The sequence below is a fragment of the Vigna angularis genome, chromosome 9, assembly GCF_016808095.1.
Source record: "Vigna angularis cultivar LongXiaoDou No.4 chromosome 9, ASM1680809v1, whole genome shotgun sequence".
Classification (NCBI taxonomy): Eukaryota; Viridiplantae; Streptophyta; class Magnoliopsida; order Fabales; family Fabaceae; genus Vigna; species Vigna angularis.
Genome location: NC_068978.1, coordinates 20,293,024 through 20,417,132, shown reverse-complemented (window position 1 = coordinate 20,417,132; position 124,109 = coordinate 20,293,024). Strand labels below are relative to the sequence as shown.

The 124,109-nt window shown below is 33.2% G+C and overlaps 6 protein-coding genes and 1 pseudogene across 10 annotated transcripts; 4 read left to right on the top strand and 3 right to left on the bottom strand.

Annotated features, from left to right (window-relative positions):
* Positions 1 to 19,445: 19,445 nt before the first annotated feature.
* On the bottom strand, positions 19,446 to 32,534 carry LOC108347705 (actin-related protein 2/3 complex subunit 4). 4 transcript variants are annotated; one of them, XR_008245198.1, is made up of 9 exons: positions 32,230 to 32,534; positions 32,083 to 32,148; positions 31,922 to 31,974; positions 31,711 to 31,738; positions 29,978 to 30,052; positions 26,236 to 26,340; positions 25,309 to 25,398; positions 24,490 to 24,795; positions 19,446 to 20,157 (listed from the first exon to the last, which is right to left on the bottom strand). XR_008245198.1 is itself a non-coding variant. In XM_017587118.2 (9 exons), the coding sequence occupies exons 2-9, from the start codon at positions 32,230 to 32,232 to the stop codon at positions 24,706 to 24,708; spliced, it is 510 nt and encodes a 169-aa protein (XP_017442607.1). In that variant the 5' UTR covers positions 32,233 to 32,332; positions 32,428 to 32,533; the 3' UTR covers positions 24,474 to 24,705. The 4 variants fall into 4 exon arrangements, 3 of the variants coding, with proteins under 3 accessions (XP_017442607.1, XP_017442604.1, XP_017442606.1); XM_017587118.2 differs by lacking the exon at positions 19,446 to 20,157 and having other exon boundaries at positions 24,474 to 24,795; positions 32,230 to 32,332; positions 32,428 to 32,533; XM_017587115.2 differs by lacking the exon at positions 19,446 to 20,157 and having other exon boundaries at positions 24,474 to 24,795.
* A 4,826-nt stretch (positions 32,535 to 37,360) lies between these two features.
* Positions 37,361 to 41,646, top strand: LOC108347743 (ras-related protein RABH1b). The gene is made up of 6 exons (XM_017587176.2): positions 37,361 to 37,647; positions 38,541 to 38,611; positions 39,409 to 39,497; positions 39,888 to 39,999; positions 40,857 to 40,947; positions 41,249 to 41,646. Exons 1-6 carry the CDS (start codon positions 37,531 to 37,533, stop codon positions 41,390 to 41,392), a joined length of 624 nt encoding a protein of 207 aa, XP_017442665.1. The 5' UTR covers positions 37,361 to 37,530; the 3' UTR covers positions 41,393 to 41,646.
* Positions 41,647 to 42,252: 606 nt separating this feature from the next.
* On the top strand, positions 42,253 to 42,570 carry LOC128193919 (E3 ubiquitin-protein ligase ATL23-like). Its single transcript, XM_052868114.1, has one exon. The coding sequence runs from the start codon at positions 42,253 to 42,255 to the stop codon at positions 42,568 to 42,570; it is 318 nt and encodes a 105-aa protein (XP_052724074.1).
* A 2,197-nt stretch (positions 42,571 to 44,767) lies between these two features.
* Positions 44,768 to 48,747, top strand: LOC108347749 (probable GTP-binding protein OBGM, mitochondrial). 2 transcript variants are annotated; one of them, XM_052868269.1, is made up of 7 exons: positions 44,768 to 45,094; positions 45,886 to 46,181; positions 46,387 to 46,598; positions 46,695 to 46,785; positions 47,027 to 47,109; positions 47,196 to 47,258; positions 47,384 to 48,747. In XM_052868269.1, the coding sequence occupies exons 3-7, from the start codon at positions 46,461 to 46,463 to the stop codon at positions 48,515 to 48,517; spliced, it is 1,509 nt and encodes a 502-aa protein (XP_052724229.1). In that variant the 5' UTR covers positions 44,768 to 45,094; positions 45,886 to 46,181; positions 46,387 to 46,460; the 3' UTR covers positions 48,518 to 48,747. The 2 variants fall into 2 exon arrangements, with proteins under 2 accessions (XP_052724229.1, XP_017442674.1); XM_017587185.2 differs by lacking the exons at positions 44,768 to 45,094; positions 45,886 to 46,181 and having other exon boundaries at positions 46,460 to 46,598; positions 46,695 to 46,777.
* An 848-nt stretch (positions 48,748 to 49,595) lies between these two features.
* On the top strand, positions 49,596 to 51,012 carry LOC108347244 (disease resistance protein Roq1-like). The gene is made up of 2 exons (XM_052868268.1): positions 49,596 to 50,252; positions 50,357 to 51,012. The coding sequence occupies exons 1-2, from the start codon at positions 49,681 to 49,683 to the stop codon at positions 50,958 to 50,960; spliced, it is 1,176 nt and encodes a 391-aa protein (XP_052724228.1). The 5' UTR covers positions 49,596 to 49,680; the 3' UTR covers positions 50,961 to 51,012.
* Positions 51,013 to 54,996: 3,984 nt separating this feature from the next.
* Positions 54,997 to 60,680, bottom strand: LOC128193918 (putative UPF0481 protein At3g02645; annotated as a pseudogene).
* An 18,786-nt stretch (positions 60,681 to 79,466) lies between these two features.
* LOC108346627 (uncharacterized) lies at positions 79,467 to 80,917 on the bottom strand. Its single transcript, XM_052868113.1, has 5 exons — positions 80,783 to 80,917; positions 80,467 to 80,690; positions 80,096 to 80,353; positions 79,996 to 80,003; positions 79,467 to 79,933 (listed from the first exon to the last, which is right to left on the bottom strand). The coding sequence occupies exons 1-5, from the start codon at positions 80,915 to 80,917 to the stop codon at positions 79,467 to 79,469; spliced, it is 1,092 nt and encodes a 363-aa protein (XP_052724073.1).
* Between the last annotated feature and the right edge of the window lie 43,192 nt (positions 80,918 to 124,109).

Sequence of the window (124,109 nt, the reverse complement as noted above, 5' to 3'; positions counted from 1 at the left end):
GAGTTAGAAATTATTAAGATATATATAGTTGGCTTGAATCTTTCGAAGCTTCTGTGAACTATCATAAATTTTCACAACTTGGAACAATTATAATTTATGTTTAAATTTTGGCTAAAAGTACTGTTATAAGAAATGGTGCAGGGTGGTAGAATAGTCTACTGACGTGACGTTAACATCACAGCAACAGTTTAACCTTGATGCTGGGTTGATATCAAAGGATGGATTCTGCCGACCTTACTTAGCCAGGAACGTGGCACAGGGATTATCATTAAGTTATCTTGTCAACTTTTTCGGGTTTGAGGACATGATCACAGTGTTTTTTTTTATCGAGGAATCTTGTTCACTGACACAAAATACGTGTGACTTAGTATATTATTTGTCGCGTAAAAAAAATCCGACAATGATTAGGAAAAACTAAATTTATGATTTTCTAAAAGAAGAGAGATTTAAATAAGACAAAGTTTCGAAAAATGAATGAAAAAAAAAGAAAATGAAAAACATATTTTAACATTGATTTTTTTAAGTGTATATCATTATACGTTTATACCTTGATTATTTTAAGTGTATCGTTTATATGTTGGTTGGCCATGTTATATACTTTTTTGCCTACACAATCTTAAGGCAATATTTTAAAAACTGTGGTATAAATCATCAACACAACGTGGGTTTTGATAGCTATTAAATCAGACCTATTAAACCGTTGTCTTTTTTATGTTTAAGCAATAGTTTTATGCTAACTTAAAATATTTTTTATAAAAAAATAAATTAACGTTTTTGAATTAAGATGATTATATATTTATTTATTTTAAAAGTTTGAGATTAAAATATATCAAAATTTAAAATAAACGAATTTTAATTTTAAATTCAAATTTAAAGATTGTAAATATATTTAACTCTAATTTTTTAACTTTAAAAAATATTAGTATAAACTTAGATTTTGCTTTATCCATTCTAATTTTAAATTATAGTATTTAAAATCTGACTGCCTTCTCTTGACCGATTTTATTTTTTGGTAGCAGATTCACCACATTCTTGTAATGAAACAAGAGTTTATTCTTGTTTAGTGTCGTAGTCCTAACTTCTTAGACTAAAATGAGATTCTTGTTTTACTAGAAATTTTGTTGATCAAATCAAAACGTATAGCTCTTGAACTAACGTAGAATTGATGAGCCATCATTGGTTGAGTCCGGCAAAATTTGTGAGCTATGTGTGATTTTTGAAACTTTTGGTCAAATCAAGATATTGATTTAAGTCTTTTTCCTTTTAAGGTCTAAAATAATTAAAAAGAATACTATGATTATTGAAACAAGACGAGCCAAACAGGTAGAGAGACATACAAATATGCCTTCAATTTTCATCACACCTTCGGGATGATTCAACTACATGAAATTTTCCACTAACCTTTTTCATTCCAAAATCCAAAATCATTCCATAAATCTTCTATGACTTGGAGTTGTTTATTCAAGTCTACCCATAAATTTTGTAGAACTCGTTTTGTTTTATTTCACAGTTGGGATTTTTTTCACTTCAATAGGAGATTTATACTGAAAATGGAAGTTATGAGAAAAATAATCATATGCTTATTGATCACTATCACAATAGGGTGTTACAGAGTTGGAGGAAGAGAAGTTATACTTCACAGGGTAGGAGGAGGAAGATATACTTGGTCACCAAAAACCAACTTTACACAATGGGCAAGTTATGAACACTTCTACAAGGGTGATTGGCTATGTAAGTGCTCTCAGTTAATCAATCAATTGAAATAGTTCATTTCAAATAGTTAATCTTGATAAATGTATTAAATTTAGTTAAAATTAGGTTTATTATTAATTAAATATTAAAATCTACAAAAGATGAAAGATCTCAAAGATTGTAATATCCATCAAATATAAAATTTGATTATTTTTTAAGTTAAAAATATAGATTGCCTAAACGTGTTTTAAAGGATGCGTTAAAAGTTTATTGTTATGATTATTCTTACATCTGTAGATTAAATATTTTATGGACATATAATGTTTTTATTAACGTATTTTCTTTGTATATACAGATTTTGGTTTTGATAAGAGTCTCTACAATGTTTTGGAAGTGAACAAAACAAATTATGAGAATTGTATTGATACAAATTTCATACAAAATATCACAAAAGGAGGGAGAGATGTTGTTCAACTTTTAGAAGCAAGAACATATTATTTTCTTTGTGGAAGAGGTTTTTGCTTTGAGGGAATGAAAATAGCAATAAATGTTGAGGAACCCACTTTCAACCCATCACCCTCGACACTATCCAATAAAGCCTTTCAGTCAAGTAGAATCATAAATATGGAATTGATTGTATTTTTGGTCACAGTTTTGGTAGTGGAGGTTTTTATTATATAAATGTTACATTGTTAAAGTATGTCAAGAACTTATTTATATTATTAAAATTCTAATATTCACCTTAGTCGTTGATATCAGATTATTTTTCTGTTATTTGAATTCACTACAAAAAATATTTATGATAAAATATTAGTGTGATAAAAATGAAATTATCAACCGTTAAATTGTCTACTTTATCTGTGTCAAAGGAATGGATGGATCAGAATCCATAACGCTATACTAGTATTACAATTTACATTTGTTGTGGAAAAAATGGTAATGTTCTCAAATTATGAAAATAAAAGTTCTAGAAATATGTCGAACAAAAATATTTTCACTTACTGTAACAGGAATATTCACAGCTGATGTTACAAGAAAAACTTTAGCAATAATTTTGACATTAAACAAAAATTAAAAAAATCGAAATTTTCGCAATATTCTAAAGATAAAAAAAATGTCGACTTTCGAAACAACAATATTAGTGATAAATTTGCTTCAGCAATCTACCACTAGTAAAAAAAAAACTTAATACCTCTTTTGGTCCCTCGAAGGAGGGGTTGCGTTCAAAATGGTCCTACCACCTCTGACCTTTGCTGGTTGTTTTGCTGGTTCAAAATGCGTTCACAGCAAAGGTCAGAGGTTGCATCCGAATCGTGGCAGGTAAGTGTAGGTAAAATCATTCAATTCATCATTCATAATTTTATATCATAACAATTGTTTCATTTTGTCACAGGAAACAAGGTCAAAAGCATAGGGTATAAGTGCTAAGAATAAAAATCCACACCTACTATCTCGTGGTGGATACAGGAAGCTTGGGGAAAAAATAATGAAGCAGAAGTCAGATAGTAAACTTCCATTTTCTGAGGATGGTGAACCTCCTCCTCCTCCTTCACCACCATCTCGGCACGAGAAGTGAAAGTTAGCCCGTATAAGATCATCGGGCTCCTAAACTTCCGACACTGCCAGAGAGATATCAGAAAGAATTGTAAGATGTCATTTCTCTTATTTTGTTATATATATTACATAGATCTTTCAAATAATTTTGAAGTTTTGTTATGTTACAGGACTCCTTGGTTGAGCAGAGCTCCCAAGGTCAATTCACACAAGAAGGTCGTTAGGATATTCTTGTCACAGCTATTGGATGACTTGAGCACCCAAGATGGGTGCGTGCTGTTGGGACTGACATAGGCATACGACAGTTCTTTGGGTCTTCCTCGCGTCCATCTTTGTGAATGGAAAATATAATAAATTTATAAAATGTGGAAAGCTAAATAAGAAATTTTGGTAGCTTAAATGGTAGAAAATTGTGGGGATTTCAAGAACATGGGTTCAAACTCTTTTCTACCTTTTTCTTTTAAAAAAATAAAAAATAAATAAATAAATAAAATAAAAAATTAAAATATTGATAGTGGATAACGCACTCTAGGTTTGAAGGCATTATTGAGGGATCCAATATGTCAAGTGGTGATTAAAATATTAAAATAATAAATAATATTAAAATAATAAAATAATAAATAATATTAAATAATATTAAGAAATTTTTAGTTGCAAGAAGAGTAGAGGTTTTAGAGGGTTTTCGGGGAAACAAATTTTGAGCAAGAGATTAAGTCTGGAATAGAGGTAGGGGAGCTAACCTTTCTAAGCTTTTATATTATGATTTACTATTGTTTTATTACTATTCATGTCTTGAAATTTTGTGTGAATACTATTAATGAAAAACATAGGTGCTTGTTATATATCTATCTATATTGAATTTCTGTGTTAATATTATATGTTGTTGTTTTGAATCTGTAAATAAGAAATTTGTTAAAACTAGTTGAGGAACACTTTGGCTAAGGAAAGACTTGGTACTTAAATTGTCCATTGTGACGCACCTTTCTTTCCTGGAAGTCTACTGACAAGTTTTTAACTTAAATCTTGTTGAACAGATTATGTATTGTTAAATTATTGTGCAATATATCTTGTTGGAATGAAAATTTCTGATGAATTCATGTTATTGTGGTAGATATGGAATTATGAATTATAATTGTGATGGTAGGATAGAGGAATCTTAAAAATCGAAGTTGGTACATCCCTGATCATAGAGCAGCCCTGGTCAAATCCAGTAAGTTGTGACTAGTCATATGTACTGGCGTTTATGGTGAGTTTGATTCATCAAACATTTGATTCTTCTCCGGTGACCATTTATCTTGATATTTTAGTATTGTTAATTTATTTTGTGATATATTCATTTTGTATGATTTATGCGATGATTGGATTTTATTGGATTTGAATTTATGCATCTGAACATGATAGGAGTATTATGGGGAGATTTTGTAAGGGTATAATGTGAGTTGAGGAATATGAGCATGGTATGAGTCTCATGGAGAGATTCAGTAATGATATGGTATTTGTGTATATGTTGATGTTGAGGGTCCTGTAGTTGGAGGTTATCCTGATACTCTAAAAATCATTCAGTCTCAAGTAGAGAAGGATGAATTATGTGGTGAGAGGGGCAAGAGGTCCTGGTCTATGTGCCGGTTTTGGACATAGTGTTGAGGACTAACCTTGTGGATGGTATGGAGTATTTTGGAAGTGTATTTGTAAGAAAAAGTAGAAGTCATCACAAGTGCATAACCTCCCGTGACCGCTCATCAACATATCATCGGAATGAGTGTCTATTGGGTATTGTGGAATGAGTGTCTATTGGGTATTGTGGAATGAGTGTCTATTGAGTATTGTGGAATGAGTGTCTATTAAGTATTGTGGGATGAGTGTCTATTAGTAATTGTGGTAATATGGGATGAGTATCTATGATGCGAATGTTGTATGATGGTATGAGTATCTATGATGCGATTGTTGTATGATGGTATGAGGGTGTCTGACATAATTATTATATGAGGTTTGTTGAGTGTATCAAAGTAATGGATGAGTATCTATGATGCGATTGTTGTATCATGGTATGAGGGTGTCTGACATAATTATTATATGAGGTTTGTTTAGTGTATCAAAGTAATTATGCATGATTTATAAATGATTGGTTGCATGTTAGCTCACCTTACTTGTTTGTGTTTGTGTATGTGCGATGATCGTATAATTCGTTATACGGGAGCAGATGGAGGAATGTCGTCTGATTCAGTGTCAATGAAGAAAGAGATAGAAGAATAAATTAGAAGAATTCGAGTTATATTTATGAGTTTATTGTTGAAATCTGAGTTTAAAACATATATATATCAACTATGAATTATCAAGTGTGAGATTAAGGGATGTTACCTTAAATGTAATGCTACAATATATCAATTATGAATTATCAAGTGTGAGATTACGGGATGTTACACATCTTCACACAGATTAAGTAAAGAGTTTGAAGAAAAGATGAAGCAGGACATCAGAAAAGAGATCATGCAGGAGATCACAAAGAAGGTCCAGGCAAAGTTGTATGATGAAGTTGCTGAAATGGTTACGCGCCAGTTCCAGCAGCAGTTTGAGCATTATGGCATGCGTCCTACGCCATCTCCTGTAGCGGAAACTTGTTGTGCCCACTACAGGTAAACTTAATAATCATTTTTGTTTAATAATTTACTTTTTGTATAGCCTAACATTTAATTTGACAGGTAGAAGCGGCAAAGGAAGTTGCTTAGATGTCGGTGCCCAAGGGGACGACATGGACGTCACTCGTCCATGTCACCTATATATTCTCTCTCCTACCTGGACCATGCTAGTGGCTCGTGGCATAGTCTATGAGGCAGCCATTGTAGTGCATAGCGTGGAGCTAGGAGAATATGAGGTCAAGGTCTTGGTGGATGAAGTTGTCGTATCAAGTAATATAAAATGGTAAGACCAAGTATCGTTTCCCAAGAGACCCGTGACACCAAACAATCGTATAATACCTTAACTTATTAAGACTAAAGAATGATTCCATTGAATGAAATTTGAATGCAATAAAAGTAAACATAATAACTTGAATGTAAATTGATCTTTTGAAGCTAAAACAAGAATGAATGAATGGTATTGAGATTATATGAGATGATGATGTTGTTGGGGTTAGATTTTACCTACTTCACTTCCATGCATATTAGAACTCATCTTCTTCGTTGGAATGCTAATGTCACTTTCAAAATTACTTAGAACCCAATCCCCTGGCGTAAAAAGTCTAGCCTTGATTATTAAACAACAATCCCTTGAAAACCCTAATAACAAATTCCGCTTTAAGAAAAGAAGCTTAAGACAACTAAAGGTCTTATTTCTATCCCTAGATAATATTTCCTTTAGGTGAAATCCTCCATATCATGGTTCTTAAGTATTTCCCAATAACAAAGAAATTCAATCATCAAGCTATGAATGGCCAAAACATAACAAGCATTAAGAATAGGAGAAAATCACCAACATTCAATGAAAGAAGCATAAAATATTTAAAACATGTTCAAATACATGAAGTTCAGAGGTTACATCTTTCCCCAACAACAAATGATTTTAGCTTTCCACTGTCATGGAGAACATTGGCTTACAATGAAAGAATGTAAATGAGATATAAACCCTAGAAAGAGAAAAGGAAAGTTCTTGCATTCCCACTCTTCCTCCAAAGGGTCGAAAATAGTATTTTTGTGCTTCAACCGTCCAAAGATGTGAACCCTAATGCGCAAAAACCTTTAAATAGATCCAAAGTATCACATAGGCCCACGTCACCAACGCTCAACAACCCAGCTGGGGCCAACCAGGCTAGCCTGCGCGAAGAGTGGTGCTCAACGCCCTAGCTGAGGGCAACCAAGCGTCCTGCGGTGGGTGTAACTAGCGCTCAACACTGTAGAGAACAGCAACCAGGTGTGGTTGCATGGCCTTCTCCGCTGAGCACCCCAGAAGAGGGCAAGCAGGCATCCTTGTGTGACCACTAGCATTGAGAGCCCCTAAAGAGGGCAACCAGGCGTCCTTGCGTTATCACACCCCAAACTTGAAACTTTGCTTGTCCTCAAGCAAAATGTAACCTGGCTTAAAAATAGTCATACTACAATTGTCTAGCACACCAAAAAGAATTTTCTTCTAAGACAAGTAATTACTCATGTCGTCCCATCATAGAAAGATCAATCAAGATATAATGATGTCTTAGCCAATCAAGCTTCAACTATGGTGCTCATATAACAAAGAATACACAACTGATGCAAAGGCCTTATGAGTGATCAACAACCAAGCAAAATGTTATCCTATAGTGCATGGAACCATTCCTCACCAAAGAAAGTGTTTCACTCAAGCTCACATGTGTATAGTGAGGTGTCTCTTTCACTCTACCATTACAATATCACACAAATCAACTTTGCCTTTCATTTAAACAACATCAAACACATTCACAAGCAAGTTATCATCACAAGGACTTTTTAAGACTTGTATTGTGGCTGGGCTAAGAAGAAAACTTGTTTTTTCTGGACAACAAAGTTCCTTGAGTTAAGAGAGTGAACAATTTACTTCATAATTTAACTTTAATCTCTCTTTCTACTTTTCACTTGAGAATTTTAAACTTAATCCCAACTTTTATTCATTGAATTCATCCTTCTCTTCTTCTTTCTTTCTTCTCTTGCTTTTCTTTCTTTTCTTACTTTACTTAATGCTCTTTTTCATTTTCTTTTAACAACCCCAAACTTGAACCATTCTCCTATACCATACATGCATACTCTACTCAACTCAAGGCAAGGATTTCAAAGGTGTTTTTCACATTCAGCTCAAGGTTCAAAGGATAAAACAAATTTTTGGGTTAAAATTTTGGCATTGGCTTATAAGGGATAAGAACATATGGCCTTAATCATTTCTAACAAACAAGCAAATAGTTCAATAGCAAAACTCAGGCAAAATCAATTGTGATTCCAAAGCAATAGCATTCAACAATAAACTCTAGAGCCCAACCTCTCACAAGTTAATTCAAGGTTCCAAAATTTGATAAGCATTATGCCAAGCACATTAATCATAATTGAAACCATGCATCTGTCTTAAACAACTATGAGCAACCACCATCTGTGCTTAAGAGCTAAACCAATCATTATCTCAACATCAATCACAATTCAATAAGGCAAACACAAGATAATCTTACTTCTCACAATCAAACAATTTATCATTTCACACCAAACCTTTGTAGCCACTATCCATTTAACCAAGTACATAGCTCAAACTGAAATTAAAAACAAAATAAACACAATTCAAACACGCATAAAAATAACACAAAACACAACATCAGGAGATGTTGTCATCACTCCCCTCAAAGGCATCCGAATCTTCCTCCAAATCATCCTCATCATCCTCTGCCATAGCTTCGGCTCCAAACATGTCACCTCCTCCACTAGCTTGGGCCTGGTCCCTAAGCCAAGACATGCGAGTGATGAACTCATCAAGTGAAATGCACCGAAGTCTGGGATAAGCAGCATATAACCTAAAAACACAAAAACACTCAAAGCAAAATCAAATCAAAACCGCACAATTAAATAAACTAAAAAGAAGGGTTTAGAAAACTGGGTTGCCTCCCAGTAAGCGCTTGTTTAACGTCATTAGCTTGACACCACTATGCTCAATTTGGAATTTTAATATTGGCGGGCTTGTTTCTTTCATCACACCAACATAATCTTAGCATCTTCCTAGTCACCAGCTTTACTCTCCTAGAATAAGGAGCCTCAATCTCAAGAACTCCTTGCTTTGATAGTCTTGATAACCCATAATTTGTTCTTGAGTTTCACTGGTTTGCCAGAGTAGGGTTCATTATTTTCCAGCATAGAATCTTGGTGAACTAGTTTCTCTTCCTTATCTCCATCATCTTTCTTCAATTTTGGGGACAAACAATTATGGCTCCTCTTGACCAATTTAACAACTTGATCAGGTAGACTAGTCACTAATAGTACTTCATCTGTTGTTTTAGAACTAGTCTGTTTTACTTGAATTGGATGCACATCATTGAAGACATTAAAAGTCACATCTTCATATTGATCTTTAAACGTTAAAACTCCATCATCTACATGAATGACAACCTTAGATGTCTTCATGAATGGTCTTCCAAGAATGAGAGGGGTCTCTACATCTTCCCCCATTTCCATTACTACAAAATCAACTGCGAATTTGAGTTTCTCAATCTAGATCACAACATCTTCCACTACACCATAAGGATGCTTGATGGATTTGTCTTCCATTTGCAAGATCATTCTTGTAGGTTTGACCTCAAGACCACAAATCTTCTTGAGCATAGATACGGGCATCAGATTCATGCTAGCCCCTAAGTCAACTAGAGCCCTTCCCTATATCATGATTCCCAATGGTGCAAGGGATAGTGAAACTTCCCGGATCTTTAAATTTTGGAGGGAGAGTTTTCTGCATAATGGCACTGCAATTACCCTACACTTCAATTGTTTCTTCATCTAGATATTTCTTCTTTTTAGTGAGAAATTGATTCAAGCATTTAGCATAAGTAGGAATTTGTTACAGTGCTTCAGTCAAGGGTATAGTAATCTTCAATTTCTTGAAGGTATCCATGAAACCCCAAATTGCTTCTCTTTTTCCTTCCTTGAATAACTTTTTGGGTAAGGAAGGGGTTTCTCTATTGTTTTTCATTTTTTCTCTCATCCTCTTCTTCTTTCTTTTTCTCCCCTCATAACTTTCTTTCTTTTTCTCAGCCTCTTCTTTTCTCTCTTCATTCAGCTCTTCTTTTTCACTCAACTCATCTTTCACTTTTATCTCAATTTTTCTCTCATCTAACATCTTGTCGCTTCTAGTCATAATGACATTACATTCCTCCTTAGGGCTAACTTCAGTATCAGCCCCAAAAGTCTTCTCAGATTTCTCCTCCAACTTCTTAACTAGTTGACCAACCTGTATCTCTAAATTTCTAATGGCAGCTTCTTTGCTTTTATGACTGGAGATGGACACTCACATGAATTGTTGAAGTGTGTCCTCTAGATTTGAAGTCCTGTCAGATAAGGACGGTTGTGGTTGGTATTGCTATTGTGATGGTCTATTAAATGACCCAGCTTGTGATAACGGTTGAATATAAAGTTATCTGTGATATAGTTTTGATACTAAACGCTCCCTTTTTGACTTAGAAACTTGCTTGAGCTCATGTTTTTGCTTTAGTTTTGCGAATAACTGAGTAAAGGTTACACTTTATTATTTTATCACTAAATTCCCTTTATTTTGGAGCTAATAATGTGCCTGGAAGAATATCCAACAATCTATAGAGCTGAATCAGCCATAAAAGCAAGCAAAACAGCAAAAAAAAGAGTTCTGGAAGGCTACCGCCAAGGGTGAGCGCCCCTATGGGGAGCTAAGCGCAAAATCCAGTCCCGCACCACGCCTGGGCACCCTTCCAAGGGTGCTGAGCGCCAGTTTTCTCGCAGTTTCGCCTGGGCGCCCTAAATAAGGGCGTTAAGCCCTACTGTGTTGGGCTTGAACCCGTTTTCTATTATTTTTTTTTATCTATTTAATGACTTGGACGTCCTAGGGTTGGTATCTCTTGATGGCTTGAGCATAGAAACAAACTTTTCACCCCTTTGAGGCAGATTTGGGGATGTGGGAGCTCTCCTCTTCAGTTTCTAGGGTTTTTCTATCTCTTCCATTCCATTGTACATGTAGTTTCTCCATGATAATGGAGAACTAAACCTTATTTGTTGTTGGGGAAGATGTAACCTCTAAACTCTCATGTATTTGAATTGATTCCAATTTATATATGCTTCTTTCATTAATTGTTAGGGTTATTCTTCTTTGCTCTATGCTTGTTATGTTTAACTCATTCATGACATGATTATTGATTTTCGTGATATGGACACATACGAGGAAATCTAGATCTAGAAAATTTCTCCTAAAAGCAATATTGCTCAGGAATGGGGATATGAGTTTTGGTCTTCTTAAGCTTTCGTTCGTAATGCAGAATTAATTATTAGGGAGACAAGACATTGTAAACTAGTAATTAATGATAGGCTTTTTTCGCCGAGACATCGGGTTCAAAGTATTTCAAAAAGTGATGTTAACAATTAATAAAGAAGAAGAATTCATATATGCATGAGAGTAAAGATGGTGAAATCTAAACCCCAACAACATACTCATCTCATATTATCAACATCATCCACTCATTCTTGTGTTTAGCCGCAATGGATCAAAAGTGAATTCATATTTACTTTCTTGTCTTTGCATTCAAAACCCTAAAAATTGTTCTTCAAAGTCTTAATTAGTTAAGTAATTACATGATTGTCTAGTGTCATGAGTCTCTTGGGAAACGATACTTGATCTTACAATTTATTATTACTTGATACGATTCGGTACACTTTCCGACATCTTAACAAGTTTTTGGCGCCGTTGCCGGAGACTCGTGGTTTAAACTATACTTTTGTGTGATTCTTAACCGATTAGACTTTATCTTTAATTTTATCTTTTTATCTTTAATTTTATCTTTTTGTTTTTAATTTTTGTTTTATCTTTAACTTTATCTTTTTGTCTTTAATTTTATCTTTTTTTTTAAGTTTTGTTTTATATTTAATTTTATCTTTGTTATCTATTACTACTAATTGGGTGCTCTAGTGTTTTGTTCTCTAGTGTGTGCAGGGTACAATTCGGACTAGAAGCACAAAAGTCTTTGAACCTCTTCTTGCAGGTCTGGACAACAATAGCAGAAAAAGTTGAAACAGGACGTCTAGAGAACTTTTCCCTTCTCCTAAGACTCTTTTACAGCCTTCACCTCAATGATCTGACCAGGAACTAGAAAATATGGCTGAAAAGCATAATGGTAGGCGTACCCTAGCAGATTATGCAAAAGTCATTGGTCGTCATCATTTTAATAGCATTGCAAGGTCGAGGGGTAATGCTGCAAATATGGAGATGAAGCCTGCTTTGATTCAACTGGTGAAGAGCAACCAATTCAATGGATTATCACATGAAAATCCATATGAGCATTTGACCACATTCAATGAGATATGCAATACTGTGAAGATCAATGGTGTGCCAAATGAAGTTATTAGATTGAGCTTTTTTCCTTTCTCTTTGGGAGGCAATGCTAAGATGTGGTTGAACTCTTTTCTAGAGAATAGTTTTACTGAGTGGCAAGCTGTGGTTGCAAAGTTTTTGAACAAATACTTCCCACAATCAAAAGTAAACAAGGGTAAGCAGGAAATTTCTTCTTTCAGGTAGGGCATGGATGAGACATTAGGTCAAGCGTGGGACAGATTTAAAGGCTTGTTGAGAAAGACGCCTACTCAGGGTTTTGATGAACCTACAGTAGTCATTTTATTCCTTGGAGGTCTAAGCTCACAAACTAAATTGATGTTGGATGCCTCAGATAAAGGTAATATCAAGTGTAAGACTTCAGAGGAAGCTTATGATTTGATTGAAAATATGGCTACAAATGATAATGAGATACATAGTAAAAGAACTCAACTGCAACAAAAAGGTGTTCTACAATTACAATCTCAAGATGCTTTGCTGGTACAGAATAAGATTATGACTCAACAACTGGAAACTTTGATGAAGAAAATCTCTCAATTGTCAAGGGAGTTGCAGAACGTTTGTCAAGTTTAACAGCAACTTTGTGAGTTGTGTGGTGCAGATCATATTAATGATCAATGTGATATGCCAAAAGTTACCCAAGAGAAAGTCAATTTTATGGGTCAAGGTAATTAATTTCGTCTAGGTAATTACAACCAAGGATGGAAACCTCACCCAAGTATGAGTCAAGGGCAAGCTGGGCAATTCAATAGACCACAACAGCAACAATGCCAACAACAACCCTCCTTATCTAAAAGAACTACAAAGCTAGAAGAGACACTTCAACAGTTCATGCAAGTGTTTATCTCCAATCTTAAGAGCACTGAAAATGCTATAAGGAATTTGGAGATACAGGTTGGCCAACTGGCTAAACAGTTTGAGGAGAAATCTGAAAAGCAGTTTGGGGCTAATACTGAAGTTAACCCTAAAGAGGAGTGTAGTGTTATCATGAGCATAAGTAGTGAGAGGTTGGAAGAGAGAAAAGTTGAGAGAAAAGAAAAAGCTGAGTTGAGTGAAAAAGAAGAGATGAGTAAAGAGAGAAAAGAAGGTGAGAAAGATGAGAGGAAAAAGAAAGGAGAAGAGGATGAGAGAAAAAAAGAGAAAATAATTGAGAAGTCCCTTCCTTATCCAAAAATCTTTTCAAAGACTGAAAAAGAGAAACAATTTGGGCGTTTCATGGAGATCTTCAAGCAATTGGTGATTATTATGCCCTTGCCTGAAGCACTACAGCAAATTCTTGTTTATGCTAAGAACATGAAGCAATTCCTCAACAAGAAGAAGAAATATTTAGATGAGGAAACAATTGAAGTGTAAGGCAATTGTAGTGCCATTATGCAGAAGACTTTCCCTCCAAAATTCAAAGATCCGGGAAGTTTCAATATCCCTTGTACCATAAGGAATCATGATATAGGGAAGGCTCTAGTTGACTTAGGGGCTACCATCAACCTGATGCCCCTATCTTTGCTCAAAAAGATTGGTGGTCTGGAGGTCAAACCCACAAGAATGGTGTTGCAAATGGCAGATAGGTCCATCAAGCATCCTTATGGTATAGTGGAAGATGTTGTGGTTCAGATAGATAAACTCCAATTCCTAGTTGATTTTGTAGTGATGGAGATGGGAGAAAATGCAGAGATACCGCTCATCTTTGGAAGACCATTCATGAAGACAGGCAAGGTCGTAATTCTTGTAGATGATGGAGTTTTAACATTGAAAGATCAAGATGAAGAGGTGACTTTTAATGTCTTCAATGAGGTGCAGCCAATTCAAGAAAAATAGGCTAGACCTAAAGCACTAGATGACGTTTTCTCAGTAACTAGTTTACCTGATCAAGCTGCAAAGTTGGTCAAGAGGAATCATAATTGTTTCTCTCAAAAATTGAAGGAAGAGGATAGAGGTAAAGAAGAATTAGTTCACCAAGACTTTGTGCTGGAAAGTAATGAACCCAAGCTTGGCCAACCAGTGAAATTCAAGAACAAGTTATGGGTTATCAACGATATTAAAGCAAATGGACTTTTTGAGATTGAGGCTCCTTATTCTAGGAGAGTAAAGTTGGTGACTAGGAATCTGCTGAGATTTTGTTGGTGTCATGAAAGAAAGAAGAACGCCAACATCAAAGATCTAGATTGAGCTTAATGGTGTCAGGCTCGTGACGTTAAACAAGTGCTTATTGGGAGGCAACCCAATTTCTGATTTTTTTTTTCTTTTTAATCGATTATTTGTGTGGTTTGGATTTGATTTTTCTTGGAAGTAATGACAGCATCTACTAATGGATGCTGGACAACATCTATTGAGGGATGCTAGGAGGACCAAGATGATAGCATCTACTGATGGATGCTAGGATGATTTAGATGAGAGCATCTACTGATGGATGTTACTATGAAGAGCAACATCTACTGATGGATGCTAGTAGATTAAAGCATCTTCTGATGGATGCTATGATAATGAAGATTCAGATGAGAGTATCTATTGAGGGATGCTACTAGATTAAGCATCTGCTGATGGATGCTGATGAGAAGGATTCACATCTACTAATGGATGTTGGAAGATTCAGATGAAAGCATCTACTGACAGATGCTGCTGGATCAGGATTTTTATATGCTTATTTGATATTTGTTTGTTTTGTTTTTATTTTAGCTTGCTTATGTACTTGGTTTAATGAATTTTGATGCAATGGTTTGGTATGATGTGATAAATTGTTTTTTGTGATGAGTAATATTCTTGTGTTTGCTCTATTGTTATATGATGCATGTTGAGTTAATGATTGGTGAGGCTTTTAAGCATAGATGGTGGTTGCTCATAGTTTTGTAAAAACTAATACATGATGTCAATTGTGATTAATTTGCCGGGCAGGATGTTATTAAATTGTGGAACTTGATTTAGCCTGTGAGAGATTGGGCTCTATAGTTTTTTATTGATTGAATGCTATTGCTTTGGAAGCATGATTGATTTTGCCTAATTTTCTATGATTGAACCACTGGTTTTCTTGTTACACGTGATCAAGGCCATGTTTTCTTCTCCCTTAGAGCCAATGCCAATAGGTGAACCCAACAAAGAACAATGTTTCTCTTTAACCTTTGAACCTTGAGCCTAAATATGAATTTTGAATGAAACCCTTTTTGAAATCCTTACCTTGAGTTGAGTAGAGTGTGTTTATATGGTAATGAAGAATGGTTCAAGTTTGAGGTTGTGAGAAACCGGAAAGAACTTTGTGAAATTCATTGAAAAGCATTGAGCGAAAGAAAAAAAGAAAAAGAAAAGAAAAGAGAAAAGAAGAAAAGGTTAAGCTTAATGAAAGGAAAGTTGGGAATGAATTGAAGATTGGTTTCTCACATAAAAGAAGAAAGAGAGTTGATTGTTAATGTGAATAAATGAATTATGCACTCTCTTAACTCAAGGATTTTGTTGTTTAGAAAAACCAATTTTCTTCTTAGCTCGGCCTCAATACAAACCACAAAAAGTCCTTGTGATTATAACTTGCTTATGAGTGTGTTTGATATGTGGTTGAATGAAAGGAAAAGTTTATTCATGTGACATTGTGATGGTAGAGTGTAAGAGTGTCACCTCATATATACCCTTGAGTTTGAGTGAAACACTTTTGAGTGCTTGAGTGAAACACTTTTGAGTGCTTGAGTGAAACATTGTCTTTAGTGAGGAATAGTTCCATGCACATAGGGTAACATTCTGTCTCCTTAGTGATCACTCATAAGGTTGTTGCATCTGTTGTGTATGTCTTGATTATGTGAGCACCATAGTTGAAGCTTGATTGGCTAAAGCATCATTATATCTTGACTAATCTTTCTATGAGGAGCACACAGAAGTGATTTACTTGTCTTAGAGGAAAATGCTTTCTGTTGTGCTAGACCATTATAGTATGATTATCTTGTTTAAGCCAAGTTACATTTTGCTTAAGGACAAGCAAAGTTTCAAGTTTGGGGTTGAGATAACGGTTAAATACACTGTTATCTGTGATATAATTTTGATACTAAACGCACCCTTTTTACTTAGAAACTTGCTTGAGCTCATGTTTTTGCTTTAGTTTTGCGAATAAGAGAGTAGAGGTTATACTTTATGATTTTATCACTAAATTCCCTTTATTTTGTAGCTAATAATAAGCCTGGAAGAATCTCCAATAATGTATAGAGCTGAATTAGCCATAAAAGCAAGCAAAACAGCAAAAAGAAAGAGTTCTGGAATGCTACCACCAGGGTTGAGCGCCCCTAAGGGGGGTTGAGTGCAAAATCCAGTCCTACACCACGCCTGAGCGCCCTTCCAAGGGCTCTGAGCGCTAGTTTTCTCGCAGTTTCTCTCGGGATCCCTAAATGAGGGCGCTGAGCGCCAGTGTGTTGGGCCTGGACCCATTTTCTGTTATTTTTTTTTATCTATTTAAGGACGTGGACGTCCTAGGGTTGGTAATGGCTTGAGCATAGAAACACACTTTTCACCCCTTAGAGGCAGATTTGGGGATGTGGGAGCTCTCCTCTTCAGTTTCTAGGTTTTTCTATCTCTTCCATTCATTGTACATCTAGTTTCTCCATGATAATGGAGAACTAAACCTTATTTGTTGTTGGGGAAAATGTAACCTCTAAACTCTCATGTATTTGAATTGATTCCAATTTACATATGCTTCTTTCATTAATTGTTAGGGTTATTCTTCTTTGCTTTATGCTTGTTATGTTTAACTCATTTGTGACATGATTATTGGTTTTCGTGATATGGACACATACGGAGAAATCTAGATCTGGGGAATTTCTTCCAAAAGCAGTATTACTCAAGGATGGGGATGAGTTTTGGTCATCTTAAGCTTTCGTTCGTAATGCGGAATTAATTATTAGGGAGACAAGACATTCTAAACTAGTAATTAAGGATAGGCTTTTCTTGCCGAGACATCGGGTTCTAAGTATTTTACAAAGTGATGTTAAAAATTAATAAAGAAGAATTCATATATGCATGAGAGTAAAGATGGTGAAATCTAAACCCCAACAACATACTCATCTCATATTATCAACATCATCTATTCATTCTTGTGTTTAGCCGCAATTGATCAAAAGTGCATTCATATTAATTTCTTGTCTTTGCATTCAAAACCCTAAAAATTGTTCTTCAAAATCTTAATTAGTTAAGTAATTACATGATTGTCTACTGTCGTGAGTCTCTTGGGAAACCATACTTGGTCTTAACATTTATTATTACTTGATACGATTTGGTACACTTGTCGACATCTTAACATCTTGTCCTTGACCCATGGTTGGGTGAGGTTTCCACCCTTGGTTATAGTTACCTTGCTTGCCCTGATTACCCTTATAATGCACTTCTTCTTGAGCATTGGCTTGCATGCCACACTGAATATTTACATGATCTCCTCAACATAGCTCGTAACCTTGATGTTGAGCATGTGACACATTTTGAAGTTCTTTAGGTAGTTGAGAGAGTTTCTTCATCAAGGCCTCAAGTTGCTGAGTCATTATCTTATTCTGAACTAATAGGGCATTTTGAGATTGTAGTTTGAGAACTTCTTTTTGTTGGAATTGACCTCTTTCAGTATGCATCTCATTATCATTAGCAGTCATATTCTCTATCAACTCATAAGCTTCATCTGGAGTCTTGCACTTGATGTTACCTCTAGTTGAGGCATCCAACATCAATTTATTCTGTGATTTTAGTCCTCCAAGAAAAAGAATGATTATCGTAGGTTCATCAAATCCATGAGTAGGAGTCTTCCGCAATAGGCCTTGGAATTTATCCCATGCTTGGCCTAAAGTCTCATCCATGCCTTGTTGGAAAGAAGAGATTTCCTGCTTCTCTTTATTTATCTTGGACTGAGGGAAATACTTGTTCAGAAACTTGGCCACCACTTCTTTCCACATAGTGAAGCTATTTTCTGGGAATGAATTTAGCCACATCTTGGCATTGCCACCCAAAGAGAAAGGAAACAAGTTGAGTCTGATAGCCTCTTTTGGCACATCATGAATCTTCACGGTATTGCAAATCTCTATGAAGGTGGTCAGATGTTCATACGGATTCTCATAAGCTAGGCCATTGAACTGATTGCTTTGCATGAGGGCAGGCTTCATCTCCATGTTTGCGGCATTAACTAACATGTGGCCGAGCAATGCTATTGAAGTGGAGAGGTCTAGTGAATGTTGAGTAATCCTCCAAAGTACGTATGACTGGACCCATACCCCGACCGTTCTGATTGTCAGTCATGTCTTCTGTTTCCTGATCAGATACCGGAGTAAAAGGTTGTTCAAGAATCTCAAGAGGGGGGAAAAGTTTTCTAGAAGTCATGTTCTGCCTTCTTCTTCTACTATTGTTCCTTCGGGCAGTCTTCTCTACTTCCAGACTTGTAAGGAGAGGTTCAAATGATCTTCTGCTCCTAGTACAGGTTTTACCCTGCATACACTATAGAACACAGTACTAGTTAGCCCAAAAGAGTAAGAATAAAGAAAAATTAAAAACAGTAAAAAAATTAAGTCTAAACTAGTTAAGAATCACACAAAAGTATAGTATTACCACGAGTCCCCGACAACAGCGGCAAAAACTTGTTAACCCATTGGCAAATGTACCAAATCATATCAAATAATATAAAATGGTAAAACCAAATATCCTTTCCCAAGAGACTCGTGACACCAAACAATCGGTATAATACCTTAACTAATTAAGACTAAAGAATGATTCCATTGAATGAAATTTGAATGCAATAAAAGTAAACATAATAACTTGAATGTAAAATTGATCTTTTGAAGCTAAAACAAGAATGAATGAATGGTATTGAGATGATATGAGATGATGATGTTGTTGGGGTTAGATTTCACCTACTTCACTTCCATGCATATTAGAACTCATCTTCTTCATTGGAATGCTAATGTCACTTTCAAAATTACTTAGAACCCAATCCATTGGCGTAAAAAGCCTAGCCTTGATTATTAGACAACAATCCCTTGAAAACCCTAATAATAAATTTCGCTTTAAGAAAAGAAGCTTAAGACAACTAAACGTCATATTTTTATCCGTACATAATATTTCCTTTTGTGAAATCCTCTAGATCATGGTTTCTAAGTATTTCCCAATAACAAAGAAATTCAATCATCAAGCTATGAATGGCCAAAACATAACAAGCATTAAGAATAGGAAAAAATCACTAACATTCAATGAAAGAAGCATAAAATATTTAAAACATGTTCAAATACATGAAGTTCAGAGGTTACATCTTTCCCCAACAACAAATGAGTTTAGCTCTCCATTGTCATGGAGAACCTTCGCTTACAATGGAAGAATGTAAATGAGATGTAAACCCTAGAAAAAGAAAAGGAAAGCTCCTGCATGCCCACTCTTCCTCCAAAGGGTAAAAATAGTGGTTTTGGGCTTCAGCCATCCAAAGATGTGAACCCTAATGCGCAAAAACCTTTAAATAGATCCAAAGTATCACATAGGCCCAGGTCGTCAGCGCTCAGCGCCCCCAACTGGGGGCATCCAGGTGAGCCTGTGCGAAGAGTGGCGCTCAACGCCCTGGATGAGGGCAACCAAGCGTCCTATAGTGGGTGTAACTGGCGCTCAGCGCCCCAGAGAAGGGCAACCAGGCATGGTTGTGTGGCCTTCTCCGTTGAGCGCCCCAAAAGAGGGCAAGAAGGCGTCCTTGCGCGACCACTAGCGTTGAGGGCCCCTGAAGAGGGCAACCAGGCGTCCTTGCGTGACAACCAGCACCTAGGGCCCTAGAAAAGGGCAACCAAGCATCCTTGAGCCTTCTGCAACCTTCTATTCTAGTTCTTTTGTTGTCCTTCCTGGGTTCCAACTCCTTGATACTTTGCTCCTCTTCCAAAACATACCAATAATCTACAAAATTGAGGGAATTAGTGATAAAAATCATTAAGTATAACCTCTACTAACTTATTCACAAAATTCAACTAAAAACAAGAGTTTAAGCAAGCTTCACAGTCAAAGAGAGTTGATTTAGTATCAAAATTACATCACATAACGTAAAATCAACCATTATCACTAAGTACCAAGAGTGGTGCTAATACTCATTTGTAATCGTGTGAAGATTATAGTGGAACCCTCTACAAAGGAGACTGGACGTAACTTAGTTGGAGTGAACCAGTATAAATTCTCTTGTGCAATTATCTCTTCTTTTACCTAAACGATCCTCTCGTGAAAACCTACAGTCGCGCTTTATTATGAAACATAAGAATCTTTCAGACCAAACGAGATAAACATAAGAATCTTCCAGACTAAACAATCTTATTTATAAAAAAAGTTCTTAACAAAATGTTGGAATATATATTCTGAGTAACACAATAAAATCTATTATTATACAAATTTATTACGTTGAGCTTCCAATCATTTAAAGAAAATTTTCAAAAACTCGATAACATATTATATCAAAAAAAGTTTTCTATCAAAACTATTCAATATTTTTCATATACTTCAAAAGGTAATTAAACTTTCAATTGTTTTGCACAAGCTTGTTTTACTATCCCTGTTAACCGTTCAGTTACAATTAGAAATAGAAAAGGTAAAAAAGATGTCCTAGTCTGAAACCTTTTTCTACTACATATTTGTAGATCTGTGATGCGCGGGTTTTTGTTATAGTGTACGTCAATATTATATTGTTTTATTTAAATTAAAATAATAGTACTATTAATATTAATTGAAGTAATAATAATACTAAAAAACAATATATACTAAAATATTAAAATAAATTACCATTATATATATATATATATATATATATATATATATATATATATATATATATATATATTTGTGTGTGTATATGAATACAAAAGTTACCAGCTCCTTTCAATTGTATATATTATTATAGATTATAGATTTCAAATTAATAAATATTGAAGAAAATTATCAAAATTTTGTTTAAATATGATAATATATTTTATTTTAATTGCATATACATTGTAAATACTAATATCTTATACCATTACATACTATTTTAGTTTTTAACATAGTAAAATTATGGTCTTCCAAAATTGTTAATATTATTTAATTATAATAATAATTCTAGTCATACCGTTCGAATCAAATTAAATAATTAAACCTTCAAATAGTGTTTTAATCTGTTCACTCAACTGTTTAATTGTAAAAGGATCGGTTCTTGGATAAAACTTGAATTACATAATATTTAAAACATGCTTATATAGAATTATTATTTAACGCTACATTGAATACAAAGTTATATAAATCAATTAGGTGAATCATATATTTCAAAATTAAAAGAGACATGAACGTGATTTTATTTAGAATATAAGAAGCAAATATATATTTTGAAAGTGAAAGTTATTAGGAATAGATTAAAAGTTATTAATTTAATATTATATATTTCCCCTTGAAAAAAATTAGTTACTACCTTTAATTGGGCTTGATTGCATCTTTTGCCATCCAACTATTATTATTTCTAGAATTTTACCATTTAATTTCGTTTTCATCTCACATTTCTCGCACAAAATTTTCATTTTCTTTAATTATTGCTAATAAATTTGTTAAATATGTATGAAAATGATGACAAGCCTCTAAAAATTAATTGTTTTACTATTGATTTTTAAAATGGGTAAAATGTGAAGAGCTTGAAAAGATTATAAAATGTACGAAAAAAACTTGGATGATAAATGTAAAGACTGTGAAATTTAGAGAAAGTGGAGGAAGACAGGTGTATGCAGCTGAGAGGACCGATCGGTTTTGATGGTAGTATATAAACAAAAGTTTTAAAATTTAGTGTCACTCTCTGCATGCAACTCTTCTGTCCAAACTTCTGAGTTTTATTTTCTCCTCCTCTACAAATTCTCTCTAGATTTCCACTTATTCAAGTCGTTTTGTTCTTCCAACAGCTCAAATCTGAGTATCTCTACAGTTTGGAGCTGTTGAATCTTCTCTCAATTACTGGTTTAATCATTGGTAAGTGGTTTCTCTTGTCCTTGGTGTTTTTTGCACGTTTCAGTTGCATGCAAGTTGTGTTCTGCTTGCATGTGTCCTTCTTCACCTCCTCCGAGTCTAATTCTTAGTTCTGGTTCGGTGGATGGTGTTTTCTCACCAATCCAAAGATTTGTTGGTTGTGTTTGTGCTTGTGGGATAGCAAATTCAGTGAAGGTTTTCCTTTGGTCCAACTATTTTAAGGTAAGGAAAGCTAAATAATTTAACTTGTATTTTTATATGTTTGAAATGAATTGTATGATTGATTGAAATGCATGTTGAATTTCTGTTTTCGATTGAATGTGAGGACTGAACTCTGTGAACTAGATTTGGGGAGTATTATGCAGAAAAAGTGATCGACTAGTGTCAATTTCAGGAAGTGAGAGGGTGGAAATGAGAGTTTGAGGTTGGGAGTGATTTCTGGCAGTGAGGTGAGTTTGAGCAAGTGTTATGTGACCTGTTAGAACCCCTAAGTTGGCCAAAAATGTATAAAAGTGGTAAATCTGATTTTGAATTTTTGAGTTAAGTTTTATGCAGATTTCTAGGTGGGTTTTGGTATGAAATTTTGTGAATGAAGGTTAGAGATGTTTAGGCACTCTTAGATAGGTTTGAATTGGTGTAGGAATCATGTTTGGAAGATTAGAAGTTAGGAAAAATATTTGGTTTGGGGTAAATTCTGGTGTTCTTCGTAATTCTGCAGAATTATGCAGAACGCGGAGTGTGCACAGTTGGTCGTTCGGTCTTGGTCAAGCGCTCGGTCTTATACTAGTATTTATGCTAGAGTTAGCGTTCGGTCTTATACTAGTATTTATGCTAGAGTTAGTGTTCGGTCTTATACTAACAGTTATGCTAGTGTTAGTGTTCGATCTTATACTAGTATTTATGCTAGAGTTAGCGTTCGGTCTTATACTAGCATTTATGCTAGTGTTAGCGCTCGGTCTTATACTAGCAGTTATGCTAGTGTTAGCGCTCGGTCTTATACTAGCAGTTATACTAGTGTTAGCGTTCGGTCTTATACTAGTATTTATGCTAGTGTTAGCGCTCGGTCTTATACTAGCATTTATGCTAGTGTTAGCGCTCGGTCTTATACTAGCAGTTATGTTAGTGTTAATTCTCGGTCTTATACTAGCATTCGATTTAGTCTTGGTATTCAACCTAGTTTTAGTACTCAACTTTAATATAGTGTTAGACTTTCCCTAGTAGTCGGCCTTCGCTAGTGTTCGGACAATTGTTATGTTTTGTTTGTTATAGACTGTTCGATCCTGTCCTAGGGTGGTGAGAATTTGTTCGGTCTCCAACGTTCACAGGGTTTTCAGTCTTATGAGTGAGAATATAATTGGTGAATGACGTTTTATGTTAAGTGATGAGAATTATGTTTTCGAGTAATGTGAAAGAGAATTCCAAGGCGAATGTCTCGTGGATGGTTATTGAATTGTAAAGTATGAATGTGGGTATCGTGCTAAGCTGGCGTTTATCTTGATATTCTGTAATTACTCATTCTCAAGTAGAGAGGAGTAATTCATGTGTGAAAATGGCAAGAGGTCCTTTAGCCTCAGGGTATCGAGGTAATCTTCACTGGACTAACCTAATGGGGTAGTTTGATGGGGTCTTATTGTTTCACCACCACAACTGCAGAAACGCCTGTAGCTACACATTCATGCATCCGGATGGTCAAGTTAGGTGTTCGATCTATGCATGAATTATGATGTTCGATCTATGCATGAATTATGGTGTTCGGTCTATGCATGAGTATAGTGTTCGGTCCTAACTACTTGAGTGTTCGATTTGTATATGCTTGCTTGTATTTGGTTTTGGTATATTGTAGTGTTTCAGTCTTGCATTGTTTGGACTTGTGCGAAATGTATGTATACAATTAAATTACATTAGCTTACCCATATTTCCTGTCTTTGTCCATGTTTCCTATTCGGTTCTTCTTTTGCAATGATCCTCTGAGTGTGAGGAGTTGGAGAGAAGTTCTCGGTGGAGCAATCCTTGGAAGGAAAGGACCCCTCGGCTTAGTAAAAGACCGCTCAGTCTTGTGAATAGTTTTGTAATAGGAATAGATTTAGTGAACTTTTAATATTTTAGGATAACTGTAACTTAACTCTAATTTTCGGAAAACTGTTCTATCTTATTATTAAAGTAATGACTCTTTTATATAGTTCATGCTATATTTTTGGGATGTTACAATAAAACATGCAAAAGTTGAAAATTGAAAAAAACTTAAGTGATAAATGTGCTAACCTTTAGTACCTTCAATTACTCGGAATGGCATGGAGGTTTGTCATAATTTTCTTTATATAATGTACTAAGCTCTACAAAATTTATTCTGCACTTCTGTTAAATATAATAAAACCACAGACCATTGGCTCATGGGGCAAAGCACTTGATAAGTGAAGTGAAACTAGACCTGCAGAGTACAATTTACACGGATTTGGCAGTTCCAGCTAGTTAAAAGCATCAGATAAACTGCTTCAAAAATTCTGTAGCAACAAGCCTCCCCCGTGTGTTCACTGACATTTTGAGCTCACTTATCTCTTTATCGATGTCCTGTAATTTGAAGGCCATTATTATACTAAATTTCAAACAATTAACCAAAACTAAAGTAGAAGTCACATTTATTTAATATTGGCAATATCCTATAAAAAAGCACAACAGATCGATGAAAGAAGCCACTTTAAATGTAGGGAAGGTAATAAAAAGCAAGCAAAAACATCATCTTGATGTTTCAAATTATCAGTAAATCTTTTTAAGTTCACTACACCAAATACCAATCTGGCAGGAAAAGTCTGTAAGTAAATCATTTATACCTCGTTTGAAAGTTGATTAATAAGGTCAGGTATCTAACATCCAATAAAGAATATCAAAATGTTATTCTATTTATTATATTTTAATTTATTTCTGCATGTTATACTGATCTTAGCACCAATTACCCAGGAGAATAATGTTCCGCGGAACCTTTGCAATGCTTTCATAGATCATACGGTATCCCTAATTTAGATAATTACTACATGTCACGTAGAAGAAGGCAAATCTAAATTATAGGGTCAACAAAATTCTTGCCTCCATAAATTGCACTATAAAATCAATGAGTTTGTGCTTTTGCATATCCTCACAGTGGTAATTTGTTATAAGGAAGCTAATGTCATATCCCTGCCAAGAGAAACAAGAAGATGACATCAATGATCAAGTTACCAAGAAAAACGGAAGTATGTTAAAAGAAATTTTGTCTTCTACCTAGAGAAAGGAAAGAAATATTTGGTTAGAATCATTAACAGCATGAATAGAGTAAACTACCCCAACAATGCTGTGATTCTCAGTAATAATTATTCACACGAGGATTAAAATCCTTTGGAGGGTAAATAAACCACCATACAATTTAAAAATCACTAATAAATAGACACTATGCAGTATTTTTCAATTCATAAATCAGTGCCAAAATATGAGAAGAAAAATTAAATGCAAGGATAGTTTTGCATGTCCCATTTTATGTCTGTAGAGGATTTCTTTCACCTTTTAAACCAAGCACTACCTTCGAAATAAATAACAAGTAACAGAATTTTCGTGCATGTGGTATGCCTATTGCTTTTGTCAAACTTTAGTAATAATGACAAGTCATCAATCAAAGCACAACCTTAGCATCATGCTGTTAAAATGTAATGTTATATTATTATTATTATTATTATTATTATTTGTTTCGTATGTGCCTTGCCTTATTTTGTAACTCCTATGTGTGTATATATACATATCAATAAAAAAGCACAACATTGTAGGTTGAACACACTGCTCTGCTCCATCTCATTTATTAAAGTCATGCAATACACTATCTAGGAAACAACCACAACAAATACTTCAATTAAAACATCAATGAAACTGCACGCAACTAGACACTACATTATTCAATACGAAAATTTATCACCAGACACCATTGTCAATTTAAAAGAAAATGAAAAGGAAAATAAAACTATCTTAATGCTAGTAGATACAAACCTGAACAGGCTTTCTTCTGAGTACTTGGAAAGCTTCAGCTCTCATTGATAAAAATCTAAGAAATTTCTTGGTCAGTATGTTTTCAAGTTCATCTGCCTGCTTAACCTGCAAAGAATGAGAAAGAATAAATTAGAACAAGGAATTGGGGACAAATGATAATGAACATTGGTATATCTCATGCGAATTTGATGATTGAAAGAAAAATCTCATTCAAAGATTAGTTTGGCCAACTGCTGATAAAATTAAATTATAAAAGCAATTTACCACTTTCAGTTGACTGAAGTTTTAAATTGAAAGATGTTACCAATTTAGTGATACTTTTAAGATATTAAAGATGATTTCATAATTCTATTTAAGAGTATCCAAGAAAGTTCAGATAACTAGGAAGACTGCACTATCTCAATATTAATTAATATTACTCACATATTAAAAAAAATCATCTTTAAAACTCTTATTAGAGGACAATTGACCCCATTATGTGAATTTATTTCACGAGTGTCAAAAATTTAATAATAGCCTTTAAAATTTCCTATTATTCACACACGCACACAATTATTGAAGGTTTGTGCAGGGATATGGGAGGATTGCTAAACCTTTGACCCAATCATTAACTAAGAATGGGTTTCATTGAAATGAAGAGGCTCAACAAGCATTTGAGAAATTAAAAGGGGCTGTGACTCAACTTCCTATCTTAGCAGTTAACAATTTTTCCAAACCTTCCACCATTGAAACAGATGCATCTAGCAAAGGTTTGGGAGCCGGTTGGTTACAGGAGGACAAACCATTAGCCTTTTGGAGCCAAGCTCTGTCAGATCCGGGTCAAAATAAATCAGTTTATGAAAAGGAGCTAATGGCCATGGTTCAGCCAATACATAAGTGGAAGCATTATTTGATGGGGAGTCATTTCATCGTGGTTACAGACCAGAAAAGTCTGTGGTTTCTCAATGACCAAAAATTATTAACAGAGGAGCAATTTAAATTGGCCTCTAAATTAATTGGGTTTGATTTTGAGATTCACTACAGATCAGGAAGGGAAAATAAAGTGGCAGATGCATTGTCCAGAAAAGAGTATTTTCTGGCTTTATCCAGTTTCCAAACTGTTGAGTGGGAAGCTTGGAAAGAGGAAGTTCAGCAGGATTCCAAGCTAACATCTTTAATACAGGATCAAATGGTAGATTCTAAGGCTCAACCTGTGTATGAATGGAAGAAGGGCAGATTGTTTTGTCATGCTAAATTGGTACTACCAAAATTGTATTCACGCATTCCTATCATTATTAAGGATTTGCATGAATCTCCGACTAGGGGCCAGAGACGATACTTCAGAACTTTAAAGTGGCTGACATTAAAAACTTTGTCGTGCAATGTGAGGTCTATCAAAGAAATAAGGCAGAAACTTTGGCTCCAGCAGCTTTACTTCAGCCACTACCAATTCCCACTCAAGTCTGGTCAGATATCTCAATGGATTTCATAGTGGGTTACCTAAGGCACAAGGGAAAGATACAATATGCAAAGCTAAACACACATTATGAAAGGAGGCCAAGGAACAATGTTGAACAGAGGTACAATGCTGAATCAGAGAGTTTTTTTTTTTTTATTTCTTCCCCTCTCATCCCATCTTCACTTTCATTCACCAAGAGATCATGAGTCTTCAATTCCATTATCCCCATACCTTTAAGCCTCAGGTGGAGCACTCAGAGACACATTCACCTACCAATTTCCTTCATCACCCTGCATTCTCAAACAACAACCAACCAGGAAAATACCCAAAATCCAAAAACACAGATTTGTTATCATAGTGGGTTGCTTCCTTCACAGGCACCAAGCCCAGGCACAAGGCTCACCATCACCCTTGAAATGCCAAAGACAGGTTGGAGTGACCAAAGGAGAAGAAAACCCGTGGTGGCGTACAAGGAGAAGAAGAAACCAAAATGACACTAGGATAACCATGGTTGGATTATGTGGTGCGTCAATGAACGAACTTGGATGACTTCTGTTGGTGGTACTTAAGTGACGAAAAGAGGGTGATGAAGAAGCAGTCGTGCCTCCACCATTCCAGAACAAAAACAAGAAATTGGGGATTTTCAATTTTAGGGTTTTAAGAGAGAAAACATAGAATACCATGACTTCAAAATTAGGAACCACAGGTAAATATAGGCTCAACATGATTCGGCGAGTCAGACAATGATGAAATAGAGGAGATCTGAAGGACTTAGGGTTCCAAACCAATCAAAGGAGAAAACCCTAGGTCTAAGTTACAACCACCGAACCAAAGAAACAAAGACAGAAACAAACTCAGGAGGCTCCGGCGACACGACCGGCAGTGGCGCGGTATCACTTTGACACCGGAAAGGTGGCGCGTGACAAACACTCGCCGGAAGCTGATCGGAGAGAAGCCGTTCGTGACGACGCGTGTGGAGGAGAATGAGGCAGCGACCACCAGGGATGGGTCACACTCCTTGAGGCACAAAAAACCCCTAACTTCGCCGGAGCAAACGCGACGGTAGTGGCGGACGTCGAATAGATGTGGTGCACATGGCGGCACCTAGATGAGAACTAGCCCTCGACACCGGCGAGGTTGGCCATCACTCGAGGAGGCGATTCTGATCCACTGGTCGCCGGACAAAACTGTGACAGTGAACGGCAGCAGTCGGCAGCGGTAATAGCAGAAAACAACAAGAAGAATACTACAGATAATGAGATTAAAAGAACAGGGTTGCTGATTGCAAAAAAGACAAATTGTTTTTTTAAGGCCACCGGTGGCAGCAGCCACCAGCCACTGGCGGCAACAAAGACGGAGTAAGAATAGACTCAGACAACATGTTCTGATACCATGTTGAGATTAGAAACTGGAAAATATATTTCTAGAAGGCTTGATTGATTCCTCTCATAATCTTCTATTTATAAGAATAAATTGATATAAGAGTACATGATAAATAGGGTAACCCTAGACACAATATAATCATGATAAATAGGGTAAATATCCTAACAGGAGACAAAAGATTACACACCAAAAGTAATGTAATCCAATTGAAGTGTTCATGAACTTTAGTTTACATCCACAACAGAATTCATTATGAACATAGATTACAACTTTAGGTTTCTCACACAGTGAACTCTCACTTTTACTTAATAGTTGTAACAACTTTAACTAACTAAACGAACTATTTCATAAGTGACAATATCAATTCTCTATTTATAAGCAAAGTCAACCGCAATAACATTGTACACGTAATGCAATTGATGTGTTAATGAACTTCAATTTTCATCCATGATATAATTCATTATAAACACATCAATTACAATTCTTGGTTTCTCTCTCAGTGACCTCTTGCTCTTAGTTAGTTAACAATTGTAACAACTTTAACAAACTAAATGAACTCTTACATAAGTGGCATTATAAGGTCCCTAATGATGAGCAATACCAACCAGACTAACATTGTACACGTGCTATAACTGAACAAATAGGACACGTGCTATAACTGAACAAATAGGACACGTGCTATAACTGAACAAATAGGACACATGGACCATATGACACACATTTGGTCATAAGCACCCACATAAGAAGCTCTAGTCTCATAGACACTATAGTAGACCAGATGTGAAACTAAGACTAGACGTTGTTAGACACTCTGGAAACCTTTCACAGATTTTACTGAATCAATCTTCACAAACATGGGAAAAGATTTAATTTTAAACCATTTTAACAAAATATTAGTCTCACAATCAAGAAAAAATATACCTTGAGACTTATCCGCAATGAATTGATTGATGTTTCTATTAAGCACTTTTCAGCCTCATTTCGACATATCAAAACCTGTTACAACAAATGCACATATTTTCCCAATGAAGCATTGATGCAAGAGTGATATATCATTTAGGAACGTATAGTAAAACAAAAACCAGTGAGCCAAAATTATCACCTACAAGATTCAGCTTCATCCAAATGAAGTATACAATAACTTAGAAAGGTATGGTAAAAGAAGACATTAGGATTGAGGCACAATTATCATGACAAGAGTACAGTTAATTCTAACAAAGACAACTTAAAGCCACTTCCAATTTGTGTTGCTGATGAACATAATAACAAAAGCAAATAACAGAAGACTATAGATTACAGAATCTTAATATAGTCTAGAAGAAAACTTGTTTTCATGCCCATCCTTTCCAGCAAGTAAATATTTGAAATCCAAAACAGAGCCAGAAAAATGATAACTATGACTTTCAAGCAAAGGGACGTGAGTCTAAATGAAAAAATATATCATGAACCAAAAGTAGCGAAATACTATAGAAGCAATCCTTCGTAATTCTCTCATCCTAACTAATAGAAACCTCCTGAAAATTGCTTCCACTACTCATCTGCACTCTCATTTTCTTTACTGCACATGTATTTCCCTTATTTAAGTTATTGTCTAAATAAACAGTACCCTTTTCTTAGTATGATTTAATCTTGTCTTTCTAAAAGCAATTCTCTCATCCCACATCCTCCCCACCAAACAACCTCTATGTTGATTTCTCTCTGTCCTTTGAGTGCAAGTATTCATTTATGTTGCAGTTCCTTTTTCCTGATTTTAGACAAGTCTTGTTTCATGTTATTCCTCTTTTAGATTAAATGTGCTTCAGATACAAATCATAATATCTTCGTATTCTATTATAAATTACATGAAGCCTCCATCACAAGGAAAATGTTGGAATAGGGTATGGTATGTCTTTAAGTCGAGCACTCCATTCAATCAAGAAACACTTGGGTTCAGAGAATATAAAGCATGGTGCCTACACACTCTAGCATTCCTTCTAATAGGAATCTTAAAACAGTTCATCACAACACCATGAACTCATGTGTTGAAGCACAAACACACTCCCTCCAACTTAAGCCGAGCTATCTGCACCAAATTTCTCAAACTACTTACTACCTCTGAAGAAACAGATGGTTCAGCCTCTTCAACCTATCGGTGGATGTGAATAAGAAATAAAGAAAAGGCACTTACAAGACCTTCCAACTTGTAAAAATCTATTAGCAACAAGTAACAAACTGATTGTGAAAGTGTCACTCACAAGGCCCTTATAATTGCAAGAAAAAATCGTAAGGAATGAACAAATTCAATAAAACACGAGTGCGATCAGCAATGTTATCAAACACAAGTTTATTTATGAAGTATTTGAAATTCCTAAAAAGCTAGATACCGTCCAATTTAAACTTCGAAGAAGGAATAGATTTCAGGACACATATAGAATACCGGTCTCACTCTAAACCGAAAAGACCCAACCATGCAAAAGTAGCCACTAGCCTAAGACCAAAACTCCTATGAACCTAACTTCTCTTTTCATCAACTTATCTACTACATAAGAAAAGAAAAAGAAAGGCCATATATCTTTTGATACATAGTTACATACCTCAAGTCACGCCAATTACAGTGGAAACAAAACTTAAAACAGAAATTACTGCATAATGATACGAAACGAGATGGAAATTACGGGATTGAGGAGGAGTTCGGGACTGGTCCTGCAAGTAAAACAACAAAATTCTCAATCTAATCGCCTTGATTTTTTTTCTTTTATAATAACATCGTGAAATCGTCGTATTATATTTCGAAAACAAAATTACAATCTCAATTACATAATTATTCGTTTCGTTCCTTTTCTCTTAACACTATCAATTAGATCGAGAGAAAGAGAGAGAGCGTACTTGAGCTCAACCTCGGGTTTGTTATGCCTTTCGACTTCTTGACAGGGAAAGTTCTAGAAGCGTAGCGAAGAAGAGAAGAAAAAACGTTGAAAACAAAATGGATATATATATATATATATACAGAGGGAGAGAGGGTGGCATTGAAGAGTAAGCGAAGGTACCTGGAGACACATTGCGGCCTCTAGCGTGTTCCGAATGCAGGTCAAGTATAGCCGCAGCGTGCTCGCCTGAAACGCAAAAACGGTATGCTGAATTCAACCGGTATGAATCATATGACGATTGAAGGATTGTAAGAAGAAAGAGCGTACCATGAGTTGGGGTTTGGGTCCGAATCCGAATTTAGAAATGAGTGATGATGGAAGAGTTGTAGTTGTGCGTGGAGTGTAAGAGAGGATTAAGATAGTGATTGAACTGAAAGAAAGAAAAAGTGGGTAAATCAAAACAACAAATAATAGTCCCTGCAGTGGGGATCCCAGGAATTTCACCAACCACGCTTTTTCCTTTACCCGATTCGTTTCAGTATGGTTTGGTGCCTTTGACGGATTGCGATTGACCCCAATAGCTAATATAGACATGATTCTCCCCTATACCTACTTCCTTTGTAGCATTTTAATTTTTCATCTTCTTTTATTTTATTTTCTCTTTATTTTCATCCTCCAAGTGTAATATTATACACTATTTGCTTTTTTTTCTTTTTTTTACTTTCTCTTTATTTCTCTTTTTAATGTCTAAAAATGTAAAAAGTGAACTTTATATCTACCTTTTTTTCTTTACAAAGTAAACAAGCCAACTTTCAACTAAATTACTCAATCAACTACTACAAATTTTTTTTGCTAAAGTTTTAGCTAAAGTTTTTCTTAAGTTAAATTTCACTAATAACAAAATTGTTTTAGATACTAATTTTTTCTATATGTTCACTTGTGAATATTGATTTGAGCAAAGGTAATTAGATGGATTTGAGAATGAAGTTTGTATTATTTTTTATAAGCTTAATATCTATTTTGGTCTCTCAAATGAGGAGGTTTGTTTAAAGTGGTCCTACATTTTAAAAAGTTTGCAAAGATCCCAATTTGTGAAAAAATGGATCAAATTAGTCATTTTTGCTTACAACGTTAAAAATCTAACGGTGCAGTTGCCCCCTGGCCAAAACATGATGAGGTTTCAACTTCTTCTTATTGCATGGCACTATGAGGTAAAATGATGTGTCAATTTAGAATTTAAAAAAAAATTGATGAGGTGACAATGTTTTGCCAGAGAATTAAAAGAAAAGGGGTTAGAGTTTGACATGTGGCAACCCTTTTCTACCCAAATTAAGGTTTCAGAATTGCAAAGGGGAAAGTTGCTTGCCTCCGCCGCAAAGGGATTTTTATGAGAGGCGTTGCTTTTGGTGGCTTGAAGCTCACGGTGGTGGGATGAACTCTTGCGGTGGCCACAGCGAAGCTTGTGATGGCATGGTGGAGCATAGTGCCTACATAGCGGAAATAAGGACATAAGCTTGGTAGATAAGCTCGAAAACTAAGCTCGGCCATACAACTCGGCAAGCTCAACAACAAAGCTTCCCTACATGAAGCTCAACCCACAAGAGTTTATTGGAAAAAGCTCTGACTCATTTTATTTTGGTTATTTTGAGAGTAATAACACAGGAAACAATCATCGAACTATGTTTAAGTATCAACATCTCGTGAAATTACAAGAAAACAATAGAAGAGAGGGTTGAATTGTGTTTTTGGAAAACTTTCACAAAAGGATGTTTAACAATTTTGTTAAAGATTATAAGGTCTACACAAATTGTTAAATGGTTGATTTATAAGACACTGTTTTGAATACAAAACGTTCAGAGGCAAAGTATTTTTAGAGCGCTTAGCGAAGCTACTATAACGTTTGAGAAAGATAACTCTTGAGAAAGAACAAAAGAGTTTATCAAAGATTAATTTTGTAAGGAACTGCAGTGTTTACAAGTAAGGTGTTTTGCAAAGGTGAAATTATCATCACACAATTATTTTATATTGGTTCACCCACCTAAGCTACATGCAATTCTTCTCTAAGACTTCTTAGAGGGTTCCACTAGATTTTCAATAAGATTACAACTGAGTATTAACATCAATCCTAGTTTCCTTAGTCAATCTTGGTAATACTTGTTATGCTGACTAGTTAAGTATTAGCATCACTCCTCGTTCTTAGTCAATCCTGGTAACACATGTTATGCTGACTAGTTAAGTTTTACCCACTCCTAGTTTCTATTAGACAATCTTGGTATCTTCCTGATATGTTGCCTAATAAGGGTTTAACTCAACTGAGTTAACCACCAAGTGTTTAAATTCTCTTCAGAATGTATAATCAATCAGATTGTTTACAAATCTTAGACGATAACTCTCACTAAGAGGATGTGTTTACAATACAACTCAATATAATAAACTTTGTAGAATTTTCTCTCTTCTTACAAATATAAGCTTATGATTCTATGAAGTTTGAGAGTGTATTCTCGAAATTTTTGTTCTTTCTCAAGTATGAATATCACTTTTCATTGTTTGTGTTTTAATTCTCTTGATTTTCTCTTCAAGTGATCTTCTATTTATAGACTTCATGGGAAAATATTTGTTAAACAATGCTTGTCTTCGATTTGTAAATCTTTGTAGCCTTTTCGTAGGTAGTAGCCATAGGTTGAAGTCAACGTATCAGAACAAACATGTTTTTGCAGTACTTTAACCAAAGTAGGTTGTATGAACTTTTCAACACTACTTTTGATGGAGAGAACATTCTATGAATGTCTTCTTTGTTTCTAACGTCTACTTCTGAATTTTTCATGATGGAGCAGGTGCATACCTGTAATAGGCATTTGTATAAAGTATAATAGAAATGCTTGCGAGCAAATATGTCTTTTTTCTTATCACTTATGTTGTTTCAAACGTTGTGCAATTAATGCTTTGCATTGTGTCTTCAAAATAACTTTGTCAATTTTACTATGCAGCTAAATCGTTTAAACACTTTTGGAAAGATACCAAGTACTGATGAAGGTTTCATCATTGATGAAAAGTTAGGGTTTTATTTGGAATTTTATTTTGTAATTAATTGGAATTACAATTTATTTTTGGCTAATTGTAGAGACTTATTGAATTTGAATTTCCTCAATGATTTTGTTTTTAAATTTTTAATTTTTTTACTCGTAATCGTGGAATCCCAAATTGGGATGTTACACGGTGCTTCGCTTAGAGGACATTTTATGAAAGTTACTTAAAGTATCTCGATTTACTTATTGATTTAGCTTAGTGTCTCGCCTAAAGGGCTTGTGGTGCCTTGCCTGAAGAACTTTTGGTGCCTTCCCTTGGAGGCCTTTTACAACCCAGTCTACTAGAAGCCAAGCTACCAACATGCTTAGCAGCTAAGCTGTTTAGGATTAAGTATGTTCGTCTTTTTGTCTTAGTCATGGTTGTTAGTATTGTGATTGAGCCTTGTTTAAGTTTGCACTGTTGCACTTAATTATAAAATAGGTTTTCAACACATGAATAATTTTGATCCTCCATCCTTAGTTAGAGCTTTTAAGCCTGATTGATATGTTCATGCATTATGTTTAATTGGATTCTCATGAGAATTTAGATGATGTATCAGATTTTAAGAATGCTAACCTTAGTCAGCTTTGAGCCTAATTTATTTCTTGTGCGATTTACACATGCTTGCAATGTGATTTAGAACTTGATTGAACTTTTTTTTGCTACTTGTTTGATTGCACTCTTGAGAGGATCTAGGCCATTTTTGTAAACCAGCCACTTAGCCAAACAACCTTGCCTTACATTATTTATATTAAACCCTTCTTTGAGCCTAATTGACCTATTTCTTAGTGATTTCTCAACTTTTTAAAAGCCTTGGGTCTTAAAACCATGATCATCCCAACCTTAGCGTTGTGAGGAACCTTGGAACTATTTTGAGACTATTAAGAAGCCTATGAGTAAGGGAAGAGGTGCAATGTATGTTATGATGCATTGTCAGAGTTTGGAAAGGTGTATGAATGAGAAAAATTGAAAAATATGAAAAAAATAAAAATAAAATAAAAATGGAAAAAGTGGTCTACATTGAATTACAAAAGAGAAAAATGGAAAAAGAAAGAGACATACAAATTAAAAGAGAAAGAAAATAGAGTTTTCTAGTTTAATTGATGAATTTTTGCTTAAACATAATTTACATTTATTCTTTCCACATTTCTCCATTGTTTCCTTACTTCTCTTTGGTTTCTGGCTTTGAATTCCTTTCTTTATCCTACCTTAACCTTGACAACATCACAAGCCACATAAAAGTCCTTTTGATGTTGAGTTGCATTCATTTGAGTGGTAGAAATTAGAGGTTTTTTAAGCATATGACATTGCATGCTTGCATGAGGTGCTGAGTGTAAATCTTCCATAAACACGTGAGAGAATTAAGATATACACATGCTAAGAGTTTGTCAATTTTGATCATAAATTTGACTTTGATTGAAATTCTTATTTTAATGCTTTAAACATGTTATTGAATGGTTCCAACTTTGATGGATGAAGTTTTTCTCTGCTCACAATTTTAAAACAATGTGCTTATTTGCACTTTTTTAGGCTTAGTCTCGTCTTCTTCGGTTCAAGTTCAACTTTGTTGTCTCCATGGTCGTAGTTTATTTATTTGTTATGTGCATGTATATGAAAGTCATACCTTAAACCGTTATTTATAGTAGTTGTTATGGGTTTTTACCATTTCACCAGCCTAATTACAACCCAATCATATCTTAATCGGCATTAAGAAGTTGATTCTTAATTGTAATTGTTAATCTAACCATTTTGTAACTAGTCAGTCAAGTTGTTCGATCATAGTGGTTAACCACATAATAATGTGTCAAAGGTTGGTCACGAGTAGTTAGCCAAAAGCGATCGATTCAGAGGAACTCGACTCTAAGTAGTCGTCCAAGAGTGGTCGACCTAGTGAAGCTTAACCAGGAGGAGCCCTGCTTAGAGGAACTCAACTCAAAGGAGCTCGTTGTGAAGTGGTTGGTCCAGAAGAGCTCGACCTTAAATGGTCGATCCAAAGAAGCTTGACGTGGAGTGATTAGCCGAAAAGAGCTTGACCTTAAATGATCAGTCTAAAGAAACTTGACGTGGAATGATGAGTCCAAAAAAGCTCAATTTAGAATGGTCGATTTAGAAGAACTCGACCTAGAATAATCACTCAAAGAAATTCCACTTAAAGAATTAGTTAGTTTTTTATATAGTTAAATTTATGGTTGATAGTCATAAAATACTTATTTTTTTTTAAAATCACCTGCCTTTCTTTCTATCGATTTGACTTTTCAAAACAAATACATACATTATTTTAATAGTATTTAATCCAAAAGGCTAAAAATACATATAAGTAGATGCATTTTTCTTCTATTTTTTAAAAATGGTCAAGCTGGGATTAAAATTTATTTTATTTAACTTTTGGGTTTCGTCCTCATCTCATGCGATACAATTAAATAACATTTTCACATAGCCAACTCTCTCCGCGTCTAATTGTCTGTTCCTTTTCTTCAGAGTTCGAGATCAACCCCGACAAACCACTGAAGTTTTTCTCTGCTTCTTCCGATTCCTCTTTTTGCTTTCATTTTCGATTTTGAAATGGCGCCAGTTTCAGCTCTAGCTAAGTACAAGTTGGTGTTCTTGGGTGATCAATCGGTGGGCAAAACCAGCATCATCACTCGCTTCATGTACGATAAATTCGATAACACCTACCAGGTTTGTCTAAACCCTCAGATCCAATCCAAAACCGCATAAGAAACTCCTTACTTAGTTCGTCAAGGCTAAAACCACTTCTAAACCCTCACTATTTTCTGTTTTATTTGATTTGTTGTTTTTTGTGTATACTAGTAAAACTAATCCTAGGCTCTCAACTTGGTTCGATTCAGATTTATCATTGTTCTTGAATTTGATTTGCCTTTCAGTTTAATTTATCCTGCGAACTGTTGTGCTGAACGATTATTATAATCTTATTACTATTATTTTATTTAAAAGAACAAGGAAGAATTCAAATAAATGATGTAGATTTGATTATAAATCCTACTATTGATTCAGCTTGTGAACTTTGACTTTTCGTATGTTCCCCTTTGCCTTTTAGATTTTAGACTATTTTTTTTGATAAATACTATGTTGAACATGCCGATAAATTATTCAAACCTAATGAGAATAAACAAACAGCCTATTTACTAATAATATCTCTGAATACAAATCTAGAAGAACTTTTGAAATCTCTTCTATGGGAAAAGGCTTTATATTTTCCAATAGAGGAACTACTAAAAACGTTACCAACTTGTATCCAAATAGGCCTTGACTCACTAACTATGGCTGCTAAGTGCTTCATTTGATAATTATGGCTATATTATGGCTTGTTGTGCCAAATTTTTTTTTTTTGCTTGAGAATCACATTTTCCATCTCATACCGTGTAAGCATAGTTGTGTTTCAAATATATGCTTGACTGCTTATAAGTTATATTCCGTTCACTTCAGGCTTAAGTTTTTTTCTAAGCATAATAGACATGCTGCTTCAATCATTGTGTGTACTTTCATTTCTTAGCTTCATCATACTATCGTACTTTTGTTGAATTTTATTTTGACTTTTTTCCTTCGTGCAGGCTACAATTGGTATTGATTTCCTATCAAAAACTATGTATCTTGAAGATCGAACAATTCGATTGCAGTTGTGGTAAGATTTGGAGTAGCATCTCATATATAAAATGGTCAAGAAATGAAAGGGTGTTTAGGAAAGGAAAGGATTGAAAGAGGTAGGATAGCATGGGTGGGATAGTTTCCTACCATTATATTCTGAAGACAGGCGATGATAGGATGAGAGAAAGTATATAATGACATTTTAATTGTATTTCGCCTGAATGTGAAGGCTCCCTTTTCTGTAGGACTGAATGCTTGCATTTTGTTTCTGCTGATGTGAACTAAGGTTAATTTTGTTCAATCCCAAATAGGAGAAAAAGGATTTTGTTTCAACTTTTTGGGTATATAGGGAGAGATTAAGTAGTCACCGCTCAGTTTTTTCTTTCCCTGGAATTTGTAAATGATTAACATGACCATGGTACTGCAGGGTTTACTTGCCTTTTTAGATTACTGAATTTATACAGGTGAAAATCTTGATATTTTGACTTCAATGATTCACATCATTTGCTGAGTTTTAAAATTCATATCTTATATCCTTTTTGCATTTTACACTTTTTTTGTTATTAACCATTGTTGTTTTTAAGCTTTTACTATATTTATATTCACAGAAATAAATAATTTTTTAGCTGGACAAATTCTATTCTAAACTTTAAATTTCTATACATACTTCATTCTTCTAGCATTTGTACTATTTTAGTGTTTCCTTAGTATTCAAGTTTTTTCTAGGTTGAAAATATATTTGTAATGGTATTGGATGTGCAGGGGTTGGTTTTAGTTTATGTGAATTTGTTTTTGCTGTATTCCAAATGTTCATCTTTTCACGTGTTCTGGCAGGGATACAGCTGGCCAGGAAAGGTTTAGAAGTCTTATTCCAAGCTACATTAGGGACTCATCCGTAGCTGTCATTGTATATGATGTTGCAAGTATGTTATCTGGGATTTCCTTTCTTTTCATCTTTTACTTTTGCCACTATTTTTCCATCTTACACAGCTTTTACCTCTTAAAAATATTTGGTATCGTTGAAGTTGTTTTTTATGGTTAACATACTGAAGCACTTTGACTTTGATTGTAAACTTATGAGCTTCACATTATTTTAAATACCATCTGCAGTGATAGCAGGATGCTATGCCTTTCTGTAGGAACTACGAAAGTAGCATAATGATATAGTGATTATACACAAGTTCCATAACCTTGTGTAGTAAACCATGGCATCCAAATCTCTTTACATGATTTGAACAAGGGGTTGACTTAAATTTCTGTCAAGAGCTTTGTCTGGAACATTTTCTAATAAATTTGATATTTTTGCTACACAGGCCGACAGAGTTTCCTAAATACAGCTAAGTGGATTGAAGAGGTGCGAACAGAGAGAGGCAGTGATGTCATTATTGTTCTTGTTGGGAACAAAACTGATCTTGTTGAAAAAAGGTCATGAGTAAAGAAGAGAAGAATGTTGGAATGAGTCTAGGGATAGGAACTATTGACAAATCACATATATTGACTTAAACCAACCACTTGTTTACCAACTTTTCTTAGACTAAAAATCTTTTTACCAAGAATTATTTAAAAGTAAATATGTAATCAGGATCTCTCTAGATATTATCAAACTGGTTACAGTGGTGAATTTTTGTCTCGAATCTTTCCATTTATCCTTTCTTTGCATGCATTATAATATCTTATTACCCATCTGTTTCCATATTCTCTTTTCATCCAAAGTATTATATGTCACCCATTTAATATTCAGCTTAAGTGTTTAACACTGCAGACATGAATTTATAGGAAGGAAATAAATTATTGATATGGAACAGTAAGATGACAGAGTGTGGGAATTAGATGTAGGAATGGTTGCAATTAGTCCTTTTGCTTTCTCTAGTAGTATGTTGGAATTCTTACAACTTATATCCTAGTGTGGACTCAACCCATCTTTTGCTGTGTATGCTATTTATTTGAGTCTTGCTATGCTCTTGGTTAAACACTTGTATCAGTTGTTGGCCTATATTATAGATCACACCAAGGAATTAAGGTGTTGCTTATCAGTTAAAAGTCTTATGCATTCAAGTTAACCTACCATAGAAGATCACTCTTGGCATTAGTGATCAGCTTTGTCCGGTAGTTTTGGATGGACAGAAGAGTTCAATTTTCCAGACTTTAGCTGGCATTAGTTAAGTTGACCTTAAAGATGTTTCATGGGAATTGCATGTTCTTGCTGTACAGTTCTGGATACTGACTAGTGTTAGAATCTGAAATTTATTTTGTTTTGTTTTACCAATTTTGTGACTCTGCAGACAAGTCTCTATAGAAGAAGGGGAAGCAAAAGCTCGTGAGCTCAATGTCATGTTCATTGAAACTAGCGCAAAGGCTGGGTTTAATATAAAAGTAACTTATCTAACACCCATCCTTTTTCTTTTGCATACATTATTATTGAATGCTTTGTTTCTAGTCAGAGTGAAATGAATCATGCTATAATGTGATGATTGGACTCTAAATGCTTGTGTTTGAATACTGCGTGTGTGAGATCTACTTTAACTTAATTAGATATCACGAACTTTTATGTCTTGTTCTTTAACTCTAAATCTTAATCATTTGCTTTAAGTTTCTTGCATTTGAAAATTGTTTTAAATTGTGGTTTTTTCTGTTTCTAACTAACCATATATTATGTATTATGGGACATCTACAGGCCCTCTTTCGAAAAATTGCTGCAGCATTACCCGGAATGGAAACACTGTCCTCTGCAAAACAAGAAGACATGGTTGATGTAAACTTGAAGTCTACAACTGGCAACGCTCAAACTCAACCTCAGTCAAGTGGATGCGCATGTTAATTGTAGTTTGTTATGTGCTGTCCACCTTTTGTTGTGTTTTTGGTTTTATGCAGGTTTTTTTCTGTAGTTTTCTACAGCATTATATGAAAAAATATGAAAGAATATATATAAGCAGTGAAGGGTAGGGGTTGGATATAAGTTCTGTCCAAAAGAATTATTGTTGTCAATTAGATGTTTGCCATAATGTATTATAGGTAACCTCCCCAACCCAAAATTGGATTTCGTTCAGTGTACTTTATAAATTTAACTTTTTATTTGGTTTGTCTTAATTTTTTATTTAATTTTGGATTAACTTAATACAATTTATACCTTTTTTTTATATTGCAAGCAACTTGCAATATAAATTCCCTTTCTTAAGTTTCTTTTGGTAAGATAAGGTTGTTTGGAAAGTTTCAATTGACAATAAGATAGATGTAAGTTAAATTAGCATAGTTTAAGTATAAATTATAACTAAAATTTCTGTTGATAGTTAGTGATCTGTAATTAATATATTAAACTTTTAATGTTAGGGTTAAATATGTTTTTAGTCCCTGAACTATCAAGCGATTTTAGTTTTAGTCCCTACTCAGAATTTTGATGGTTTTTAGTCCTTATTGTTTTGAAACTCTGAGTAATAGTCCTTAAAATTGGACGGTGTTAAGTTTCAGTGGATGTGGCAAACGGCGTTGCCACGTGATCACTGATTTGCTCTATTCTCTGTCTGCCACGTTGGATGTTTAAGTATTTGAACTGAGATTAAGTTGATTAATTAAGTTGCTCTAGGGTTCACAATTTGTGAAATTAAATTTTTGAATTGGGGGATTTAATTGTGCCAAACCTCGACAAGCTGGACATGCTGGACCGCCATTTTCGTCGTTTACATGTGTCTTCTATGGTACGCCAGCACTCACCACCCCGATCCCCACCTACCGGCCAAGCCCGTCTCCGACGCCGGCCTCTTCCCCTCGCAGCTCCAAAAGCTTCCCTCCATCACCGGAAAAGACCTTCTCATGGGCTCCGAATGCGCCGTCTGCCTCGACGACATCGCCACCGACCAACCCGCTCGACTCGTTCCCGGTTGCAACCACGCCTTCCATGTGGAATGCGCTGACACCTGGCTCTCCAAGCACCCTCTCTGCCCCCTCTGCAGAGCCAAACTTGACCCCACGCTTTTCTCTTCCTCGGAAAATCCTTGCTGAGACAGAGTAACGCGTACTTTCGCAGAATTACCAAGAATAGAGCCAAAGCCTTAGCCTGAATCCTGCTGTTTTTTTCCCTTAATTAGATTGAAACTCTTCGCCCCTGTACAGTTTCTCATCTCTCCTATGCAGCGCAAAATATTCTGGCATTGTTGGATGGTAGATTGGATAGAGCAGATCAGCTCAAACTTAATCTCAGTTCAAATACTTAAACATCCAACGTGGCAGACAGAGAATAGAGCAGATCAGTGATCACGTGGCAACGCCGTTTGCCACATCCACTGAAACTTAACACCGTCCAATTTTAAGGACTATTACTCAGAGTTTCAAAACAATAAGGACTAAAAACCATCAAAGTTCTGAGTAGGGACTAAAACCAAAATCGCTTGATAGTTCAAGGACTAAAAACATATTTAACCCTTAATGACAGTTTAAAATTTTAATTCTTTAATTTGGTCTGATAATCATTCATTATTCAAATTTGGCTGCCTAGTAACACATTGTTGCATATTTCTTGTTTACCATTCATTATTTAAATTTGGCTGACTAATGACAGTGTTGCATATAGATGACAATTGAGCATTGGATAAAATGTTATATTTTATAAAAGATGATATAATATAATTCTTAATATCACTTGATTTTCCATATTTAATTAATATAGTTTTTTAGTATAATATATTTAGCATATAGTTTAATAAATTTACATTTTAAAGTTTAGATTATATATATTTTGAAAAAAATGTCATTTTATTTTATTGATGAAAGAAGAAAAATCAATTCACGGTTATTCCTTCAAATTTTGACAAAACTGTTTAATAAAATATTATATACATCATCGATTTTTTTTTTCCTTCTCTCAGTCCTAATTTTATATGTAATGTTCATGCAATGTGTATTTTCATGCACTATAAAGCTTGCAATATAAACCTTGAAAAGTCTGAGCTAGGTTAGTTGACATGATTTTGTTTTTGTTATTACAACATTGTCATGGTATTGACTTTTTTTTATTGTAATAATGTGTATTCTTTTATTTTTGTAGATTTATGGTTATTTTCTGTTTGAGTTTGAGTACGTGATTTTGATTATTTTTCATCTATGCAAATTTGATACAATAATTATAGAAATAGGTAAATTAAAACAAAATTACAAGCATAGGAGAAATAGTGTAACTCTCAGACCACTTTAAATAGACTTTAGATAGAGAATTTGTATATTTTCACATGATTTTCAAACTACTTTTGTTTTGATCGCGTTGAAAGTCAAAATCGTCACTGCTGAATGATTTCAATATAATGTAATCAATTACATTACATTTCAATCTTACTAGAAATTCGTTTTATGGTAAGATGACTTCAATTTCAGTCTCGTGGGCTAATCGAGTCAACCTGACTTCATTAAAAAAAATTCGAATTCACACTGTGACACTTTATATTAACTCAGATGACCAAATTTTGATACAACTCGTTCAAAGTTTGATATAGTTCAATCAAGATCTGACATATCTCAAGCTGTATTAGACCTTGATTGAGTTGTATTAGACTTTGATCGAGCTGTATCAGATCTTGATCAAACTGTATCAAATCTTGATTAAACTGTATCAGATCTTGATTGAGCTGTTAGGTTGTGTTAATATGAAGTGTAATGACATAAATTTGACTAATATATGAAGCTAAAATTAGAAGTGAATTTACCATAAAAGATTTTCTATTGAGATTGAAAGTTCAATATAATGTAATTGATTATATATTCACATTATAATATATTATTAATCTTTAATGTTTGTGTATAGGAACACGCTTTTAAGTTTGTTATTTAAACAAAATGAATGACATTAAATAGCTAGAGAAAAAATATAAAACTAAACCATGCTTACATCATGGTAAAAATTGAGGGACACCTATTTCTAAATAATATGTCTCCTTATTTAATTCAAAACAAACTAAGAAATGTTTTTAGATGTGATAAGCTCGACAGTACAACATTTTTGAACTCTGGCCCAACAATCCACGTTCAGAATAAGCAAGACAACACACCTTTAAACTATCAAAATATCCTAAGATTGATTACATTACATTAAAGTGATGAGGTTTAACGATTTTCAATTTTGATGCGATAAAAAAGAAATGAAAAAATTACGTAAGGACACACAACTTCTCCATTTAATGCGCTGTGGTGACCACTTATTTATTTTCGTAATTTTCTTTAAATGTTTTTATTTCCATAATCACTGCACCAAATTTGGTGGCCAAAGCGGAATAATCCCCAAGAAAATTCTGAACCAAACTTATCCTTCTCAATTCCCAAATCCAATGCGCAGAGGCAACCAAACCCCTCGCTGATGCCCCTGAACGGCCGTGTCGAGGTTCCCCGACCACCCAACGCCACCGTGTCGGTTTTCGAGTTCGGCTCCACCTCCAACGACAAGGTCACGCTAGCTGGCTACTGTCCCGTATCGGAAGACTTCGAGCCCTGCCGCTGGGAGATCCTCCAAGCAACTCAGTCCAACGCGCCTCAGTTTCGAGTAGTTTTTTTTATCTCACCTCTCTCTTATACTTTTTATGCTTATTCTTATTGGATTCAATTTTATCTATTTTTGTTATAAAATCACTTTCGAGTTACTTTTAGCGAAAATCTCCTCTCTCTTGTTTACTTTTTTCAATCTCTCTTTTCTTTTCGTCTTGTCAATTTGTTTACATTGATGAATCCATGTGATGTTCTCAGTTTCATGAATTGGCCCTTGTTATTTTGGGTTAAATGTTCTGTATCAAAGTCTCAATGGGTTCAAATTACTCTAACTAGTCTGGGAGTAAGAACACACAGAATAATAATTATCTTTTTTTACTTTGAATGCTACTTTAAGTTATACCAACTTTTTTCCAAATTCGGCATTAGGATTGATTATATTGGTGATGGATCACGCTTTTAAATGGATTTGAAAACTAAAGTTATCCCGTGTTATATAGAAGTTGTTTTTTAGGAGGATATTGCAGTGACCATGTTCCTCTGATAGGTCATGTTCATAGACACCAGTTTCCTTATAACTTATTCTGCCGTGTTTCATTCTCTAAATTTTAGGTTACTCATTTTCTTCTGTGTTTTCTGAATATACCCAAACTGCCGTGGCAAACTAAGTTCTTTGCATTATTTGGTGTTTGGATTTAGGCAACCGTTGCATTAAGAAAATATTTTTAGCTTTTCTTCCAAATCCTTGGGAACAGGTTTAAGCCCAATCAATTTGTAAACTTTGATCAAACACTCACTCAAAAGTTTGTCTTTATGGCATCACAATTGATTCACATGTTGATAATACAGAGGACAAAACTCAAAATTAGCGGTGGTAAAAGGGATCAAGCTTGGCAGGTCAGCCCGGCAGCGGCCAAAAAAGTCGGCTCGGAACAACATTTTCAATCTGGGAGACTAGTGGAGATGTACAATAAGGCCTTGAGAGGATCCACACACCCCATTAATTTTCTCTCAACTTATTCTTCCCAGAATCTCATTTTCATTTTCATGTCATTTCATTTACCTTTCTTTGCATGCCAACATCTGGAGCAAAGTCTCAAATCGAAGGTTCTGCTTCTGCACTTCATCATGTTGAATTAAACAAGGTTAGGTGATTCCTCTCACCCTCAAATTTTATATTTCTAAAATAAAATCAACATGTTGTTAGTAATATGCACAAAATTGCATAACACTGTCATGCCCAAAATCTGTTTGAGAAAATTCCACAACCAGAAATCCCAGGTGAGCTAACTTTCTTCAATGAAGAGCATTGTCTCAGTCTAACATTAATCTTGCATTTGCTTTGCACAGTTTTTGAAGGTGCCAAACTTCAACACATAGAGGACCAACCTGGTTCCACTCTTACAAGTTTCTAGTTTGTGCATATGATGTTTCTCTTTCAAGCAAAATGCACTAAACAAATGGAAGCTTTGACTCAAAGGTGTATATCTAGATGGTCTATTACACCTTATGCTCGTTACTCCAATACTTCTCAGAAGAAGTCTAAGCTTGCTCCTTTGCAGGTTTGATCCTCAACTCATTTTTTCACATGAAAAGGACATGCTGTCATTTATTTTAAGTTTTTGACCACTGCTTTTGGGTTATGGGTGGTTTTGTAGGAGAGACAAATGATAGACAAGTGTAAGATATTTGCAAAAGCAGGTGATGGAGGTAGTGGTTGCTCCAGCTTGCGCAAGGGAAGACCCGATGGTGTGTATATCTCTTTATTATGATGTATAGCCAAGGTTTTGATTCGTATATGTAGTTTCGTTGTGATTACAGAAATTGCATTCGAATGCAACTGCAGTTGTGGTTGCAATTAGGTAGTAGAGACCTTCTACAAAACTGTAATAGTGTAGTTGTAATAGCAGTTGCAAACCACAATTTAAGAAATGTGGGTGGTGTGCAATGGAGCTGATGACAGTGCTGCTTTGATGTTTGTTTGACGTAGGTGGCAATGGTGGGAGAGGCGGTGATGTGATTCTGGAATGCTCTCCCAGAGTTTGGGACTTCAGTGGTTTGCAACGTCATCTGGTATACATTTGTATCTTCTGCCAAAATGTTTTATGAGATCATGAAATTTTGATTAAAAGGTTGCTGACACTAATTGTTTCTCATAGATAGCCGAGAAAGGAGGACATGGATCATCAAAAAAGTTGATAGGTAGCAGGGGTGCTGATAAGGTATTTGATGTTTTACTTGTTTTTTCGACTTTTATAAAAATCCACAGTTTTCTTTTCTCTTATTTAGCCTTGTTCGCAATTTAGAACTTTGAGTTCATAACAAAATCATATGCTTTATTTAACAGGTTGCCCGTGTACCCATTGGCACTGTACTTCATCTTGTCAATGGTGATATTCCCTCCGTTGTCAAAACTCAATCCTGGACTGATGTAGACCCTTGGGATATTCCTGGGGCACTTGTTGATGATCTTCCTGACCCTGGCTATGGTTCTACCTACAGTGACACAAGAGGGGAAGTAAAAGCAACACATTCATTTGGCTGCTCCTCAACGCAAGCTGAAGAAACAAATGCTAAGAAATCCAGACATGCTACATCAACAAATGCGTTCACTCAACTCTCCACTTCTAATGGAGCTCTTGAATTTTGTACAAAGGATACAGAAGAGAACCAAGAGATAATATACAATGTTGCCGAGTTAACTGAAGAAGGTCAACAAATTGTCATTGCTCGTGGAGGAGAGGGTGGTTTGGGCAATGTGTCTAGTTCCAAAGATTCAAGGAAATCTATGACTATGAAGGCAGGAGCTTGTCAACAGATACCGAATCTTCGAGATCCTAACAGTATCCACTCCTCTCTGCATGCAGGTTTACCTGGTGTTGAGACCGTTCTTATATTAGAACTGAAGAGTATTGCTGATGTAAGCTTTGTTGGAATGCCTAATGCTGGTAAAAGCACTTTACTTGGGGTTATATCAAGGGCTAAGCCTGCTGTTGGTGACTATGCGTTTACTACTCTTAGGCCAAATTTGGGGAATCTAAACTACGATGATCTCTCAATTACCGTGGCTGATATTCCTGGGCTTATAAAAGGTGCACACCAAAATCGTGGGCTCGGGCATGCATTTCTGCGCCACATAGAGCGCACAAAGGTTCTTGCTTATGTGTTAGACTTGGCTGCTGCTTTAGATGGAAGGAAGGGAATTCCGCCTTGGGAACAACTTAGAGAGTTAATTCTAGAGTTAGAGTACCATCAAGATGGTTTGTCCAATCGACCATCCTTGATAATTGCAAATAAGATTGACGAGGAGGGTGCAGGTGAAGTATATAAGGAGTTAAAGAGAAGGGTACAGGGTGTTCCCATCTTTCCTGTATGTGCTATTTTGGGGGAAGGCATAGCAGATCTTAAAGCTGGTCTTAAAATGCTTGTCAATGCTGAAACATCATATAAACTTTGCGTAGATCAAATTTTGCTCTCCTAGATAATCATTGAGAACTTTTCTTGCTTGTAAAGGAAAGTCTTTCTTTTTTTCTTTTTTGAAATTTCTTGTAGTTGTAAGTCAAGAAGTCAGAAAATGTGATTGTATGATGTCCCTGAGGTCGAGTAAATCAGACCCTTTCTCCTTTTTAGTTTTATACCTCTTAGCTTTGTAAAATTAGTATTAGTTTTTATATTTGAGATATTTGCTTTGAAATTATGAATTCCAACTTAGTTTTTGTACTGAAAAGGTACTTAATATTATATGTATTTAAATTGTTTTTGATATGGAATTTTAAGAATGTGATACTATTTGAAGTATCAAAACAAGTTCTCAAGTCAAAATCTAAGGAGAATTATGATTCATTTATGGGAATTGGAAAAAAAGGTTTTGGATATGAATCCTCGTCTCCTTGGCTTTCGATCTGAAGATGAATTTCCATTTCTAAAAATGACAAATAAATTTCTCTTTGTAAGTATAGTTTGAACTTATGAGTATCTGTATATTTGTAGCCATGTTCTCATACCTTGTTTATGTTTTAAACTAATAAAATACTTTTAGTTTATTAGGTAATCTAACAAATTTATATTAATATTTTCCCATAGTTTCTTAACTTATTTTTATGAAATTCATTTAATAATTTTTTTTTATAATTGTTTGACATTTATCTAATTGTTATTTTATATTTATACAATTTAATTTTTTTATATTTAACTTTGAGGAAAGAAAATAGGTATCTATTTTTAGTTGAATATTGAGTTTGGATTTACGAATACGTAACAAGATATTAACAATAATTTAATTGTTTTTTTTGTTAAGAGAAGAAAGATCTAGTTGTAAGAGACTCTATGGTCTTACTTTTTAAAAGAATTTTTCTTGCTCGTTTTATATTTTTGTTGTATCTGGGAAATTTGTATATATGTGGATAAAATTTTAAGAATTGTAATCATTCACATATCAGAAAATCAGTTCTTATCAAATTCTCCAACACTGTTTTACGTTATTAATAAAAAATTGAAGGTTCTATCATATTTGAAGTCTTTTATTAGCATTCTTTGTTTTAGGATAACTTTGAATTCGTCAAGTAATTTTAAAATTTGATGCAAAATATATAGTTTTTTAATCCTGAAATTCCTTATCAGACTCTTAAAAGAAATGACAAGTGCATGAACTGTGATTTTAACATCTTTTATCATTATTGCTGTACCTTTGAAGAGTTGACTTCAATTTCTTTGATGGAGTTCGCTTATTCTTCTTCATCGTCATCATCTTCTTCCTTCTTAAAATCAGAACCCCATTTCATATACGATGTATTCATCAAATTTTGGGGAGAAGATATCGGTAAAAAGTTCGTTTCTCATCTCCATTCTGTCCTTTTACAGGAGCAAGTCAAAACTTTGATTAATGAGGAGACTCTTCAGGAGGGAATGAAGTTTGCAGAACACATGCGAGCCATAGCTGCTTCTAAGATCGTAATAATAGTTTTCACCAAAACAGACGCTAAATCTAGCAGCCGCTGTATTCTTGAGGTTGAAAAGATCCTCGAGTACCACCAAACTTTTGGCCAAATAGTTCTGTCCGTATTTTACGAGATTGACCCATTAGATGTACGTTTCCAAAAGGATGGTCTTGGAATAGCGTTAGCAAAAGCTGCACTCATAAGTTCAGGAAAAGAACTGGAATACTGGTGGTGTAGACAACCTGCAGGTATCTTTGGTTGGGATGTCAGAGATTTCAGGTAAAGAAATAAATCCTTCGTAGTTTCTTCTATTTTGGGATTGAATGCAGAATGTGTTAAGGTTGTGATTTGTTTGTCGTAATACATTAACATTCATCTTGAAGACATGATGCTGAACTTGTGAAGGTAATTGTTAGCCATGTTCAGACATTGCTAGGCTATGCAGACATGTCTATTCCCCGATTTGCTCTTGGATTAGAGTCCCAGGTGGAAAAGGTAATTGATTGTATTGAAAATCATTCCACCGATGTCTGTGTGATAGGGATATGGGGAACGGGAGCGTCGGGTAAAACTATTTTAGCCGAAGCCATCTATAATCGAATTTATCGTTCATTCATCGGTAAGAGTTTTATTCAAAATATTAGAGACTTTTGGAATAAAGAAAATGGAACGTATGTTCAGTTGCAAGAGTCTCTTCTTTATGATGTCTTAAAATCCAAGTTCAAGGTGGAAAGCTATTTGATGGGAAGAACTGTGATCGAGAATGAACTTTCTCGAAGAAAGTTGCTCATTGTGCTTGATGGTGTGAATGAGTTTTGCCAGTTAGAAAACCTTTGTGGGAACAGTAAATGGTTCGGTCAAGGAACAGTGATAATCATTACAACTAGAGATGTTGGCCTGCTGCTCCAATTCCAAGTTAATTATGTTTATAAAATGCATTATAACCGAAACGATTCCTTTGAGCTTTTAAGTTGTTTTGCCTTTTGAGTTATTGGTAATTTCTGGTATCATTTTTAATTTCATTTTCAAGTTTACTCAATCTTTTCATTTCAGTTTATTGCTTTTGTTCAATTTTATGATTCAGCTTTCTCTTTAATTTCTTGCACATTTCTTTTATGTTTCTGTATTGATTCTGTTCATTTCAATTGATTTTTGAAGTTCTATGATGTCTATTAGGTTAGGATAAGTTTTCAGGCTGTATTCTCTATTAGTTCTGATTGCACAATCTAGATAATTGTTTCACTTGTTCTCGTTGAAGTTCTATTCTTGTTAGTTTCTTTGAATTTCCTTTATGTTCCTAGTTTTATATTGCTTTCTTCACTCAGTTTTTTTTTTGTCATTGTTTCTTTTGTAATTGAATTTCAATTTCCATTATCTTTCATTCAAGCACAAATCAGTTTCATGCATTGCATTGGTTAGATGAATAAGTGTGAATTGCTAAAACAGTACTCCAAAGTGAGTTTAAAGCTTTATAGGATGTCTTCCTGATGTGTAATTGTGACTCTTCCATCCAAATCAGTTGCGTTTGCCTATGAATCTGGTTTCTGCCTATATCTTTGGCTAGTTTCTTGGTTTTTACATTTGCTAAATATGTTAGATTAGTTGGAGCATAAGTAATAAGGTCCTATCCTTCATTCATTGAATTTTGTTCGAATTTTTTCATTAGTTCGAATTTTTTTAGTCCATGCTTAGGTATTTCTATTCTGTTTTACATTACATTTCATTGAATCAAATCAATTGCATGTTTTTTCTTTCTTTAGTTTAGATTCTTTAACTCTTTTCCTTTTTAATTTCATTGTTTTCTTTTTAGTGTCCCCACCTTGCATGAATAATAAGTAATTAGTAAATAAATAAATAAAGACCTTAACTCTACACTTTAAAACTTGATTTTAGCTTAGTCCTACAATTGATATTTTAGTTGTCCTATGATACATTAGTGGAACCAAGTTTTGTTGACTTTTTGCGTGACAAAACAATGTTTCAACAACTATATAAAAAAGAAAAGAGAATTGATGCTTGTTGTGCTCATACGTCGTTTAAAACTTAATATCTTCTAAGAAAAAAAATATTAGAAGAATACAAAAAACACCTCTTATCATTTATATCATTTTCTTGAGAGTTATCGTTTGTACATTTGTTTTTAACACTGTTTGTATTGGTTGTAGACGCTATTGAATGGTTTGGTTGTATGGGAAGCTTACATGTAAATTAATTTGTCTACGTGACTGATGTACCTATGTTCAAACATGGCTGATAACAAAACTGAATTATTTTATTTCTACTGTGCTTTTTTTTTGTTTGGGTGTTGCTCCCTCCACCACCACCGTATATTTCTTCCACCTCTCCACATTATTTTAAATACAATTATATTCTTAAGTTAAAAAGATTTTTACTTTTACCCTATTCTAAATAATTTAAAACCCTAATTTTACTTTCCCAGCACCCATCCACGAATCTCTCTTCCCCTTTTCCCATTTCCGTTTCACCTCCCCAGTTCCCCATCTCCAGAGTGCCTCTAAATATACACATCTGCAATGTGTCAATCAAGATATCAATGCTGCAATTATATTGACAGGCTTGTAATCTTCCTTTTTGTAGATAGAGGCCAAACGGTGGATTGTTTTTAATAAATGCAGATTAAATGACTTTGTAATTTTGATATGGTTCCATTCATTTTTACTATCATCTTCTCAAAGTTTTCATATAAAGACAAACATTTAGTGTCTGCATACTTCTAACACCAAAAAATATGTTAATTCTATAGTTTCATCCAACAAACACAATTCAAATTATCTTTATGGTTGGAGGAATTCTTACTTGAGCCATAATCATTTTCTCTACAAAAGAGTTCTTTTGTCAATGAAGAAAACCAATACAAACAGGCCCTTTAATAATAATGGAACAAAACCAATGCTTCTGGTGTAGTTCAGTATTCTGCATGTGGACAACTTACTTGAAAACATGAATTTCAAATTCCCATATCTCTGATAGGTTAGGCATGGAATCACTGATAGAAAGAGAGAGAGAATGTATTGTGTGTAAAAATTGTTAAAGTAGTGTAGTAGTGAGTTAGCCAATTTTATAATTTTATTTGTAAAGTGGTCGGAAGTCCGGTAATGGTGTAGGCATAGTTGGACGGATGTCAACATCCGTTTATCTTTCAATGAATGTTGAAATTCGTGCACAAATGTTGATATTTAATATAAAATCTAACGTATATTCGTATCCGTTTAAATATTAGTTAAGGGTAAAATGAGAATGGAGAGATGCAATGAACGGTGTGTGGTGATGGAGGGAGTAACGCCCCCAATAATGTTTTTGCATGAAATTTGGTTTCTTTTGGGCTAGGCTACGAAGCCCATTAACCAAAGAGGGGTAGAAGGAGTCAGAAGTTCATTTCTCTTCTTTTCTTTTTTTCTCGTTTTCTCTCTTCTCCTTTCTCTTTTCTTCTTTGTGTTCACAAACCCTAGGGCAAAGGGGGACTTTTAATGAGTGAGAGAGAGCGATGTGAGGAAGAATTCAATGCTTAAAAGATTAACGGACCAGAACAAAATTAAGAGAGCGAGGATCAGTTACAAGGAGAAGAAGAATTCGAAGTTGGGGGTTTTATTTCTAGGGTTCGTGAATTTATTGTGTTGATGGAAATAATCTATAAATAGGGCCCAATGAGAGAGGGGGAGGGGCACAAAAGCAAGTGAGTTTCGAAAACTAAGAATGAGCGAAGTACGGGTTGCAAGCATGGTGCATTTATGATTTTCGTGACCACTAAAACCTTGTTTGAATACTAATGCTTGAAGTAGAGGTTAGATTCTGTCCTAATAGGAAGTTGGTGCATGTTCTTTGTTTAAATTTACTCTGGAATCAAATAATTGATACCTTGTTTCAGGGAATTAAAAGAAAAAAAAAGTACTAATGCTGTATTTTTATAAAAGCCAAAGTATGTTCTTTTATAAAATAAATTCTACACTAAAATGCTGCTACTTTGTACTATATTTTGAGTTATTAATTTACATCGAAATAATGTTGTTTAGGCTATTTTGGGCTGATTAAAATGTGATAAAACCTTGTTGTTCCATGCTGTTAAAAATGCACTAAAATTCTTGCTGTATTGGGCTGTTTTGATGGTTGTTACTGCACTAAAAACTATACTGTTTAAACATAAAAATGCTGCAGAAAATCTTGTCGTATCTTGTTGTTTTTAGCTTCCTGTTTGCTGCCAAAAGCTTTGCTGTTTGCTGCCAAAAGCTTTGCTGTTTGCTGCCAAAAGCCTTGCTATGCTACCAAAAAGCTTTGCTGTTTGCTGTTATAAAATATATATAAAAGCTTTGCTATATTTCTGTGAATTCCGCAGAAAAATCTTTGATGTTTTGGTTAAAAACCAACATAAAATATTTGTTGTTGGCTTTTATAAAATTGGTATAAAATCTTGCTATTTTTCTAAAAACATCACTTGCTGAAATGGTTTTGGTGGACCACGATATATGTTAGAATGGTAAATTGATGGTAGAATATATATATGATAATGGATGCTGGTTGATTACGTCGAAATGGTGTTTTAAAGATATATAGTCAATGCTAATATTACATGTGTTATTATGATGGGTGTTAAAGGGTTGGGTGTTGTTAATCTAATTTTAACTCTTTATTGTTCATTACATTTGCTATTGAAAATGTATTTAACTTTAAAGTAGACGATGTTTTAAACTGTTAGATATATTGAGTGCTTTTGTTACATTTACAACTCTTAGTTGTTGGTTTTGGTGAAATAATGTAGAATATATTTAGTAGGGGTCAGGAAGTTAATTTCAAGGTCATATGATGTGCTAATATGGTTTTATGGCTGATAATGGTATGTGTGCTATGGTTAGAGCTGTCAAGTGAGCTTCTTTAATAAGATTTATCCCTAATCTATGTGGGTTGGGACCAGAAAAACCCACGGGATAAAAAAATCCTTCACTAAAAAAGCTCACAAGACTAAAAACTCCTAAAGCCCTATGGGTTAGGACCAGCCCATGAACTTTCCTTTTTACAAAATTTTAACTCCTCTCCTAGAGTTAAGGATGTGAAATTGCTATTTGTTATCAATTCATATGTTTGATAATAAACACGCCACTTATTTGCGAGAAAATGGGAAATGTAACAGTTAGTGTGCAATCATGGACGATGATGTAATACAAAAAAGGTGATTCCATCAATATAATTCTCAATTTACTAAAAGAGTAGATCAATAACACGGTAGAAGTTGAAGGCAATGAATATTAGGACAACAACCCCCACTATAGTAGAACTGCTTCTCCAAGGGTCTCTGAAGTAAACCCACCTCAATGTCCCCATTGCCCATTTCCAATCATTGTTGTAGTGTTCATTTACATCTTCCATGATCTTGTGGTAGCATGTTCATTAACCAGATTTGCCAGTTCTTGATCACTTCCGAGTTCATGGACAATAATTTCTTTCTCAATCAGTAACTTTGCATCATCTTTGGTGTGAATAAAAGAGTCAATCAGAGAAACATAGTTGTAGATGTAAGGTTCTTCAGGATAGTGACACTGCTCAAATGCTATTAGGTTCCTCAGAACACACTCTGTTGTGTGGTCTACTTTCAACTGGGGGATCTGAAACTGAGCTTTGAACAACTTGCAGCATGGCAAACAACCCAGCTGAAGAATTGTTTCTTCTCAAACTTGCTTAGACAAAGAGGTTTAGTCTACTACACTCACGAAAAGGGAAAAAAATACCAAAAAGGAAAAATATACAAACAAAAATGCATAAAAATCAGAATTAAATGTAAAAGGAAACTTGATCATAAATTCCTTATAAATTAACAATATTATTAACTACTTGCTTCACAAAATTAACCACATGGTGTCATTAACCCCTTATAAAGCAAACTTAACCAGTGTGAAATATTTCAATAAGCTAATGATTATCCTAACCACATAAAAGTTATTCTTGCTTTTCTAGTGGATCCATGTTGATTTTTACAAGCAGATATTAAATAGGATAAATTGTACAGAATCCCTCTATGATAAAGATAGAGATAAAAACAAACCTAATTTAATGTAAACATATTTTATTGCCTCTGATAGATATCACAATTTACAAGCACCTAAAGCAGGATTTATCATATTCAATAAATTTCGGCTTTAAAAAAGGATGAACTTTTTTAAAACAAGATAAATTAAGATACGTCTTTTGCACATTTAAGCAAGTTGAAAGGATCCTCTTTCAAAATGAATCTGCCACCTTTTTTATAAAAGAAAAAGTATTCTAAGATTAATAAAGAGCATATCTTCATATGTACTCTGATCTCCACATCTTTCAGACTATCCTAATCTTTATTTGTCATCACAAATCAGTGCCAATATATTGTTTCAACTTCCCACAACATTTATACAACAAAATAACACACACCCAGACAACTACAATAGTACATGTCTGTCTTTCAAAGACATTTTCAAATACAATTATATTTTCTCACTTATTTTTATCACCTTGTTTTTCATTTTTTTACTCACGCACCTAAAAAATAAAACCCAAAATAAATGGAGTGTATGCTTTCTTCTATTCAAAGTTAAACTTCTTTTGCTTAACGTTTTTCCTAGATAAAGATATGAAGAGTCAATGAAATTGAAGCCGAGGGTTAGAACTTTGTGTTTAAAAAATTATCAACTAAAGAATGACTGAGAAAAACTAGTGACATGCAAAGTTTAATCCACCATTCATTCTAATAAATAGACTTGTAATTAGTGTTGAGACAAGTAAAGAAATTTAGCATATTTGAAACGCATAAAACAAAAGACAAAAACATATATTCCACCCGTTTACCTACCTTTAAATTCAAATCAGAGCATAGACAGAAGAAAGAAACATTATGGTATTAAATAACACTGTTTTCCACTCTACCCATCAATTAGCATAGACAAAGCACTTTTACAGGTTGTATATAAAAAATCATGTCTAAAAATTTGCACAAATGTATATACAAAATCAGAAAGTGGTATATAAAATTTCAGAGGAAAAATAAAACAAGGGTAAAGGACCAACCCGTTGCAACAATGAAGAACACAGTGAAAGAACGTTGAAGGATGGAAGGAGTTCGCAATAGCCGTGAATAGCGAATCAATTCTTTAGTTGTTAATGCCCAAGAAAATGATGGAGGAAGTAAGCCCCTTGGCCTTGCGGAAGGGAGAGAACGAAGAAACCGAGTCGTGGATGAGTCGGGGAAGAGAAGAATCCGCGAAAGATGTTGAGTGAAAAGAAGGAATTTGGGATTGAGGGCCAGCCTCGCCCTATATATCCCAAACCCAACCCTTTTCCTAGGGGCTTTGGGGGCTAGGGCTTCAGAAAAGCCCCCATTAAATGGGCCAAAGAAAATGGGCTTAATTTTAAATGGGGCTAGGGCCAGCCCATGGGGTTGGGGTTCAGCTGACAGCTCTAGCTATGGTTCATAGATGTTGTAAATGAATTTTCGTTCTGAAACTTGATTATAACTGCTTTAATCATTATAATTGTTGGTAATGTTATGTGATCCAACACTTCGTATGTTTCTTGATGTTATATGGCTAAGTTAGGTGATGGCCTGTATGTTTAGAATTAGTTGTTGGGTTACGTAACATAATGGTACTTAGTTGAAGGGGGTTTTAGGACTGGTTAGAGGATAAATAGTTGTGTGTGAGTCAATTGTGAGTTGTTTTTGAGGATACTTAGAGCTAATTTTGATGTGTTCAAGAATAGGAAGTGGTCTAGGATGGGATATCCTTAAGGGAATAAGTCCTTAACTGTGTGTTGGATTACTTAACCGCCTTGTAGGGATGTTGGTTTGTATGATAACAATAAGTCTGTGTGACAACAACAAGTCTGTGTAACAACGATAAGTTTGTGTGACACATATGTTTGGGTGAACTGTGTAACACCTCAATTTTTGAAATGTCATAGGTTATTACAAATCCGATAAAATTCAAAATTTATCATACTACGAAAATGTACTTTTCAAATTATTTTTATGAATTTTAAACTAGTTGATTGTGTTGCTATGTTTATGGATTGAGTGTTGAATTGTCCTTTTAGTTGTGATGTTAATGGTTGGTGCGTAGGTCATGGATGTTTGGTTGTTGTTTCTGGATTGAGACTTATGTGTTTTTCTTAAGCTATAATTGTCGTTGAATGTTATGGGTGATGGGCAAACTCATATTGGTGGGTTGTAAATTTTTGATACGTGGTGGTTTGAGTTGTTAATGTGGATTGATGTGTGGTGTTGGAACTTGGTTGTGACATGGTCTGTTCAGTGTGAAGTTGAAAGACATGTTGGTTGCTATGTCTTCCATCCGTGCCTTGTAAAGTCAGGTTTGTACCTTTTTCTTGTGTGAAGTAGTGGAAGGGGGGTTTCTCTTCGCTTGTGTGAAGTTATGAGAGAGTAGAGGTTTAAGTGTTGTACATTTTGGCCTTGTTAAGAAGTGGAGAAAAAGGAAGGATGTTTCGTCCATAGGTTTCTGACTCGTTGCTAAGTATGGTGCTCGGTGTGTGATGCATCAAAGTTTTTACTCATAAGTCATTGAGGAGCAAGAGAGACAAGTCTTTGCTGTGACGGTAAGACAACTCGAACTGCCGTGTTTTGGTAAATAGGTTGTGCACAGTTGGGTATGGGAGAATGACATACGGTCCTTATAAAGTTATGGTTGTACCTTTTGTTTATGTGAAGTAGTGGAAAAGGGGTTTCTCTTCTCCTGTGTGAAGTAGTACAAAAGGGAATGATGTTTCACCGTTAGTTTTCTAGCTCATTGTTGAGTATAGTGCTTGGTGTATGACGCATTGAAGTTTTTACTCGTAAGTCCTTGAGGAGCAATAGAGGAAGATCCTTACTATGACGATAGGATGACTCAAACCGTCCTGTTTTGATAATCATGTTGTGTATAGTAGGGTATGAGAGAATGACATATGGTTTGGACTCACTTTGATGTGATGTGTATCTTATGGCATGATTGCGGTGTGAATTCATTTATTGGTTTGGATGTTTTGAGTAATGTAGGTGAGTATGATTATTGTTTATTATCTAATATGGTTTTGAGGTTAACTCACCATTATTTGTTTGTTTGTGTTGTGCAATGATTGTATAACTTGTGTTGTTATGTCGGAACAAATGATATTACAGATGTTGTTGGTGTTCAGCAGGGTGAGGAGATGCATGAGAGTCTTATAGGGAATTTTCAAATTTCATTTTAAGACAATTTTTATTTTTAATGTAATGTTTTAGATTATTATGTTATGATTTTAAAAATGGATTAAGACGACTTTATTAAAAAAATAATAAAAGAAAGTTTTTATTAATTCATTTTTCCACGATGATATCAGAGTTTAAGTTTTTCGTAATAATGAACTATTTATAAATCACACATGACATCTTGAAAGGGGTGTTACACTAGTCGAATACATGTTTATGTACTAAGTTAACATGTACTCAACTACTCAGCGAGGACATGGTCATATTAATTGCATTATTAGTCACATTAATCTACAAGTTACATCATAAGATCCATAATTAATTACGATAACTCAAATTAACAAGCAATTAGGCTACGTAGCCCGGGCCTATTTAGGTAAGGGTCCCTAAACAAGTATAAATATTATATTTACAAGGTACATTAATTACGTTAATTTATCAATGCGTTGATTACCTTATGATACACTTGACTAACTTGAACATTAAGTGTCTTCTATAAACAAAAATCTTGTTATGCTAAGAAAGTATGAGTATTCTTGAAATGATGAATACCCCCTAAAGTTGAAGAGTTTAAGTGTTTATAGTATTTGTCGAAATTTTCATTGAGTATGTAATAATATATAACAAAATCACTTTTCATTTATTTTAAAATAAATAACAATGTTTTTTTTATAACATCCCGATTTTTGAGATGTCACGGGTTATTAAAAATCGATAAAATTCAAAATTTATCATAGTGCGAAAACGTACTTAAAGAAAACCTTATTCAACTACATTATTTCAAGTAATAAAATAACGAATGAAATACTTCAATTATATTGTCTTAACTTCTAAAACAAAATAGCTTTACATGAATCCCAAGGTTATTCCATCTTTTCTCAAGTCAATCATGCCTCTAGAACATCTATAACATTATCTACTCACGTATAACACATTATACGATCATCGTCGATGATTTTATTCACAAACACAAAAACACAAACATGTATGGAGTAAGCTACCGATAAAACAATCATAACAAAAAGATACATATATACCAATTATATAAACCTTAATCAAACACACAAGATACATATCTTCTGATTATACCCCAACCACAATCAAACACACAAGAAGATACATACCTTTTGATTATATCAACCATAATCAAACACCCCATAATAGTAGTAATAACAATAGGATTCCTAATCTCTAACATAAAAAATTCAATCATATTGAATTACTCGATCCCCGATCCTTGAACTTTGATCATCAATCCTTGATCACTAACCCTTAATGTCATCACTGACATCTCACACAAGATCATTGGTCTATCCACTCATTAGGACCCATGCTAACTACTTACTATAACCATTATAGTAACACTATTATAAACATAAAATAACCTGGAGCATCTCAAGTACCATGATCATCATCATAGATACACAACCATCATGACTATCCCAGTCCTGAACAACACCATGAGCATCACCGTACCACAATATCATAGTGGAAAGAGTCTTTCTCACTCATGAACCTTACCTTATCGATTGTAGCCACTCCTACAACCCACCTATAGCCTCCCTTATAGAACATCTGTAGCCTCCCCTATAGAACATCTGTAGCCGCCCCTATAGATCATCTTCTTTTAATGCACACAAGGCAAAAGGAAGCACTTATCCGCAGATAAAACCAGGATTTACGAGGTATAACAAGTAGACTCATCCTCCACGCTCATGCTCATCAATCACATACTCAGGTACATCCCAACAGTCACTCATGCTCCACTCTCAACCACAAGTCAAACTGATCCTAAACATAACGACTAACCTTAATCTCTCATTATCATCATGTTTCACAACTCCTCAAGCTTGGTTCATGTCCATTCTTCATGACATTGGCCATTTTTCACCAAAATGCACTATGATAATCAATTATCACTTAAGATAGTTGATTATCTAAGTGAAATTTATTCAAAAACATCATGCAAGAAGGGATAATCGATTATCATCTCAGATAATCGATTATTCCCGAAACCACACTCAAAACCAACGCGTCGATAATCGATTATAACTAATGATAATTGATTATTGCTGAATCGAAACAAATCCTATACATGATTCAAGCATTCAAACATACATACATCAACCTTAAATTACGTGGAAACATAGTTAACACATCATACATGCATTCAAGCATCACATACCCATGTAAACATACTCAAACACACATAATACATTACTTGAATAATTCAAATCCAATCATTTGTGTGTTATATCCCCAATAATAGGGTGCAAAAGAGTCTTCGATAAAAACACCCAGTAGGGTTTTCAATCAGCCAAAGTAACTAAGCATAATGCTTACAAATGAGAACCAAGAAGATGAAAATTCTCCAAAATAGAGTTGCTAATGCGAGAGAGTTTTCTCCAAAACTAGACATTTGATTGACGATCCGAACGGTCAGAATCGAGAACCATATGTCGGGAACCCACTATAAAACGATCAGCCCGATCCAACGGTGAACAACTTCACAACAATGAAAACACCAGTGCCGTTTTTATGAAATTGTCCAAAGTAGAGCTGCTGATGCGATGTTGTTTTCTCCCAAACTAGACCTCCGATTGACGATCAGAACATTCAGATTGAAGAACCATACATCTGGAACCCGTTGTCCAAAAATAAGCCCGATCCAACGGCGAATGACTTCACAACGATGAAAACACTAGTGCATGTTTTATTTTATGCGGGAATGACTTCTTCTCTTCCTTTCTCTCTCACTTGGCTTTTCCCCCTATTCAAATGACTCTAAAGTGTCCCACTAATATGACACATCTCCACTAAAAAACGTGAGACATAATGGTCCATATTATTTGGTCTATTTTACATATAGGAAGGGAGTCCAATAACCCAACACTTACAACATATATTTGCATGGAAACCCCCAAACATCATAACTTTGTTCTCCCTTAACATCAAACCCTTTTTTGGGATAATCGAACAAAACATGCATAATTCATTCATAGGGAAAACTCATCACAAATATTACATAAACCCTATGCCCATTCATACAAAAACTCTTACCCAACAATAATCACAAATAATTATAATCATATACACATGTATCAAAACAAGGATTACTAATCAGGATAATTAAGAAGACATATAACATACAACCATAAACAAACAAATGTAAGCTTCCCAATACCTTGGCCAATCATAAGGTTTTATCTACAACCTTAAAATATCACTAATCTTCTTTTACACTAAGATTTTCTTGTGGCTTTCTCTCTTCTTCCAAAACGCCAATCTCCTCTCTTCCTCTATTTCCTCTCTTTGATTTAGAGTTTCTAAGATTTCGAAACACTAATTAAATAAAGGTAAAAGATCATTTTATCCCTAGGTAAAAATAAAAAAATAATATAACAATTATGTTCTAACAAAAATATACACTAATACTAATTTTCAAACACAAACCCAAAATCTCAAAACTACTTTATTTTTAAAATATTTATTTTTCCTGATGTTATACTTTTCACAATTATACTTTTCTCAAAGACATTTTTTTTATTTCATAACATTTGTACTTTTCTAGTTTTTATGTATAAGTTAATATTTTATTCTTAATTAACATCGGTTTTTCTTCATTTTATGGTTAAAAAAAGTCGATTCAACATATTCATTAGTTTTAGTTTATAGTTGTTAGACAAGTAAAGAATGTACGAACTTAAAACATGTGGAATAAAACTTTTTCATTAGTTGAATTTAAAAATAAAATACGTTTAAAAAAAAGTGTTAAAATAGTTTTAAAATTTTTGTAATCATTTTATGATCGATAGTCCTGTTAGTATAACAAATCTTGGTATATTTGTTTTTCATCATAAAACAATTTATAATTATAAAATAATAGCTTTTATTTTATTAATTTTATTTACATTTTTTATTAATGGTTAAAGTAATTGATTACGTGATCGGTCTTTAGTAATTCTCACATGTTTCGGTAAGAGAGAAATTAACATTAAATTTGAGTTGAAGAAACTATTAAAGATTATCTCAATCATAGAATTTAAACAAAAGTGAACAAAATTAAAATATTTATACTAAGATTTAAATTTTGTATTATCGAATGGTTATTTATCTATCATTTTAAATTTTGATATAAAAGTTTTCAATTTTAATTTTTAATGTTGTTTCACTCATTTGGAATATATATATATATATATATATATATATATATATATATATATATATATATATATATATATATATATATATATATATATGATTTGTTAACTTATGTAATTTTTTAAAGTGTTTCAAATTTTAGTTGATAAAAGTATTTTATATATTATGAATTTTAAGTTTTAAAGTTAAGTGTATTTGAATAATTTTTAAAATTTTTTAAATTAAAAATAAAAATTATTAAAATATCTCTGTATTTAAATATATATTTTTTTATGAATAGAAATTTTTTTATCAATTGATACATTTTAAAAGGTTATATAAATTAGTAAATTCATATATATATATATATATATATATAAAAGGGCACATGATGTTTAGGTTATTCATTCCTTGATCAATTTTAAAAGAAAGCTGTATTTACTAATATTGATGTGATAGTGGGTATACGGTGGAAATATGCCTAGTCATTGAATTTATTTTTGACAGTTTTATTAAAAGTTGAATCCAATTTATACTTTTGCAAGAAACTTTTTGCAGAATGAAACGATGAATTTAGAAAAAATGATTGTCCTATATTGAAAGGTTCCTTCAAAATGAAACAAGCCACAAACGAAAGAAAGAAAAACAAAGAAAATTATGATTAATCATTGGTGGTGATTTTGTTGCATATAGAATTATTATTAACGATCAAAAACAGAAGCCACGAGAATCCTAAGTTATATTTGTACCATAACAATGACAAGAATTTTGGCCATGACAGAGTGTCGTGATTAAGAACCCTATCCCACTATTTTTGGTCCATTCTCAATCACGTGTTTCTTATTTCAATCTTATCTCGAACCTAAAGTAAAGTTTCTTTCTATCAATCGATGCATAAAACTATATATTTATTGATTGAACTTGCCATTTCTTTTCAAATCGTCATCACAAACGTTGTTTATTGTGTCTAATATGTTCAAAGGTGAAATGAATTGTCGACCATACAAAAATGACACAAAATGACGGTGTTTATAACGAGGACAATTATTTATTACGAATAAAAGCAATTGTTTTTATCGGATTATATTTGACAAGTCTTCTAGGTAGAATGAGAGATCTTCATTATTGGATCTTTGATTCAGAGTGGTAAGCAAAGAATAATCCATATTAACAAACTATGTTGATATCTTGTTAAATAGTAATTCAATTAAATATATATCTTAAATAACAACATTATTTCCAGATATTTTAGAGATAATTATAATAGTTAATCTAATAATATTTTTGGACTTATAAATCATGTCGAGTATGTACGATAAATAAAGATATACATATTAAAATTTTATTTCTAATACACATATATATATAGTATACATATATTTATAACAAAAAGTAAAATGAATATAAATTAAAATAGGAGGTCCTGTAACAACCCAAAATATATAATAAAAACTATATAAATAGTAGTCAACATCATAATATGATAGAACAGTTAAAAGACTTGCAGATAAGAAATTAATCTTACAGTCATCCAAAATGGCTATAAAATTTAAAACTTTATCTATAGAAGAGTATTTCAAAAAGATGACAAGCAACTAAAAGATAGAATCTAACTACTAGACAACAGCGTCATCGTCCTCCAGTGCCTGTTCCAGAGGAACGTCATCCACCTCTGCTCACATCCAAAGGGATGATCATTGCAAAAGGAAAACATCACACGTACCACATACAAACACAAGAGTAAGGGTGAGCTAGGTAAACAAAGATCATATAATTATAATAACATAAGACATGTAGAGCTCAATCAAACACATCATACTTATCACACATCCTAACATGTTAACTTCTAAACTTGACTCGTCCGAACTTAGAATAAATGCCGAGCTATGGCGGGTTATGTACTCGTGGTGGCCTCTACTGCTTTGCAAAGCCATTGCCAAAGGGTTTCACCTTGCCACCCTCACGAGGTTAGTCTGTTCCGGGCCTTGAGGCATACCGGAAGCCCTCAAGACTAAGACCTCCTACTACTCCTCACCACATGGTTCAATCCTCTCTACTTGAGAATGAAAGACCATTGGAGTTTCAGGAAAACCCCCAAGACTAAGCTCCCTGCAATTACTCTAAACAACCTGGAATCTCACCAAGAGATTCTATACAGATCTTACAATCATCCCCTTGAATCACATGTTGTTGCTTGTAATTTCAATCATAATCATACATATTTATATACTACCATACACCTTAAACACACTTCACCAGATCTATCAACGTTTAAGAGAATTAAATCCCATAAAATAACAAAAGAGAGAAATCTGCTCACCATCATTCGCTCTGCGCACCCAATTCGCAAAGTGAAACCACGAGTCACTCGCATATCGATTTGTCTCGCTATGCGAATTAAGTCGCAGAGGTACTAGACCTCAACCTCTCGCATAGCGGACCTAGGTCGCTATGCGAGAACCCCAAAATAGATACCAATCCTCCCAAACCACTCGCTATGCTGTCCTTTTCGCTATTCAAATAAAATTATAATTAACCCCAGACCACTAGCAGACGCATGGCGCCTTGATTCGCCATGCGAATTACTAGATAGAGAGCAACCTCTCGCGTCATCCGCACATCACACCAACTCGCTGTGTGAATTCCCTTGGCAGAGAGCACCTCGCCGCGGCTCGCTATGCGAAACTACTCGCTCAGCGAGTCTGCATAATCTGCAGAACGTAATTCTATAGATTTATGCAACTCAAACACCAAATACTTATTCTAACTATTTTCCTCAACTTCCAACACTCTTAGATTGTATTACAGACCTAATTAGACTTGTCTAAGTGATTCTAAACATGCCTACCACCAATCTAAAGAGATTATGAACCAATTTCTACTCTAAAACACTTAATTCCACCACTTAAGGGCCCAAATCAAAATCTAACACTTTGCATATGTTTCTGACCATTTAAAAGACTCATACAAGTCACAAATGACTTACCTATAATGCCCAAAACAAACCAAAAGAGCCACTGACCTCTAATTCCCAAATTCATCATCTCACTTCCTCTAAAATGACCTAAAACCACCATCAATACACTGAACTTTATCTCTAACAGCTACCACAACAGAATACAAACCTCTAACTTACTCAATTACAGATTTACCTCCCATCTAAATCAGTCCAAGAATCACATTTCACAGTTTCATCATTTGACATTCAAAGCATACATAATTCACTTACACAATTACCACATTCCAGCTCAAACAATAACTACGCACATAACTAAATGCCTACACCTATTAAACTCTCAATTCAAATAGTATTATAATTTAAAAAAAATGTTTTTTTTTATTATTATTGTATCAATTTCAATGTTATCTTCTATAATTACATCCTTAATAGTATAAGAAAGAGATTTTACATAAGTTATTTTCAAGGTTGTATTTCGGTATTTTTTAATCAAAACCTATCAAGGTGAGATAAAAAAGGGAAGACTTAAGACTTTGTTTCTTAATCGAAGCATATTATTTGTAGATAGGCTTTGATTTGGGAAGTAATCAAAGTCTATGTGTGACACTAAAAAATTATTTCTTTAACCAACAAGAGGATGTTTGTGGTGACTAAGAATGGAAAGGGAGAGGAGAGGAGAAGAAGATACTTCGCGAGGAGAGGAGATGACAACAAGATGCTTCGCAACAATGGTAATGGAAAAGAGCTTCGCGTGGAAATGAGACCCACAATAGTCTATTTAGTTGCAACAAATTAGGGAAAGTGTGAGTTTTCGCAAGTGCATAGGAGATACAAAGGTTCTACAATGGCGTAATGTTGTGGTAGGGAAGTAACTTTTCAAAAAATTAACCCTAAGCAAAAGAATAAACTTTAGTACCAAAGCCTATAGTTGTGCAAATATTTTCAAAAATGTCATCACCTTATAATAGGCTTTTGTTCTTTAAGGTATTAAAATTATATCAGTATAGACTTCGATTATTTTAGAAACGAAGTTTATGTCAGAGCGGCTGCAACGGATGGGTTAGCGTGGAACAACAAACCAAGAGGGGGGGGGGGGTGAATTGGTCTTTACTAAAAACGTGTGCCTTTAAAAATTTCTACTCAATTAAACTTACTTAGCAATTAATAATAACAATTAAATAGAGTAAGGTTGAGAGAAATTTGCACAGATGATTTTATCCTGGTTCGGATCTTACCAATCCTACGTCCAGTCGCTTATCTCAAAACAAGATAAAAAATTCACTAATCACAAAACAATTACAAACTACAATCACAAAGATACAATTTGTAAAAGTTTAGAAAACACCTCTCTTGATGCCACAAGAGATGAGACAACACCTCCTTTGAATCTTCACAAAGGATGAAACACTTCCTCCGAATACTTCACGAAGGATGACTTCCTCTTCCGAACACTTCCTTAGACACACCAAGGATGAACCAGCTATTCCTCTATCACCGTAGCAGTATTTCACCAACTCTACAGACAGAGTTTCCTTAGCTGAGTAAGAGCACACAATTCTCAAGAGTTTCTGAGTATTTGAGCATAAGGGAAGAGTTGTTGTTCTTCTTGAGAGGAAATGAGAGTCTATTTATAGAATCATCCAAAGGCTCTTCCATTTTTTGTTTTCAGCCTTTCTGACTGTGTTAATCGATTAACTTAAGTGGTTAATCGATTAACGCACCAACGGATAGTCCAACGGCTCTAAAAACGGCTAGTTTTTTCAAACGTTCACTTTGCTAATCGATTAACAGCCCATGCTAATCGATTAGCGCTAATCGATTAACAGCCCTTGTTAATCGATTAGCATGCAGTGCTGAGCTTCTCCATTCGTCTCTGGAATAATCGATTACTGACCTCTGTTAATCAATTAGCACTGCACAGTTTTTGCTTCTTGGTACATTTTTACATCACTTTTGAATGCATACATAAAACCACTAATTTCCTATGTTCATACAGTTATTACAAAATTTACAAGTCTTCAAAAATCATTCTTCATGAGTCTTGGTTGTTCTTGACTTGATTTAGATATCATCAAAACTTCATCTTCATCATTTTGCTAACAGTTTATAGTTGCACAAATAATTTTAAAATGTCACTACATTTCAAAAGAGTTTGTTTTTATTAAAATAGAAGACAATTAGGCAAAGTTGAATAGGATCATCTTCTTCCATATAACGACACGAGTTATACGATCATCGCATAAACACAAACAAGTAGGGGTGAGCCAACGAAAATAAAACACAATATAGAGATAAGACAATCAAACTCACATACAAAACTCAAATTGTTCAATTCCAATTCATCAATCATTCAATAACTCATACCCAAATCACTGACACATCATTTAGAAGGATCATATAATCTCCATCTATATATATTGAATCAACGATGAAATACTCTCTTTCAATTATAAGATTAAGTGTTACCTCCAACCACTCTCTTAGAGAGCTTCACCGGACCAATACATAATACCACGTCAATACACAATATCAACCCCCCACCACTTCTTCAAGGCTTATCTGAGCAAGTACTCCTCTTCCCACTACTCTCTTAGAGCTTCACCAGACAAGTATACACTCCCCATCACTCTTTTATAAAGAGCTTCACCGGGCAAGTACCAATTCTACCCCACACCACTCTTTCAGACAAATACATCCAAACAATATTCGTAACTTGGCTAAAACACATGTTCATTGCATAAATATACCAATCCATTAATCCCACCATAATTAACTTAACATGCCTAAGCATATTCAAACATCAACAATCATACATAGATAAGGATGAATACAAAGCATACACATAAGCTTAATAACAATCTTGACATCCAAGATTTTCCTACCACTTTTTAAATATATTGCACAACAACATATGTATGATCTAATCGAAACTTTAGAAAGATAATTACAGCTTCCACAAGACTAAAAAATATATGTTCTTACATTTAAATTAAACGTAATTGAACAAGTATTTCAATGCAAAAAGAATCATCTCAATCGGATAGGGAATATGTTATGCATAAAAAAAAACAAAGGTATAAGCTAGCAATAACTTACATTACTGGAATTGTACGTGATAAGTTGTTCTAACTACAGGTCTCTAATTAAACACCTAACCCAACAGAGTAAATAACAATATGTCTACAACCGACTGTAAAAATATTAGCTTGATTTAACGATTAATAAAATAAGAATCTTAATTTTATTGACAAGTTTTAGAGATGGAACTAAGGTGGTGATCAACTTCCTTAAAAAAGAAAAAATAATTTCTCTAACCTCACATACCCAATCAATAATCCAAACGGTCAAAGTGAGTCCATATGTCTTAAGAACCATATATCAAAGTTTCAGCATGATACAACGGTTAACTTTGTATAAATTGAAGTTTTACCGAGACAACTTAAGAACAAAATGTTAGCAATGCGGAGCATTGATATCTTGAAAATATTATAGTTTTGATGATGTTACAAGATGAAGACTTGAAGACTCTTGGTGTATTTACTTTAAAAGCATTTTTGTAGAAATAAATTGTATAGGAATAACTTTGTTGATGTAAGAGCACTTAGAAGTTTTCGTGTAATAATCGATTATCATGAGCCAAAGTAGAAAGAGATTGTTTGTGCAAATAATCGATTATCTCACAAGATAATCGATTATCACTGTCTGATTTAATATTGTTTGGGTTGCGCAAATAATCGATTATTCCTCAGGATAATCGATTGCCACTTTTTGAAAACCCCATAACAGACACAAATAATCGATTATCAGTTATGATAATCAATTGTATTTGGCAGTTGAAATTTGTATTTTCATTTTCTGAACCTTGGCTTATAAATAGAGGTCTTCACAGCTCTTAGAACTTAACTTTTCATTTGAGAGTATTAGAGTTGTGTGCCTAAGGGAAGCTCTTTGTGAGTGAAAAAGGATCTAAGCTACTTGAAAATACAGAAACGCTCTGAGGAAGTTTTCAAGTGTTAGAAGTGCTCAAATTAAGTCTTGTGAAAAGGAGAAGCTTGCGTTTAATGTGTCTAAGGTTGAAGTAGTTCTCCTCAAGTTGATTGAGCAGGTTCTTCCATTTGTTTGTCGAAGGAAGGTGTTTTCTATTCTTACTCTTTATTCCATCCTATTGTAATCTGTGAACAATATTTTAGTGAAAAGTTAATCACTGTTTATAGTGATTAACGACTGGACGTAGAATCTTTTGATTCGAAACAGGATAAATTTTTCTGTGTTGATTTTCTTTAACTCCACTCTCTTTATTCACCAACTGTTTGATAAAAGTCCTAAAAGAAAATCATGATTTTAAAAAGAGTCATTTTATCTTGGCTATTGATCGCAACACGCTTTTCCGCTTTAAAAACCCTTTTCGCTGTGCGATACCGATTGTTCCAACAATTGATATCAGAGCTTGCTTTGATAGTTTTTCAAACTTTTCGAAAATGGGCGTTCATAACCAAATGTATGATGAGGGTGCTTCTATTGATAGACCTCCTTTGTTTATGGGGGAAAATTCTGCTTTTTGAAAAATAAGAATGCAAATATTTTTAGAGTTAATTGGTAGGGGTATTTGGGAAGTTATTTTGAATGGTCCTATTATTCCTACTACAAACTTGAATGGTGTAGAGCAAGAAAAATCGTATTCTTCATGGACTGCTGAAGAAAACAGATGAGCTCATTTTGATATAAAAGCTCGTAATATAATATCCTCTGCTTTTGTATTAGATGAATTTTACAGGATTCTAATGTGCAAAACGTCTTAAGAGATATGAGAAGTTCTACAAGTAACTCATGAAGGAACTGACGATGTGAAGCGTGCTAGGAAGAACACCCTAATACAAGATATGAGATGTTTAGGATGCAATAGGGTAAAACCATCGCTGATGTGCAAAAATACTTCACACATATCGTCAACCATATTTTTGGTTTAGGTAAGAAATTTGACACTGATGAATTAAATGTTAAAATTCTGAAATCTTTGAACAGGACGTGGTAGCCAAAGGTTACTACGATAATTGAGTCTCAGGATTTGACATCCATGTCAATGGCTGTGCTTTTTGGAAAGTTGAGAGAACACGAGCTTGAGTTGAATAGACTGAGTGCTGAGGAAGCCCAAGGAAAGAAGAAAATGTTGGCCTTCAAAATTGGAAATTCAAAAGCCAAGAGTTCAGAAAAGGATAACGAATCTAAAGATGAAGACTCAAATGATTAAAATATGAGTCACATGATTAGAAAATTATTCAAGTTCATGAAATCTAAAGGTAAGGAAAAATTTAAAAAAGATTGGAAGAAGAAACAACGATCTTCTTCAAAATACAGGTGTTATGGTTGCGGAGAAAAAGGACACGTTAATGCGGATTGTCCAAACCTAAAAAAGGGTAAAGGAAAAAAGTCTTTCAAGAAGAAGAATGGTTATGTTGCTTGGGAAGAAAATGACTCAAGCTCAATTAGTTCAAGTGTTTCCAATGAAGAAGCCACCTCGTGTTTGCGGTTAATATTGATGACACTATAAGCCATGTAAGTTCTTCTAGTTCTGAAACTTCTGAAATTGACTTGCAAAAAGCTTTTCTTGAACTGCTAAATGAATCTGAAAAAATTGGATGTTGCTCATAAAAAATTGAAAAATGAGTTTAGGGATTTGAAAATTAAATATGAGAAGGCATTAGATGAAGAAGTTATTTTAAGGAATAAAATCTGCAATTTATAAATGAAAGAGTCTTCAAATAGTGAACATCCTGTTGAGTGTCTTTCATTAAGAGTCATATGCTTGATATTGATATTCTTGAAAATCTTCTTGAAGTGGCAACTACAAATAATAAATAATAATGTTGAAATGCCTATACTTGTTAAAAAGGTTTATAAAAATAAAAGTGTACTTAAAAATAAAAATCAATTTAAAAGAACCCGTAAGGTATGGGTTGAAAAAGGAACTGTGTATTATAAAAACCCAAATGATGTCACATTTTTTGGTGTATGAAAAATGGGCACACTTCAAATAAATGTAGAATAAAACCTTTTGATGTTCCTAATGGAAAATATGCTTGGATTCCTGTTATAAAGTAATTTTCCTCTAACCTCAAAGGACCCAAATGAGATTATGGGGACTAAAACTCTATTGTTTTGTTTTGCAGGTTAAATTTTCAAAAGGAAAAAAAAGCTCTATGGTATCTTAGTAATTTTGAAGAGCTTTAAAAATAATTTATGAATGCTAGATGTGTCTTAGCTTGAAAATTTGGCCCAATTTTGCGTTTTTCGGAAATTAACGTAAATAATTGATTACCAAGGGTAATAATCGATTATCTCGGTCTCAAAATATGATTTTTTTAAAATTTGGCTCGCAAATAATCGATTATCATGAGTAATAAGCGATTATCATGAGTAATAATCAATCATCTTAAGTTAAAACGTAAAAAAAAAACCTTTTTTTTAAATTGTTTTTAAGAAACTGTTTTTGATTTTAAGGGAAATATTACATTTAGGGGGAGTAATATTTTTAAAGGACCTAAATTCTTTTTAAGTTAACTAATTTAGGGGGAGCATAAAGATTAGATGATTTTTTCAAAAAGGGGAAACAAATTTTGATTGACATGTTATGTGATAAATGGTACCTATTTGAGGGGGAGATATATGAGTGTGTTTGATATTTTTGTTATTTATCTCTATGCTAGATCAATTACTCTTTTCTCCTTATAATATTTGAATTGCATATATTCTTTTGCTGAGGGGGAGCAACACTTAAGGGGGAGATTTTATTATTTACTTTTTGCTTATGATAAAAAAGGGGGAGAAAACTTCTAATTAGTGTAGTTATTACTAACACGTTTGTATGTTTGTAAGTGTGAATCTATGCAGGAAATTAGAAATGCTTTTAATCAAGAGATTTTTTATCATCATCAAAAAGGGGGAGATTGTTACCAATGAGGAGCATTGATATCTTGAAAATATTATAGTTTTGATGATGTTACAAGATGAAGACTTGAAGACTCTTGATGTATTTACTTTAAAAGCATTTTTGTAGAAATAAATTGTATAGGAATAACTTTGTTGATGTAAGAGCACTTAGAAGTTTTCCATTTTAGAGAAACCTTGTGTAGATAATCGATTATTTCGTGTAATAATCGATTGTCACGAGCCAAATAGAAAGAGATTGCTCGCGCAAATAATCGATTATCTCATAAGATAATCGATTATCATTGTCTGATTTAATGTTGTTCAGGTTGCGCAAATAATCGATTATTCCTCAGGATAATTGATTATCACTTTTTGAAAACCCTATAACAGACACAAACAATCGATTATGACTTATAATAATCAATTATATTTGACAGTTGGGAGTTGTCTTTTCATTTTCTCAATCTTGGCTTATAAATAGAGGTCTTTCACAGCTCTTAAAACTTAACTTTTCATTTGAGAGTATTAGAGCTGTGTGCCTAAGGGAAGCTCTATGTGAGTGAAAAGGGATCTAAGGAAGTTTTCAAGTGTTAGAAGTGCTAAAATCAAGTCTCTTGAAAAGGAGAAGCATGCGCTTATTGTGTCTAAGGCCGAAGTAGTTCTCCTCAAATTGATTGAGTAGGTTCTTCCGTTAGTTTGTTGAAGGAAGGTGTTTTCTATTCTTACTCTTGATTCCATCCTATTGTAATTTGTGAACAATTTTTTAGTGAAAAGTTAATCACTGTTTATAGTGATTAACGACTGGACGTAAAATCTTTTGATTCGAATCAGGATAAAATTTTCTGTGTTAATTTTCTTTAACTCTACTCTCTTTATTCACCAACTGTCTGATAAAAGTTCTAAAAGAAAATCACAATTTTAAAAAGAATCATTTTATCTTGGCTATTGACCGTAACACACTTTCTGCTCTCTAAAACAAAAAATTCTGCTACGCAATACTGGTTTTTCCAACACAAAATTCAAGTGATGAACCATATATCAAAATTTAGTACAAGTTTCACATTCAGGATCTAAACTGATAAATTGAATCATAATTTACCAGAATCTTGGATAAAAATTTCAGTTCGATCTAACCATTAATAAAGTGGAAATTTGAAATTTTGCATCCGTAATTTAGGAACCTAAAATTGAGATCCTTAATAAACATCACTTAGTTTTTTTTTAAAAAAAGGAAACAGTCAAAATACATCAACATGTCTTAGCAACTACATATCTAAATTTTAGGTTAATCTAACGGTTAACAAGGTAGAGATTGAGATTTATACAATTCGAAAACATTATTCAATTTTGTTGTCGACTCTATCAAAATTGCGGAATTAATTCCTCCAAGTGCAAACATCCAGTTACAAATTCAAGTGGTCAAAATATAGTAATATATTTTTGGAATCATTTATCAAAATTTCCAACTTAATCTATTGGCAAAAGAAGGGGGAATTTAGATTATTCTGATATAAGTTAGAGATAGAAATAAAGTGAAGGTCATTCTACCAAAAATTATAATATTATCTCCTCTAAGTACAATTCTCAAATTAAAGATCCTGACGGTCAAAGTTAATTTCTACGTCTTATAAACTATATATTAAATTTCCAGATTGATGTAATGCTAGACTAAGTAGCAATTAAAGTTTTACTAAGATAGCTTCGAAAAATGGAAAAACATGATCAAAATTTTAAATTTCACAATTTGATTGAATATTTACTCCAAAAATTTTATAGTTTACTTATTCAACATAATAAAATTTATTCATCACATATTCCATAAAAAATGAATATATCACAAAATAAATTAACAATAATAAAATATCACAATATAAACATTCTCGGAACTAAGAATTTGAATCTGTCATAGCCGGTTAGACATCTTCTTATCCTTGCAGAAAAATGCAAGAGAATGTCTAACTGTCGTAACATCCTTCCTTGTTTTTGATGCTCCACTTTTTCCTTTTGACACACCAAGCAGGTTGCTACAAACTCTGCCACATCCCTCTTCATATCATTCCACCAAAACGGCTCCTTTAGGTCCTTATACATCTTAGTCATACCTGGATGTATGCTAAGACGAATTTAATGACCTTCTTCCAAAATTAAATGTTTCAACTCAGTCTTTGCAGGTATACACACCATGTTCTTAAATCGAAGAATGCCATCTTTCGTTAGAACGAAATCCTTGGCTTGATCGGTGCCCAACAACCTGAACTTTTACTGTAACTCTTGATCCATTGACTGCTCAACCTTCACTTGTTCTAAGAAGTCACTAGTGATTGCCAAATGACCACACCATATATGATATGGGGTCCACTGCAACCCCAAGTTCATATCACACAACTTTTCTATCAGTTATAATTCCTTCACCATCAGTGTTGTTATTTGAGCCAGTTAGATATCTTTTTATCCTTCCAGAAAAATGCAAGAGAAAAAGATACGCAATAAAAGTTATGGGGAAACAAGAGGTTGAATCTGGCAAAGCCGGTTAGACAACTTCTTATCCTTCCAGAAAAATGCAAGAGAAAAACAAACACAATAAAAGTTCTGAGGAAATGAGAAGTTGAATCTCGCAAAGCCAGTTAGATAACTTCTTATCCTTCCAAAAAATGCAAGAGAAAAAGAAACATAATAAAAGTTATGGGGAAACCAGAAGTTGAATCTGGCAAAGCCGATTAGAAAACTTGTTATCCTTCTAGAAAATGCAAGAGAAAAAAAAACACAATAAAAGTTCTAGGGAAACAAGAAGTTGAATCTGGCAAAGCAGATTAGATAACTTCTTATCCTTCGAGAAAAATGCAATAGAAGCAAAATATCATTCTAAATCCATTAAGAGAATCAAAATTCTAAAAATATTCAAGATTTCATATCATACAAAAAATATAAGACTTAAGGTTAGCTCCCCTTACCTGATTCTCGCTCCTTCCTAGATGAAGAAAAACCTCTTCAGAAGCTCTTGCTACCTTCTCTACAACTTAGATTCTAGTCCTAATATCTCTTTATTTTCGACGAAAGTCTTGCTCAATTTCACTCTCTTTCCCCCAAAACTTCATTTCTCACCCTTATTTATAGTTGAAGTTAGTGTTACTGTAGCAGTATTGTAGCTGTACTACAAATCACTGTAGCAGTATTGTAACTTGTACTACATTTTTCCTATAGTTGTAGCAACACATGATTCATGAGGTATTGTTACTATAGCACTGTACATATTTCACTGTAGCACTATACGTATTTTACTTTAGCATTTTATTGTAGCATTATACATAAAATATTTTTTTTTATTTCAAAAAATCTAGTATCTTAATTACAACTATTTTCAAGGGTCTTACAAGGGATATCTGCGCACACTAGTGATATTAAGTGTTTTAAATGTCTTGGTAGAAGTCATATAGCATCATAATGCCCCACCAAAGAGACCATGATTCTTAAGGGTGGTGATATCTATATAGTATCCAAGATGAGCAAAGTGGGAGTGATAGGGGTCCAATGAGTCTAATAGTGAAGATACTTTCTGAAATGAAACAAAATGCCTAGATAGAAATAAGCCTAAGAACTAAACAAGAACAATTAATAAAAGGAATTAAAAGACTAAAAATGTAAGAGAGAAAGGAGAGGAAACTTATGAATTGGAAGACATGTCACTTAAAAGGATCCAAGATAAAGGGTAAAGAGGATAGCCACTTTTTCTTCACAAGATAAGACCCAAATTTAGACTAAGAGACAAAAATTCTATCTCAAAGAAAGTTATATTATTCTCTTACACGTGACATCGCATCAGGGGTGTTACACTCGTTTGTAGTATGATTATTATTACGACGATACTAGCAATACATGTTCATAATGGCATTCAGCAGGTTTTAAGATTTTCAGGGTAGTGACATGAGGTCTTCTTGCAATGCTTCCTCCAACATATGAGACCTCGAAGTGTTCAAAGGGGTATAACGTGAGAACGAGGTAGGCCTAGGCTCCCTCCAACAAAACTACTCCTCTAAGTTTAGCTTTGGTCAGACCTCTTCCTTTCAACTGACATGGTCTAAGCCTAAATCTTGTTTTTGTATATCCTCATCTCTTCTAACCGCATAAACTTAGCAATTTTCTCTAAATTAAATTATACATTTATTTATTTTTCTATATTTTATAAAAGTAATCTTAAAAATATCTGAATAGATAATAATATATTTGGAGTATTTCTTATGTAGTTAATGAAATTCAATAATAAATTATAATATAAATTTTACATATTATTTTTATAAAATAAAAATAAAAATAGATATATAATTTAATTTACAAATAAAATATAATTTTTAAAAATAATTTAAATTGAAAAACATATTTATTACTAAATTTATTTGCTGAAATAAACCAAATTATTGGAAAAACTTAAAAGAATGAAATTTTCTTTTAACCACATATCATTAATAGATATTGTCCTTTCTCTTAATAATCCTTAACGTATAAGTAGCTTTTAAAGAATTATAAATCTATCAATTTAGTAGGGTTTTCAGTATTTAAGAAACTGTGCAATGTATAATTTTGAGATAGATTGTTTATTATTGGTTTAATAGCCTTTGGTCTCCACTTTCGTTGTTTAATATCAATTTTGTCTCCATTTTTAAAAGTGTTAGGAATATGTCGAAAATTATATAAATTGGCGTCTAATTTGTCCCTTCCGTTAAGTATCACCAAACGAAGTTAATGCATTAATGATGTAGCACCAGTTATGTGCAACGTGTCACTATATTGATTTTGTGAATAATGATGTGTAAGGGAGTAACAGAGAATACGAACCCTATATTAAGTTAGGGTTTTATAATTTAGGGGAAATATGATTTTGGGCATAGATAAAACCAATTAGGGTCTTCTCCTTTGTGTTGCGAACACGGTACAATGAGTGTTCTTCTTCAAATTTGTCTTGTTCTCTTTCTTTTGTTGTTGTTTAGCATTTGGATGCTAGTGTTGTCTGTTGGCAGTAGGGTGGTGGTTCGTGTTTCGCGAGTTGGTGTTCCCTCGTTGGCAGTTGGTTGGCGAAGTGGTTCGTGGTTGTCTCGTTTTGGGGTTCTTTCTTGTGTCAATGTCTTTGAATCAAGGATGTTCGTCTTGCTCATGAGAGAGCTCATGGGGGAGCTCTCGTTAGAAGCCAAATATGCCATTGTGGGGAGGTTTCTATGTTGAGAGTCGCAAAAACAGTTAAGAATGAGGGAAAGCAATTCTGGGGCTGCCCTAATTACAAGGTTTGTTGTTTAATTTTTGTGATAAATTGTTCTGGTGATTAGTGAAATGTTAATGAAGTGAATACTTTGAACAACGGACAAGAAATGAAGAACTTAAAGGATGCAATTTCTTTAAATGGTGTATTGAAGATAATGTAGATGATGGTGGCAATACTATTGCTAGGCAAAGGAGGAGGATTAATAGCTTGGAGAAATCTGTGATGGGTTTTCAGTGAAGGGAGAAGGTGTTGATTAGGATGCTATGTTTGATGGGGTTGATTAACATCATCCTTCTTTGTATTTTGTTTTAAAGTCCATGATGTGTGTGTAGTAGTCAGTTGTTGTGAAGAGCACTTTGGCCTTATTGTAATATGATCTTTTGAAATCAATGAGAAATATGAATTTGTGCATCTGAATTTATTGTTTGAATATACATTTTGTTTGATATATACAAGATAACCTAATTGAACTTTAGATTGAAATGCCAGTAAAATGAGAAAGTGGTGTGTCATCCTCATTGAACGTCCACTAAATTTATGGCTTGTGAATGTGCTCTGGACGAAAGCAACACCAAATCAAAATTTTTTTGTAATCACATAACATTTAGGTAAGTTACATGTAGTCCTTACTGACAATGATCAAGGTAAGTTACATTTAGTCCTTACTGTCAAACATTAGTACCTGTAACATTTAGTCCTCAACATAAGCATATCCATGTATTCACAATATACATTACAACTAATATATATTGTACTTCAGATGCACATGGCACATCCAAAAGAGAAATTGTCATTGAGATTCAGATTATAATCATCCAATTTGGTATCACAGCTTACAAAATACCCAATTCAAAATGAAGTTCAAACTACATGTCAATGTTTACAAAGCAACCAACACTGGGTTGTACCAAACAAAAGCTAAACTTAAGCTAACCTTGTCAAAATACATCTGAGTGTTCTAAATAACTTTTAAAGTCCTGGTGTAGTTGGCTGGCTTTAAGGTTGCTGACTTGGTCTAGTAGTTGGCTGGCTTTCTTGTTCCTGACTTGGTCCTATAATTGGCTGACTTTCAGGTTGCTGACTTGGTCCTGGACGTTGTGGGCAAGTATTTCTTTTATGACCAACCGGTCTACATATGGAACATCTCTTACAAGTTCCATTTTTCTTTAGCTGTGTGTCATCCTTCTTTAGCTCCCAAGCCTCTAGCCTTCTCTTCTTTTTTGGTCTACCAGGTAACACCCTTTTAGGTGGAGGCAAAACATCAGGATGAGAAATCATTTCCCATAGGTGATGACTGTTGATAGGGTATATCATTGGAATGTATGTTTCTTGGTATGTTGCCCTTCTAAACCAATTTGAGACGTAGTCTTCTCCATTGATGTTCAAAAACTTCATGGCAGCTAGTGCATGACAGCATGGGATTCTTGTTAAAGTCCACTTTGTGCAACTACATTCCACTTTATCTATGACAACCACATACTTCTCACAAATTATTAAGTGTGTTTGACTTAAAAAATTTTCATACCTGACCAACTGCAACCAAACAGATTAAAATGAGGATTTGAAGTAAAAATGTTAAAACATCATTATGAAGTCCAGATTTTAATGTGGTGATGTGCACATACCTAGGTATCCAAAATTTCGTCAAGTGCAATTCCTTTTCAAATCTTTTTTTAACCTTTGGGCAAAGACAACCTTCAAATGTAGTTATTTTCTGTCTATTTGCTGCCCATCTCTTCATGATGTAGATACGAATGTCTTCCATCATTGTGATGATGGGCTTGCCTCTTGCATGTACTATGACACTGTTAAAAGCTTCTGACATATTATTGACTAATGTGTCACAGCCAGCTTTACCCGTAAACCTTGAACGTGACCAATATCTAATTAAACAAATATGAAGTAAAATATATCAACACAAAATTTGAAATAAATTACTTATAAGAAACTGATTTGCAAACAACCAAGTTATAAGAAAAATAATTGAATGCAATACCTTGGTGAAATTGCTAGCAAGTGTTTAAAGGCATCTGGATTGACATATTTAATTTCTCTCATCACTGCCTCCCATGCTTGAGGGTGTGTTGATGATGTTGCTTTCCATAATAGACGTCTTAGAATATGACCAGGAAATTTCTTCCTAAAATTTGCATAAATGTGGCGCACACAAAATCTGTTCTCCACACCAGGTAGAAGTTCTTGTAATGCTGTCACAAGTCCCTATCAAAGTATAAACATCAAACTATAGAACTTATAATACAAGACATGAAGGTTTCAAAGTTATAATACAAGACATGGTCAACGTTACTCACTTTTTGTTGATTTGAAATATATGTGATTCTTGAAGAAAGCTCCTGACCACCAAGATCATCAATAAGCAATTCTAAAAACCACTGCCAACTGTCCTTATTCTCCACCTCAACAACAACATATGCCAAAGGACACATTTACTCATTCCCATCTCTTGCAACCGTAGTTAACAACTCACCTCCATATTTTCCTTTTAAGAAACAACCATCTAAACCTATAATAGGCCTACAAGACACGAAGCTGTCCTTATAGGCCTTCAAACACACATACATTCTCTTGAAAATTCGATTGTCCTCATTAGGTTTAACCTTAAGTTTGACAGTTGAACCAGGATTAGACCGAACCAACTCATTTGCATAGTCATAGAGTCTTCTATATTGTTCTTTAAAATCACCCTCTATTTCTTTAAAAGCCATTGCTTTTGCCCTACACGTTGTAGACCGAGAAACACCAATGTTCCACTTCTTAGAAACTTTGTTTTTGAGGTTATATAGATTAACATTGGGATTCTCTTTTATACTCTTCTCTAACCTCCCACTCAACCATTTTGAAGTCATTAAACGGATGTTAAATTCCCTACTGCATGTGTGCTTGTCTATAATCTTCATTAGCGGCCATGTATTTTCAGATGCCTTATATGCACAATATGCATACCATGGACATTTTCCTTTTGCACCAGAACATCTGACACACACCCTTCTTTTGTCATTTTTATAAACTTTTAATTTCCTTCCATTCTCTACTCCATACGTTCTTATAGCTTGTGTAAAATATTTTTTCTCAGGGAAATACGTACCCACTTCCTATTTATATTGTTCCATACTTTTGGGCATTGAAAAAATCCCGAAATCCCCGTACCCATCTCTATCATCATCTGTGTTGTCACTTTCAACAATATTGTTCAAACTCTCAGATTCACAATCACTTTCAGATAAACCCCTAGGTCCACCAATTTCTACTTGGTTAGTAGGTTCAAATATATCACATTCCACTTCATCTTCATTGTCATTGACGACTTCCTCTTCGGACCCATTCCAACTTGTAACATCATACTCATCAGCTTCTACATCATCCTGACCTTGTCCCTCAACATCATTACCCTCTACCTTAGCCACTCCCTCTACCTGAACTTGTACATCACCCTCTACATCAGCCACTACCTCAACTTCAACTTCTACCTCACCTTCTACCACCTTATCTACATCAGCCACTACCTTAACTTCAACTTCTACCTCATCTTCTACCACCTTATCTACATCATCCATTGCCTCAACTTGAACTTCTACCTCATCTTCTACCACCTGATCTACATCAGCCGTTGCCTTAACTTGAACTCCAACTTCTATCTCAACTTCTACTTCTACTTCAGCCTCTACCTCAGGCTCTACATGACACACTCCCTCAACCTCTGCTTCACCCACTGCCTGAACCTCTACTTCACCCACTGCCTGAACATCAGCTTCACCAACCTCTATCTCAACCTCCTTTTTCAGCCCTCTTTATCTGAACCTCCTTTTCAGCTCTCTCCCTCTCAACTTCTGTTTCACCACTAGGTCTCTCAATTTCTGGTTGAGAAGAGTATTCCAACTCTACAAGATATTGAGGCTCCGAGACCATGTGTACAACATAAATGTGAGCTTAACCACTCAACATAGCAATATTGACTAAATGACATGCACCTTTGTCATCCGATAACAATTCCAAACAATCTTCTAACACAGGACCACGACCCAATAAATACCACAACTCCTTTACATTTCTCTAACCCATCTCCTTAAGAATGGTTAATATTTCAAAATAACTCCAACGATCTGATCAATTTTTAAAGTTGCGGTTTGACCCATTTATCTCAAATTTTCCCGCATGGTGAAACACGATTTCAAGGTCTGAGTTGGCCATCTAAACTTATAAATTTTTTTTTACAGTTAATCTATGATTAACCCAAATGTTATCTACCCAAAAAATAAGTAAAACAAAGCAAAAGAACAATTACAACAATAAACAAATTTTGTCCACATAGTAGTAGGGGGACCACAACCACAATGGTGCAACACTATTCAAAGCACATGTGCAGATAATGGGGGACAGTACACAGACAAAGCATACACAACTAAAAACTTATGGGGGACCACAACGACAACATCAAAACACAACACAATAACTACCATAAACGCACCTTTGAATCGTGCTTTTTGTAATACCCACCAACACGATTTCTGAAAATGCGAGTCGAAATCCAACGTACAACGATCTCTACACGATCTCTGTCTTCGCAATGTAGCCCAAGTGCGACAACGACTCTATCTTCTCTCACAGAAATCTAATTACCCTCAACTCGCATAAATGACCCCTAAATCATATTTCCCCCAAATTATAAAATCCTAACTTAATAAAAAATCATATTCTCTGTTACTCCCTTACACATCATTATTCATAAAATCAATATAGTGACACGTTGCACATAACTGGTGCCACATCATTAATGCATTAACTTCGTTTTGTGATACTTAACGGAAGGGACATATTAGACGCCAATTTATCTAAATGTAGACATATTCCAAACACTTTTAAAAATGAGGACAAAATTGAGATTAGATAACGAAAGTGGAACCAAAGAGGCTATTAAACCTTTATTATTCTATCTAATGATCATGAAATACCTTAAAATATCTGACAGAACATATACTGATCCAACATACGAATCATTGACAAGATGCTTCATGAGTTATCTCCATGATGAACGGTACACACAAAAGCAAGGACACGCACTATAATTTGGGACCATATGTTCTTAGATAACAATTTGGCTGCTTCCAAACATTTTGTCACATTTTTCAACCCTCTCTTTCCCTCGTCAGTTTCAATAATACAGCCAAGACCAAAACTACGTAATAAAATTGAACTCCCTTCAGTTTATGAAGAACCTTGCACATAATAACAAAGCAAGAGAATAATATAGCAGAAGTTTCATCATGGCCTCTCAACCTACACCTCTCTCACCTTCTATAGTGCCAAGTAACAATGCTCATCAAAATGATGAGTTACTCTTCTTGAGTGACCCCAAATTCGCACGCCATGGTGAGATCTTGTTCCTGGTTTTTGTTCTTCTTTTTAGCTTCTTTCTTTCTGTTATTGCTGTCTTGATGTACATGAAGAGAGTTCGTAGTCACCTAAAACAGAATGAAGGGTCCAAATTTGAGGTTTAGGCAGAGAATTCATCTGAGGCAGATACTGCAATTTTAACACATGGCTAGAAGGAGATGCAAGTTATACGCAGCTCCACTTTTTGTGTATATCAGTATTGAGGCAAAAGATTTATCATATATGGTATCGTTTGTATGGGATATAAGTATTAATTGTATAGGAATGCAAATGAAATATGAGAATTCCTTGATTTGGAAGAAAATAAGTCATTTATTATATATTTTATTTGTGTACTTGGTTTAGATTTAAAATAAGATTTGTTTTGATATTTTAAGTGAAAAGTCTAACTGGAATGTATAGTATTAACTTGTAAGATCTACGTTCCATTATATATTATAGTATTAACTTGTAAGATCTATGTTCGATTATATATTATAAATTTGTGTTGTCTTTAATTAAAGTAGATTTTTAACTTATCTAAAATAAATATATTTTGAGTGTGAGACTAAATATTAATAAATAGTTTGATAATATAATAGTTTATATGATAGATTTAATAAATAACAAATATGGTTAAAATAAATTTTAAATAATTATGATATTATATTAAAAAGTAAACTTTATACCTAATTCAATTATAAAATTGTTTCATTTTTAGTCCATATAAGATTTTCAAGATTTAATTTATTTCAAAACAAATTTGTTAGTAAATAAATTTGTAAAAGTTAAATATTTTTCTTCCTTCCAAAATTGATCGTTATTCTGATTCGTTCCTTTGATTAATTCCAAAACACTAAAATATTATCATAACCAAGTTAACATATTTATTAAGTGTTACGTGTATTAAGAGTTATGGAAATATTTTTTTTAACGAGTATCAGTATTTGAGGGACAAAAAACTTAAGAGATACTAGAGGAAAATAATTTAGGGAAGTTAGATTGAAGGATGTGACATAGTAGCAAATATCGAACTTTGACACGTATATGGGAAATCAAAAGTTCACATTAGTTTTTAAGACATTTCTAAGTTTGGGAATTATGAATGTTAATCCAATATTTATCTTTATACATGAATAATTATATATTAATTAAGAATAGGAAAAATGAGAACGAAACTTCTAATGTGATAATAGAAGGAGTAATTTTATTTTATAGTGATTAAAAAATAAAAATATCATAAAACAATCCTATTTTTATAAATAAATGAAGTTCACATATCGCAGATTATTTTTTAGTGTGATATCTATTGTCCGAAAACGAAAAAGATTACTATATCTCGTACTTTGAAAGGATATATTATTGCTCCTTGTTATGATTATGAATTCGACTGATTTTTTTTTATAAAATTAACAAGATATAATATAATAATATATGATAGTTTTCATTAAATGTTTAATGTTTGATAATTTTGTACAATTTTTGTTTGTATTTTAGAGATTAATGATGGCAAATCCCTAAGAGACCAACTACTGGAACAATGACTAGGTGCATATAGGAATATTGAATCTCAATTGAGTTCAATAGACCCAAAATTTTATTCACATGGGCCAACATTGATGTAAGTAATTAGAATAATTTGCCTTTTTATTGAGCCTTGTAACGAGCCTTTGAGCTAAGTAATATAGGTTTGGACTTTGTACTTTGGTCTTTATGTATGTCTGTAATAAAGCAGTCTACTTAAAGCTCTAATTGTGTTATAAGATTATCCCAAAAGAAACTCTAGGTTATGTCATTTCATGCTAGACAGGCTCATGCTTCATTTAGCACATGTGGAAAACATGTATGTCACTTGGCACCCCTAACAAGCATGACCCTATTTAGAGTCAATAGGTGAATTCAAAATTTCCCCTTCCTTTTTGTTCAGCCTTTAACCAAATTAGAGACCTATAAACAAAGTTGTTCAGATAATGTAAAAGCACTTTGGAATTAGTAATGAAATCTTATCGCTAGTTTTCTCTTTGACTATTAAACTTCCTTTCTTAGGAGTTGACAATACCTCTCTTGAATACCTCAACATAACCAAACAAAAATTTAATTCTTTTCCTCTCCTTAAAAGCTTATACTCATACACATGCATCATTACATTATTTGAAGATGCTAGCTAAATCGGTTACCATCAATGAATGTATATTAAATACTTCTAAAATGTATACAATGTATATAAAATGTTATAATGCACATCTCACATAAATAAAATACAAAAAACATCTTCATAAACTTCTTCCTACATACAAATGAACTTATTATCACTTTTCAAAATTTAGACTCCTTATTTTAGTGATATATGACCACATATCTCATCACACACGTAATGTGATGCATCATAATGTATCTCATCACATGAAACATTTTATACATCATAACATGCTAATCATATTATACATTATTCACATTTATAACAACTTTTCAAACATAATATTCACAACATATAACAAATCAAATATAGCATTTAAATACACCTTAAATTAAGTCATAAACCAAACAATATATCATAATTAAATACTATTTCATATTATACAAATTATCCACGTAATATTTATATTTGGTTATTATCTATTAAAGTCTTATATTATTATCTTACACTTTTTATGTTCAAATAGGGGAATAACATAAAGAAAAATACAAGACTTTAATAATTTCATTAATAGATCTCCTACTGGTAAGAGAAAGTCTACATGATATAAAAAGCAAATAGAACAAATCAGAATTGAGACCTAAACTTTTTAGGGTTTAGGCCTTTTGATACATAATTATCAATAGGTTAGTTGGACGAACAAGTAAAATAAATTTGGGATGGATATCAAGTTAGGGTTTAAGAGTTGTATTTATTGTGAAGAAGTTGAAAAGTGTAAATAAATGACTTAAAGAAATGGTTGTACTCTATATTATTTTTTTTTGCAATATTTTGATATATCATCGTTGGATAAAAAGTCAAATGAAGCTTTAACTCGACAAACTAACTATCAAGATATTTTCATAAATCTTGTTAGAAAAACATCATTTTTTTAAAGTTTGAAGTAATTCAATAATTTGAAATTCGAAAGAGATAGCAGAAAAGAAAGATTTATTCCTTGTGTTTTGATATTGGTTTGTAAATTAATAAAGACTATGTTGAGTTTTTTTTATCAACACAATCAAGTTTTACTAAGCATATAGATTTGAAGACATTCTCCATTTTTCATGATACATATGTCCTCATATACATTTAAGGTCCCATTAAATATTCTTCATGTAATATTTAATGTAAACTTATTTCTTAAGAAACATTCAAAACTTAGCATAACATATCGTACCTTTGTCATGTGTATTTGAACTCTTTTTGAGAAAATACAAGACCATACAAGGCTGATGGACCATATAGAGATGAAAAAGTGTTGGGTTGTCATGCAATAACCCAAATATAGTAGCAAGTATACTAATATACTAGCAAGTATACTAGGTAGTTTGTAGTATAACAAGTGTCGTATCCATAAGGATTTTATACAAAATATTATATCTTAACTATCTCGATCGTTTAATGTAAAGAAACAATGATTGTGATGTGTAGAAAACATATTTGGTTTGTGAAAATAGTGCAAAATGTGTTGAAGTTCAACTCCACCACTTTTCCCTATCTTGTATCAAATCTATATTAGATATGGTGCTACAAATAATCAAGTAGTGGGAGTTCGCTTAGATGTAACTCTAGGTCCATCCTTGACATTTCGAACCTATTATAACCAAACATCAATATGATTCCTCAATGACATCTTGAATTGATCACTTGCATTAAGATCAAGACTTTATCTCCAACTGCAACCCTAGATCTTTCCTAGCATCTAGAAGCATACATGAACATTGATTGGACGACAACTTGAAACTAGTTTCCATTGAATCTCAAGCTAGTTAGCTAAGACGACAGATAAGTTCATCCAAAAACAAACACAAATCAACTAACAAACTTTATGATCAAAGGAAAACATTCATAAATAAAGACAATAAAGAATGCAAGATAGTTCAAAGTGGTTTACATCTTACTCCAACACCTAGGATATCTAACTCCTCATAATGAGTGGAAAGAAGTTACAACATAGAAGAAACTCCATCTGCTAGTCCTCTAAAGATGTTCTTTAGTTGCAAAGGAAAGGTGTGAGCAGACTCTCTAAAAGCTCTCTAAAAATCCCTCTCAAAGGTCTCAATTTTTTTAACTAAAATAGAAAATAAATTATGTTTTTATAGAGTCTAACAGCATGGCTGCAATGGTGGCATGCATGTCTCTAACCCTGAGGTTTCCTCCTAAAGTGTGTTTCCTTTATTACTTAAGTTGTGCAGTTCTAGGCTAAAGCCTCTTGAGTTTGCTTTTATGTAAAGGATTTTTCATGACTTGAGCCTCAGGTCAAGGTTTGAGGAAACCTTTCAAAATGGGTTTTCTTTGTGTGGCAGACAACCGTGTTATACCAGTTTGCAATAAATGCTTAAAATTTCTCTATTTTTCTTCAAAATTCAACTTTGACTCTCAAAATTAATCAAGACCTGCAAAACAAGTAAAATTGGGGTGATTAACATACATATTTTAGAAAATCAAGACAAGATAAGTGCCAAACTAACATTAAAATCAATTCATTTTGGGCACTTATCAATACACCAAACTTTAAACTTTGTTTTCCCTAAAAAAATCTAAAAATTGTTAAAGACAAAATCCTCTATACACTTAAACGCTCTAATGTTTTGAAGTTTAATCAAATAACATTAAAATGAGATAATAATAAAAAAACAACTTAGGGCGAAAACACAAGACTTAGAACCTGAATCCCAAAACACAAAAAACTTAGAACCAAAATCCCTAACATAGAAAAACTTGGTAAATCTCTAAGGTTCTTAGGAAATAGAAAAACATCTAGGTCAAAACACCTAGAAGCATGGCTAAACCCTGTTTTTGCCTAAAGAGTCTAAGAGAGTTGAAGTTAAATGCTTGAAGCTTATCATACATGAAAAAGGTATTTAGCTTAACTCTCAAAAACAAAAGGGTCAAGATAATGTCTCTGAAAAACAAATTTAAAATACATAAAAATCAATATATAAAAGAAAACTTAAACAAGTTAAATGTTATCTGTCTAAAAAGAGACAAAAAAGTACCTCGTCTAACAATGAAGTAACTATATATGCTTCGTATCTTCAAAAAAGAGCTAAATTGTAAAATGCTACCTAACGGTAGAAAATAAAAAAGCACTTTGTTGTTCAAAACAAGCATTAAATGATCAACGTTCAAAAGCAACAAAAGTGATAACAAAAAACGTATATGATGCATGTATAGTTTACTCTAATCTTGTAAATAAGTTATTCTACACACATCCACAATACTACATATCAAATATAAAAAAGTAGACGTTATAGACAATGGAGATATTCACATAATGTTCCTCACTTGAAGAAAATACTAAAAAGATCATACATCCTACTTTCAGCAAAGTACTGAAAAAGCATGTTTGTTTTGACAAGTTCTCTTAACCAACGATTGTTGTACGTAGAAGAAAAAGAAAGAACAAGTATCAAGGCTACAAACTCAGTCTAACAAGAGAAACACCTGCGAGTGTTTAAACTGCTTTGTATTGTAATCAAATCGTCTCTATGAGAGATATAGTCTGAACAACTTGTAAGCAATTGTTGACTACAATTCTGAAGATAATTAAAATACTTATAAATAAACTCTGTTTGAGTAAAGGAAACTTAGCAAGGTTGCTAAAGACCAGGAGTAGTGGGAATACTCAAAGAAAAACTTAGCTAAGGTTGTTGAGTACCAAAAGTGGTGTTAATAATCAAAGGAAATCTGGATGGAGTTGCTGAGTGCCAGGAGTGGTGCAAATACTCAGGAAATATCGGCAGGGTTATAGTGGAACCCTCTATGGAAGAGATTGGACGTAGCTAATTTGGAGTGAACTAGTATAAAATCTCTTGTGTAATTGTCTCTTCTCTTGTCTAAATGATCCTCTTACAAAAACTTGTAGTTGCGTTTTAATTTTTATATATAAGAACCTTCCAAGCAAAAACATTTATTTTTCATAAAGGAAGTTCTTACTAAACGTTGTAGTATATATTCTGAATAACACATCAAAACATTCATACATGTTTATCAAATTGATCATCTAAGAACTTAAAAGAAAACTTCAAAAGCTCGATAACGTGTTAAGTCAGAAGGACTGTGAAAATTTTCCACTAACACTATTCAATCCCCCCCCCCTTCTAATGTGTTTCAGGTACTTCACTTAAGGCATGTAAGTTTAAAATACAAGAGTAGGAAAGGAGTTTGGATTATCAATTCATCTTAATCCAGTAAACAGTGGAGATGATGATGATGATGATGGTGTTGAGGTTTGGAAGAAGGCTTCATTGGTTTAAAACGTTGAGAGTTTGAGAACTCGGGAGTTTTAGGGAGCATGGAAGCGAGAGAAAAAGAAAAGAGTTAGGTTTTCGAAGGATTGAATGAATTGAGAATGCGAAGAGTAGAGTTGAATTAAATAAAGGGAAATTGATATGTCTGGTCCATTTAATGCGCTTAGTACGCTTATATTTTGAAAAGAGATATTATATTTCTTGAAGATTGAGAAATTTTGGAATAAAGTACTGGTGCAACGGATAAGAATACAAAAGGTGGTGAAGTTAGAAAGTTTGTTATATCGAGGAAGAAGAAAAGAGAGATAATTGATGTTAGAGATAATAACTTGATTAACAAGCGAAAGATATTAAGCAGATTGGAGAGAGAGGGGTGTTTAGGTTTGGAAATCCCAGATAGCTTCTAGAGATGGACTCATCATATAGACACTACCTAATCCATGTATGCAGATGTCTTGTAAATGATTTGTGTTAGACAATGTTGTATATGATATCATTGAGACTATGTTTCTTATACATTTGAATCTCTATACGTTATATGAACACACTAAAATGTTCAATCAAATTCATTCAACGATTCTCATACCAATAAGGATGACTAGATAGTAAACTCTATCTTTAATTAATGACTTAGTGAAGATGTCAGCAAGTATCCTTTTCGTTTACATATTGTAAATCCATAATACCCTTGTTAACATGATCACATATGAAGTGATGTTTGACTTCAATATATTTTGCGCCTAATGCAATGTAGGATTTTTAGACAAGCAAATTGTAACATTGTTATCACAGTAGATATGAATCTTACCTTCAAAATAGTTAAAATCTTTCAGTTTATTCTTGATGCATAAGAGTTGTGAGAAGTAGTGTGCGACTGATATCTATTCAACATATGTTGTTGACAGTGCGATCTTATTCTACTTCTTGCTCAACCATGATACTAGATTTCTTCCATTGAAGTGGTAGCCTCCACTTGAACTCTTACGCTAAACTTTATCTCTAGCATAATTGGCATCGTAGTACCCTTCCAGCTTGAAGCTTTCGCTTCTCTTATAGCATAAACCGAGATTGGTTGTTCCTTTAAAATGTCGTAGTACCCTTCCAGCTTGAAGCTTTCGCTTCTCTTATAGCATAGATCAAGATTGGTTATTCCTTTAAAATATCCAAATATTTGTTTAATAGTGCTTAGATGGGTTTTTCTTGGATCTGACTGAAATGTCGCACACAAGCAAACACTAAATATTATATTAGGTCTAGACCTGGTGAGATACAAAAGTGAACCTATCATTTATCGATATATGATGTTTTCCACTTTTGTTGAGCTTTTGTCTAACCCAGGAAAGTTGTTGGATGCATTGGAGTTTTCATATCTTTCGCTTCATCCATTTTGAACATTTTGAGCACCTCCTTGATGTACTTCATCTGGTGAACGTAGATCACGTCTTTTTCTTTCTTGATTTGCAGTCTAAGAAAGAACTTTAGCTCACCCATCATGATCATCTCAAATTCTTCTTGCATCATGATTGAGATGTCTTGATGTAGTTTTTCATTAGTAGAACCAAAGATAATGTCATCAACATATATCTAATTGATAATGAAGTCTTGATTCACATTTTTCCTAAATAGCGTGGTGTCTACTTGACCTATCATGAAACCATTTTTTATACGAAAGAGACTTAACCTTCCGTACCAAGCTCTGAAAGCCTACATTAACCCATATAGTGCCTTATTAAGTTTAAAGACGTGTGTGGGATTCATTTGATGTTCAAAGCCCAAAGGTTGTACCACAAATACTTCTTCCTTAATGTCGTCATTCAAGAATGCACTCTTGACGTCCCTTTAATATAATCTAATTTTATTGAACGCCGCGAATGATAAAAGAATGTGATTGGCTTCTAACCTAGCTATTAGAGCATAGGTTTTTGTGTAGTCAAATCCTTCTTGCCGAGAATAGCCTTTCACAACAAGTCTTACCTTGTTTTTTATGACTTTTCCATCTTCATCAAGTTCATTGCGATAGACCTATTTTGCTCAAACTACATGCTTTCCTTGAGGTCACTCTTCGAGTTTCCATACCTTATTTTTCTTGAATTGATCCAGCTCTTCTTTCATGGCTTCAACCCAAGATTTATCTTTCAGAACCTAATTGACATTCACTAGCTCTATTTGAGATATGAGAGCTATGGTAAGATGCTTATGATATGCTCTTGTTCTCACATTCTCATCCAAACTTCCTATGATATTTTCTAAAGAGTGATCCTTGGTGATTAGATAGTGTAGGATGTTTGGTTCTCTTCTTTCTTCAGAATTTTCGTTGAGTGGCTCTTTTTGTTGACTCATTTCTTGATCTTTGGATTCCTCTGATGCATTTGCTTCCTTGGACAAATTATCATCTATCTCAAATTTAGAGAAAGAGTTGTCTAACTCTGACTTGTTTAGGTTAGGCTCATGATTAAATTTTACATGGATGGCTTCCTCAACTTTCAATGTTCTAGAGTTGTAAACATTAAACGCTCTTGATGTTTCTGAGTAACCAACCATGATTCCTTCATTGCTTTTAGAGTCAAACTTCCTTAGATTATCTATAGTATTTAATATAAAGCATTTACAACCAAAAGGGTGAAAATAGGAGATATTTGGCCTTTTGTCCTTCTATAATTCATAAGGCATTTTGTTGAGCATTGGTTTAATGTAAACTTTTTTCTGAATATAGCATGCAGTGTTAACTACTTTTGCCCAGAAGTTCTTAGGAGAGTTAAAAGTATTTAACATCGTAGTTGCCATCTCTAGGAGAGACCTATTTTTCCTCTCAGCGACTCCGTTTTGTTGTGAAGTCCTTGGAGTTGAAAAGTTATATTTAATGACAAATTTTTCGCAAAAGTTTCCGAAAAGTTCATTTTCAAATTCTCCTCCATGGTCACTACAAATAGATATGATTTTCAAATTCTTTTCAGTTTCTGTCCTTTTATAGAGTTTTTAGAAAGCATTAAAAATTTCATCCTTATGAGTTAGAAATAGGACCCAGTTCCACCTAGAGAAATCATCTGCAATTACTAATCCATAGTGTTTACCGCTTATAGATGGTGTTCATGTACTAACAAATAAATCTATATGAAGAAGCTTAAGAGGTCATTTAGTTGAAACAATGTTTTTACTTTTGAAAGACTCCTTGACCTGTTTGCCCTTCATGCATGCACTACAGAAGATTGTATCATTGAATGATACTTCTAGCAATCCTCTTACATGATCATGTCGTTGCAACTTGAGATTAATCTCATGCTTGCATGTCCACAATTATTATGCCATGTTACTGCCTAATCTTTCATAGATACAAGACATGAAAAACTTTGAGGCTCTAGTTCATCTAGGTTTATTTTGTACAAGTTACCCTGGCTATTAGCTGTAAATACTAATGAATTCCTATTATCTAATACCCTACATTGGTCTTTTTCAAAACCAACATTATATCCACTATTATATAATTAACTTATGCTAAACAGATTATGTTTAAAGCCATCTGCTAACAAAACAATATCAATGAAGGGCAAGAGGTTTGTACCTATCTTTCCAATTCTTATGATTTTTCCTTTTTGGTTTCCTCTTAACGTGACTGATCTTCCTTTCTTGCTCCTTATGTAAGATCCGGGAAAATAGGGGTCCTAAAAGTAAAGTAGTTTTGAGACTTTGAGTTTTTGTTTAGAAATTAGTGTTCTTGAGTGTACATTTTTCTTAGAACATAATTGTTTTGTTATTTATTTTACTTTATTTATATTTTTGCCTAGGGGAAAAAGAGTCTTTTACCTTTTATTAAGTAGGTGCAAGAAATTAAATAAGGGGGTGTAGGAAGTAAAAGAGTTTGAATTAAATAAAATAAAAGGCTAGAAAACATTTAGATAGAGTTGGTTTTAAAAATATATATATTAATAAGAGATAAAATATTGAAGATATAGTTGTGTTGATTTATAAATATTACGATATAGAGAAAGGGCGGTTGGTGTTTAGAAACCCTAGAAACTCAAAATCAAAGAGAAAAGCATAGGAGATAGGCGTTTCGGAGAAAAGAAAAAGAGCAACAAAAAACCCTTAGTGCAAAGGAAGATTGACAGTATTTTGGAAAACAAAAAACTTTATAGCAGAATTTTACGCGAACAGACTCAACGTTGGGGGCGAGAATGTTTTGTGTTTTCGAGCAGAGGCAAATACCTTGTGGAGATGCTGCGGAGGTGCGACGATAATGGAGCGATGGTGCGGCGAGGTCGTGGCGACTCCACGAGGACATTGGTCAGTCCGATTCGCGGTGCAAGGAAGAAGGCTCCCTTTATCTTTTCCTTTTCTGCTTCGCCTCAAAGGGAGAGAAGCACTAATATGTCTCCCGTTTCAAGCTTTGGATTCGAATTTTACAGGGCAAAGGAGGAGGCTTTGTTCTTCCCTTGCACTTTGGGTTGTGTTTCGCAAAAGAGGAGGCTCATTTTCCTCTCCTCGGTTGCTGGTCATTCTCGCATGGAGGGTTCCTTTCGGCATCTTAGTGGTTGTTCACGTGTGATGGTAGCGGAATGGGCTGCGTTCTTGGTTTCGTTTCAGATTAGGGTTTTCTTAAAATTGGAATTAGGGATTTGATTCATCTGCTTTCTCTACAGATTGATGGTTATAATTTGGGTTTCGTGTCTTGAATTGGTGGTTCTATTTTAAGTGGGACCTAAGTTGGGCCTGTAGGCCAACATTGGATATCTAGTTGTTGATAGGGGGAGCAATATGAGTGTTAAACTCATTCCCTGATGTGTTTGGTTTTTGATGATGCATTGATTGTAACAACACATATATGTTTTCATGACACAACAAAAATGTGTATTTGTGATTGATACATATGTTGGTATGTGAATGTGTCATTATAATTGATACATATGATGACATGTTGATTGGTCTGCATACTACTGTGATCTTAATTGTGTTTATATCTTCTGTATGCATACTAACTATTTTAATGTGATAAAACCACAAGCACAAAGCAACTATGTATGAAATAATCGATTACAATGATGTTGTAATGAATTAAGTTCATCAGACAACTTATGCTTTAAACTATGGAAAAACAACAAGTTTTAACCGATTACATTAAGTTATAATAAATTAAAACTTGTGTCTTTGCAAATATCTTTTTGAAATGTGTTGTGATGAGTTTTGAAGTGAAAAAGTTTTCAAAATTTGTTTAAGTGTATAGATTAATCGATTACACTGTTTATGTAATCAATTAAGTATGTTATTCTTTGAAAATTGTTTTTAAGCTAAGTTATAACAGTGATAACGGTCAAAATTTTCAAATATTTTGACTAGCATTTATTAGCAATCGATTATATTAAATATGCATTCAATTAGAACTATTTTAACCGATTACATTACTTATGTAATCGATTGAATTACGTCTGTTATGCATTCAATTAAGTATGTTGTTCTTGCTGCAAGGCTTTGTTATTGGCTATATTAGATTAGTGAGTTAGAGATGTGGTTTACATTTTGACAGATTGGTTGTTGTAAAGCCTTGTTGTAAAAACTCATATCTTTATAGTGCAATTGGCTTTCAATCTCAGGTTGATTGAAAGGACACTGGATGTAGGCATTGAGGTCCAACCAGTATAAATCATGTGTGTGAAGTGTTTGATTTGTCATGTTGTGAGGATCTGTTGTAATTAATTATGTATGTGAAGTGTTTGATTATGGTTTATATAATCAGAAGGTTTGTATCTTGTTGTGTGATTTGTCAGAGCGGCTGAAGCGAAATGGTTAGTGTGGGATAACAAACCAAGAGGGTTTTTAATACGAACGTGTGCCTTTTAATTTCTACTCAATTAAACTTACCAAACAAATAATAATAACAAATAAAGAGGGTAAGGTTGAGAGAAATTTGCACAGATGATTTTATCCTGGTTCAGATCTTACCAATCCTACATTCAGTCACTTATCTCAAATCAAGATAAACATTTCACTACTCACAAAACAATTACAAATTACAATCACAAAGAAACAATTTGTAAAAGTTTAGAAATCACCTATCTTGTTACCCCAAGAGATGAAAGTAACTTCCCCTATAACCCATAGGGGATGAACACCTCCTCTGAATCTTCACAAAGGATGAGCACCTCCTCCGAATGCTTCACGAAGGATGATAGGCTTTTAACTCAGCAACAACAACACTCAATCACACTCTCTGTGAAAGTTCTCGCTCTATGCCAACACTCCAAGTTCTCAAAGCCACAACACAAGGGTTCAACAAAACCCTAGAACATTTATCACCACACACTACAGATAAAATTTTCTGAAATACACTTATTTCATATTTTGTATTTCGTATATTAGAATGAGAGTCTTAATCTGATTTATAGATATCTCACTCAAGGATACCTCCAAAAATTTGTTGTGAACTAATTAATGTGTGACAATCAAATATCCAATTATGATAATTAATTATGCATTTAATGATTGCACAACGGTAAAACAAGTTTGCTTAAAAATTCTCATAATTGCTCATTATAATCAATTATGGCAAGTCATAATTGATTACTGATAATCAATTATTATAAATTGATAATTAATTATCTTGAGTATAAAATGAGATTTTCTGATTTAAAATAAATTTTAACGCAACCTAAGACAAACAATACATAGAATCAATTATAAACCACATCTTATACATAAATCTACTATATTATAAAAGCTTTAATATAAAAACAAGTCTTCATGAAGATCTTCCTGTAATAAGAGCACTTGAGACTTGACTTTGAGACATCATCAAAAAATTTCTACTCTTCAGCTTAACAATCTCCCCCTTTTTGGTGATGATAAAAAATATTTTGATTTAAAGCTTTTTGTAACCTCTACTGATATGTAACTCATGCATAACTTAAAGAAGAGAGATTAGTAGATAAGAGATAAATATAATTAAGCCTTTAAACATATTTCTCCCCCTTTTTTATCATTATTAAAAAGGCGCTATCTATGATATAAAAAAATTTATTCCCCAAGATATAAGAACTCCCCTTGAATATAAGTAATAAACAAATAAATAACAATTATCATAATTTTTATTAAAGGGAAACAAGAGGTATAATTCAAAAGATAGAAAATACAATAAATTTAGGAATCATAATAAATAAATAAAAACAGGATAAAGAAATACTCCTCTTTATAGTGTAACTTAAACAAAATTAAATTGCATTTGATTATTTAAGGAAGAAAGAGAAGTGGTTAAAAAAAATTAACAAAATTTTCTTTTCAAGTTAAATATTCCCCCTTAATTTGACAAACCATACTTTACCAAGTTTTGGTGCACACCTAAAAACTTCTTCCTTAATTTTGAAATAACCTGCAAAATAGAAAAAATAATATTTTGGTACCCAAAAATACTTATTTGGGTCCTTTAAAGTTAGAAACAGATTATTTTATAATTGAAATCCATGCATATATTCCATTTGGAACACCATAATGTTTTATTCTACATTTATTTGATGTATGACAATATTTCATGCAATAAAAACAAGTAACATCATTTGGGTTCCTATAATTTATATTTTTATAATTATAATCATAATTTTTTTGATTATATTTTGGAACATACTTGATTTTATTTTTATAATTATAATCATTATAATTATATTTAGGAACATTTTCAATTTTATTACCATAATCATAATCGTAGTAATTATAATTATATTTAGGAACATTTTTATCAACAGTTTTAACATTTGAATTATTTTTACTACTTTCAGCATGAGTTGTTTCTTGTAATTTATTCATATTTATGCAAGATATACATTCATCATTACTAGTAAATTTATCCTTTTCATAAAATAAAATTTTATTGTTTAAATTTTTATTTTCTTCAAAAATATTTTTAAAATCTGATTTTAAATTTTTATTTTCTTGAGAAATATTTTTAAAATTTAATTTTAATTTTTCATTTTCTTCAAGAACATTTTCAAAATTTAATTTTAAATCTTTGAAATTCTTTTTCAATTTCTTATGAGCTTTATCTAAATTTTTAGATTCTATTATTAAAGCAGCATAAGTTTCATGCAATTCATCTTCACTATATTGACTATAATTATCAGAATCGCTAGATGTACTTACTTGGCTTTCAGTAGTGTCGTCGTCCACCATTAAACAGATGTTTGCTTCTTCATCATAATTTCTCAAGTCAGAAATTGTTTCATTGTCATTGTCCCATGCGATGTAGGCTTTCTTTTTCTTGAAGAACTTCTTTTCTTTTATTTCTTCACTCTTATTTTGACTTAGGCACTCAACTTTTAATGCCCCATTTCTTCGCAACCATAGCATCTATAGTTTGAGGAAGATTCTTGGTTTTCTCTCTTTTTGTATTTCAATCTTCCTTTGTCTTTTGATTTCATGAACCTGTTGAACCTCTTTATCATAAGTTTCAAATTTTCTTCCTCATCTGAGTCTTCATCTTCTATTTTGCTTTTGCTCCTTTCTACCTCAGATTTTAAGGCTAGAGTCATTTTCTTCTTAGTTTTTGCTTCTTCTTCATCTGAGTCTTCCGAGGTCAAGTTCATGCTCTCTCAATTTCCCAAATAATGCCATCGTAGTCATTGTGTTGAGATTTTGTGACTCAGAAATTGCAGTCACTTTTGGTTGCCACGACCTGTCTAAAGATTTCAATATTTTTATGTTAAGCTCATCATTTTTGAAAGACTTACCTAGTCCAATGAGATGATAACGATGTTGGTGAAGCGTTTCTGAACATCAAATATTGTTTCTTCTTGCTTCATCTTGAACATTTCGTATTCCTGGATCAAGGTATTCTTTCTTGCTCTCTTTACGTCATTTGTACCTTCACCGATTACTCTCAGTACTTCCTACATTTCTTGAGCAGTCTTACAAATAGGGATCATGTAAAACTCGTCAACGGTTAAAGTAGATGAAATCATATTCTAAGCTTTTACATCGTTTTGAAACCTTTTCTTTTCTTTTCTTCAGCAGTCCACTGAACACGAGGCTTTGGTTCCTGCATATTGTCAGTAGGAACAGACGGACCAAATGCAATAACTTCCCAAATATCACAATCAATAGACTCAATAAATATTTGCATTCTAACCTTCCAGAATGCATAATTTTCACCTGTGAATAGAGGTGGTCTATTGATAGAAGCACCCTCTGCAAAAGCTTGATATGATCTTGTCATTTGAATAACTATCAAATCAAGCTCTGATACCAATTGTCAGAGCGGCTGCAGCAGAATGGTTAGTGTGGGATAACAAACCAAGAGGGTTTTTAATACGAACGTGTGCCTTTTAATTTCTACTCCATTAAACTTACCAAGCAAATAATAATAACAAATAAAAAGGGTAAGGTTGAGAGAAATTTGCATAGATGATTTTATCCTAGTTCGGATCTTACCAATCCTACATCCAGTCGCTTATCTCAAATCAAGATAAAGATTTCACTACTCACAAAACAATTACAAATTACAATCACAAAGAAACAATTTGTAAAAGTTTAGAAACCACCTCTCTTGTTACCCCAAGAGATGAAAGTCACTTCCCTGTAACCCACAAGGGATGAACACCTCCTCTAAATCTTCACAAAGGATGAACATATTTCATATTTTGTATTTTGTATATTATAATGAGAGTCCTAATCTGATTTATAGATGTCTCACTCAAGGATACCTCCAAAAATTCGTTGTCAACTAATTAACGTGTGATAATCAATTATCCAATTATGATAATTAATTATGCATTTAATGAATGCACAACGGTAAAAAAAACTTGCCTAAAAATTCTCATAATTGCTCATTATAATCAATTATGGCAAGTCATAATTGATTACTGATAATCAATTATTATAAATTGATAATCAATTATCTTGAGTATAAAATGAGGTTTTCTGATTTAAAATAAATTTTAACGCAACCTAAGACAAACAATACATAGAATCAATTATAAATCACATCTTATACATAAATCTACAAAATTATAAAAGCTTTAATATAAAAACATGTCTTCATGAAGATCTTCCTATAATAAGAGCACTTGAGACTTGACTTTGAGAAATCATCAAAATTTCTACTCTTCAGCTTTATGCTAACATGATTGACTATGGTGGATATGATCAGTATATATGAATATTTTTGTTATGATTGTCTTACCGGTAGCTTAACCCATACGTGTTTGTGGTTTTATTTGTGAATGAAATTAGCGGCGATGATTGCATAATGCGTTATACGTGAGCAGATAATGTTACAGATGTTTTAGAGGTGTGATTGACTCGAGAGAGGATAAGGAAAAACCTTGGGATTCAATTAAAGCTATTTTGTTTTACAAGTTAAAACAATATAATTGGAGTATTTCCTTTGTTATTTTATTATTCAAAATAATGTAATTGGATAAGATATTTTTAGTACGTTTTCGCGCTATAATAAATTTTGAATTTTACCAATTTTTAATAAGCCGTGACATCTTAGAAATTGAGGTGTTACACTTTAGGTCTAGGAACAAACATTTTTCTCCCATCATGTGAAGTGAGCAACTACTGTCCAAATACCATGAGAGGGTTCTTTTTTCGGTCATTAAGTATATCTACGAGAGGAATTATTTCTCTTTTAGGTACCCACACCAAATTGGGTCCTGATTTGTTATATGTAGAAATTTTCTTCTTTTTAGAAGATAATGTATCAATATTTGACCTAATAAACCTAGTATGTTTCGTTTTGTTGATGGATTTTGTGTTTAATACTTTATAACCTAGCCCTTATTTGTCACAAGGGTGCCTTTTTTAATTTAATAAACAATTTAGCATAACATTCTCTGATGGTTCAGCTGAAAAACTTTTTGGGAAAGGGTCTATTGGCTCGGTTCCCTTTAGAACTGAGGCCATAGACCCTTTTCCCAAAGGTTTTTCACTTGAACAAATGCCTCGGTTTGGCGGAGAACCAAGGCAAAATAGTTTAACAAAATTGCAAAATTTCCAATTTAAATTATTTTGGAATTTTTTTTTGGGCGACTGTAAATCTTGGTTATTTGGAAAACCAAGGTCGTTCCCCTATATTGCCTCATTTTTTTGGAGAATTGAGGTATTAATCTTTTCCAAGTTAAAATTATAAGAGACAGAGGGTGAACAGTTTCATCTTCTTTGCGAAACCGTTCTTCGCTCTGCAAACACAAACACAGCGTCGCTTCGCCATGAAACCTCCTGTTTTGTTTGCATTTTGCACCGTTCTTTTATGATCTTCGTTGTCATCATGAAGGTTTAGGAACCATTATCACCAATCAAAATTGTTTCAAACCTCTTCTTGGGTTGGTTATTGTGATTGTCAACCTTCAGAGGTAACTTTCTATGTTTTTTTTCTTCTTTTTGGTGTTTGTATTTGTTCCTAAAACTAACATTTTGTTTGTATTTTTGTCTAACTCAGATTTAGAAAAATGGACTTTTTCAGCACTTGAAAATGAAGATAGTGTTTCTCTCGGCCAAGGCTAATTGGTTTTGGATGTAGCCTCTCACATTCACTTTCTGAGCTGTTTTAGAGTGTTGACACTCTTCTAACAAGTTTCTTTTAGGTATTGGATACTCAATCTCTCATTCACTCTGGTATTGAACTAGTCTCTCCAAATTTGGCTAAAGGAGTTGTCAATTTTAACTCTATTCTGTTAAGAAAAAATTGTCTATGTGCCTAAACACTCTCATATTTTGAAGTTTAATCAAATAACATTAAGACGGGAAAATAGTTGGAAAACAACTTAGGATAAAAACACAAGACTTAGAACCTGAATCCCAACATAGAAAACTTACACAAAACTTAGATGAATCCTCAACATAGAAAAACGTAGGAAAACACTTAGGTTCTTAGGAAATAGAAAAACTTCTAGGTCAAAACACCCAGATGTACAACTAAATGCTATTATGCCTAAAGCATCTAAGAGAGTTGGAGTTAATGCTTGATGTTTATCATACCTAAAAAAGGTATTCAGCTTAGCTTTCAAAATCAAAACAAGTCAAGACGATGTCTTTGACAAAACAAACTAAAAGATTTAAAGATTATAATATAAAAGAAAGCTTGAAACAAGCTAACCGTTATCTTTCTATGAAGAGACAAAAACGAAAGAAGTGTTTACTTGGCTAAATGATACCATGAGCTTAAATAATACTTTGTCCAACGATGAAATCTATATTCAACACTTGGTATCTATAGAAAAGAGCTTAAAAGCTATCTAACAATAGAAAACCAAAAAGCACTTTGTTGTTATGAGCAAATATTAAATGACATTAAATACTCAATGTTTAAAAACAACAAAGATGATAAGAAAAGACGTATATGCTACATGCATAATTTACTCTACTATTTACAGATAAGTTATTATACACACATCCATGGAGCTACATAACAAATATAAAAAGTGGACATTAGAGACAAAGAAGATATTCATAGAATGTTCTTCACTTCAAGTCATGTCTAAAAAGAACGTACAACCTACTTCAAGTAAAGTAGACCCAGTTCGAGTCATCCTATCATTCATCACCGAACCTATCCTCTTTCCACATCCATGGCCAAAGAGAATTTATTTCCCGCATCACACAGCCAACAGAGACGTTAGTACTCGAACCATCCTCTTCTCGCATCACACGGCTGAAGAGAACCCCTTTCCCGCATTGCACGACCAAAAAGGATTTACTACGTACGGCGAGACGACCCCAAACCAACCTGTCATATCTTGACACACATACATCCAAACAGAAACACACATATACATAATTCACACATGAAAACAAATCGAGAATATAAAAACCAAGAATAACAAAAGTCAATAATGTAAGCTCCCCCTACCTAGTTTTCCCACTAAGCATTTTTCCTAGAATAAACAATGTCCTTCAATAATACCCTTAAGCTCTCACAGATGTTCACTCGATCAAACTTGCAGTCCAACCCTCAAAGTTTTTGTCTCCTTTTTTCTCATGGTTAGGGATTCTATGCTAACATAACATCAATAGGAAGCATACTTATCTCTATTCGATCTATTTTCTGAACCTTTATAAAACCCCATTATTTTCATAATATAATCAGATAAAATTATCTTTGTTCTAATTGATTCTAATAATAATATATTTAATCCTAATATCTTTATTCTAATTGATTTTGATAAGTCTATCAATTATATACATTACTATTATTATTATTATTATTATTATTATTATTATTATTATTATTATTATTATTATTATTATTATTATTATTATTATTATTATTATTATTATTATTATTATTATTATCTAACAATAATATCTAAACATACCAACAATCCTGACAACAATTATTTATTTATATATTATCACTACATATAAATGTGGATTTATATTATATATATATATATATATATATATATATATATATATATATTTTAGAACTATAACCAACTCAAACCATATTAAAACCATAATTTCACGTTCTTAAATAAAACAATTGTTTTAATATATCATGAAATCATAAAACAAAGGCATCACATAAAAAATTTATTTATACAATTATATATATAATTATTACTAAAATAGATAAGTTATTCTTTAAATATAAATAACAAACCATTTTATCTTTTAATTAAAATAATTAACCACATTTATGTAAAGAAAACTACATTAAATTTGTATATCATTAATTACAACAGTAAATAAATAAAACTATCAATCAATTTACTTATGAGTGTTTAGAGTGCTTTGTATTGTATTTATATCCTCTTTGTAAGAATTATAGTTTGAACAACTTGTAAGCAATCGTTGATTGCAATTTTGAAGAGAATCAAAACACTTACAATTGAACTCAGTTTGAGTTGAGGAATCTAAGCGTGGTAATCTAGTACCAAGAGTGGTGTGAATACTCAAAGGAAATCTAGGTGTTATAGTCTAGTACCAAGAGTGGTGTGAATACTTAAAGAAAATCTAGGTGTGGTAGTCCAGTACCAGGAGTGGTGCGAATACTCAAAGGAAATCTAGGCGCAGTACTCTAGTACTAAGAGTGGTGCGAATACTCAGACCAAGAGTAGTGAGAATACTTAGTTGTAATCGTGTGAAGATTATAATGGAACCCTCTGCGAAGGAAAATGAACATAGTCAGTTGGAGTAAACTAGTATAAAAATACTTGTGCAATTATCTCTTCTCTTATCTAAACGATCCTCTTACAAAAACTGCAATTGTGTTTTATTTACGAATACAAGAATCTTCAAAGTTTAACGATTATTTTTCATAAAGGAAGTTCTTACAAAATGATGCAATATACATTCTGAATAGCACAATAAAAACAACTCTCATTTTCAATATCTATCAAGTAGAGCGCTTAAGCATTTAAAAGAAAATTCTCAAACTCGATAACATGCTATATCAGAAGGGTTGCGAAAAGTTTTCCATTAACACTATTCAACCTCCCTCTCCCCCTTTTAGTGTTTTTTAGGTACTTCATATTCCTCACTACAAAATGGTATTTTTGAAGACTATTTTTCCTTGTTGTGAAGGCACTTAGGTAAAGAGTTATACAAGTCTCCATCCCTCAAAACACTACCACTAGCTTGAGCACACCTCCCAACACCAAACTTTGCATCATAGCACCACAAATTCAAAGCAAAAGTGTCCAAATGACAATGCTCAAATAAAGGAGAATTAGGCTGGAACAGATTTTTCACTTTGACAAATCTAGAATTTTCAAGGAGATAAGGAAAAAGGCTTTCAAACAAGTTGCCATGCAAAAAGACCTTTGGATTAGCTCTAAAATTGATTAATAAAGCAAGAAAAACTAGCAAATTGATTCCAAAACGTAAGATTAAGCTTTCAATATTGATTTTGCAAAATTGTTTGATGAAAGTTCTTAATGAACTTAGTCAAACTACAAAAAATTTTATTTTCATATTTGAAAGCTGATTTAATGAATTACACAGAATCTAATGGCCTTTTAATTGGGGTATTTCATCCATTCCAAGATATTTCAAGTTTCTAGTACAAATTTTAGGCTTTTGTTGCAATTCAAATCAATTAAGAATGCCAAATTTCATAAAATAGTTCTGCACATCAACTTGCACACAAAAATGACTTAGAATTGGTGGTTTCAATAAGAAAACATGCACAGGAGTTGTGATAACGCAATTTGAACCATATCAACAACTTTGAATCATCGAAACAGACTTGTTTGAACTCTAATTAGGCATAAAACATAAATGCATCTCAAATTCACCTTGCCACTTCCAAAATTGACTCAAAATTGATAGTTCAACATACTAATTTGAACATAGGTCAGACCTAACTCGAATTGAACCTTGCTAACAACTTTAAAACATTATTTTAGACTTGTTCAAGCTGTGTTTTAGCATAGAAACTCTGGAATTTGAATTTAGACCTTGTAATGGCGAAAAGTGCAGAAAAATCACTTCATCACACCATCAGAACTTAGTTTTAAGGAGTGAATGGACTAGTAGATGTTAAAAATGACTTTAGAATGTGTAATTACACCTTACCAAGCTAGAAAGCAACAACTAGGATGAATCAAACTCAGACTGGAGATTCAAAGAAAATTTGCATGGTGAAAAGCTAGATTAACATCAAAACAGCAAGGTGCTTCTAAATATATGGTAACCAACCTATGCAAAGTGCATTTCATTGCTTTTATGGTTTACCACACGTTTTTTCGCAACCTTGAACAACACCAAATAGTGGTGAAAATGCACCAAAATAGATTGCTCCGATAATAAACCATCAGAATTTAATTTGAATCAGTAGAACGACAAACACAACTAAAAACAACATAAAATTCATCACCAGGCTAGACTTAGTGTCTCACTGCCTTGATTTAATGATAATTTGCACTTAAATATTGCACTAACTTCATCATAAACTGATTTAAAGCAGAGTAGAATAAAATTGGAAAATTGCATCAAATTTAAGAATGTGCATGACTTTGACAAACTGAAACTGAAATCTAAAAGAAGAATTGACTCAAATTAAACAATTTCACCAAATAAAATGATTGAATAAGCTAGATTAAACAACCAAAACACTGAGACAACAAAGAGAACCCAACAAATTGGATGTAACAGTAACACGAAACACAAAACAATATGATAATGTAGAATTAAGCAAACAACACGGGTAGATGAAAGGAATGACTTAGCTCACTGCTGGAAAACTCATAACCAGAACCTAAGCTTTGATTACCACTTGATGGAAGAAGATTTTGGTGATTCTGCTGGTGGAAGCAATTCAACATGAACTTCTTCTCTGAACTTTGGAATCTGAATTGTAATGGAGGATGAAAGACAATTGATGTAGCGAAATGATTTTATAATTAATGATGATTGTGTTAACTATTTTATGTTTTAAGTATTTGCTAAATAACTGCACCCTGATTTTTAGGAAGAATAAGTATAGGGGTGTTATTCTTTCATCCACTATTCACGTAGGTTATTAGTCAGTTTCTTTTCTTCAGTTTCTTTTGTAAAGGCTTATAAATGCCATCTTTATTATCTGAATAAATGTGCAGTTTTTCACAGAAACTTAAATTGCATCGGTATATTCTCAGAGTTTTAACAATTGGTATCAGAGCTCCATCAAGGGGCCTGATACAGAGTGATATAGAGTGAGAAAACAGTGGGAAAAGTCATGTCTATCTCAGAAAAATTCGTTCAACCAGCTATCCCACGCTTCGATGGACACTATGATTTTTGGTCCATGGCTATGGAAACTTTCTTACGTAGCAAAGAACTATGGCAACTTGTTGAAGACGGAATTCCAGTGCTGACTTTGACAGCAACCGAGGCTAAAAGAAAAAGTTGTAGAAGATGCGCAACTTAAGGATCTTAAAGTGAATTTTTTTTTGTTTCAGGCCATTGACAGAGAAATTCTGGAAACAATTCTTGACAAAGGTACGTCCCAGGCAATCTGGAAGTCCATGCAAAAGAAGTATCAAGGTTCAACAAGAGTTAAACGTGCTCAACTTCAAACACTTCATCGTGAGTTTGAACTCCTAACAATGAAGGACGATGAGAAAGTTGACAGCTACATTGGGCGCACACTTAGTGTTGTAAATAAAATGAGAGCCAACGGTGAATCAATGGACTCTAGTACAGTGGTTAGCAAGATTCTCAGGTCTTTAACCTCAAAATTCAACTATGTGGTATGTTCCATCGAGGAAGCCAATGACCTTAGTACCTTGAGTCTTGATGAACTCCATGGGAGCCTGCTTGTGCATGAACAACGAATGCAAGATTTTCAACCATCAGAAGAACAGGTACTGCAAGTTACCCAATATGATTGGGCAAGTCGTGGTCGTGGTCACGCCAGTAGCAGAGGAGGTCGAGGACGAGAGAGAGGACGTGGACAACAACCTTTCAATAAAGCACTAATTGAGTGTTTTCATTGCCACAACCTGGGCCATTTCCAATATGAGTGCCTTGTAATAGCAAAACAAGCTCATTACGCGACATTTGAAGAAGCAACAACCACTGAGGATGAAGTTTTGTTGGTTGCATATGAAGAGGTGACGCATCCAGTACAAATGGAAGATTGGTTTCTTGACTCAGGTTGTAGCAATCATATGACCGGTAATAAACTTTGGTTTACTGAAATAGATGAGGAAGGACTCCATAAAAGTGTGAAGCTTGGTAATGATACTACATTCGAAGTGACTGCTAAAGGGAGCATTCGGATCCAGCTAGGGAACATTACTCATGTCATTTCAGACGTCTACTATGTTCCACAACTTAAAACTAATCTTTTGAGTCTCGGACAACTACAAGAAAAAGGTCTTACGATCTTGATTCAACATGGATCATGCAAAATATTTCATCCTGACAGAGGGTTAATTATCCAAACCACTATGAGAGGAAATCGTATGTTTCATTTATCAGCTTCGATGCACCCTCAACAGTCCAAGTGCTTACAAGTCGAAAACTGTTCCGAGGAAGAAACCCAACTATGGCACAAACGATATGGGCATCTTAAGTTTAGAGGACTTCACACACTTGCTCAAAGACAAATGGTGATCGGGCTACCCTCGCTAAATATGTCCACAGATGTATGCACTACGTGTCTCGTGGACAAACAACATCGAACCACAATACCAAAACAAAGCTCCTGGCGCGCATCAAATAGACTTCAATTGGTCCATGCGGATATCTGTGGTCCCATTTCACCAATATCAAACAACGACAAAAGGTATATACTGAGTTTCGTTGATGATTATTCACGCAAAACATGGATTTATTTTTTGCATGATAAATCCGAGACGTTCAATGTATTTAAAAAATTCAAAGCATGTGTCGAAAAGGAAGCTGGAGCTTACATTGTCTGTCTAAGGACTGATCGAGGAGGGGAGTTCACATCTAAAGCATTTTCAGAATTTTGTGACCAGCAAGGCATTTCCAGACAACTCACAGCTGCTTACACTCCTCAACAAAATGGAGTTGTAGAGCGCAAGAACAGGACAATTATGAATGCAGTAAGAGCCGTACTTCATGAAAAACAGGTTCCCAAGACCTTCTGGCCTGAGGCAGTAAAATGGTGCGTTCACACCCAGAATACGAGTCCCACAACTACAATTGAATACAAGACACCTGAAGAGGTATGGAGTGGAATCAAACCTGATGTAAATTATTTTTGCATATTTGGATGCATTGCGCATGTTCATATTCCAGATCAACGACGAAGGAAATTAGATGACAAGAGTCACAAATGTGTTCTCTTAGGCGTCAGTGATGAGACAAAAGGTTACAAACTTTTTGATCCCATTAAAAAAAAGTGATTGTCAATAGGGATGTGGTATTCGAAGAAGATAAGCACTGGAACTGGAATGAAAACAAAACAGAATGCACGCCTACTGCTCTTGATATGGAAGACCAAGACGAAGATGATGGTGAGAGGCTACAACCCGAAGTAGTTGCAGAAAACACAAACAATCCAGACTCAGAAACAGAAATAGTTGGACCGGCTCTGGATTCAGAACACACTGTTGATCCAGATGAAGGGAGGGTTACGAGAACACGGAGACAACCTGCATGGTTAACAGATTATGAAACTAATCTGTGTGTAGAAGAAGACAAAGATGATCTATTAGCAATGATGACAACTGAGGATCCTAACACTTTCGAAGAAGCAAATGCAAGCCAAAAATGGAGGGAAGCAATGGATGCTGAGATGAAAGCTATTGAGAAGAACGATACGTGGGAACTAGTTGATCCACCTAATGGAGTAATACCGATAGGAGTGAAGTGGGTCTTCAAAACAAAGCTCAATGAAAGAGGACATGTAGATAAGTACAAAGCTAGATTGGTAGCCAAAGGCTATGCGTAAACCTACGGCGTCAACTACACAGAAGTTTTCGCCCCTGTTGCAAGACTTGATACTGTGAGAGTGTTACTAGCTGTAGCTGCTCAGAATGCATGGGAAGTTTTTCAGCTTGATGTAAAGAGTGCATTTTTACATGGTGAAATTATAGAAGAGATTTATGTGCAACAACCCATCGGCTTTATTAAAAAAGGAAGAGAAAGCCAAGTCTACAAACTTCGAAAAGCCTTATATGGACTCAAACAAGCACCACGAGCTTGGTACAGTAAAATTGAAGCGTATTTTATTAAAGAACAATTTGAATGTTGCGCCAGTGAACACACTCTATTCACGAAAAAGGTTAGAAGCGGTATCCTGATAGTCAGTTTATATGTGGATGATTTAATCTTTACTGGCAATAACAAAGATATTTGTGAAGAATTCAAAAGATCAATGCAGTTGGAGTTTGATATGACAGATTTGGGAAGGATGCGATATTTTTTGGGAATAGAAGTTATTCAAAATGAAGCAGGCATCTTTATTTGCCAACGAAGGTATGCAAAGGAAATACTAGCTCGATTTAATATGTTAGACAGCAATTCCGTACGAAATCCCATAGTACCAGGAACCATGTTATCCAAAGATGACGAGGGAACTCCAATAGATGCCACAAAGTTTAAGCAAGTCATTGGTTGCCTCATGTATTTAACAGCCACACGTCCAGACTTAATGTTTGGAACAAGCTTGATCAGTAGATACATGGCCAATCCAAAAGAATCTCACTGGTCCGCAGTTAAAAGGCTTCTCAGATATCTTAAAGGCACAATTGAATATGGTTTCTTCTATCAAAAAGGAAGAAAAATAGATTTCACTGCCTATAGTGACAGCAACTATGCAGGAGATTCAGATGATAGGAGAAGCACATCAGGGGCAGTTTTCATGATAGGAACATCAGCTGTATCATGGGCTTCGAAGAAACAGCCTGTAGTAAGCCTATCTACCACTGAGGCGGAATATATTGTTGCAGCATTTTGTGCATGTCAATGTATTTGGCTTAAAAGAATTTTAGAGCACACTGGAATAAGAAACACAGAAGCTACCGAGATTCTATGCGACAATAATTCAACTATTCAGTTGTCTAAAAATCCTGTTTTTCATGGCAGAAGCAAACACATTGCAGTAAGGTTTCATTTTCTCAGAGATTTAGTTAATGATGAAGTGATTAATTTAAGATATTGTAGTACAACTGAGCAATTGGCTGATATAATGACAAAAGCTTTGAAGTTAGATCAATTTGAAAAGATCAGACGTATGCTTGGAGTGTTGGAAGCTACTGAAATAAGCTGAAAGCTTAAGGGAGGGATTGTTAACTATTTTATGTTTTAAGTATTTGCTAAATAACTGCACCTGATTTTTAGGAAGAATAAGTATAGGGGTGTTATTCTTTCATCCACTATTCACGTAGGTTGTTAGTCAGTTTCTTTTCTTCAGTTTCTTTTGTAAAGGCTTATAAATGTCATCTTTATTATCTGAATAAATGTGCAGTTTTTCACAGAAACTTAAATTGCATCGGTATATTCTTAGAGTTTTAACAGATTGAATAAAGCAAACGTGATAAGAAACAACTCTTCAACAGTGGTGTTTGGTGATGAAGTAATGGAGCAGAGGTAGAGAAATATAAGTAGAATTGTGATGCGGTTGGTGTAGAAAATGCTAGAAATGGATGCCTAACTAGGGAGGGAGGCTAAAGGAAACTCTCAAGCTCCCTTTCTCGGTGACCTTCATGCAGGAAGAATGTTCTGGACTAAATCAACAAAAACTAATTCTCCATTCATTCAAAGGTTCTTAATACAAAGGAGAGCTAAGGTTTTATAGTTTCCCTTGCTTGTGCAATTTCATAATTCAGCTATGACATTTAGTAGTTCACATGAAAAGCATAGCAGCCACGTAGATAAGTTCTTGAAGTTGCTGGAGGCATTTTTGGAAAGCTGATTCAGGAAGTGTTGTTTGGATTTGGTGCGTTCATGCTGAGCGGGAGTTGGAGGACGCTGAGCGTGAGTCAGCAGCAAGCTCTTAAAAGAAGGTTTTGGCTCACTTCATCCTTTTTAATGCTTCATTCCTTCCTTCCTTGATCCTTCTTCATCATCCTTCTAGGCTTGGCTTTATTCCATCAATACTACATTGGAATCACCCACATGAAAGGAGTTCATCTGAGTAAAGTTAGTCTACATACCTAAATAAAGAGAAAACACATTTGATTCTAGAAAACGGGATAGGAAGTGAACTTACTCTAATTGTGATCTTGATCAAGTAGAGTTGAAGCGTTTGCATGATGATTTCTAATAGTATGTTCTGATCAAAGGATAAACGAACTCTACGTGAGATTATTCTAAGAGTGTAGAGCGATTTTGAGAAAACCATGCTTCTACAAAGATAACTAGTGCTTTCTTTATTGAACTCTGTAATTGGAGAACCTATTTATACTTTAGCCTATTGATTATTACAAACAAACTTTATTATCCTTTTATTTTATTACCTTCTACATCTAAAAGTCTATATTTTTTTTAAGGTTTCATATTTATAATTTTATAATTTTGTAATTTCAAAATTTTATAACATTATAATTTTGTAATTTATATTTTCACAACAATTTTAAATACAACAAATCTTAGAAGAAGATCATGACCATGATGGTTTATTGAAAGAAAATATTATGTGGCGACATTAAGTAAGGTGATTAAATAAGATAATTGTCATGTCACCATTAATTAAAAATTTTAATGCAAATAATCAATTGAAGAATTTATAAATTTTGAGGACTCAATATATCAAAATTTAATAGAATTGAAGGTTCTAAAAGGGACATAAAACTTAATTAAGTCTTATTTTTAATAAATAAGTGAAATTCACATTATTATGTTTTTTAAAGATTAAAATTATTTTTAAGCATAATTATAAAAATACTTTAATTAATTTATTTAATAGAATTAATTTCTTTCTAAAATGTAAATTGTGTTACGTTTGTTAATTTCTTTTTAAATGTGAGGATCATATATTTTCTTTCTTATTTTTATATTTTAATCTAGGATACCCTTTCTTTCTTTTGGTTTAGTTTTTTTTTTTCATATTTTTTTTGTAGCTTAAAAATGATTCAATTTTCAAGTTAATTGAGATTTAAATATAATAAACAATGAATACATGTTAAATGTTCAAGCCGTTGTAATCAATGTTTAAATATTTTATTATTTTCATAAAATAGATTATATTAAAGGGTCGAGCTATGAGTGATCATCTTGAGACATAAACAATGTAATGACTCGTATAGTAGAATTAATTTAAAAAGGCTTAAATGCTTACTTGGTCCCTAAGTTCAGAGATTTTTTTCTGTTTAATACCCGTTTTTAAAAGTGTTTTTATTTTGTCCCAAAGTTATATAAATTGTATCAATCACGTCCTTTCTGTTAAATTAAAATAAACGGAGTTAAGTACATCGTGACGTGGCTATGTTTTTTTTCTTTAACTTTTTCTCTCTCTTTGTACACCTACTTTTTTTTTTGTCTTTACTGAAAACTCACCACCCTCTTCCACAATTCTTTCCTTTCCTCCGAGACCTTACAAACCTGCACCACCTCCCTCTGTACCATTTTCTTTCTCTTTCGTTCATCAATGAGACTCTCACATCCCTCTCCAATGCTTGGCCGTGAGATCAAGAGAGAAAGCTTTGTCGGCGTGTAGGTTGTAATTTATATAGTATAATTCATTAAATAATAACTTTATAACTTTAAAAATATAGTTTCAATTTTCTAGTTGACAAGACAAGACATGTACAACTTTTTCATTTACTTGGTAAGGAGTTTTCAACTCTTAAGGATTGGACTAATAAATTAGATAAATTATTTAAATTGTTTATATTTTTTAAACTCAAACGTGAGTCTGAAACATCGTTTAATACATGAAAAAAAATTAACAAGTTGAATTAATTATACTATATTAATTCATTTTTAAGTTGGAGATTAAAATGTAATAAAATTTTGAATAAAAACGAATTTTAATTTCATATCTAAATATAGAAATTAAAAGGATATTTAACCTTTATTTTAGAAAAAAAAACTTAGATATTTAATTTTTTTTTTAAATTGTATATTTGAGATAGTTTGAGTGAAATATTATTTTAAACTCAAAACAAAATTAGAGATAATTGGAAATTGATAAGAAAAATATAGAAGTATAATTAATTTCATTGAATAAACAAAATAGATATTTGGAAACTGAATCACTTTTGAATAGATGCTATGGTTTTGGTTTATAAGTTGGATAGATATTATATAGATGTAATCTGTTTTTTTTATTTACGTTTGAATCATAAACCAACTGTATTATATTTATCGAAAATATACGTATAAATCATATTTACTGAAATTATGAAGATTAAAAATATATTTAATCATAACATAAGTGTATGTCTTTGAGATTTTCAATCAAATATTTATATTTTTATTGAATATTCAATAAAAATATTTAAAGAATTTCAATGATTAATTAAACAAAATTAAGGTTTTAATAGATGCACTATATGTTAAGTAAGAACTTATTATACCAAGTTTCCTCTAATAAATGAGGTTTTCCTATTTTTCTTCCTATAAATTAAATCTCTAATTTTAGTACAATGAAAGCCAAAATTGTCATTTCTCTACTAACATAAGAGTTACACAAAATTTCTTTTGTTGAAACATAATTATTAGCATATTTGCTTAGATTTTTCTATAAATTGATTGAACCCGCTGTGGTTACCAAGCAGAGCACGTGTATGATCCTCTACAGTAGTGCATTTGTTCTAGCAAAATATACATCTTTTTTGACCAATCATAAAATTATTTTATTTTATATTCTTAATTTTTATAATGGTTGAAATATAATCAAACGGTCAATAACTCTACTACAAAGATAGATCAACAGTGGTCAATCCAAGTGTAACTGAGCACCCAAAACCTAATGCTGTATAAAAGGACACCCAAACTTTACAATTCTCTTTCAACTTTCATATTGGATCACACTACCATAGGTATGTAACTCTGCTTCAATAAATGTTTTGAGAATAACTTTCTCAAAAATTTTGCAATTTTAATTTCTCTAACATTTTTTGTGTTTTAAAGTGTTCTAGTTATTGTTTGGGATTCTTTTATTGAACTATGTTTGACAAGTGTTCCATAAATTGCAATTTGTTTCAAGAGCATTTCCTTCAAGACCATGGCCAACCAAACATTCACAAGCTTGCTCACCAATGACAAGCAATTTGCCTCTCTTCAATTGCCTCCTAAGGCCCCAACTAGCAATAAAAACAAGTCCATTGTGAATGAAGGTGGCGAAATCTTATTTCAAGCAGGAAATGTGTTGAAAACACATGAGAATCCTTCTCTTATGTATCTTGAGACAGAACATGTTCATGGTCCTCCAAACGATGATGTCGAGGATTTGGATCGTGACTCAGGCTCCAAATTGGAAGCTCAAATGAAAAGGTAAATAAGTTTTTCTATCTCTAGCAACTACAACTCTTCTACTTCCTTTTTTTTTATTATCAAGTTTTTTGAGTTTGAGTATTATTACCCATGTTGAGTACAAACATTGGATTAGGATGAACTCGATTTAAAATTTCGATAGTATAAGAACTATTGTGCACAATTTGATATCTTAGAACTCAATCTTTTAAGATTTTGAGTTTGAATAGGGAGGATATTGGAAAAAAAATTAAAAGAATAAAATAATAAACTTGATTTTTATAGATAAATTATTAAGTTTGAATCTTAAAGAGAGAAAAAATTCAAAGAGGTTATTGATTTATTCCAACCTTTATTGAAATATTATTTGTGTATTCAAATAATTTTTTATTTTACAATTTAAAATTTTAATATGATTTTATTGTTAAAAGCATTTGAACATATTAAAACACATGTATATTTAAGATGTATTTAGTCTTTATCGAATAATGTATTGAACATTATTGAACGTATACAAATATTCAATAAAAATTTAAAAAGAATGAAAAATAATAAATAAATTTACTTTTTTTAAAAATCTAGATTCATTTTTAAAACTTTTTTCTATTTTTAATAATATAATATATCGATCGATTTTAAATCTATTTCGTTAATATTAATTATAATAGTAATTTTTTATTCTCTTAAATAGCTAATATTAGTATTTGAATAATTTTACGTCGAAGTTAATAACAATTTAAATACATTTTAATATTATGTGATGTATTTAAAAACAAAGTTATGATAAAATTTTAACTTTCGAAAAAATACTTAGAAAAACAAATCATAAGCATATTATTCTAATGTAGGCAAAATCGATAGTAACATTTTTTAATAAAATTTAGTTATCAATAAAATTGGAAAGTAATTTTCAGTTGTTTTAAACTCTTATGTATAGGTAGAAAAACTAATTTTAATATAATAAACTATTAAAAGTATGCAATAATTATAAATAAATAAATGTTTAAATTATAGTTCATTGCCCATACTAAAATAGTAGAAAATTAATAAATATATTAGCATTGTGTCAGTGATATTTAATCAAAACACGTTTTGTACAGAAAGCAGGCTAACAGGGTGTATTCTGCGAGATATCGACTCCGCAAGCAAGCCAGAGCACAAAATTTGAAAAACCAAGCTGAGGCACTTGAAGTGAGTATTCTTCTATATATAATTAATTATTTTTTATTAACATTAAATTTCTGAATAGTTTAATCTTCTTTCTACATTATCCTTAATGTTTCAGATTATTCGTTTCTCTAATTCGCATTTAATTAGGTCTGATCTAATTAATTAATGTTAGAAGAAAAAATAATAATTACGTAATTTATGATATCGGTATTTTTCAACCATACTAAGATAGAGAATCAATTATATCATTAATGTGTGACATTTATTATTTTTCACTAAAAGATTAACTAATACAAAAAGATTATATGAAAAAACAAATATTTTTCTAGAAATAATAATTTTTTATAGGAATTAGGAAAGTAAAAGCTTGTCCAGGCCTAGCTTGTTGTTTGTTTATAAATTATTCATATGGTTAACTTTGTTTACATAAATATTTCTATCAATATCCATGAAACCCCCCCCCCCCCCCCCCCCCCCCCCCCCCCCCCCCCCCCCCTCCCCCCCCCCCCCCCAAAAAAAATAATGTACCATGAAGATAATGTCACCATAGTAAGGACTTTACCAACCTTAATACAATCTTGAAGTAAAAAGAAGGATAATTTCTGATGTGAAATAAAATTTATAATAATTGTTTTACTTTGATAAAAAAGGGAATTTAACATAGTAGAAATGGTACAAAAATAGGTCATAGATTTTGATGTTAGAAGGTTTTATAAATTTATACTGTAATTTTGAAAAAAGGGTTAAATTTTTCTAAAAGAACTATACATGTTAATCTTAAATTATGCTTCTTTGATTATTTTTTATAGAAGAGAAGGTTATGAAACATTTTATATATTAATTCTCCTTATATAATTATAGGTTTTGTAGACGGATTAGAGCCCTTTAAGTACATCATTCTTTTATTTATTTTTTAATAAAAAATAATTTCTTACATGAATTTGAATGAAGGAACTTCTTAAAAGTCAATTAAGAGTATTTTTTTTATTGGCAATAACTTAATTAATTTAATTAAGTGTATTATTTATCACATAATGATTATTAGGAAGAACTTACATAAAAAAATTTACATGTGTGTTATTTATGACATAGGCTGAAGTTTCAATGTTTCAATCTCAACTGTTATACTGGAAAAGTCTCCATGACGGACTAGCTGAAGAGAATACTGTGATGAGAGCACAATGCGACACTGCTTGTAAGCTCATTGCTGAAAAGGAAGGTAAATAGAATAATAGTGTATGAAAGTAGTTGTACTTTTAATAGTAAAATTTAGAGCATTAGTATAAAATTAATAATGAGGTGAAACTTATGCTTCTATCATATAATAAAACTGCTTTTGTTAATGTTAAAATTGTTATATTAGTTATAATATATATATATATATATATATATATATATATATATATATATATATATATATATATATATATGTTTTACAAACGTAGTTTCATATTTAAAATATTTCTTTAATACATGTTTTATGTTTAAAATCATTTGAATTGAGTTATAATTGCTTGATTATCTTTTTACATGAAACATGTTTCTTTTATCATTAGTTATAACTAGAATGAAAAAGACATTTCAAATAATCATTTTATGTTAACGGAAATAACGAAAGTAATAAAGATATTGATAATAAAATACATCTCACTTAACGAATTTATGTTAAAGGAAATAGTCTCCCAGATACTATTCTCACAATATTATAAATTTCATAAGATTAAGATTGTTTTAAGGATAAAAAATTGGAGAGTACGAATATAATAATGCTATATTTGAGGAGGTTTCCAGTGCATCTCAAAGAAGAGAATTTAAAAATGTTTGTATGTTTTCTTTATGTTTAACACATGCATGCATAGGTTCTCTCTACCAATACCAGGAAAATAAAACAAAATGAGGTAGTTTACATTTCAAGGATAAGTTGTATGAATTCATGATGACTTTCAAATTAAAATCATCGTGAAGATAATTTCATAAAATTTTAAAAAAGTGAAATTGTTAAGACTGATAATCATTTCTTTGTAAATATATGTTGAACCAAAGTCATTAGAAATAGTTACAACTTTCAATTGAATTATAGTCATCAAGACTATGACGACTTCTATTATGAAACCGAGCTTGCTTTTCGAGCTTCTCCTCTATTGTCGAGCTTGACGAGTTCTCCACCAAACTCTTCATTGAGTTCTTTGCATGATCTTCTAAGCTTTGTGAGCTATTCAAGCACCTCCCTTAGTTATCCAGTTGTCTAATAAGCTTATTCACTTTATTCGATTGTCTTACTGTGTTCACCGCATTACTTGGTTGTCTTATCAAGTTCATCGCACTATTTGACAATTTCTCCAAGTTCATCACTCTAGTCGGTTGTCTTGTCGAGTTCTTCATATATTTCACTTTATTTACATATTTTACCAACCTTTCCAATATTCTCAATTGTCTAGTGATTTCTCTTTTATATTCGGCAAACTTGTTGAGTTCTCTTTACATAAGTTAGATTTTCTTCTTCTGAGACCTTTTAATGCACACAAAATTAGATTTTCAAATCACATACATGTTTTTTCTTATCTTATAACTCAATTAATAAAAGTTACGCTTGTCTTCATCCCAAATTAGTAAGATTCACATCTCTCGCAATGTCAGTTTTAAGGAAAAAGATTTTTCATATGAATTTGTTTGAACTGCATTAATCTACATCTACTTTTGTTTTTGACATCTTGCTGATATGCATCCCCTGTTAATTGTTCCAACTAAACCCTGTAATGATCTTTACCCATTATTTTTACCAATTCATCATCATCACCACCTTCCTCTTCTGATCCCCTGTCAACACTTCTATATTTTTGTATCCAACCCCTATAACCAACAAAAATTCTTCATCTCCCTCCCCGCCTGTTGAAGGCATACATGTGAATCAACATCCTATGAAAACATGATCAAAGTCTGGTATTTTCAAACCTAAAATCTCAGCTACCACTATAACTCATACTATTCCTTAAACTATCAAAAAAGCCTTATAAAGTTCTAAATGGAAACAATCCATGCAACTTGAATATGATGATTTATGTAAAAATCATACATGGGCTCTTGTTTTTCTGATTTTGATCATCCACCCTAAGTTTAAAGGACATGTTAAAGAAGAGTTTGTAAAACTGTTTTTTTTTTCTTTCTTTCTGTTTAACCTATGCATGCATGCATAGGGTTCTCTCTCTTATATATTCCAACTTTGTTGTTCCTTTTTTATCATCTATCAATACAACTTTTACTTTAAGAGTATAATTTACTTTAGAATTGAATTAGAATAAATTCATAATAAAATCTTGTAAGCTTTATTAAATTAAAAGTTGTCATATGACATGATAATTTAATTTTAAAATATTAAGAAAAATTGATAGTTTAGATAATTTATGAATAAGTAACCATATAAAAATATGTACGTTGTTATTTGTATTATGAAAGTTAAAGGTCATGTTATTAGTGGTTTGTAATTGGGTAATTGGATAAAAAAAGATTGGCAAAGTGAGCCAACCTCCCTCATATGGGTTGGCTCATTGTAGGTTGAGTTAAAAATGAGTCAGCTTCTAAACTTATCAAGAATTAGCAAGCTAGTGAGTTTACTCACCCAAGGGTGCTTTATTCTTTGAGTTTATTTTATATACTTATTAATGTACAATCAAAGTAAATAAACTCAATTAACTATTTTATAACAACAATACAATCAAAGTATTCACCTATTATACCAAATATTATTATAAAGATAATATTTAAAAACTACAGTTTCAACCTGAATAACAATAAACAAGTACATTAAATATTTTAGCTATTCAAATATTATTGAAACACATTCTAATATTTGAAAGGATCAAATTGTCAGTTTATATAGTTAGAAAGTAGTAAATAGTATAATAAAAATCTTATGAACAAATGATAAAAACTCAATAAAAGGTTGTTGTTGATGGATTATGGATCAATCCAATTTGAACTTCTTTGATCTGGACTTAAGTAAGTCGAGTTTAATTTCCAATCCATCGAGAGCGTGATAAGCTGAATTAACTCACAAGTTGAAACCTATTTTAATATCTTTTAAGTAAAAGTGTTAAATATTTTTGATATGTTACCAATAAATCCTACATTAATGCCTATTTTTTTCTTTCACTTTGAATATTTTAAATTATTATATGCATATGAGGATGATATATGGAGGTGTGGTTTAATGAAGATTTATTCATATTCTTTTTTTTTTCATTCTTATTAACTACTAATTATAAATGGTTGGTGCTCCAGCTTTGAATTGGGCTCTGCGGCAAGAGATAGAGAGGTTGAGTAATGGTTGTTGATTTAAAGGAAACCATTATGTGGAGGAAATTTCAATGAAGAAAGAAGATATCGTAAGTAATATGAAACAATGCCATTGTTATGCAACAAGTTTCTCTTCCTATGGATTATAAGACAATGAATAACATTTATGGCAATTGATATGAATAAAACCTTCTTTTGGAACAATCTTCTTTATTCCCAATAAATATCAAAATATCTAAACTCAACCATTTGTCATCTAATCATTAGTGGCTACATTATTATTTTTGAAATTACACCTAACTCTTTGTCGCGGATAAAACCTTTGATGTGGAATTTCAAATTTGTCAGCAATAAATAATATATTAATAGGGAATACGTGAAGTGTTTCAATCCTTTTAAAATATATGCACAACAACTTTACATGGTATATTCCTTAAAAATAATTTTATAAGGTTAAAAATAAATATATAACATTTATATATATATATATATATATATATATATATATATATATTTATATTTTGTTCTATGATGTTCTTTTCTTCTTGTTTTTTAATTATATTTTTTTATATATTTTGTTCGGTATAGGTATGCATAAATGCTTGAATTTTCAAGTTCATTAAGATTTAAGTATGATATACAATATATACCTTACCTTTCAGTTGAATTTTATATAAATGGATCTAGGTTAAATGTTCAAGACATAATTAGTGCTCAAATAACTTATTATATTCCTAATATATAGATTACATTATTAGGTTAAGACATGGAAGATAAACTTGACGTGTAAACAATAGAGAGACTTGTATCATAAAATTAATTTAAACAATAACTTTATAACTCATATCATATAATTTTTCTAAATAATACGTTTATGAATTTGAAAATATTGTTTCAATTTTCTAATTGATGTGATCAGACCAAGTGCTACTTTTTCATTCACTTTGTTGAGTTTCCAACTCTTAAGAATTGGACTGATAAATTACATAAACACTTGTTCTTTTTTTCTTTTTCAAATGAGGGCCACATTGATAACTCTACCTTATAATGCCAAGTTTATAATAAGGAGTCCTCATATATTGGTTTACATATTATTCATGGAGAAGCAAGAAATTCCTTGATAGTCAAAAAGATTTCTTCTCATGGTGAATCTCATATGAACTTGTTCGACTTTTACATCAGTTGGATTATGGATTATTACCTTATAATCTTAGATGATAAACATACAATATTAAGCTTAACATTACACTTAACAAAATATTCAGTATTCTTGCGTATTTGGCCTATTTTTCACAACTCCTTTTTTGCATAATAGTAGTTTTTTATGATATGGATGATGTTAAATAGGATATGTGTTTAGTGTTGGAGCATTCCTAGGTGTACGAATCACTTCAATCATGAGAGCTTTTTATAGATTGTGCGATCGATTAACATTAGCGGTGTGTAATGCATAGATTATAAACCACGAGGTTCCTATACTTTTAGTACAAGGTGTGGTTGATGATTGTGTTATTTCTTGTAATCCTTCTTCTCATAAGGTGTTGTTTAGACTTAGACTTTGATGTAAAAGTCCTTAAGTCTTCCAGTTACATAAACTTGTCAACTCTACCAAAATAATATTTAGATTTCTTATATAAACTATATATGAAAGGTTTAGGTTTGAGAGTTGTGGTAAGGTGATGCAAAGCTACCTCTAGGTTCAAGTTCCTTATTTTTTCAAATTGATCCATGAAATGATACCTCTTTTTCTTATCATATGTTCATCAATACAATGGAAGTTAGGTGATGAGGTCAATTTGTGGTCAACTATGTGTCGAATGTCGAATTTCACTATCAATGTGTTAACAATGGATCAAAATCCAGTATGTAACTAGATACGTGAACGAGCTTAATTGTGCCCCTTTAAGAAAAATAGAAAAAACTTAGGAAAAAATAACATTAGTTGTGGTGTAAAGGCTAACCTAAGAGTAGTACACATCCATATGATCATTAAAATTGGTGGTTAGTGTAACAGTTGGTGGTGACACTTTTACACTGAGTAGTGTCCATGATCTTATCCACAAAAAGGTATCAAAAAGATCCTCCTAATCTCGAAGTATGATCAAAACTGTTGTATAGGGACCTATTTCTCTTATTACTATTAGATTTCACTATGTATGTGTAATTACATTTAGGGGGTTGAGTTTATCGTTAACAAGGTATTTCGGTTCCTCAACTTTCTCCTTATTTGGAAACTTTTTAGCCTTAATGTGTGTATCTCTTCTATTATGCTCTTGCTCATTTTGACCAATTCTTTTCTAAATTTGGTTAACATTATTGTCACATGTACATGATTTTCTTGGACGTAGTTAGTCATCATTTGTCACATTTCTTGTTCATACTATTTGGTCTAAAAGAGTTCGACTTAACTTATAAAGGTTTTTACAATTCCAAAATAACTTAGAAGACTAATATCATCTCCTTACTTTTGTATCTTACTCTCCAAGACAACCCCCTTTTTATGTTGAATGTAATATTTGGATGTTTGACGAGTATGTATGCAAAACCATTCTAATGCTTAAGTTAATTAAGATTAAGGTATACAAATTAAATGCGTAAACAATAAATAATATATATTTTAAATTTATTTTATTTATATCTATTTATGGATATAGGTGAAGTGATTAAATGGTCACAAATGTTTAACTATTAAATCATTTCACAAATATATATTATATAAAGGGATCCTGATGTTAAGATTTGAGATCATTTCTAGTAATAAAAAGAAGGCTTAATACCATTGTTGGTCCCAATTTTTGTTAGTTTTGTTCGAAATGGTCCTCATTTTTTTTAATGTTCAATGTAGTCCTAACGATTGTAATTTGTGTTAAATTTAGTCGTTCTTGCAAACGCCGTTTAAATCGATAACGGCCAAATGTCCAGCTATATAATCAGTGAATGACGTGGACACTTTAACCGCGCCATCACCACCAATGCTCATCTTCTCCGTCTAGTACCCACCCAAAAACACCACCAGGACCATCTTCCCCTTCCTTCACCGTGGATATCCATCAACGCCACTACCTCTCCTTCTCAAGCCATTACCTCGGCGGCCCAACAACCAACCATAACAAACCTCGCATCAGGCCACACCCAAGAACAAACTTCGAAATCGCCGCCATCAACCATCTAAAGCTTCTTCTTCACGTGGTAAGCAGCGCCGTTACTGCGAGGACAAATTACACCACCACGTGAACTTTACTTAGCCACCGCCAATGCCGCAACGCCATCATCTCCTTCCTCGCACCTCCACCGTCTTCATAAACCTGCAGAAAACCCAAATCGCCACTATGACGAGCTACAATTGCAAACCAGAATCGTGAGAAAATTCTTGCACTATTCAAACCTCCATGGTTGTCGTGAATACCACCCAGGCTACGACCACCTTCGCGCCCTCAACCCTAATTGCAGCAGCCTGTGAGAATCGCAGCAGCCTGTGAGAATCGCCACAGAGTTCCAACACCGTTTCTCCTTCGTGTGACGATAGACGCCCTTTCCCCCTTCATTCAGAAACCT

Bases quoted from the DNA above. Each gene is read 5' to 3' on its own strand.
- LOC108347705 (XM_017587115.2), bottom strand. From the start codon at position 32,496: ATGTCTATATTAGCTATTGGGGTCAATCGCAATCCGTCAAAGGCACCA. The intron at 32,149-32,229 runs GTACGCTCTTTC...TTTGCGTTTCAG, and splicing joins GACCCAAACCCCAACTCATG to GCGAGCACGCTGCGGCTATA. The intron at 24,796-25,308 runs GCAAGAATTTTG...TTCAAATTACAG, and splicing joins TTATAGTGCAATTTATGGAG to GACATCGATAAAGAGATAAG.
- LOC108347743 (XM_017587176.2), top strand. From the start codon at position 37,531: ATGGCGCCAGTTTCAGCTCTAGCTAAGTACAAGTTGGTGTTCTTGGGT. The intron at 37,648-38,540 runs GTTTGTCTAAAC...TCCTTCGTGCAG, and splicing joins AATTCGATAACACCTACCAG to GCTACAATTGGTATTGATTT. The intron at 38,612-39,408 runs GTAAGATTTGGA...GTGTTCTGGCAG, and splicing joins ACAATTCGATTGCAGTTGTG to GGATACAGCTGGCCAGGAAA.
- LOC128193919 (XM_052868114.1), top strand. From the start codon at position 42,253: ATGTGTCTTCTATGGTACGCCAGCACTCACCACCCCGATCCCCACCTA.
- LOC108347749 (XM_052868269.1), top strand. From the start codon at position 46,461: ATGATGTTTCTCTTTCAAGCAAAATGCACTAAACAAATGGAAGCTTTG. The intron at 46,599-46,694 runs GTTTGATCCTCA...GTGGTTTTGTAG, and splicing joins CTAAGCTTGCTCCTTTGCAG to GAGAGACAAATGATAGACAA. The intron at 47,110-47,195 runs GTATACATTTGT...TGTTTCTCATAG, and splicing joins GTGGTTTGCAACGTCATCTG to ATAGCCGAGAAAGGAGGACA.
- LOC108347244 (XM_052868268.1), top strand. From the start codon at position 49,681: ATGAACTGTGATTTTAACATCTTTTATCATTATTGCTGTACCTTTGAA. The intron at 50,253-50,356 runs GTAAAGAAATAA...TTCATCTTGAAG, and splicing joins TGGGATGTCAGAGATTTCAG to ACATGATGCTGAACTTGTGA.
- LOC108346627 (XM_052868113.1), bottom strand. From the start codon at position 80,917: ATGTGTCCTTTGGCATATGTTGTTGTTGAGGTGGAGAATAAGGACAGT. The intron at 80,691-80,782 runs GTGAGTAACGTT...ATACTTTGATAG, and splicing joins ATATTTCAAATCAACAAAAA to GGACTTGTGACAGCATTACA. The intron at 80,354-80,466 runs GTATTGCATTCA...TTGTTTAATTAG, and splicing joins TTGCTAGCAATTTCACCAAG to ATATTGGTCACGTTCAAGGT.